This window comes from Camelus ferus, chromosome 12 (genome assembly GCF_009834535.1).
Source record: "Camelus ferus isolate YT-003-E chromosome 12, BCGSAC_Cfer_1.0, whole genome shotgun sequence".
Classification (NCBI taxonomy): Eukaryota; Metazoa; Chordata; class Mammalia; order Artiodactyla; family Camelidae; genus Camelus; species Camelus ferus.
In genome coordinates, this window is record NC_045707.1 from 18,567,208 (window position 1) to 18,676,690 (window position 109,483).

Below are 109,483 nucleotides of genomic sequence, written 5' to 3' on the forward strand. Positions count from 1 at the left end.
TACTGGGGGTGGAGGGGCACACACGGAAGTCCTTGTCACCTGGGGTGCAGGTGGCCAAGGGCCACACTGCAGTGGCCGCCTGGTGGAAGTATCACAGGACACACAAGAAGCCTCTCTGAGGACTATAGAGGTTCTTTGAGGGCAAACATCGTTTTTATATCTTCTTTGACGGCAAACATCATTTTTATTTCAAGACATAAAAAACATACAATGTAATAAAATGCAAAATTTGTATAACTTAAAAACTAAAACTTAAGGCTTCAGAAGAATTTGGTCCTTAGTGAGGGCCCTTCAAGCTGAGCCCCCAGACCACTGGGGTCTAATTCACTCTTCTCTCACTAACTTCAAAGGGCAGAAAAGTTTGAGGATCCTTATGTTGGAGGCAGAGCCTGGATAAGAACCAGGATTTCCGACTTTGTTACTCTTTTTTTTTTTTTTTTTTTAAGACTTTCCATTTCTTTTTTTGAGGGGGGCTGGGTAATCAGGTTTATTTACTTAGTGGAGGTGAATAGGTACAGAACCCAGGACCTCGTGCATGCTAAGCATGCACTTAACCACTGAGCTATACCCTCCCCAGTCACCCCTTAAAAGAGCAAAACAAACACCATCACGACTGTTTCCGCCTTCCTGCTGTTTAACCTTCAAGTTTAGCATTAAGGACATGAAGTACTCAATTTAAATCTATGACAACTTATTTCCGAGTCCTTCCTGTTTAATGATTACTAGCCAAATCACTAACTATCAACCTGTTGAACAGTCACACTTTAAAGAAGGCGGCAAAGCAGAACACTTAAAATTGGTTGGATTCTTAAGGAAGAACCCGGAGGCTACCTGTCACTGAAAGGCTTTTAAGTTTTATGACTGAGGAAGGAATTTGCCCATCCAGGTCTTGTGGACCCATTCCTCTCCTGACCGCACCCCACAGTCCTCTGCAGGTGCCCTTTGTTGGCCCAGCCTTGGGGCTGCCCAGGGCTCAAGGCTTCCGTGTTCTCAAAGGGCCTTGGCATGGCCCCTGAGTCATTAGAACACCCACAAAACACACCTCCCTAATGCTCTGTTACCAACCCAGCAGCAGTCACCACCGTGGCTGTCTTCTGGTCTTTCTAAAGTTTTACTTTCTTCTTAATGGTACAAGTAATATACGCTGATTGCAGAGAAATCTGAGTCTAGATAGCTGAAAAGGAGAAAGAAAAAAGTCCCCAGAGTTTCCCCACTAAGGAAGCTCCTTGGTTAGCTGGGCAAGGCACATGACTTTGAGTCTCCTCCTTTTAAGGTGGAAGTCTACATGATGTGACTCTGTTCAGTGTGGGATTCAGGGAGGTGGTGTTCTGCAGGGTATATTGCTCTTATAAAAATCGGAAACCTGCCCAGGTTCAAGGTGGAAGGGGACTGGTCACAGCCCAGTTGGAGGATCATTAGGTTGGTCCTTGGGTGACTCTCGGCTTTGGATCCAGGGAACAGGGTACCTTTTCAATGGATCCTACCACTCTTCAAAAGGCAAACTCATGGAGAAGTGGGCTGCCAGGATCCTGGTCAGCCCTTCCAAGATTTTTTCTTACACCTACTCCACTACTTCATGACAGTAAAAATTCCCTGAATAAAGAACAAGTCTAAATTGCAAGTACCTTTGGGAAAGGGAGTCTAGTGACTTAGATTCATGACAGCTCAATTTCTCAGCAGAAGGAAATGCCTTACTCTGCCAGATTAGACAAAACTAATGTGCCCCCCCTGGTACTCCCGAAGAGAGGATCAGTGGGGATGGTAAAAGCATTCCTGCCCTCAAACCCAGGAATGATGTGGGGAAATGCCACTTAGCCATACCCAGGACTCAAAGAACTCCTAGGCCAGGTGAGGGGCTGGAAAGAGGAACAGAGACAGATAAGGATGGAGCCATGGGCTGCCAGACTCAGTTCAGGAAATCAGTGCTGAGGACAGGGAAAGTGTGGGACAGGGAAGGCTTCCAGGGGAGGGGGGTGTGTCTGAGGAGGAGAAAAAAGAGATGAGCAGTGAACTGTTTAAAGGTGAATTGGCAGCAGAGGATGGGTGATAGCTGGGCCTGGGACAGGGGGCTGGGGGCTGAGGAAAGGGAGGGGTGGCGGCAGCTTTGGGGGAGCTCTCTGCCAAGGGCAACGTTTCTAGGTGACGGCCAGAACTCTGGGTCTTAAGAGCAGGAAAGCAGGTTATATTTTACTTCCTTCGCTGAATAGAGAGATTGGATTTGGTCAAGAATAAGTCCCTAGGAAGCAATTGTGAGCACCCCGCCTGTCCATCTTGTTGATGAATCTGGAGTGGGAGCAAAGTAAGGAGTGTGGGCGTCTGACAGGTCTTTATGATTCTAGAATCACTTATTACACCTTCTTCCTCCTCCTCTGCCTTGGCTAATGGGCTGTGGGTACCCACCGCGCAGAGGGCAGCAAGACATTCATCGTGGGTAATGCAGAAGCTCGGCCTGCCCTCCTGGCCTTCTGAGGAAACTGCTTTTTAAATTTGGTTTGTGTTTTCAGCCCCAGCAGGAATGAACCTTTCCCTCCTCCAATCTCTGAGTCCTTCCAAATCCTTTATAGCCTTAGAGCTGAAGAACTGGGAGTCTGGTCTGCTCCCTAACAACCTTGTGTGCCACAGCCTCATTGCCTTGGCCCAAAAAGATGGCTCCTGGATGCATCTTTCCCTGCAATCCAGCTTCTCCTCTGGGACTCTCATCTTGGAGGCTGACACCATCACCGGGTCGGTCACACTGGGCTGGGAATCTGGGAGTCATCTTGGATTCCTCCACCCCTATCAACCTCTCTGAGTCAACAGAAATTTATTATTATTCGATGATGCAGGCCCTGTTCATGGTGCTGAAGAACAAGACAACTCCCTGCCCTCTCCAGCTTGCAGATCAGTGACCTAATGTGTGGGTTCTACCTTCTGGACATCTGTTACCCTCTTTCCCACTGTTACCATCCTCGGTCCTCCCCATCACCTGGAATCCTCTGCTTAGTCACCAGAGTGATCTTACAAACCCAGATCTACTCTTGTCCGTGCTCTGCCAAAAACGTCAAATGAAGACTTCATTTTTAAAAATTTGGAGTGAAAAATCAAGTTGTAAATTATATCATAAAAACTGAACAACTTTATAAAAAATCACTAAAGCAATATAATATGTTTTTCATGGATCTATGTATACAAAAACAAATTCATGATGGTGGGGCATCTGGTAGGGAGGAGAATGGTACTGGGAGGGGGAAAAGGGCACTTCAATTTTACCTGTTTATTTTATTTTTAGAAACTCCAGAGCAAAGTTGATGAAATGTTTTTAAAAATTTTTTTAAATTGAAGTACGATCAATTACAATGTGTCAATTTCTGGTGTACAGCACAATGTCCCAGTTATGCATATACATACATATATTCATTTTGATTTTTTTCCTTAAAGGTTATTACAAGATATTGAACTTAGTCCCCTGTGCTATACAGAAGAAATTTTTTTTAATCTGTTTTTATATACAGTGGCTAACATTTGTAAATCTCAAACTCTCGAATTAATAGTAGCTTGATAAAACCTTAATTCTGGAGAGTGGGTACAAGAGTGACATTATTCCATTTTTAGTATTATAGAAAAAGTTGTCAAAATTTAAACCATAAAATCAGGGGTCCCTCAGTGTCCCCACCCCTTCAGCCTGACATGAGCTTGGGCCTTCATGAGCTTGTGCCAACCTCCTCTCTACACGGAATACGGGCGGTTTCCCAAAAATGCCACAGCTGCTCTGGCCCCTGGGCCTTTACCTAGGCTGCTCTCTTCTCTCGAATGCCCTTTCCTGCTTTGCTAATTCACTTCTGCCCCGTGGCTGCTATAGGGAGCTGGTTAGGACAAGGGAAGTAGGAACGTTATTGGAGGACAATAATTTCTTGTCCTGGTTTGTATTCACCTGTGGCTAGAGAGACAGATCACCTATTTCTTTTTATTTAAAATCTGGTTTGTTTCAAAACTGTTATCAGTGAGGGGGAGATGGAAAGAGTAAGACCCTCCACAGAGCCTTCCCACCCTCCAGTCTTCCCAAATAGCCCAGCCTGGAGGCAGAGGATTCCCAGCAGAATAAGGAAAGCTGATAACCTCATTCCCTGATCTGGCTCTGTAAGGATTATTGTTGAGCGTTCCCTGCTGCTATTGGAAGAGCTTCTTTAGTGCAGGCCAGTGCCATCCTGTGCCTAGAGGGAAGAAACTCGGTCTGAGCCTGATTTGACCACAGCTCCTGGTGGGACGCTGAACAGGCACAAAGAATGGCCCAGAACATCCTCCAGTGCCGTTCTGCCCCTGATGTCTATGTATCCTTTGGGATAGATTTAGTATATCCTCTCCCACATCATCCTTGCTTCCCCCCTTCACAGACCAGGGTAAGTGTCCCTCCTATGCCTCCTCTGGTCCCCTCCCACAGCAAATGTCGTTTCCCCTTCATAGCACACATCACCCTGAATTCCAGCTGCCTGTTATGTACCTGCCTCCTGCATCAAGTCTTGCTCTCCAAGAGGGCAAGGATCACGCCCGTCTCGTTTGCAATTGCATCTCTAGCACCTGCAGCTCTGCCTGGCTCATAGTAGGTGTTCAAGACTTTTTTTTACTCTTTTTTTGTTTTGTTTTGTTTTGTTTTTTTTAATGGAGGTCCCAGGGACTGAACCCAGGACCTCATGCATGCTAAGCGCACACCCTACCACTGAACTACATCTTCCAGCCAAGACTTTTTTGGAATGCATGAATTCTCTCCCTCATTGGACTGTGAGCATGTTGCTGACAAGGACTATGTCCTGGCCATCTCTGGATCCTCAGTGCCTTGTGTAGTGCTTGGCACATAGTAGGTGATCAATAAGTATTTCCTGATTTGGGTGACTGGACAGACCTTGGTTTTTCCCCTTATAAGGTGGGGAGAGAACCGCTCTCCTCCCCTAACTGTGTCAGGGCTGGTGGTTGAAGCTCTGGGGCCCTTCCTGCCTTCAATGACCATAGATACAAACTTTAAATGGTACAACCGGAAGTGGTAGCTAAGTGCCTTGATCCAGGCATCTCTCCCACAGACTCAAATATGGGTGGACTCCTTTGGAGAAGGGGTGCTTCAGGGGCCCTCTCCACTCACTTCATTCTCCAGCATCATTGAAGAGCTTACTGTCTACCCTGAATCTTTCCTGAAAACCACACAAGTCTTGTTTCATCTTACTCTATTCTTAGGGAAGATGTGTTGTAGCCAAATGTATCAGTTCCTCAACTAGACATAAAACATATAATCTGTTCTACTTTAGGTAAGTTTCCTCACCTGTAGCTTTCTTTTCACATTTGTATTGCCATTCTACTTCCAGATCCAGTCTCCTCCAAGAAATCTTCCCTGATTAAGCCAGACATGCTTTAATTATCACCCCCTTTCCCTATATCCCAATAGCACTTGAAGTTTGTATTAGTTCCCGATACTGTTTGTGTGAGTTCTGTCTCCCTAACCAAACTGCATAATCACACACTATTTTCATCAGGTTTGATAGATGATCATCACAAATTGACAAGAAGAAAACAATACATACCAAAAAGAAAGCAGAAGAGGATTTTTCTTCTTCTTCTTCTTTTTTTTTTTTTTGGTTTTTTTTTTTTGTTTTAACCTATAATTTGTTACCTGGTGCTTGTAAGCTCCTTAGTACAATGAGAAAAGCACTTGATTTCTGCAAAATATTTCAGGACATATAAAGTACACATAAATACTCAGGAATAAAGATCATGACTTTTATTTGTATTATTTTTCTTTATTTTATTTTATTTTATTGAGTTATAGTCAGTTTATAATGTTGTGTCAATTTCCAGTGTAGAGCACAATTTTTCAGTTATTGTATTTTTCTAATTCCTTCACTCCTTATCGTTTGCCTAAAGTCCTTGGTTTAAACCCTGAGTATTAACTGGATGATTCAGGTTTGGATTGTTGTCCACCAAGATCCCTGGATCCTCTTAAGTCAAAGAGTTATGCCCTGCAATGGAGAGATAGGTAGGGGAAGGACCTTTAAATGTAACTCGTGAGAGGAGGTGGTTCTCCTGAGCCTCAGGCTCCAGGCTGTGTGTATATGGTGGGAGGGAGGTGAGTAGGGACAAAACATACATACTGAGCTGGTAGTTTCCGGCAGGGCTGGGGGAGCGGGGAGAGGGGAAGAGAGCAGTCTGGGCCAAGGCCAGAGGTGGTCCCCGGGGAGTCCTCAGGGCAGGCAGCCGGACGTCTCTCCATCCTCCCCGCCTGACGGATGGGTCTGCTGCTCAGGCACAAGCTGTCAGGCCAGGCCGCTGCCAAGGCAGAACAGTGGCGCTTCTGTGCGCTGTACTCCGCGCCTGGAGAATGCGGGCCTCCCGGGAAGCCGAGGGAGTGATGGAGAAAGCAGACGTCCCAAAGCAGGAGCCGTGAGGGGCGGGAACCCAGAGCCGCTGGATCACAGGAAGCACGTCTGCCTCCTCGAAACAAGGGCCACTGGATGCCAGCGGGGAAGGGGGTGGGGGGGTGGTAGACAACCGGGGGGAGGCCGGGGGAGGAGAGGGGGGTGGAGACTGCAGGGAGGACGCTGAAGGAGGGTTGGGGTGAAGAACTCAGTCCTTTGGCCAAAAGCCCCCTCCCCTTTAATAAAAAGAGCCATTTGCCTTCAGTTGCACGACGTTTGTTTCCTGCTCGGACGCTCAGAAACCTTCCCACCTCTTCCCCGACCCCTCTGCCTTCTCCACCTCTGCGGGCATCTTCCGCAGCCTGGCCAGGCCCTCCACGCGGACGAGATCCCTGCGGCTCACGCTCACGCAGATCCACGAGGCTCTGCGATCCGCCCCCGGCCGGGCTCCGACCCCGCCCGGCAACCGCCTCCCCCTCAGCGTTAATTAAAACTTGCGAGATGGAGAGGCTGGCGCGGGCGGCTCCGTTTTATTTGCAGCATCTTTCATGCTGCTGACGATCGTAAAGGGCTTTAATATTGAAATATGGGCCATTTTCCCAGCTCCAGCCCTCGCCGAGCGCTCCCCACACCCCCACACCCAGCCACCCCGCGCTTGATGAAAGAGCCCCTGCAAATCCATTAAGAAGAGATAATTGAAAACTCCGGGGTAATATTTAAGGCCTCGCGCCGACGCGGGGTGGAGGGCCCGGCTGCGCCCGCCGTGCCCGTGGGTGCCGGTGCGCGCCTGTCCCCTGCGCTCCAGGCGGCCAAGGCCCTGCGGCCTCCTCGAGGCCTCCTGACTGTATTCGCCTCACTCCCAGCTCTCAAAGGGCCTGCTCTGCGCTTCCCTGGCTCTGAGGAAGCCTTGCCTGGAGAGACAGCTAGTTCCATAGCGTGACAACTCACACTTGTGAAAGAGGGCTCAGGGGCACGCGCACTTTGGATGCAGCATCTTGCCCCACTGGTCCAGTCGGGATTTGATGCCTCGGCCTGAGGACTACTTGGTGCCTCTGTGCACCGCGTTAGCTTCTGTTTGTGATGTCAATCCTGTACTTGCTGTTCCTCCATGAAATCCACCCCAGTTCCATCCAAAGATGGTGCCCCATGGCGTGGAGTGGGTGGGAGTATAGTCACCAAGACTGCCCAGGAAGTGAGCTGGTGATAAGGACACACAGGCTTATTATACTGTTCCATTTTTGTCCTATGTTCTCAATCTTCCACCAAAAAAATTTTAGAAAGCAGATTGAGTGTTTACTCCACCATCTCCTACAAAGTTGAGCTGGCTACCTCTTGTCCTGAACATTACTGTCCTTCCGCACCTTGTGTTCTCATTACTGTTGAAAGTCTGTCCCACTGCTAGGCTAGGACATCTTGAGGACAGGGATCAGGTCTAACTTCCCTTCTTAATCCTTGCTCCTGGCTCAGGGCCAAGCACATAATATGTGCTCAGTAAATGGCATTGATTTTTTTGTTTGTTTTGGGTTGTTTTTTTTTTTTCAATGGAGGTACTGGGCATTGAACCCAGGACCTCATGCAGGCTAAGCATGCACTCTACCACTGAGCTGTACCCACCCCCATAAATGGCATTGAATTAGCTGCTGTCTGCATCCCTAGAGGTCTCCAGGTTTTCCAAATCAGGATGCTAGCACCTGGGGGCAGGGGGCAAAGCATGAAAGAGGGGCAGGCTCTATGAGGGTGGGCTGGGGTTAACGTCTGTTTCCTATAGTGACTGGCTCCAGGATGTTCCCACAATGAGGTGAAGAGGTGGGGGAAGGGCTGAGGACCCTGTGGTGAACGACGATATAGGAATCCTTAGGTCTCTACCTGCATCCTTTGGGATGCAGCTGGGGGAGGGGGGGGTTCTCTGCTCCATTTGGTCAAACTCTGTATGAGTCTGGTTCTACTGTGAATTCTGTTAAGGTGTGATTGTGAGTGCCTGAGTGTGTGTGTGCGCGTGCGCGTGCGTGCATGTCTTGAGTGGGAAGAGGGGAGAAAAGAGGAGGGGAGGAGGTTATTTTGTTCAAAAAGCTTGACTGGTTTAGGCATTTCCGTCAATCCCCTCTGGCCCCCTACCTCTGCATGGTCTTTCCAGAACTTTGACCCCTCTTGGCCCGGACCTCCCCACCACAGCGCCCAGCACCCTGCCAGGGGTTGTACTCACAGGAAGGCACCACTGAGGGAGAGGCCATTCCTGCTCAGCTCCCTCCCCCATGTTGGTCCCTGAAGCCGTGTGGCAGGGATACTATCTGCACAGCCAGGATGAAGCTGTGTCCTTTCCAACTCTCCATTTCCAACTCCTTGTTAGAACCATGAAACTTCAGAGCTGGATGGTATGAATGGACATTGGGTCTAATCCTCTCTTAATATCTCTGGGGCAGCTGAGGCCCAGAAAGCATATTTATGTGAGACCACTGGGGACAAAGCCAATGATGGATGGACCTGCAGCAAGTTAGAGGCAGAGTTCAAATCCCAATCTCTTGACCTACTTAAATGCACACAATTAGAATTTGTAGTGCCTTTGCAAACAGTATCTCATTGAATTCCCACAAACCTATGGAATTGTATTATAATTCTTACCTACACATGAGGAAAAGGAGGCTCAGGGAAATTAGTGATTTGTCTAAAGTCACACACTGGCAAACAACAGATCCAGGATTTGAACCCCAGCTTGACTAGCTCCAATTCCAGTGCTCACTTCCCCAGTGTCCACCCCCCCACTGCCCCCCCCCCCTCCAGGTCAAGCTGGACTCTCTTCATTCCTGGGACACCTGCAGCCAGAGGTCATTTCTTTCTGCAGCCCACTTCCCCTGCCCAGGGCAGTGCTCTTTGCCCCAAATGAAAGGGGTAGCAGTGTCTCCATTATAATCTTGGGCACTGAACTCCATGAACTGAATCCACACAGAGCCTGGTCTCCTGCACACAGCCCTGCTCCTGTCTGTGGCCACTGAGGCCTCTGCCATAAATCCCCAGGTCTCAGCGCATAACCATTAGCAAGCAATTGGGCTCATCAGGACGCCTTTATGAGACTCAGGTCAGATAAATGGACTGCCGGAGGTCAGGAACAAGGGATCTCCTCGCCCAGACTGGCTTCAGAGGTGTCCCCCCACCCCCAGAGGCCGGCAGATTCCATGTGACTTGCAGCTGCAGGTAGCAGAGGGGGTGTTGCCATAGTGGGGTAAAGATGTATCCCCAGGTAATCCACATTCAGTGGGAAGAGAATGACCTGGAGGTGAAAAGCCTCAGATGGCTCACAGTCATTAAGGCTGGAGTTTCCACACACACACACACACACACACACAGACACATCCACAAACATGTACACTCTGACACTCCATCTCTGATTCAAATCCTGACTCTTCAGCAACCGCCCCCAGCCCTGTCCACCTCCATGCTGGCCTCACACTGTCCCGCCTTAGAGGTGATCTCTAGATCAGTGCTTTTCAAACACCCCTGTGCCTACAAATGACTGGGGATCTTGTTCAAGTGCGGATTCCCATTCAGTCAATCTGGCCTGGAACTGGACATTGTTTTTCTAATCAGCTCCCAAGTGAGACAGCTTCTCCCAGGATTTTAAACAATGGTCCTCCCATATTGAAGGGGCGAGAATGGAGGAGGTGGGAGTGTACAGTTTGGAAAAGCTCCTCTCTCACCACCTCTCCCAACCCTGGAGGTTCCGCTATGCACACCCGGAGCACTGAGCTGCTTCTGGAATGCTGTTCTCCCATCTTCACATGGCTCCTTCTCGCCCTTCAAATCTCAGCCCAATTCTCTGCTTCCTCAGAGAATGAATGAATGAAGAACTTCCACGATGAGAAGTCGTGTGGAAAAGAGTCTCTTTTGAGGGGGGCTGAGATCATAGACAATTAAAGAAAGCTTTTGGAGGAAGGAAAACAGGAGGAAAAGAACATTGTACGAAAGACTTGGGAGATATGACACAAGGAAAAGGGGGAGGCAAGTGCATCTGGGTAACAGGTTGGCCCTGTTGGTCCCAGCTGCCATGACAGGGGTGGGGGAGGGCCCTGGAGGAAGAGGTCCTGGGGGTGGGGACAGGTGCTGCAGGGTCTTAAAAACTATGGTGGGCAACAGGAAGGCTATGGTCCTCCCCAGACCTCATGGGCAGGGACCTTCATTTATTTCTTCTTTCCTGTGCTTGACAGATTCTTCCTGAGCCTCTGTCACACGGCAGATACTGTGCTGGGTGCTGCCCACACAGGGATGAACACAATGCCTCTGATTCCTGCCTTCATGGGGTTTACAGTCTATCAGGAGAGACTGACATTAAACAAACTAAATTGTTAGTGTTGGGCTAAGTCTACAGAGAAGTACACGATGAGGGGTGAGATGGTTGGGGGAGAGGCTTCCTTAGGGAATGACAGTCAGTCACCCAGAGTCCTGAGGAGTGGGGCACGTCCTCCCCAGCCCCCTGATGGCCTCAGCATTTGTCCTGGACTTCCCACATTCCTCTGCACGGCCCCTTTAAGAGGCACGTCTCTTTCCTGAGCAAAGGAGGTTCTGGGCACACTGCCGAGGCTGCCAAGGTTGTGGGTTATAAATCAACGCTGGCACTCCCTTGGCAGTGGGCTCTCCTCTGAGCTGCCCAGATGGCGGGCAGGCCTGGGGCTCCAGGGGCAGCCAGGCACGCGGGAGGGGGGAAGTGGGCAAGGTGGGGACACAGCTGGGCCACGGGCCCCAGTGGCAGCTGCCCACCTCTGTCTAAGGGCCTTGGGCCAGAGAAAATGCCAAGGTCCTTCTATGCCAATCACGGGGACTTTCTGACTCCTGAGTTCCAGGCTGGCACAGGCCTTTGAGGTCATTGTCCTCACGCCTGCCAGTGACCCAGGCGTCACAGACATCCTCCAAGACCAAGGGCTGTGGGTTTTCCCTTTTGGATGACTTCTTGGGGTCACAGTCGGCTCCAGCATCCAACCTGAAAGTTCTACCTCTGGTTTGACTCTCTTCCCTTTTGCTGTAGCCAAGATGTGCTCTTTTACACTCCGAAGGCAGTAGCTTCCCATTTGGTGGGGGCTTTGGGGCTGTGATGACGGGCCCCCACTGCCTTCACTTGAAACCTTCTGGAAAAGCAGGATAAGAAGCTTTCTCAAGGTCAGCTGGAGAAGGTGGAACTCCACCCTCCTGGGGGTTGCCATCCCTCAGCCACCTTCACAGGTGCTGTGACAGAGGGAACATATGTCACTTCCACCCCAGAGGGCAGTGACAACGTCTCAGCAGCCACAGCCCCACAGAGCTGGGCTCAGCAGGCCTTGACAGAACTGGAAAGGCAGCCTCTCTCCTGGGCCTGAGCCTGGGCCTGGGCTTGGGTCTGGCTTGTGTGCCGAGGGGTGGAAACAAAGCCTGGAGGCCCCTCCCACTGAGGAACAGACAGGCTTGCCTGCGCTCTCCCTCCCCTACCCCCAATATTCAACAAGGTTTCTAGAACAGTGGAAAATTCCTGGGTTATAGAACAAGAGAGATTTCTGGGATGTTCTTGTCCTCAAATTCTCCTGTGAAAAATCAGGGCTCACCCGGACTTAGAGAGCCTCTTATATACTCATTGTGCAGATGAGGAAACTAGACCCAGAGAAATAAACACAGGCCTTTTAGCATTCAGGTTATTCCTACTGCCCCACATTTGCCTCCTGAATAGAGTCCCCCTGCGCCACCACTAAGCAGGATACATAAGGCTCCAACTGTAATAGAGGAGACGGAGGTGAGCTAACAAGCAGAACTTTCTCAGAATAGTCATCTACAGAAAAGGATGAGAAACAAAAATAAAGGAATGGAGTTCTCCAAAACAGTGGGGTGGGAGAAGGGAGGGATGGAATCAGGAGTCGGGTTGGAATTTTGCAAAAAAAGGAAATCAAGAAAATGGAGGAGAAGGGGGCTGGCACGGAGCCCAGAGCAGGGCAGACAGGGGGTGGGGCTTCCAGGGTTCCTCACCGAGGACTTCCAGCGTCCACCTGTTCCTGGCCTCTGGGTATCAACAGAAGTTTAAATTCAGGCCTTACCTCGGCTGATTCTCTTGGCTGGTTCTTTGCTCTCCCGGGATGGCTTATCTGGCTGCCAGCGTCATTTGCCTCCTCTAATTTGTGTTTAAATTAAAGTTCCCACAAAACAGGGGCTTAATGTGCTATTACTGAGAGCTCCTGGCCCCCCTGTTGCTTCAAAAGTCGAGGAGAGCTGGAGGGAAGAAGCCACTGTGCACGCATCGAGGCTGATCCCACTGGAGGAGGGAGCTGGCGACAATGATCCTACTGGGTGTCTCTCCAGTCCTTGTTGCTCTCTCTAAATGGTGCCTTCTGGGGGCAGGGCAGAGCAAGTCATGCTCACAGAGGGCTTGGGGATCGACATAGGGCCCTGTCATAGGGCTCCCTGTAGGTGGTCACCTGTTTTCAGGACCTTGGCAACAAGGCAGGGAAGATGGGCAATAAGAAGAGGGTGGGGGTAGAAAATAAGAACAAAGCTTGAGGGTCCATTTTTTTAATAACACTTACACAGAGTGGTCAATATGCCTGCATGTCCTAAGGACCTCATAACCGTAAGCTCATCTGTCTCCAGGTAGTTTTGTCATTATCATCAGCTCCTTTTTTTTATAGGTGGGGAAATGGAGGCACAGAGAGGTCAAGTAACTTACTCAAGATCACACAGCTAATAAGAGGTAGAGCCAAGATTCAAATCCTTACAGTCTGGCTCCAGATTCTGCCTAGGCTGTCCCTTAAGCTGAGATTTGTCTGTCACCCTGCCAATCCCTTGATCACAAAGTGAGCCTTCTCTTTGATTGTCAGGGCAACTGAGGCAGAGTGAAGCTCCTTTCTGCTCCCTCTTTCCCTCTCTGAGCCACAAGATTCCATCTATAAAATGAGGATAAGGCACTTGGAGGGACTAAGGGGCTAGGAAGGCTTCAGGTGACAGCTTGTCAGAGTGGCCATCATGGGGTCCGTCCTCAGTCATTATTCCTTCCCTTTGCCTAAGCACAAGCCTTCCGGCTGCAACTTTCTGCATCACCTCTCGATTCTGCTTTCCAGGGTGCTTCAGGCAGTGATTCCTCATTCCTCAGTGAAAATCCCTAGGGAGTTATCCCCTATTTCTTAGTCCAAAACCTCTCTCTTCCTCCAGGGAGCCTCTGGAGAAGAAGTGTAATAACTGCCCGTCACCCCTCCCCCATGTAGACCTAGGTGGGCCAGTCAAGGTCCCAACAGAAAACACATGATATTCAAAAGGGCTTCACTGAAGAGAGTTTAATGACATGACGATTTTCCAGTTATAGATAGTATTCAGGGAATCAATAAGGGTAGAAACGGTGCCAGTAAAACTGGGGTTGGGGAGAGTGGCCACCCAGCCAAGCTGGGGCCACTGCGGAAACACAACCCCTGCTAGGACTTTAGGCAGACAAGGGAGGAGGTGGGCAAGAGACGAGGAACCGAATACCTTGGCTCCTCTCTCCCTTCCCTGCCAGGACCCCTGCTGGCCAAGTCCGACCACAAAGGAGAATTCAGGAGCCCAGGTGATGCAGTCTGCGTAGGGCAGCCTCCAGGGCCAGGGATGCCCAGAGAACAGAGGCAGCAAACCAAATCACCCGGCCCACTCCACCCGGGATTCCCTTAGAACTGACAGCCTTATCTCAGCAGCTTTATTGCCGCGTTTGTCGCTGCCTGCAGCCAAACAGTGACCCAGCTCATAAGGAAGATGGGATCCAGGCAGAAAGAAGCTGGAGGAAAGGGGGCTGCACTGAGCACGAGGAGGGTAGTGACATCAAATGGAGATATAAGATGACTCTCCCACCTCAGCACTTGGTACAAATCACTGTCACCTTGCTCCTGCCTCCCCTCTCTAGACCGTAGTCCCTGTAGGGCGGGGATCTGGCCTTGTCCATCCAGGACACCCAGCATGGTGCCTCTTAGGTACATAATCAGAACTTGTTGAATAAATAAAGGGCTAGCAGGTAAATGGATGAACAAACCTATACACTGTTCACGTGCACACGCTGGGCCCACATCTGGGAGCACTGATGAGTGAATCACACAGCTCCTACAGGAGTTTTATTTCCATCATGCGCCACCTCAGATTTTCCATGCAGCCGTTCAGTCACTGGCCGCCCTAGCCCTCTGAACTGGCCAGCGGCTGCGCTTGGATAGCACCCGTTCAAACGTGCAGTGACTTCATTGGGCTCCTCTTGATGAGGGAATCAGGGAAACAGCAAGTTCCTTCATTGCTCACAGCAGCCCTCCTGTGCGCTTTCTCCGGAGAAGTCTCGATCCATGGCAAACCGTCTGTGGTATTCCCGGCTGGAGCCCTTGGCAAGAGATGGGAGGCGAGAATGACAGTGCCAAGGAGGCAGCTGAAGGATCGTCACCCTGGGAGCCACAGCTCTGCCTTGCTTTTTCCAATGGGCCATAAAGACTGAGAGAGGCAGGGGGAAGGGGAGCGGGGGTGGCCAGGAAAACACACTCGAGTTCCCAAGTGGAGTCCCAGTGCCAAGCCCACCTCGTGCAGTGATGACGCACAGACTCTAGGGCGGGGGGCTGGCTTCACAATCCTTGCTCCGCCACTTGTGGGCTGTGTGACCTCGGCCAAGACCTTGGGCCTCAGTTTCCTCATCTTAAAAAACATATGTGATGACTACTAATACCTACCTCATATGGTGGTGGAAAACAGATGAGTTCATCACCATGAAATATTTAACAGGGTCCATGGTCTGCAGTCAGCCATACATAAATTTCATCACATAAAATTGAGCAGGACACTCGGGTTCTAGCCTCACAAACTTTTTTCTCCTGTAATAATAAGCCCAGCCTTGGATACCTTTTATGTTTGCTGTAAAAAGTGAACAAATGCATATGAAAATTATAACGTGTTAAAGTTTTGTTATTTGTCATCAAGTTCGAGTACGTGTCTTGATTTAGCAGGGGTGGGGGGATGCTAAAGGGCTGTCAATCATCAGCTGCTGCTGATCTGCCTTGCTGCGGTCCCCTTCTTGTCAATGTCATCAGCCTTTGGCTTGTTCAAGCCTCTGGTTGACAACATCCAGGCCTCTCGTGGTCCCTCCCGCACAGCAAGGACTGGAAGGAAAAGGCTTTTGAAAGCAAAACTGATCCTTCCCTTCCTGCCCACGAGGCAGGTGTAGACAGCGGACACAGGCTTCGTGAGAAGAGCTGGCGCCGCCACCTCAGCCCTCATTGCCTTTGGGCAGGAGGGGAGGGGATGAGCCAGAGCAGGACAGGGGAGGGCAGCCAGGTCCTCTGCGTCCCGGCCTCAGAAGGAGATGAATTTGTCCTTGTTGCGGAGACCAGGGGATGAAAACAAATCCACACCCCAGAGTCCGTACAAATGTGCATGATTGATTTCAAATAGTTACTTAATCTCTGAGTCAGTTTTTCTCATCCTCAAAATGGGGATGATATTACCTAATTCAAAGAGTGAAAATGAGTGAGATATATAAATCCCTTGGTATATGGCTAGTCCAATACATGGTAGCTACTACTAGCTTATTTTTTTATTGTAGTTGATTTACAATGTTGTATTAGTTTCTGGTGTACAGCATAGTGATTCAGTTATACAAATATATATGTATATATCCTTTTTATTTTTTTTATTATAGGTTATTACAAGCTATTGAATACAGTCTCTGTGCTACACAGTAGGACCTTGTTGTTTATCTATTTTGTATATTATAGTTGTATCTGCTAATCCTAAACTAATTTATAATTTATCCCTCCCCAGCCCCCTTTCCCCTTTGGTAACAGTAAGTTTGTTCTGTATGTCTGTCTCTTTCTGTTTTGTAAATAAGTTCATTTGTGTTTTTTTTTAGATTCCACATGTAAGTCATATCATATGACACGTATCTTTGTCTGTCTGACTTACTTCACTTAGTGTGATAAACTCTAGGTCCATCCATGTTGCTGCAAATGGCATTATTTCATTTTTTCTTATGGCTGAGTAGTATTCCATTACTATATATATACTGCAGCTGCTTTATCCAATTATCAATGGACATTTAGGTTGTTTCCGCGTCTTGGCTACAGTAAATAGTGCTGCTGTGAACATCGGGGTACATACATCTCTTTGAATTAGAGTTTTCTCTGGCTATATGCCCAGGAGTGGGATTGCTGGATCATATGGCAAGTCTACTTTAAGTTTTTTAAGGAACCTTCATGCTGTTTTCCATACTGGCTGCACCAAATTACATTGCTACCAACAGTGTAGGAGCGTTCCCTTCCCTCTACACCCTCTCCAGCATTGTTTGTGGCCGCCCTAACTAGTGTAAGGTGATACCTCATTGTAGTTTTGATTTCACTAGCTGATATTTTGCGTTCTCTGCACACCATTCCCTCTGAGGGAGGGAGAAGCAGCGTTGCTTTCCAGACTAGAAAATGTGGTGGCAGCAGAAAGTGATGTACAAGTCTGCTTTTTTATGTATTCTTTCTGGAGCATGTAGTAAGGACCTCATTTGTTCATTCATTCATTCATTCACCAAATGTTTACAGAACTCGCCATTACTTTGCTCATTTGTATTTTTCTTACTCTCACCACTAGAACTGCGAGGCTCACAAGGGCAGGGCCAGCGTCTGTTGGGTAACCTGGGTGCCTCGTGCATACTTGCTAGGTGAGTGAAAGGATGGAACTCGAAGCCTGTCTGCAACACTGGGATGGGCTAGGCAAGGAGGTGGGGCATCAGGCCTGGCTTCTAGGCTCCATCACACCCCTGAGAACAAAACTTTCCCTTGACCTTGGAGCCTCCACCGACCTTCCTTCAGCTGTGAGATACTGGCGGATCACTGGAGACCAGACTTGGGGAACCTCTTCTGCACTGAGAAGGCATCCATTCATCTCTGTGTCTCTGAAAGCCCCGGAGAAGGGTTTGAGTCCCCCACTCTGAGGAGCACAGCAAGTGACCCAAATGCCAATGGGTGAGAATGGAGGGGGTAGCCCCCTCAGTAACTCACTGAGGGAGGAACATTCCAGCTGAGCATGTGTAATTAACACAAAAGGAGGCATGTTCCCAAGACCCTGCTTTCCCAGATGTTGGCTATTCCTACACTTAAGACATACCCATTCTTGCCCACAGACCTCGTTTGACATGATCCAGGCTGTCTAGAGACATAAGAGTTACGGGAGAATCATAATATCCAAAAGGAAAAAACAACCCAAATATCCATCAGCTGAAGAATGGATAAACAAAAGTGGTGTATCCACACAATGTAATATTATTCAGCCCTAAAAAGGACACGAAGCACTGATACACGCTACAACATGGATGAACCTTGAAAACAATACACTAAGTGGAAGAAGCCCATCACAAAAGGTCACACAGTATGTGATTCCCTTCATATGAAAGTTCAGAATAGAGAGATCTGGAGGGACAGAAAGCAGACCAGTGTTTGCTTAGGGCTGGGGTATGAAGCGGCCTGGGGTAGTAACTAAAGGGTATGAGGTTTCTTTTAGAGGTGATGAAAATGTTCTAAAATTGACCATGGTGATCGTCACACATATCTGTAAATATACTAGAACCACTGAATTATACACATTAATGGCGAATTGTATGATGTGTGAATTATATCTCAAGAAACTTGTTTTTAAAAGAGAGAGGGAGAAAAAGAGAAGTTGAGATGGAACAGGAGGGCCGTGATCAGGAACAAAGCCCAGGCACTGTCCGTCCTGGCCGTCCCCCAAGCCAAAGCCTGCATGTCACACAGGCAGTGTTATGGTAGCCCCCAAGCCATGACTTGAGAAGATAAATTGGCCACAGAGGCATGGAGCTGGGTCCCTTCTCCCCTGACAGCTCCCTCTCTGTGTTTTTTCTGGCACAAGAAACATTCTGTCTTCTTGTATAAATAGGGGAAATTTATGACAGTTTTCCCCTTCTCCTCCCTGGTGGGCTACTAGGAAGGGGCTGGGGGTTGGGCGGAGGGAGATATAAATGTGGAAAGACTAGAGGGAGTCAGGGATCTGGGCTCTGGCCCCAGCTCTGCTCTGACCATCTGGGTGAGGAGGCGGCGGGAGCAAAGGTGCAGCCCGCTCATTCCCAGGCCCAGGGAGGCGGGTCTCCCAGGCAGGCGGGTCTCCCAGGCAGACATCCAACAGGAGGGACTCAGGGGAAATCAAGGAAACACGGTTTGGCTATCCCAAAGCTTTATCAGAGGAGACACTGGCCCCCTGCCTGGTTTGGGTTATTTCTGCCCTTGCGATTTGTTGAGGCAGCAACCTCAACCTTTGATGTTTTGGTGGTTAGAGGACTCATCTTGGATTCAGAAAATGACAGAAAAACTAAGTGTCCAACCTTAAGCAAGTCACTTCCAGTCTCTGGGCCTCATCTGTAATTTAAAAAAAGGAGGGGAGGGGATTGAACTTTCAAGCATTTTCACACTGGTTTTAACCTTTTTTTTTTTTCTTCAAATAAAACCTGATGTAGCAACACATCTAACATGGGTGTCCTGCTGAGCTTCTTGGGTTGAAGCGAGGGTGACGTGGGGAGACACCCAAGCCCCCTGTGGTGACGTGAAGGGGCTTGGCCAAGCATAGGATGATCTCCAAGGTCCCCTCCATCTCTCAGGTGGGAAGGTGTATTGAGATGGATGATGGCAAAACTTCTATAATAAAGAGGACCCCAAACACAGTCACATATAGAAAACAAGTTTATTTCTGACAGAACACTCTGGAAGGGAGCAGTCCCAGATGGCGGGGGCTCTGCTCCACCTGGTCAATCAGGAACTTGTTCCTTTCCTACTACTGCTTTGCCCCCTCTTAGGGGTTTCTCCTCAACCACACAGTCAAAGCTTAGTCTCAGGCAAATCTGGTCCAGTTCACGAAAAGGAGAACTTACCCAACGTCTTAAAGCTCTGATGGCAGCTGGGAAATGGAGTGTCCATCTGGGAGGCTCTCTACCCTCAGGGAACAAAGAGAGAAGGGATTTAGTGGACAACTGGCGGTCTTAATCTAATCCAGGACTCAAAAACTCAGCTGAGCCACCTTCTCCTTCTTTCCCTCCCAGAGGAGGGGAAATAGAACCCACAGTCCAGAAAATAGTGTGACCCCCCCATGAGGTCCAGCCATATACCCCAAGATCAGCAGTCCCAGAAAAGTGACTTGGAGGCTCTTCCAGAGGGATTACCCTTCCATCTACCTTCTTCACAAGGATGTGAGAAAAGCTTCCATCCCCACTGCTCCTCTGCCACTCCCTCTCTTGGTCCCATCTCATTCTCCAACCCCTGTCCCCAGTCACTAGGCGTGACTACAAATACGAGGGTGCAGGATGACCTGAACTAGGAATGGAAGGTGAGATGGGGCCGGGGAGCTGGGCTTTGCAGGTAGCCTAGGTGTGGTTTTGGTGGCAGGCAGACCCAGCTACCAGAAGTGTGACCTGAAGTGGGGATTGAGCTCTCCGAGCCTCAACGGAATCTTCTGGATATAGGAAAGACAGGACCACTTGTCAGGGTTGCTATGGGCATGAATCAGGATAATGGATGTACCCGGCATACAGTAGGCCCTCAAGAAATGGCAACTGATTTTACTGGGTGACAGCAAAGTAAATCTGATCCATACCCTCTGGCCTCACCTAGCCTTTGCATGGCCCTTCTTTCATCGCCTTCTTTGCAAATGCACCACTCCTGCCCTCTTCTCTACTTCCTATCCTCATTACCTTCTTATCTGAACCCTGATCTGTACTTTCCTCCTCCAGGAAGTCTTCGCTGACTGAAACATTCTCACTCACCACCCCCACCTCCATCTTCCAGCTGCCCCATGGTCCTGGCCTCAGCCTTGTCCCAACTCTACATGGGTCCTGCCTCACCCTTCAGAAAGTCCCACCTCCCCATTCAGAAAGTGTGCAGCAATGGAAGGGAGTTAAGATTTGTCATCAGGTAGATCAGAGTTCAGATTCCAACTGTGACACTTTCTAGCTTTATGACTTTGGCAAGTTACTTCATCATTTTGGACTTCTCCACTTTCTACAACCTCTCGAGTGAGGTCAGGTCTGGGGGCCGGTACATAGTTAGAGGGTATTTAGTAAATGTTAATCTCCTCTGTTCTACCCAGTCTCCCCCAGCCCACACTCCAGAGACTGACTCTTTATCAAAGGGAGATATTAGACCAAGAAAGTAATTCCCCCAGCACGGCCCTCCCAGGGAAAAAGAACTGACTTTCCTTTGAAGTCTGTGGTCACTGAGAGGGAACCATCAACCCAAGAGCCAGAGCAGAGGCCAAGGAAGAACTCAGGTGTCCCAGCTCCCAGGGCCCCCATGCCTCATTCTCCCCCTGCCCTCACAGCATGCGCCCCAGTTGTTAGACCAGACTCAGGGATGGGGGTGAGAGGGCTGATCTCATCACAAGCTCAGAGAATCCACTGAGCTCTTAACCTCTAAGAGGTTCAGTGCCCCAGCTCCAAACTTCCCAGATCAGAAAAGCAACAACATCAATAACAACTGATGCTTATCCAGCACTCCCTACAAGACCAACACTGTTCTAGGCACTTCGCACATACTAACTCACTTAGTCCTCACAACAGCCTACGAGCTGGGTACAATTAAGTCCACTTTACAGATGAGGAAACCGCAGTGTGTGAGGTTAAGCACCTTGCCTGAGGTCAGGCAGCTGGCATAAGGCAGGGCTGAGATACAAAATCAAGCAGTCTGGCTCCAGAATCCATGCTTTTAACCACTATTCTATCCTAAGAGCTAACATGTACTGGTAGTTTCCAGGTGCCAAGCACTGTGGAGAACACAGTACATGGATTTCATCTAACTGAGAACAGCCCCCTGAGCTGCCTTGCCTCACATCTCCACCCTCCCCCACCAGCTCCTCCTTCTCTAGGTGGGTTTTTGAACTATTAGCCCTTTCCTTCACAAATCTTCTTTACCCCCACAGCGCACAACCTTGTGCCCCAACTACTCCCATTCATTTCTCTCTCTTCCCCTCCCCCTGACCCCTAGTCCTTCCTCTCCCCACAACGCCCCCACCAAACCTTTTCAGTCCCTCCCCAACATCCCCAGCTGATTCCAATGAATTTCACCTAAAAAGACCTTCAGACGGTCCCCAGTCAGGCCCCTACTGTGCCTTGATCTCACGCCTGCCTCGGGGAGGCCTGGCAGTGGCTATGCTGGAGTCAGAAATAAAATCCTCCTCCTCCTTCCCCACCCCTACTTCCCATCACTCATCTGGGAATCCAGGGCGAAGAAGGGAGCTAAAGTGCAGAGCATTCATTTAATATTAACAAATTGAAATGAATTCTTTTAATGCCAATTAACGTGGAGCGGCCCCTTATTAATAGTAATTTAGATTCATACTTGGGAGAAGCAGGGACAGGGGCTGAGCCGAATGTGCCCAGAATGTCAATGTGACGCCTGCGCTGGAGACTGAGCGGGAGGGGCAGTGGCAGTGTTACTTCTGCCGAGTTGGGCTGTTTGCCTCAGAGGAACAGACAAAGTCACCAGGGGCAGATCTTTAGGAAACAGATCTCTCTGTAGTTTGATTTTTGTACCTGCAATGCATCTGAATAGACTGAAACCGTATCACATCATTTTGATGGTTTACTTCACAGTAACGCTAGGGAAGAATGTCCTCAGAGCTGAGATTTACCCCTAAACTCTGCTAAACCAGACGCCACTGACCCAAAGCGATCTCATCCCCAGGCCAGTTCTCTTTCCTTCTTTGTGTCATTTCAAAGCCAGAGCTGGAGATCAAAATGGGGTCCCCCAGTCCCTGCCACTTCCACCTTAATCAGAAGTAAAAGGAAAAGGAACAAAACATTGTCTCTCTCTTTTGGGAATCTTCTCCCAGGAGGTAAGAGAACCTACAGGCTGACCTCAAGCTAACAGCTTACGTTTAAGGGGGGGGGGGGGAATCTGCTTGTACTTTTCTTAGAATTTAGGGACAAGGTGAGAACTGAAAACTCAATTTTATGTACCAAAGAGTTGCCCAGAATAGAGCCAAGGAGAAAGAGCTTAGTCCTAATTTAAAAGGCAAACAGAAATTCTGTTTTCCCTGGTTTTGCTGGCTTAGGCACTAGAGGTGCCCAGAACCAGAACCCCAAGTGTAAGCTCTGACCCAAGTAGGACATTTTCTTCTTCCCAGGCATCCCTCCTTGGCTGGATGGGTGAGTCAGATTTGAAGCTAGGAATTGTGGCAGTTGAGGGGTAAGACTTCTGAGATGGAGGAGGCAGGAGGGCAAAGGGGACTGGGGAAGGGGAAGGGGAAGGAAATGTACAATATGGTGAAGTTTATAAAATATAAACTTTAAAGATGGTTTAACATACAAAAGATTGAATTTTAAGAAAAGGTCAGATTTTAAAAGGAGATAAAATACATCAAAATGGAAAGATTAAACTACAATTGAGGACAATGCATAAAACACTTCAAGTAAATTGTTCTTCAAAAGAGGAAGACTTGGAATGAATCAAAAGAGACATCATTCACACCCCCATAGAGTTTCCCAAACAATAAATTCATTTACAAAACAAAAAGTGAAATCCATACAAAACTAACCCTTGATCCACACAAGGAGAAAAAAAGAAACATCCTGGCAATGCAGTAACAGCTGAAAAACTAGTGAGGGAGGAGAAAAACAAACGAATAAACTTGAAACATGTTAACTGATTATTTGTAAATATTGAAACTGGAAGATGGGATGGAGAAAGGCACAAACTTGGCATCATCAGAAAAGTGAAACTTTCAAAAACATAAGGTGTAACTCATCTCCAAAGGAAACTCTCCTTAAGGAGAAGGTTCCTCTCCAAAATAACGGAATATAAAATTGATCTAGTAAGTACCACTCACCCTCCAAAAAAGGTATATTAATCTAAACTTAATGTTTCCCAAATTTGAAATTATACAAAAGGTTTGGGTTTTTTTTTTCCAACTAAGAAAAATAAAATCAGGTTTAAATCGTCTAATGGGACAGGAAGGGGGACGTTGTTTGCAGGTGCCAGAAAGGATGGGGGAGGGGTGTTTGTCCACTTACCCTGCTCTGGAGCGGCGGCCAGGACAGAAAAGGGTGCGGGACCCCGCAAAATCCTGCATGTTGGGGGAAAGAATTAAGGGATCCCGTTGCCATGCACGGATGAGGAGGGTGGAAAGACTAGGGGTACCCATTTCCCCACCTCCGCCGCCTCCCTCCCTCCTGCACCCAGGCCTTAGAGAGCTACTGAAAGTTACAAATTGCTTCCATTATTAGCTCATCCCGGGCGGCCTGGTCATTGGCCAAACCCGGACCACGTGGTCTCTCGTACCAATCGATCGAATTTCTAGTTGCAATTCTCTGTAAGTCCCTTGGCTCTGGGCAAGGAAGGGGGGGAGCGGTGGCAAGGGGACAGGGGAGGGGCTAAGGAGGGGGATCTCTTCGCCCCCTCACCCTCCCTCTCTGCCTTGTCTAGGCCCTGAGTGTCACCCCAGAAGGGGCTGAGGGAATGTTGTGGGTTGGGACACACGGGGGAAGGCGCATACTGGAGGAAGCGAGAGACGTCGCCAGGGACCCAGGGCTCTCTCCTTCCAGTTCCCTGAGCCCCGCGGCCCCTCTGGCCACTCCCTCTATAGCGCCCAACCTGCCCCGGGCAGCCTGACCCGGTAACCCGATCGCTCCTCTCTCCGGATCACTGCTGCGGCCCCCACTTTGGGGCACATGCACCCGAGTCCTGCTTCCCAGGGCGAGCTCTGAATCAGGCGCCTGCGCTCTCGAGGGCGCCCTCCCCACCCCGACGGTGGAGTTTGCGCCCCTCCTGAGACAGTTTGAGAGAAGGACAAACTTTTGAGTGGAGAAAAATGAAGAGGAGCCCACCCGGAGCAGGTGAGCTGGGTCTGGGAGGGGTGCGCTTTAGCCTGAAAACGATCTGTCTTTCCCTATCTCTGTCTCTCTCCTTGTTACTCCATCCCGGCTCCCCTGCCGGCAGATACTAATCTGCCCGACCTCAGAGGAATTTGGGCTAGGGTTGAGCTGTCAGATGAGTGGCACGAGAGCAGCTTTCCTCCTGTAAGTTTGGGGACTAAGGTGGCAGCTGGCAGAGGAAGAAGAGTTGCTTCGGAAACTGGAGACAACAAGAGAAACTGGGGGTCTAGAGACCCATAGAGTCTGAGGGAAATCAAACGCAACTTGCAGGAACTTCAGAAAAGTTTCTGAAGAGAGATGGAGAAGAGAGCAGAGTAGGAGTTTTGAGGTTTAAAGTGGGAGGGAGGCCCCCCTGCTCCTTATCCTGAAGAACGGATGCATTTTTTTGTTTCCCAATCAGGACTGATTACACATGTTGAAAACCCCGGCCAGGTCCTGAACCTGCTCACCCAACAAGCTCTCAGAAACGCTTAGAGATCCCCGAAGGGCTTTCACGGGGGAAGCGGGAGAAGCACTAGCCGAAAATACTAGTTGTCAACTCTGCGGGGAAAGGAGCGGGGTATCACCACAGAGCCTCAGCCCGGGACCTTCTAGAGCCCCTGCTGCCCCGGGATCTTCTGCTGATTTTAAGTTAGGAGTGACATAAGAGAAGAAACAACTCCCAAATTTCTTCCTCTTCTTTTCCTTTTAATTCCAATTTGACTCAGAGACCCATTTCCCTAAATTGGAATCAAGGGAGGTCTCCTCCCCACCCCCCAGCACAACCACCTCCCTACTTTCTCCAGCTCACGCAGGAAGGCAGGGAAAAGAGCCTCCTACCCCCCCTACCCCATGCCCCCACCCCGTCCCGTGGCTGAGATAACCCACCCCAACCTCAAAGAGAAGTCCTGGGAGGAAGAAACGGAGGAGGCTCTTCAAAAGGGAGTCAAGGACAAAGGGTGGGTTCAGAGGGCTTGACTGAACTTGGGGGCCCCAGGTGGAGAGCTGGGGGAGCGGGCACGCCAGGGAACGGGGGCTGGCCTGCATGGTCTGGGAAAGAGGGCGAGCATGCAGGCCGCGGCAGGTGCACTGGCAGAGCCAGGGGAAATCTGGAGTCCTGTGGGGTTCCCGAAAGGGGAGGCCTGGCATGGGTGGAGGGTCTCTGTAGTGCCTGAGGTTTGCGGATCTGACTTGGGGAGCGGGACAGAAGGCAGCCGTTGCACTTGGACCACTTCTCAGAAGGACCGGGAGGGGCAGTGGATCCCAGGAGGGAAAATTCCCACAGTGATCGCCTGGTGTTTCTGGCCCGCATCTCAGAAGCACCCAAATCACGCAGGCCTTTGTTTTCCCTGCAAATAATCCAGGGGCTGGCCTGGCACCTGCTCGTGAGGGAGATCTGCAACTGGGCCCACCTAGCTGAGAGGTCCAGGAGGGCCCCAGGCGGCACTGCCTAGCGGTCTCTGGGAGCGTGGGCCTTGGGAGGGACATGTCCAGAGGCAGGCGTGAAGGCAACTGACACTCAAATCTACACCCTTTTCTTTCCTCGCATCCTGTGGCCCTGTGCACCTCTCCAGCGCAGAGGAGTTGGATGGAAGAGGTCGTCCTGCCCCAATCCCCAAATTAACACGGGAGCCCGCTGGGGCTTCTTTTGTGGGCCCCCCCCACCCCCAGCTCTGGGTGCACGAAGAGCGGGCCCCTGGCTCTGGACTTCGCCTCTCCCTCTTTGATGAATCCAGTCTTTTTTGCCCCCAACTCCCCAACACGCACCCCCCCACACACACACATACACTTTGTGGAGCTGTCTCTCTTTTACTCTTTTCTTCTCTTCCTCTTTCCCTTTTACTAGGATTGATGGAGTGACAACAGTTTGGCAAGCGTCCCCTAAGCCTGTAGTGGGCAGCTGTGGACCCAGCCCTGACTTCTCAACTAGGGAGGAACAGCCTCATTCCTGGGCCCTTGAAATTGACCCCCACGTGGAGGGAATTTGAGAGAGAATGGCGTGAAGGTGGCTAGGCTGACAAAGGACAGAAGCCCTGATCTGGGGAGGGGGCAGTTTTACGCCATATGCCTGTTGCAGAGAGAGAATTTAGAAACAAAGGGAGATGGAAAGGAGGTCGCGGAAACAGCACAAAGGACTGAAAAATCAAGAGCAACAAAGAGAAAAGACTGGTGAGGGAAGAAAATACTTGAGAATGCCCCAGTGCTGGGGGCAGAGGAAGGGACCCAGGAGGGAGGCAGGGGAGACAGATGAAATAGAGGAATATTGATAAAGGACAGAATGAAGCAGCAAGATTAGTTTGTTGTATGAGAGAAAAAAGCAGAAAGGAAGGAAAGAGAGAGAAAGAAAAGAAAAGAAAAGAAAAAGAAAGAGAAAGAAGAAAAGAAAGAAGGAAAATAGGAAAAGAAAAAGTAAATGAAGGGGAGAAAGAGAGAGATGGGTGGGAAAGGAGGAAAGCTAGGAATAAAGAAGGAAGGAAAAGTAAAGGAAGGGAAGACTAGAGAGAAAAAAAGTGGAGGGAGGACAGGAAGAAAGCAAACGAAGGAAGGAAAAATGAGAGATAAATATAGAGAGAGGGAAAAAAAGAAAGAAAACAAGGAGGGAACCGGGTTAACAGAAAAGGGGTCCACACTCCTGAGGAGCAGCGGGAGGGAAGGAGCCAGGAGGAGGGTTAGTGGAGGCCTCAGCAGGGGCTCCCAAGTACCCAAGCCGTGCGGACCCTGGCCTCCCACCACAGCCCCACTGCCCCCGCCCCGCCCCAGTGCCCACCCCAGGCGGCTGCAGCCGGCACCACAGGGGAGGTGGAGGCAGAGGCCAGCCTCTTGAGACTCGCTTCTCCCTGACGTTGCCCAAGCAGCCGAAGAAGTAGCCGATAGAGTAGCAGGAGTTCCTCCGGCACTCACACGTGCCCGAAGTGGGCCTTAAGGCTCCGCAGGTCAAGATCTGGTTCCAGAAGCAGTGTTAGAAGCAGAAGGAAAAGTTTAGAGAGGGGTGGATCTCTCATCCCACCCTGGCTCAGTCTCCTGAGCTGCCTCCCCTCTGACCCTGCTGGCCGAGGCTGTCTGTGGACCGGGCCGCTTTGTACTGCCATGCTCTGGCTCTGCGATCTTGGCCCTCGGTTGGGTCTCTCTGTCAAATGAGCCCTTTGCACTGGAGGGTTCTTGTGTCACTTTGGTTAGCCTGCCTGTATATGTGCAGGTGAGAGAGGGGTGAAGATAAGGCCTGGTCCATTCTGGGAAGGGCATCTTCATTTTCTTCTTTGGTGAGAAGGAAAATCTTCCTCCTTTGCCATCTTTATCACCATCCCTGGCTCAGAAAACTACCTTCCAGAACAGGGGATTTCTCCAGGCCAGAAGCGGTTGAATTAATCTGTAAAGGGTTTGGTGTGAGGTTTACAGATGCTAGAGGAGCCAGAGGAAACATCTTACTCTGGGAAGAGACTGAGGACATGCCTTCCTAGAGCAAGCGGACGTTAGGTCTGCAGTGTATTTCACACACACACACAGTTTAGTTGGCAAAATGGCTTTAGAGTCAGCCTGTGGAGATTAAGTGGAGGTGGCTGTATGTCTGCAGCCTCCTGGGCCGATGCTCCCACACCCTGTCCGTGTGCTCCAGCGGCAACCGCTCAGTTAAACCCAGTTAGATGACTCCTTTGTTTCCCCAAAGTGGGTTGGAGCAGGTCACGGAGGTCAGCATGTCTTCCAAGGGCAGCGTAAGTCTTGAGGGTGGGCTGGAGGACCCTGAAACCAGCGGCTGGAAAACCGCGTCCCCAGTAATCTTTGCAGTACATCTCAGGGAGGCCCCCGCCTGGTACTTCCAGCGTGGATTTTAGCTTTTCTCCCGTTTCTCAAGCTGCCTCTTTCCTTCCTTTATCTTTCTTTCTCCACCCCCACCCTCCACCTCTTGCTCCCTTCCTTCCTTCTCCTTGTTCTTTCCTTGTCTGTCTCTCGCTCTCTTTCCCTTTTCATCTAGTCCAGGCTGCGGCTCCGGTACTGCCTTCGCACCCAAAGGCTTTGCTCTGAGATCTTCAGATAAGTGAAAACGTGCCTTGTCCTCAGGAGCTCATTACCTGGATACAAATATGGGGATTGGAAGGTGAGAGGCAAAATGGGGAGTAAGCTTTGCTGATCGAGTACCGGGTGAATCAACTCATTTTCTATATCAATCACGGTTAATGCCGTCACATCCCTGTGGCTTACCCCAGAAACCCTTCCCCATCTCGCCCTACTGCAGGCCACAGTCAGTCTGCCTCTGCTCACAGGGATGGCATTACTGGTGCCCCCAAGGTCGTTGCTCTCCTGGAGTGACTGAGGGCCTACAATGAGAGCTCACCTCGGTGCAGGTGGGATGAGGTCAATGATGCCAGGTCAGAGCCTCAAACTGTTAAATAAGCAAAGCCTATTTCCCTATTCCCAATGGGGTCCTTTAGGGGTCCTTTTTCCCTTGGATGGAGAAGCTGGTGGATTCTGGCTCTTGACCATCTCTCTAAGGAGTGCCCCTGATTAGCTGGGCCCACCTCCACCCCCCATCTGCTCAGCATAGAAGGGAGGCCACTCACTCCAGGCCTTGGAGGGGATGCAGACTGTCTGCCCAGAGCAGCTTCCTGACCCCATCCTGGCCCCTGCTGGGAAGGAGGGAACCCAATTCACAGGACCCGGAATCTTGAAACTCCACACAGACGAGCCGACCGCTGGGGCTGTATCCTGGAGCCTGATGCCGGAAGCAGCTTCTGCCTTTGGCTTCTCCTTGCTGCCTCAGCCTCTGCTCTGTTCAGCTGGCTATTGTGTTTTTCTCTCTCTCATTTAGGGGTGTTGGGGACAGGGAAGTGAAATGTTTCTCTTCATGCCCCTAGTCCTTCCCCATGCCCCCACCAAACCTCAAAGCTGCAGATAATAATGGACTGCAGCTTCCCGCCCTGCTCAGAAGCTACTCAAAGAGAATTCAGATTCTCTTCTGGGCAGGAGGAAGGACAGATGCTCCTTCCTCAATCCTCCCTTGCTCATTGATCCATTTGAAGGGCATGTGTGGGTCAAGATTGAGACTGGATGGCTTCAGTTGGTATAAAATTAGCATTTTTATCACACCAAAGGCTGAGATTTCTCAAATCAAGGAATAGGAGGGTTTCCGCCGGACCCATGCCTTTTCTCTGGCCTCTCAAACCAGTAATGGTGTAAAGGTTTGTTGAAGTGGAGGAAGAGAAGGGAAATGAGCAGTTTGCTCTATCGAGAAATCAGTAGCCAGCAGGAGGGTATAGCTCAGTGGTAGAGTGTGTGCCTAGCAGGCAGGAGGTCATGGGTTCAATCCCCAGTACCTCCATTAAAATAAATAAATAAATAAATAAACAAACAAACAAACAAATAAATCTAATTACCTCTCCAGCCCCCTCAAATAAAATCAATTTAAAAATTAAGAAGTCAGTAGCTTCCACTGTTCATTCCACTGATGTTTATTTAGTACCTGCTATGTGCAAACACTGTCCCTACCTCAGTTTGTCATGACGATCAGTAATGAGATTTTTGCTTCAGTGTGTGTGGACAAATATATGTAAATAAACAAATCAATGGAAAAGAAAGTTTGGATTTTGATTGCCGTCTTCCATATGCCCGGTCTCAGAGCCCCCATCTTCCCAGCTCTAGCTCCCTAGACCCAGTCAGTAAGAAAACAGGATGGCTCCAGGGCTCATTTGTCTCCCCATCTGCAGAAACATTAGAAAGGGAGCAAGAATCTTGCACTGGGATCAGCAGACATGAGAGCCCTGAAACACAGATTTGGGGATAGTGGGCAGAAGGGTCCCCCAAAGATACCTTCCCATCTTTGAGGTGTACATTGTCAGCGTGGGGGGCTGATATGTTTCTGTGGGTTTCTGAGCAGGATTGCCTTGGCATAATCACATGCCTGAAGGTGACTGCAAGGGTGTGTGTGTGCAAGTGAGCTGAGGGGGGTAGATGAGTGTCCCTGTACCAGGCTTGTGTGCACTGGGCCCAGACGCCTGACTGGAGCAGGTGCATGGGGTGGGGGCGGGGCGAGGCGGTGCACAGACCTGAACATACCTCTGCATACATGATCCTCTGTGTATCAGAGAGCGTGTGTACCCGCTGAATTATTATAAAATTACACTGACCCTTACAGAAAATCCATACGAGCCTCGGCCTTTCTCCCCCGACCTCGCGACCTCTGGGGTGCCTGAGGAAAGAGATGACCCGGTCACCGCCTCCCCTCAGTCAATGAGTCTCTCTCCATTAGCATAAAACATGAATCTACTGGCAGCTTGACAAATTATAACTAGCAGCCAGAGTTTTGCCAACTGGCTGGCTTGGGCGCTGTCTATTTATCATTGAAAATGGTAAATCATAAGAATCCAGATGACTTAATTATTCAAATCCACCCAGGACCCAGAGAAGCTGCAGTCCCGTCAATCTCAGCCCTGGGCTCAGGGAGAGGGCAGGGGGAGAAGGCTTTTGCTTAGGAGCTGGGAGACGCGGGTTCCATCACTGCCCCTTTCCTCTGCCCTGCCCGGCCAGCGGGGGCTTCCTCTGCAGCCCATTCCCCTCCTTGCCTCCCTGCCCACCTTCCTGGGCAGAAGCCCTGCCAATTGTCTGGGCTGCTGACCTTCCCGAGGCTCGACCCTCCCCGCCTCCCGCTGCCTGTCCTCTAGGCTCCTGTTGTGTTTCTCTGACTCTCTTTGTGTGGGTATGCGGGCTTGCTCTCTCTTTCAGTGTTTCAGTGCCTTCACTTTTATTTCCTCTCTTTTTCCTATTCTCTTCACCATTTCTCTTTCTCTCCCCTCTCCCTACAGATGGACGCTGACCCGCATACTCACACACACACACGACCTCTCTGATGGAGGATTGCCTGCGCCCCAGCCCCTTTGTTCTCACTGCCCCAGAGATGCCCAGCCCGGGATCCCCATGCACATGTACTGCGCCCCTCTAACCCAGCACTCCCAGTCCTGGAATGTCTGAATCCTCTCCGCCTTGGAGCCACATGGAAACACAAACATCAATGGATGATCTGGGCTTGTTCTGCCTTTCAACCCCCACCCTATACACACAACTTTTCTGCCCCTTTCTTCTGTGGCATTCTGCATGGCTTGGGAGGCTGCAGACAGGCTGTTGGAGATGGGCCGAAGCAGAAGGCAGGCCTGTGTCCCAACTAGGCTCACCTCGGGCTGTCCCTTTGCTCCCAGCGTGGAACCACCACAAGCCCTAACTGAGGGATCACTCAATGTGAGTTTTCCCAGACGGAGAAGAAAATCGTCTACAGAACAAGTCCCAGATCTAGAGGTCTGCACACGGGGCTTCTGGGAGCCCTTTAATCTCTGAATCCTTTCATCTTTGTATCCCTCACAACCGAGTATTAATATGTGCTCCTAGGCCTCCCAGGCCTGGGCCCCAGGGAGTGTTCATGCTCTCGGCCCCCAGTGGGGGAGGCACTGGACAGGGCCAATGTCCCCCCGTGCTGGTGTTGCGCCCACCCAGGAGGACAATGTGGATGGCAGGAAGGGTCACCAGAGGCCCCCTCTTTGGATGGCATCCTGGCTTGTTCTGGGGAGGCTTGGTTCCACCCATGAGGACCCCAGAGCCCTGTCCCCAAGAGGCTCCTCAGAGCCCACTTCTGTGTCTGCAGACTCTTGTTAGCTTGGCTCCAAGTGGCTACGTCAGTGTGCGTGACAGCACACCTTCAGGAGTCCTTGTGCTGGAACAACAAGTGACAATGTCCCCACCCACAGGGCACCTGAGGAAACAGTCCGCTCACTGCCCACAATTTCACTTCAAGGCCTCTGAACAATGTTGCTCTCAATAGAAATGGGCCTTGCCATATCATAGAACTCTAGAGAAGGAGCTGCTTGTTTCTGCTACTGAGCATGTGTAAGTTCTTCCTTGAGTCTAGCCTTCTTTGCCTTTTGGGGCAGAGGATGGAGATGGTCAGGAATCTTGGGAGGGACTCCCCCTCCTCCAAGAGAACATATATGACATATAGGGGGCCCTTATACACCCAGCACTTCTCCGCTGCTAAAACACCTCACCCCCGCCTCTTTCCTTCCTCCCCAGCTTTCGGAGCCAGGTTGATATTTGACAAGGGCAGTGTGGAGGGGTGAGACAGGAGTGAAGAGGATCAAGATTCAAAAGCAAGCCAGCAGCCGGACGGCAGGGAGATCAATAAGGGAGATAGATTGGAGACAGAATTCTCACACTTGTTTTTTCTGCTGGCTCAGCGCCCCCGCCCCAGCTCCTAAAAGCAGGTGGGGGACAGAGCCAAGGCCTGGCCTCTCTCTGCCCTTCTAACTCAAACAGGTTTCTAATCCCTGGGTAGAGGGTAAACAGCCTCCGAGCACGGCCAGGATTAACAACAGAAATGCCGCTAAGGTATTTTGGGCACAGTTCCCTGCCCCCACTCCCACCCCATGTTACTAATTAGCCCGACAGCTTGGGAGAAGCTTGGGAGGAATAGCTAGGAATGCCTTTGTGCAGCCCCAAAAGCCCAGGACTGAGCTCTGGACAGTGTCTCTGGGGCTGGTCCAGCTGAGGGGGACAGAGGGATTCCCGCCCCCTCCCCACTCACTGACTCCCAGATCAGCTCCAGGGAAGACAGTGTGATTTTCCTCTGCACCCTCCCCGAATCCCCCGGTCTCCCCTTGGCTGTTCACAGCTGGGAGGCAGGTGGGGGGCAAGCGGGAGAGTGGAATCAGCTCCGGAAATCAAACGACCCAATAAAAAATTAATTGTCTAATTAAAACCACGAGGAAGCCCCTTGCCAGAGTCTGGCTCTGAGTCGTCAGGGCTATAAAGGGTGGGAAAATGAGTCTCAGCTCCTAATAAATTCCTGATTTGCAGCTTGGTCTATCAGCAAAGGAGTGAGAGCACTGAGACTTCTACCAGGCTAGGCCTCTTGGAGGTCACGCCATCCCTCCCCGCACCCCCGGCTCTGACAGTCACACCCACTACCACCCCACACACCCAGCTGGAGCCCAGAGACTCTCCAAAAGGGACAGAGAAGCCACTGCTAAGATGGATCCTCAGTCTCCCTGATCTGGGACCCACCCATTTCTTCCAGGTCTTTCTTCAGGAAAGAAGACGTCCTGGAAACTTCTTCAACTGGAGAGTCCTTCATTTAGGTTAACTGATAATTGTTACAAGCAGGTTGCTGCGTAGGTGCGTTCTGATCTCCCCGTTTTTGTGAAAAATACATTTGCATGTAATCCACCAACTGACAGCTGCCCTCAAGCTTGTGCTGATTTTTGCAGGTAAATGACAGGGAACCAGGCAAAGAGATGAATCCTCCTCCCCTCACTCAAAAAGGGCTGTGCACACTCTGCCCAGTTGACCAAACCCTCTGGAAGAATGAACAAAGAGCTAGTCCAGAAAGAAGGGCAGAGTCAGGCAACTCCCGAGGGGAGGTAGGGATCCCACCCTGGATAATCATACCAATTTTTCACTTGAGTCTGCCCCATGCCTCTCTTCCCTCCCTCCCTCGGCAAAAGCAAATGCACTGTACATCGTCAGGGGCATTAGGTCATAACAGAAGGAGGAGGAGGAAGCAGCACATAGCCTTCAACATGGTAATACATTATTTTATTATACAGAATAGTATATGGGAGGTGTACCTGCGATTAGCTTCTTTAAACAAGCAATGATCGTCCTTCAGAGCAATCACCTTAAGAGGCCATTTGCTTATCCCATATGTACCTCTATTGATTAAAACATTTCTGCAAAGACTCCTTTAAAACGGATTTTATAGCCATTTCACGCAATACTCAAGACAACTGTCATTAGCTAGGAATTAGTTTTTGACTGATTCCAGAAAAGCAAAGGATAAAGATTTGTCACCGATAAGGACATTTAAAAATTGTGTCACTGAAGACAATTCCCCAAGAGGAGTTACAAGACTTGTGTCGTGGCGGCCTTGCTGGAAGAAGGGGGTCCCCCCAAGGTGACTTCTTGGAGGCGGCCATGCTTCCCGCTGCGTTTCTGTCCGGCCACATCTGGAGGGTATTATTTATCATTCCTGATGATCGTTCTTTCCTTCACCTGGTTGTTATTTTTCATCCTAAACAGTGAACTAAGGTTTCCCTAAGAAGGAGAAAAAGGGAAGGAAACAAATTCCTGACCCCCATCTGGGTCAAGATCCCATTTCAGATTTCAGCAAATTCCCATGCACAAGTGTCACCAGGGTGGCTGAACCTTTCTGCTTCCAAGAAGCCCAAACCTAGAGACAGGAATATCGGAGCTGACTCTGATTCACCTCCTAGTAACTGCAGACCTACTCAGTGCCACGGGGTCTTTCCACAGGGGTTACTGTTTTTCAGCCTGGGAATTTAAGACAGTTTTCCTTCCCCAATGGATGGAATTTGTCTTTCGTTTTCCCTGCTACCTAGTCTAAGACTGCAGGATGCTCCGTGGACCTGTTGTTCTGGGAGACACTCCAGTTTCCTGGTACCCACGTCTCAAGAAGACTTAACTTTGGGGATCATTTTGTCCACTTATCTGTCCCCCAGCAAAGCCTCACTTGAATATTCCTGGTTCTCATGTTGATCAGCTTGGGCTGGTAAACAGAACCCTGATCCAAAAAGGGTGTGATGGTGGCCACCATCACACAACGTAAGGTGGAGGGGGTGGGCATGCACACCGAATTCTATGTGAATGGCACCACCTAGAGTTGTGCTCCAGGAGTGCAGTGAGTGGTGGTCCCTGGAGCTGAGTGGTGCTGCCACCCTGCAGCCCAGAGATGCTGGCAACTTGTCCGCCTTGTGCAGCATTCACGGATGAAAAACCTACATCTTGACAACTAAAGTGTCAACACCTCAGTCCCTGAAAAGAGGCTCAAAGTGGAGACCCCCTCCCGTCAGTGACGGCTGTGAGATCTAGGCTCAGGACACAGCTCACCAATCTTCTCTCCATCAACTTCAAAGGCAGCTCCAGCCCCAGGGAGGACCTCCAGGGTCTGGAGCAAAGTTGATCCCACCCAAGCTCAATGTTACGCAGTGGTGTTGCTTGAGCACAGTTCAGGCTGGGCTAGAAATAGTAGCGAGATATGGATCCCACTTGGGCTAGAGCCCGCGGAGGGATGGGAGTGGGTAGTGGAGAGGTAGTCACGGTCCTCAGAGGGTAGAGTGAACGTTTACAATTGCCCAGGCCCCTCCCTCCTGGCCCCGCCAGAGCAGGCAAAGCTGCTTGAGCCTCCTCACCCGCTGCCAAGCCCATCCCACCTGGATACCCTTCTCCATCCTCTGCCTAGCCCGCCCCTTCTCTCCTTTCAACTTCTTTCATACGTTCCTCTCCCAAAGAGTCTTTCTGAAAAAACACACTGGCCTCGGTTATTTCCACAACATCCCTCTCAAGCATTCCCTCGGCCTGCAGGGTCATTCAGACCCTGAGCCCTCACCTCACTCCTTTGTGTGTCCTATTCACCCCGTTATGCCAGGACATCCCCGACTCACAGCTCCCAAGGCTCAGCCCTCAGAGCCCCAGGAGAGCCACCACATCAAAGGCTGAGACTCCAGTGCTCCGAGGAGAGGGTCAGCCGGTCAATAGCCAGCCTGCCCTGACGGGACTCCTCCACGCAGGGCGCCGCGGGCCATATTAAAGAGTAGGAGTGAAGAGTCTGGTCTCCAAAAGCATCGGGTCTCATAGGGCCAAAAAAGACCCATTCTTGCCAGATTAATAAATAACAATAATAAACCTGACCATGGAGGTGAGCCTTATGGACAATACATTTCAGAGGTGGAAGAAGGTGCCGTCTACTAGGGTCTCCCCAAAAGACTCCCAGAGCAGGTCAGGTAGGAGCTGCCCTTGCAGCCTCTCAGAGGCCTCTGGGCTGCTGAGCAGTCATCATGTGTGTTGTCCTTTGTTTCCTAGAACATTGGCCATGGGAAGATGAGCTCCAGCTGAGAGCTGGGGCAGGGGTGCATCACTGAGCACCTACTCTCTGCCAGGACACTGGGTTGGGCACTAGGAACCCGGGAAGAGTGAGGGAGTCCATGCCTTCAAGGCTGATGGTCTATATGGGAAGAGAAACTGTAAACAGAACTTTATAAGGCAGTGAGGGGAGGACCAACACCGGAGGTACAGCCCCCAGGCATCATGGGAGCACTGTGCATACACGTAAACCTCTCATGGGAAAGGGGAGAGGAAGGGGGTAGTGAAGGCATCCTGAAAGGGGGGCTAATGTAAACTGTAAGCAAGTGGTATCCCTTCTTCACCCCACACCCCTCCCAATGGAAGGTCACCTTTCACCCTGAGAAGAAACCACTGGCTTCTTCAACCAAGATCACAATGGGGTGTCAGCCATCCAGCACACTCTCACCTGCCCTCCGGGCAGAGTATTCAGATGTGAACTGGGCTTCCAGTTGGCTCTGGGTGCCTCCCTATCCCATCTACCCCACAGTCCATCCCATCCTGCCAGCATCACGGCCGGGTGTCCTCTGAATCCCAGGACTGAACAGAGCCTGGGGAGCAGGGAGGGAAGAGCCTGCCGTCTGCTAGAATGACATGCTCTGCAGCCCCCTCCTTTGTGCCCTTGGGGAAGATGTCCCTGCTTCCCCCTCATCCTCTGTCTGGATCAGCTCCCACCTCCCACTGCTGCAGCCAAGCCCTCCTCTCCACCTTGGAAGAACGCACCCCTCCTCCAGATCCCTCCACGGGAGCAGAGTAGGAGGGAGGCAGCATATGGCCCCATTCTCCTTGGCCTGGGCGGGCTATTTTAGAAGTGAGAAACCCCCTGGCCTGGTCCTACCCTCTGGGGAGCAGCCTCCCTCCCCTCACCACATTCCCCAGAAGTTCTCAGACTGCGCTCCATCCTTCGGCTACGTGCAGTTATGTGGTGAAATCACTGCTTTCCTGCCCTGAGGCACCAAAGCTGGGAAGGGAGCCTACTCAGACCTTTGATGTAGGCACGTTTTAAAAAGCCCACCTGTCCCCTCTCTTCCCAGCCCCCAGCCTGAACTGCTGGAGCCCCTCATCACAGCTTTAAATCCCAGGCTACCCCCCGACACGGCCAGGATCGGGTCACACATACCCTCTCCCGCTGGGGGAAACCCAATCGTGCTCACTTGGGGACATCTGTCTCCAGTGAGTAAGGAGCTATCCCAAACTTCAGTGGTTCTGTGACACTTAAAAGCTTCAAGCAGGAAGATCTGCAATTTCTCTTGGAGCAGGGCCTGTGGGGAGGGTCGCTCAAAAACCTTCGTTTGATGTTGTGCTTTCATGGTTGCGGTTTGATCCAGATGTTCCCCACTTGTGGGATTTTCTCCTTGGGGAGGAGGAGCCCTTGGCTGTGAAGACATTTCCGTCATGTGCACGTTTGGACTGGGATAATTGGGTGGGGGTGCTCATCTTGCTGATATCACCCCTGTTCTCAACACCCCTGCCCTTTCTTCCAAGGATCACATCCTTTCCCTTCATATCCAAAGACGAGAAGAGGGCATTGCCCTAAGGGGGCATTCCCAGCTCCCAAACTTGTAGGCTTGCTGTGTCACTGTCCAGAAATGGCTCTACCTCTCTGTTCTTCTGGCTCCAGAAGATGGAGCTGGAGTTGGCTCCCAAAGATGGTTCCCAGATCATGGGGAAGAATAGGAGAGGGAATTCAAGAACCAGATTTCTGGCCAAGGAACAAACAATTATCTGAGATTGTGAATGGAATTGCACTGAGAGTGATGAGTCAGGGCTCCTAAAGAGGAAGTAGCCAGGGTTGGATCAACCCTACATGGGTGTAATTAAACTTTCCAGACTCACAGGTCCCTCTGCTCCGACCAAACTTGGAAAGTTTAAGGCCATCCCTCCCCAAAGGCTTCACTAAAACCTTGGAAACCTTTCCTTCAACCTTAAGAGTCTTCAGAAGTTCTTCCTGCTGTCCAGCTTCAGTCAATGCTTGCTGTAGCAGCAGGTGGCTTCCCCAGGGAAGGTGCATCAGTCACACTCAGTGGTCCTCTAAGACCCTCAGCATCTTTCTAGATACCTCTGCCTTATGGAATCAAAAGAAGAGCTGTCAACTCCATCAAAATTTAGGTTGCTCCTGGAGCTGTGCTGGTGACCACATATTCACTTGGGTCTTTGCTTGCTTTGTGGAGGTCACAGCCTAATCGGGCATGTGGATGTTGAATGAGAAAGGACAGAAAGACCAAAGAAACTCCAGCCCTGCTGGACCAAGGTACCAGCCTACAAGTGGACCCTAAAGGACTTGCATCGGCCACAAGGTTGGGTAAGTGGATTTGTCTTAGGGGGAGGGGACTACGTGGGGAGAGACAAATCCTGGGGGGCTTCTTGCAGGAAGGGGAGATTCAGAGGAGGCAAGAGAGGGTGAGAGCCACTGAGTGGACCAGGAGGACCCAGTTCTAGGGGGAACTGTGAGAGACAGGCCAGTGGGAGAAGAGAGAACTGATTCCCTATTGAATTAGGGAGAGGGGAGGGATGGAGAGAGAGGCAGGCACAGGAAGGAAGTGGGAAGATGGGAAAACTCCACATAATGTCCCACCTGGAGAACTGGGGCGGCTGCTTCCCTTGCTCTGTGTAACACGGGGGAATGCATGTTTTGGGGATCAGCTTTTCCCCTGGAGGCCCTGAGGGTCAGTTCTCAGGCCTTGTCCTCCCCTTGGACTTTGATCTAGTCAAGCACAGATGGGTCGAGTCATGATGATGAGGGGGCAGGTGGCATTGGGTCTCCTCTGAATTTTTTCTTATTCCCCCATGTCCTCTCTCTCTTAAGCAATAATTTCTCGTTTCGCTTGGTCTTATATACCCCATATGTCTGTAGCTCAGAGAATGAAGAAACACTCCATCATTCTTAAGCTGGGCCTTGCCACCTGCAGGCCCTCCCCTCCAACACATATGTTCACACAACTGGGGCAAGTGGTTAGCTTCCCCTTGGCCCCCTCTGGCCCCTCTCCCCCACCACCCTTCTCATCTTTCCATCTAGAATTAGAGCTTTCTCTCCTGCAGGGAGGTGGGAGGGGTGTAGGCAGGGATCCACACAGCTGGATAACAGCTGGGAGAGTCCCACCTGTTCTGTGCACTCACAGTGGCTCCCTGGAGGGGACCAACGACAAGGGGGAAAGGTACTGGGAAATCGTGTGGGGAGAGGGGGGCTCATGAAGCGGGGTTCTCTACCTGGTTTGCTCTGGTCTGGTCTGGGGGAGGTCAAATGCTCAGCAAGGCGTCCTGGGTCTCAGGCAGGCGCTGGCGGGGTGAAGCAACTGCCCGCTCAAGCCATCTAAAGACTCGGCCTCCCCGCCCGCCTCTCCTCTGCCTCTCCCACTTGCTGTAACTGTGGAAGCCAAGTCAGGACACGCCTGTCACAAGTGCTGCCCTCATCCCTCCCTGTGACTCCACTTCCCCACCCTGAACCCTTCTGCCCACGCGCAGATCATCCCCCTGCAGGGCTACTAGAGTCTGACCCCAACTCTACCCCAAACACAGACCTGTTCCCCAACCCCCACTGGCGCTGTGGGTGAAGCTGCAGTGGGACCAGAGGAGATGCTCCTGTCTCCTCTCATGAGGGGCCAGCAGACCCCTAGCCCATTCCCAGGATCACCACTCCCAGGCTGGCATGAGGAACCTAAGAGGGGCAGGGCCATGCAGAAGACCCGGGGCGCAGCAAGGCCCCCACCCTCTCCTTATTAGCGCATGTAAACCTAAGAACCTCCCCCCAAATGTGAGGGTTCTGCTTCAGGGCCATGGAAGACCTCCAGCGCCTGCGGCTCACCCTCCACCTCCTCAGCCCTACCATTGCCGTGACAGAGCCGTCTGGGCAAGCTGACCCCCAGGGTGGGGCTGAGGGGTTTGGGTGGGAGGACAGAAGGGAGAGACACTTTCTTAGTGTTTCCTGCAAAGCCTGCCAGGTTAGAGATGCCACTATCTGGGCCCTGTGTCAGACCCAGTGGGTCACTCCACTGAAAACCTCCCCGGGGTGTGTGTGAGGCCACTGAACTCATTGGAGCTGATGGATAAGATGATGGCCAGCAAGCAACTGACACAGAGCCCCCACTATGTGCATGGCATGGGCCTGACTCTGGCTAGGGGAGACAGCAGGGTGGGGAAAGGCCATTTTATTGATCTTGCACTCCATAACCACACTAACCCGGAGAGGTACATATTACAAACACTGGAACCGTATGTTTGTACAGAACCCCATAATCTTACCCTCACCCCCTTCCAGACATGTGATCATATATGGAACTCAGACATACGAGCTAGATGGAAGAACTTTCCAGAGCATGGGTGGTCATGGGTAAAATCATCAGAAGACCTTTCCTCTTGGAAGGCAGTGAACCAAAAGAGCCCAGACTCGCCGCGCCAGGGGTGAGGTTCAGCTCTGGTCTGCAGGCAGCGGCATGGCCGAGATGACCTTTCAAGATCTTACCCAGGACAAGGCAGAAAGGTGGAGGTTCTAGTAGAGGGGCTTGAAGGGGAGGGGACACTCAGAGGGACAGACAGACAGATCAAGGGACTGGAGGAGTGAAGGGGGGTTGAAGAGCAGGGTTCAGAGATGAATGGTCTTGACTGGACTGACTGACGACACCCGGATGGATGGATGGCGGCTCAGGTTTGTTTACTGGCAGCCCCCAGCCCGCCATCACCCGCCATCACCAGGGGAGAGGAATGGCGGCTGGCACATCAGAGGGCTCTTAGGGAAGCTCATGGAGATGATTTAGATGGGAATGAATCAGCTCCATATGGATTAAGTGTCCCCGCAAATCCCAGAATCTTACAGATGAGGGGACGGGGCAAGGGCACTGGTGGGAGGGGAATGAGGAGGGGGCAGTGAGGAGCTCATGCTGGGAGACAGGCCCGGAGCCAGTCGGAGGTGCCCTTTGAGGGCACCTCCCCAGGGCCATCTATACCACCGCCTCTCTGGCTTGGGACTGGGCTTTAGGAAAAGACCCCGTCTATTGGAGCATCCTCTCTGGGTGAGTTCCTGTCTGTCTCCTCTTGCCTCTTCTCTCTGAGTCTTCATGTGTCTTTCCATCTTCACTTTTCTGTCCCTCTCCTTCCCTATCCTCACCTTCCGCTCTGTTCCCTTCTCTCCTTCCACTCCCCCCACCTCTCTTCACTAGAGGTGTAAATGGCGTGCAGCTGACACGAAGTTCCTGTTCCCTCCAGCCCTTAGTTCTGCCTTCCCTCTGGCTGCAGCCATGCTGCCTGGCCTTTCCCCCAGGCTTAGGGTTGAATGGGGAACCAGGACGGTGGTCTGAAAAGTGACTTTCTGGCTACAGAAAGTTCTTTCTCTTCCTCCCTGTCCACCTGGCCATCAGCCCTTCCTTCTCCCAGTGCTAGAGGCAGCTTGGCTGGAGGAGCCCACACTCTGCAGACAAGGGCAGTTTGAGCAGACCCCGCATTCCCGGTCACCCGCTGGCTGTGGGGTTATGGAGGGCACCATCCCCCCATGCCCCTCCCCGTGCCCCTCCCATGCCCCGCGTGGAGGGCCCTGGAACTGACTGTGGTTATGAAGCCGGCTGCCATGTGGATGACCTGGATCAGAGCACGGGGTAGTCATATATGACAATTGGTTGAAATATCACAGCCGCTCTTCCCCCCACCCCCACGGGTGATCTATGGGCTGCGTGCCCTGTAAAAATTATTTATCGGGGCCTCAGAGTGTTCTGATTTAGTGCTGCTGCCTCTGGGGCCGAGGGGCCTGCCTGTCCGCCGGAGTCTAAGCGTTAAACGTCGCTAAAAAGTTAAACGGCCAACGTTGGGGGCTCACTCGAGGAGGCGCCATAAAGCTGTCGGAGCTGCTTAAATCAGGAGCGAGGATTCCCCGGGACATCTTCTCACCATATGCTGCAAGCCAAGAAGGCTCTCCTCACCCTGCTGCGCTCACCCAAACACAGGCCAGGGACCACGTGGGCCAAACCTGGGACCCAGCAGCAGAGGACGTCATGCTTGACCTCCTGCAGGCCCTCCTCCAGCATCACCGGGGCAGGGCCCAAGTGGGTAAGAGGCCGTGTGTCCAGCCCTCTGCCTCTGGCCAAAGGTTTCCTTGTTCAGATCCAGTTTTTAAGGGCTTCCAAAGAAAGGCAATGCATAGCCTTTTCCAGTGGCCTTGTGGATCAGTACTTTCCCGGTGTCTCCTTCCAATCCACGTATCTGTGGATGGAATCCGCTGGAACTCAGTGTGCAGGTTTGGAGTGGGTGCTCTGTCCAAGCCGGCCCCGTGACCTCTGGTCTCCTTTGTGCCCCCCACCTCCTCGCACTCGAACAGCTCTCTGAAGAACAGAGCCCTACCTTTGACCACTGCCCTCCATCAGGCACCCCTGGGTGCCAGTCTGACATTCAGGCTCGCAGACAGTTTTCCTGGCTGAACCCCAGTCCATGCTGCCACCGCCCGGCCGACACAGAGCAAGCGAGAGGGAGGTGGGTCTCCGCGGCTGCCTATCACGCCTTCTTTCAGCAGCAGTAAAACTCACCTCTTAAAACCTCCGCTTGGGTCCCTAATATTTGCCTGGCTATATATCTCCGGTGATATATGGACAGAAATTGCTTGTAAACGGCTATAAAACCTCTCAGTTGAGCTGGGGAGGAGGTGCATGAGGTTGGGCATGGCCCAAGCTGCAAGAGGATTGGAAGCTGAGGCGCTGCACCAAGTACCCCAAACTCAACCCCAGATCCCAGGGACGAGGGGGTGAGTGTGGGGCCCTCAGGAGAAGGATGGAGGGAGGAGACCCAGGGGGATATCTTCAAGCCCCTCAGGTGGTATTATGGGGCTGTTCCACCTGGCTGCTCCGATGATGTGCTGTGTGGCCTTGGGCAAGTCACTCAGCAGCTCTGTGCCATGGTTCCCTTCACTAATGACACCCACCCAGGCTCAGTGAGGAAACACACAGAGAATTAACCTATGCTCTGAAAAGGAAGAAGGTTGCATATATTGGGCATGACCCCCGGGGGTGCTGGTGCATCACAGGCTGGTTCCTTTACCTAATCACCTCTAATTCTGACAATACCCTGTCATGTAGATACCACGGTCACTGTGTCGCGGATGCGAAACCTGAGACTCACAGAGGTGCACACAAGGAGTTGTTTCCAGGGACCAATTCCAGAGCTGGTGCCTTTCCACACAAGAGAATGAAATCCTGGCAACAGGTAAGACTCTACGGGGACTTCCAAACAAGGATGTGGGGGGCATTAAGAGACCTTCTCTCCTGGGTCCCTCCTGTTTTCCAGGGAGCAGGCCTCTCGCCCTCCAACACTTCTATTCCACTCTCCCCAGTGCCCAAGAGTCAAGGTTCCCACAGCGTATTCCCAGTCACTATGCCCCATTTCCCAGAGAAACTGCTCCCAAAGTGGAAGGGGAAACCTGGGGCTTTGTGGGAGGCCAGTGCCCTCCACTCAGGAGACCAAGAGAAATGGGTCTTGGGTGGGCCAGGGGAGGAACAGCCTTCATGGGGAAAGCTCAGCAGGTATAGACCCAGATGGCCACAGTTCCAGAGTCCCCAGTCCAATCCCCATCAGCCCCAGCCCCTGGGTATCCCTTCTGGTTACGCCAATCCCCACCCTAACCTCCCCGAGTCCTCTGCTTCCCTCTACCTTGGGTCCCCCTCTGGTTACCCCACACTCTCCTCCCACAGCACCCCCCTGAGAGGTGCTGCTCCCCACTCTGGTTATTCCACCCTCCCCTTCCCCCCACAGGGTCCCTCCAGCCCCTGGTGGCCCCTTCCCTCCACCATGAGCCCTAGTTCTCTTCATCCTCTCTCCCAAGTCCCTTCAACCCCTGATTGCCCTCTATGGTCACCCACCCTTTCCCTCCCTCCCAGTGTCTCTCTTGCTCCCAGACGCCCCTTCCTTCTGTGACCCCCAGCCCCTACGTTCCCCTAGTGAACCTCTAGTCTCTTCTCACCTGCCTCCAGGACCCCCAGCCCCTGTCCTGCTCTTTGTCCTTTTCTTGTGATGAACTGGGACAAACAGTAGGAAGGCCGCCCTCTGCCCCACACCTCCCTTTCCCTGGTGGCTCCCACCCCCCACCCCACTTTTCTTTAAGTTTCCAAATCAACCTTCCTCCAATAATAATGATAAAGCAGGAAGCCGGGCCGGAGGACAGTGCAGATTTTTCTTCTTGACACGGAGTTTCCGATTAAAGGCAAAGGGACATAAATCCTCCTGCGTAATTGCTGTGCTCCAGCTTGGAGCCACTAGGAGGGGAGGCTCCCACCCTTCTGCCCCTGCCCCTGGGAGCCCCACCCCCATCCTGAGCAGGGCTGGGTCCCCAGAGCCTGGAGCTGGGCTGGGAAGGGGGAAGGCAGTGGTGCAGTGTCGGCAAGGCTGTGGGAAGGGAGGGGCATAAACCCAGCAGGGGCCCCTGCCTTTCCCTTCCAGAGGTCCCAGCCTAGATGGACCTTGGCCCATGACACGCCTCTAAGCACCTTTCCCCAGCCCCAGGCAGCCCCTCCACCCTCACATGGAGAGCATGCTTCATATTTTGGCAAAGCTTCTTGGCTTCCATGATCTCATTTGATTCTTATAAATTCTTGAAAATTATTAAACAAATATCAGAAGGAGGAAGGGGCCCTGAGTGACCGGCCAGCACAACTCCCCTTGCTTTACAGATGGGGAAACTGAGGCTGTAGAAGGGACTGGCTAGGGGCAGAGCTGGGACTGGAATGCTGTCCCAGCCCCCTCCGAACTTGCTTTCTCATAGCAGGAGGGCCTGACACTGGTGAAACCTATTCAATTGGGGCCCAAATAGCCGCCTCCCAAGCGGTGTTCTCACTCACCAGAGAAGCTTTTTTTTAAAAAGCAAGAATGCATGTTCTTATACTCTAAGATTAGGAAAAGAAGACACTAGAAGTATGTGTGCATTGCTCAAGGTCCAGGGTTAAGGGCAGAGACCGGAGGCCTCACACCTCCTACCTCTACCTTCACACTCATTCTCCTCAGAATTTTACCCCCAGATTCTAACCTCTGGTGACTCTGCAGGTGGGACTCTCAGCCTGGCCAGAAAACCTGCCTCGCCCACTGTGAGAGCCACAGAGCCCCGCCCAGAGCCCTCCCCAACTTTGCCCCTTTGCCCCTTCCTTCTTTTCCATCCCCGCTGCCCACTCTCGTCCTCCACAAAGCCCTCCTGATTTGGAACCCTCAGTTCTTTTCCTCTGTTTCTCCGTGCTCTGAATATCTATTCCCTTCCAGCTATTCCTAAATCAGGTTCTAGCTGTAAGTCTCCTCTCTCATCAGACTAACAGAATGGGCCTGCGTGTCCTCCCTCTGAACTGCCATTGCCAACACCCCATCACCTTTCTCTCCCATACCCACCCCCAACCCAGGCCCAGAACAGATCTGTACAGTAGATGTGTATATAGATGTGTGTCCTGGGAACCCAGCAGTCCTGTCTCCTTTTCTATCGGTGGACATTTCCACAGAAGCCCCAGGATTCCCACATCAGGTGTAAACTATCATGGCTTCTGGGTTTCCCTGGCCCTCTGGGGCCATCTGGTCTGCTGTCCTCCCAGACCCCACCCCTCTTTTCCCCTGCATCTCAAGTGAGGAGAGCCCTTTGGCTGGGACCCAGGAAAAGAGAAGTTCACATCTCTCACATCCTCACTTTGCTTACCCATCTGTGAACGAACCTGGCCGACTCAGGCAGGGCCTCCCAAGGTCTAACCTCTAGGTGCCCTGCCTGAGCTCTTCGGACATCCTGACAAGTTGGCAGATGACTAGATCCCTCTCCTGGGCCCTGACTGACATCCTCCGTGCTCCCCCCAACCCACATCCGTGCCCTGTGCACCCGCCCTTCCCTCTGCCACAACGAAACTGAGTGGGAGTAAGGTCGGGGGAGGGCTTTGGAGTCTTCAAAAAGCATGTCCTGTCTGGGTCAGGAAAGAAAACAAGTGCAGGGGGGCAAGCAGCCAGCTTGGGGGGTCAGGTGCTCCTGCAGGGAGCCCGGGTGGGGCACTCCAGCACGGCCTGGGCCGCGGAGTCCTGGGCGTTACTATAGGCTGTGGGGATGTTATTCTAGATCCTGGATGCTGGTGTAAGGTTCAGGATATTCCTGTGCAGTTGGATGTTGTGGTGGGTTTTCTGGGCTTTATGGTAGGGTTTTTCTGGAATTTTAATAGGGTTAGTCTAGAAGCCTGTGCTCCCTGAGCTCGGACAGGGAAGAGAGCTAAGGCTGTAAAAAATAAAACAAAGACAAAATGCTGGGGGTGGGGAGCAGAGATGGCCCAGGTTTCCAGAAGAGGAGGGTAATCTAAGGCTGCAGGGCAGGGAGCCCCTGTTCACCCCATCTTGGTATTCAGGTCCCAAACTTTGGCCAACAGCCTCATTTGTTGACAGCAAGGGGCTAGGAGTGGGGAAGGATCCTTACTCCCCTGGGAGTGATTGCTGGCCAGAGACTGGGCATGGTCCCAGCTTTCAGTAGAGAGGAAGGAAGGACCAGGGAGAGGGGCCTAGGCTACAGGATGGCCCTCCTAGGTGTGTGTTCCCAACAGCTCCCACCTCAGGCTTAGAGCCCTGCCTGGGGATTGCTGAAACAGGGGAGAATCTGGAGGAAAAAATAGAGACCCTTCTCCCTGAAGACTCCAGTCTTCCAGGGATGACCCGGAAGGGTCCAAGACCCTCACCTTGGACTCAGGCAAATAAATGGAGAATTCTCTTGCAGCTTAATGATGGAAAACTTCTTGAAAGATGGGAGTTCAGGGCACGGATTTGGCAGAGAGGTGGGAAGGGAGGGGGTCCCAAGCAGGAAGAGGCTGAAGGCCGTTTCAGAGGTGAGCGAGGATGAGGGGGAATCCAGAGACTTGGGCTGGGGTGAAAAGAGTCATTCACTCCTGTATCCATCATTCACTCAGCAAACACTTGCCAGGGCAGCCATGTATCAGGCATGCTAACAGGACACACAGAGATGAGTTAGGGAAGCAGGGACAGCAACTTGGAGAGGTTCCTAGAAACTTGGTTCTTCTCCCCAAATTTGCAGAGTTCTCCAGGTCCATGCTAGCCAAGTGTCTATATCTCCACGCCTCTCCAATCCTAAAGATGTCCATTGCCCATAAGTCTAGCTTCCTTCTTCCCCAGGGTCTCATCTCTGCCCCAGCCCTCGCCCTAGTCCCTGCCACTCAAATACACTCTTTTCCTCTGGGCAGACTTTGGAGCATCTTCTGGGCCCCAGCTACAACAGGAGGGATTGGGGTTAGACTGCGGAGCACCTTCCCAGCAGCAGGGAGGGAGGAGCTGCGCTGGAGACCAAGCAAGAGTTGTGTGAGCGCCTGAGTCCGGGCCTGAGATTCTCAGCCCTACTCTGCATCGTGCTGGGAGAGGCATCATTCATCCGCCCAGGGGTGGAGATGGGGCAGGGGGAGGGGAATGAAAAACACCCACAGCCCATTAACCTACTTTTGCAACTTCATTAAAACAGAGTCTCCGACATGTCGCCATAAATTGTCTTCTGAGGAAGAAGCCAGATCCAACATCCAGTTCTAGCGGTGAAGCTTCTGAGAAGAGGCTGGAATAACCAGGGTGGAAGGGACGCTGTAGAGGGTGGGGGCTCACTGAGTGACTTTGCAGGCTGGGCCAGTCTGGCTGCCTATTGCAGACTCTCCTAGGTGGGCAGGCCTCTGGGTCAGGGCCAGGGAGGGGATTTTCTGTAATATTACACAGTTGCTGCCCTGATCAGGAACCCTTATAGCAAAAACAAGGGTTTACTGTATAGCACAGGGAACTATATTCAACATCTTGTAATAAACTATAATGGAAAAGAATTTTTTTAAAAAGAATATAGATATTGATATATATATGTATAACAGAATCACTTTGCTATACACCTTAAACTAACACAATAGCATTAAAAAAAAAAAAAACCCTTATAGCTTCCTGGAGTCCCTTGTAACAAATCTGAAAGTTCCTCTCAGCCTTTCAAACCCTCCTTTAAGAAGCCCCATTCTGGCCCAAAGCTCCCTTCTCCAAGTGTTACGCTCATGTACAGCAGACCCCAGCAGCCTCCAGGCAGTAGTGTGAGGCCCGAACCACCCTAGCTGAATGGGGGGCTGGGCTCCCACTCCTCAGCTGGCTGATCTGGAGCCTGTCCACATGGGAGCAGTGACTGAGTGCCCTGGCCCTGGAGACAGACTGTCAGGGTTCCAGTCTGACTTTGCCACTGAAGGATCTCAGCCAAGTTGTTTAACCTCACTGTGCCTTAGTGATCTCACAGGAGTAATGACACCTCATAAAGTTATGGAGTCTTAAAAGGGACGACCCATGGAAAATGCACAGCACTTAGGACCTGGCCCATCCCAGTACATTAATTATGTACTTATTTATCTAGGGCTTCACAGGCCTGAAAAGGACCTTGGAGTTCCTGGAATCTGAGCATCCAGTTTTATAGATGAGGAAACTGAGGTCCAGAGAGGGGAAGTGACTTGGGTCAGAATTAGAGCCCAGATTTCCTTTTACCCAGTCCAGGGATCTTCCCCCAAACATCCCCTCTGGTCCTCAGCGTCTTCCTTTATGTAATGAAGGTATCAGAGTAGACCAGTGGTTTCATTTCTTTATTATTATAATAATTATTACTATAATTATTACTATTATTCTTATTGCCTTAGAAGCTCTTTTCAAACAATATGCCTAAAGGCGAAGGTGGACTATTCTGGAGAAGATAGTGTGGTATGAGCAGATCTGGAGCCCGAGCAGCAGTCCCTCCTTCTACCCTAGCAGCAACCTTGGAGGCCCGCCAGAGAAACCAGGGCGTCACAGACCCCAGGTCAAGCCCCTAGCCGGGATGACCTCAGGGTTTCTGCCACTGGCACTCTGGGAGGCTGGTGCCCCCAAAAGAGCAAGAATGCTTTAAAGTCCCACTGAGAGAAGATGGTCCTGAAGAGAGACTGCGGGGATAAGCTTGTTTCTACATCATGTTTGCACTGAAAAGGAGCGGACGGATGGAGTGGACCAGAGGGCCTGCGCAGGGACACAGCGCCCTGAGCGCCTCCACCCTCTCCACGCTTCCCCGCTCTGAGCCGCCTGCACTCCCGCCATAGCTGCAGCCCAAGAAAACATGGCCATAAAACAGACATTTGCTTTAATTTTCACTTGAAGGGGCAATTTAGCACAGGCTGTTTGCAAGCTGTCGGAATTCTTTATGAGGCTCTATCATGTTTTCCCAAAATTCTCCCCCCAAGCGGCTTCCCGGGGTCAAAGTTCATACATAACTATCTAGGGGGGAAAGGGGTAGGAGAGAGCATGGGAGATTGTGGAGAATATATATTTTTAAAATCAGATCAAGCGTGGCTGGGAAACTAAGACCGAGAGAAAGCCAGGTCAGGATAGCGCCTGATCAGAGGCGAGCGCTGTGTGATTTTGCCCGGCCCTCTGCCCTCTCTGGGCCTCCGACAAGCAGAGGCCAATCCCGGTCATAAAAATGAAACATTGTGACTCAGCCCTCACAGACTTATTCACAGTGACCTGGATGTTCCATTCGATTCACAACCAAACCAATCTCTCCGGATCCTGACTGGCATTTCTGTTCTGGGTTCTTGCTAGTTCTCACTTAGGCCCCAAACAAGCAGCTGGCCCTTCTCTGTCCTCAATCTCTCCCTCCTGGTCCCCAAACCCCACTTGTTTTCTAGGGTCCTTCTTCCCTAGGAGAAAGCGCTAGATTTTATCATATCCTCCCAACTGTTCCAAGGAAGGGAACCCAGCAGCCCGCCTCCTCCCCAAGCTGGGCTTAGTTCCTCTCCCTCAACTTTCCCACAGTTTGTCCCCTCTTCTCTCAAGAGCCCTGGGCTGAGAGGCGTCAGTAGGAATAAACCTCCCACACCAGAAACAGAGAAGCTCCTCCCAGGTCTGGATGCCCCAGGGTCCTTGGAGATCACGGGGTGCGGAGGGGCTGGGAAGCCAGATCCTCGGGTCCCCTGAACATATTCCAGGTCCCCTTCAGCTCCCTGAAAAGAAAGTTTCCTGACTCTAAGGTCTTGTGGTGGCTGGGGCCCAGGAATTTGGGGGTGCTCTCTAGGGCCTTCATCCAACCCTCTCCCAGGGGTGACATGGGAAGGGAAGGGGAGCGAGAGGCCATAATGTAGGACAGGGGTCTTCCACAGGGGTCTCCCCTCACTCAAGACCCCTCCCCCCTCCTCACATTTCTGAGGAATTTTCCTGGCCACTGTGGACAACTCCAGCCTCAGAGTTCCCAGGGAAGGGTGACGAGGCCAGGGGACTGTGTCTCAGGCTGGGAGAGATCCCAGAGGTCAGGTCAGATGGGGGGCAGGATAGAATGGACACCACGCGAGCCTGGGGTGTGGGAAATCCTGTGATCCCTGCAGAGCAGCATCTGCACAGGAGGTCCCCAGAGGAGCAAACTGGAAGCTCACCAGGCGTTCTGCAGCCCAGACCTCCCAGCAGGGACCCCACTAAGGCCAGCTGCCAAACCCCTCCAGCTGATTGCAGGAGAGGTGAGTGTGGGTTCTCCCAGGTAGCAATCCAGGAGAGAAGAAACAGAGCAGGGCCCCACGAGGAGACATGAGAAGGGAAGGTTTCCCAGACACACAACTCCCCAAAGAACTGAGTCGCTGGATGGACTGTGTGCATGATGTAAGCTTCCACCTACTTAATCTTCTCCAGTGCCCCAAGGTAGCCTTAAACATTCACCCTAGTTTTCATATAAACAAACTGAGGGTGCAAGAGGTAAAAGAAGTAGTCCAAGGTCACCCGGATCTGCCTAGACCTGACACCAATCTGCTTTCTCTCTGAGTCAGGAGCTCTCAGGATCCTTGGGTTTGATTGCCATTGACCCAGTCACCATCCCCAGCCTCCTCACCCTCTATGTTGAAAGGGGCTATCTGTGCATCTGTTTGAGGATGTTTGTCTTCATCCTCATGACCACAGAAATACAGCATCTTAGAGCAGGGAGGCCTAACATCCTTGTGGTACAACTGGGTAATTGACACCCAGAGAGGATAAGTTGCTTGCTCAGGATCACACAGCCAGGAAGAGCCAGAGCAGGGACCTGACCCAATTCAGACGGATGCTCTTCTCTGGAGCCCGGTGCTCAGCTGTTTACACATGCAGATGCCAGGTACCATGTTGGCACCCGGGAAACAAAGATGAATGAATACAGGCCCTGCCTTGAGAAGCTCAGAAGTGGGGGGAAAGGGCCCTCCCAGCAATCTGTAGAAAGACTTATCCTCCAAATGTCAAGGACATGCTACGGAAGAAGCTGCTGTAAGCCGAGGCAGTCCAAAAGGCCTCCTGGAGGAGGTGGCCTGACTCAGTAGAGATGTGCGTGGGAAGAGGGCACAGCCTGGTGATTCAGGCAGAAGGAGGAAATGTAAGCACATAGCAGCTGTCTTTCTTTAGGAGGACTATGGGAGACCGGGCTGGGAAGTCAAGGTTGGGACCAGATCAGAGAAGACCTTGAATGCTAGGCTAGAGAGTCTGAGCCTCACCCTGTGGCTACCAGGGAGTCATGGAAGGTTTTCATCCAGGGTGGGAGGGGGACTCATGCAAAGGGATTACTTAGGGAATTTACCCTGGAAGCACTCACAGGACAGACTGCCAGGGAGAAAACATGTCGGTATATCTGTGTGTCGTCTCTTGGGATGGGTGAGAGAGTGTGTGTGTGTGTGTGTGTGATGCTAAGATCAGGAAAACCTGGTTTCACAAAACTACCCCTGTCTGCTCTAGGGGGGAGATGATGGATCGCCAGCTCCCCGCCCCTTCTGTCTCCCTCATCACCACCTAGAATGGGCAAGAGCGTTGCCACCTCCCCCAGACACTCCTCAAGCCTGTGCCCCAGCAGGCATAGGAAGAAACATACCCTTCGAGAAGCAGAGACATGCACCTGGGATCAGAGTGAGCAACTCCCCACTTAACACCTCCCCCAAATCTCAGGACAGTAGTGAAGGGCACTAGGAAAGGGCAGGGTGGGGGCCGGGGACGGCTGACCATTCAGTAGCCCATGAGCTCAGAAGGGCAGGGGGACTCAAGTTCAGCCAACCGGGACCCATGTAAACACGGGGAGAAGGGGAAGCAGAGACCTCTCAGAAGAGGGGTCCCTGAAGGCATTGGGAGCCCCCCTGCCCCTCGCCTGCCTGCTCACTGTCCTCACTGCAGGCATTGACTGAAGTAAGGCGAAGAACTGTCTTACCAGGACAGCTGTTTTATTTTGTCCTCCTTTGGGACCCAGGGTGCGCAGCGGCTCAAGGCCACCCCTTCCCCCTCTTCCTTTTGCTGAGAGGCCCCCAGTGATGAGGGGACTGCGACTAATGAATCCTGGTGGGGGGGGTCGTTACTGAGACCTGCAGTGTCGATTACTAGTGATCAGCGATTATCACAGCCACACTGTCACGTCCACTGCCTCCAGGGGAAGGGGGCTAGTGAGCAGGACCCCTGCTGCTGTTCACCAGCGCCCTGCTCTCTCTTCTCTGATTTCCCTTCTTGAAACCCATGGAGAATCCTAATTTGGGGATTCACAGGATCTAGGAATCAAAATAAATCTTGGAGAGATCCTGTTCCCTCTGTAACCAGCTGTTTGCCCACTCCCAGCCCGGCACTCCCAGCCCAGCACTCCGCCCAGCAGGCACCCCCCCCCCACTGGTGAACTGTTAAAGACGTGGTCTACCCAAGACCTCGGTGCCACTGTGGAGAAGCTTGGATAAGTTCTGCCATCTATACAAACCCCGAGGTCGTCCCCACCCCTCCCCAAGCCAGCTGAGACCTGGAGCCTCCCACACTGTTCTCTGACAAGCTTCTCAAATGTCCGATTCCAGGGTCACCCAACCCCACTCCTCCAAGAAACCTTCCAAGTTCTACCTTCAGCCCTGCTACTCTGACTCCGGCCTTCTTCTTCTTCTGCAGCTGTTTGCTAAGAGCCTCCCACCGGGCAGGAAAAGGATGATCTGATTCACCTTCTAAGAAGTCTTCCAAACCTCTACCTCCACATTTCTGTCTTTTGCGAAGTGTACCTCGTCCCTGACTGCCAGGAAGTGCTCCTCCGTATTTAACCTGAACCTTTCCCTCAGTGGGAAGGACTTGGAGAAAGGTCATTTATTCAAAGTTCTATCCCAGCTTCCCAGGTCATTGATGTTATAACTGTGATGTGCTTTCTTTCCCTCTATCAGCTTTCAGAAGCGCCCTCCCCACTCCACAACCCCGGCCAAGGCCCCCACACGCCCATCACCCCAGAGCAGTTCAGGGAATGCCTGCCTCCAGGCCTGGCTCTAGATCAGGATGTCGGCCCCAGCCCCAGTGGAGCAAGCGGGGAGCCGTCGTACACCCCAGACCAGCCCAGCCCAGCCCAGGCTCCAGAAGGAGGTAATCAGCAGCTGTGCGGTCCCTGTCCCCCAACAGGTACAGCTGAGCAGCTGCATCCATCATCAGGGGCAGCTGCCAGAGAAGCGGAGGGTCACGTGGCCCAGCAGGACCAACAGGAGGGCGGGGGGGGGGGCCATGGGGGCCGGGGATTGGCTGTTCTGTAGCCGGAGAGTCAGGGCTATAGGGGATAACCTGAGAATGACCTTGTCGGGACGTTAGCCCCCAGTCTCTGCTCATCCCTAGACACCCCTCACCTTCCCCCAGGTCCTGGCCTACAGCCTCCCAGCCGCCCTGGCCTTGGCATTTACTCTCCTTCTTCAGTACCACTTACCTAGGGTGCCAAGGCCCCTCCTACTCGTTTTTTTTTTTTTTTTTTTTTTAAGGAAAATGGCCTCTCGTGTGCTTAATGGGTCTGAAAAAGCATGTGCAGGTGGGAGGGGGCAGTTTTCTGACCTAAGAGGGGCTGGTGACTCCATGAGAAATACTGCAGTTTGAAGGGAGAAAGGAAAGGAGGGAGGGGGGGACATGTTTGGATGGAGGAAGTGTTAGTGCAGGTGCATTTTCTCTAATTGCCTGCGTTGGTGCCAGGACGTGAGTGTGAAGGAGCGTGTGCTGGCAGCCGTGTGCAGGCGCATCGCGTGGGTGCAGCCCGGGACGTGTTTTGCATACTTGCGCTGAAGTGGGTACCTCCCCACGTGCTGCAGTGCACTTAGGCAGAGACGGGCGTGTTGACCTTGATCTTGTGTGTGTGTGCGCGCGCGTGCACGAGCGCGCACTGGTTCCTATTCACATGTGGTCCCAAGTAGCTGAGCCCCTCCAAACACACTGCCACAATGGGCTTTCACCTTGCCTGTTTCTGACCCAAAGAGGGGAGCCCCCCACCCCTCAACCTGCCTGCGCCTGGGACCCCTCAGCACATCCCCCAGCTGAGTGGGTAGGGGTCCCCTCCCCAACTCCCAAAGCCACAGGTCAGGGTGGCAGCTGGTGGTGGCAGCAGAGAAGAAAGGGAAAAGAGAGGAGGGGCAGCTTCCCCAACACCTGTGAAGGTTCTTCGTTATATATGCAAATGTCCTCATTAGAGATGCAGAGCGCTTCCCAGAGCTAATGGCTGCTGCAGCCATTTCTGCGTGGGAGCGCTGAGCAGAAGGAGACTGGCTCAGGGAGAGGAGGAGGCAGGACCACTGCTCTCTAACTGAGCCATGCCAAGCCCAGTCCTAGGCAGTCCTGGGGGTGGTGGTGGGGAGCCCATGGAGGGGCAGGCAAAGCGGAATCAGAAGGCACAGCCCTGGCACTTGGCACTGCCTGGGCCAGGACTTGCCAGCAGGGGCCTTTCAGGAGGGCTATAGACAAATGCACAACCCCCACCACCTCCTCTCCATCCACCAAGCCCAAAAGCCAGGGTGCCCCTGGGTCTGGGAGCAGGTGACACTGGCTCCTGCTCCATTGGACACTGGGCAACTTACAGGCAGCCTGCCTCCTAGGCCTCGCTTCCTGCCACCTCTGCCTTCGAACCCTGGGGCAAAGAATCTCCTTGATGCCTTTTTCTGTCACCCAACCATGAAGAAAGAGCCTGATTCTAGTCACTGCTGCCTCTCACCCCATTGGACATCCATTTATAGACCAGCCACTCCTTGGGGCTGCCTTCTGCCTTGTCACCTCACAGCCACCAGCACAGCACCAGAGACAAACAAAAACACACAGTCAGCTCACACGCGCCCTTGGAGATGCACAGTCACTCTCCTCATCCCAGGGGACTGCGCTGTCCCCTTTAGGTGAACCTGCCCTCAGACACACACCCACACTTAAACGGTCCCCTCCAGCTTCCACTGTCCTTGAGCACAGCGTCACCCCATTTTGGGGAAAGAGTCCACGGAGACGTCCCTTGCCCTGCCCCCCACCTCTCCTTTCCTTGCTTCTCCCTCCCCCTCCCATCCTCCTCCCTGGGCACCCGTTTGCCAGGGTTATTTATAGAAGCAAGCGATAAATTCAGTGTGTTTCTCGGCGCGCAAAGCTATAAATAATGGCACAGATCATTAAACCCCAAGAGCAGGCCCAGCCGCCCCGCAAACAAGATGAAGTGCAAACCACCACGTGAGAGGGAGAGAGGGAGGTGCAAGGCAGAGCCCCAGACCCAGGGCCAGCGGGCCACAACCTGCACCCCAAGGCCTGGTCTCCATGAACTTGGGCCTCCCAGGGGCCTGCCTGGGTGGGCACTAGGGGAGGGGAGAGGAAAGCTGGGGCCTGGGGTTTCAAGCTGGTAAATGGGCTCACCCCCACGTCATTTTCACACCCTCCCTCTCCCCGTCTTCACCCTCTTTCCCATATCCCCACCCTCTGCTTCTCTCTCTGCTTCCCTCACTGTTCTCGCCAATGTTTTCTTCTTCCAGGTCTCTCCTCTTCCCCCCACCTCTCTCTCCATCCTCCTTCCTCCCTCTTTACCTTCTGCCCATCACCTCTTCCTTCCATCCACCTGTTCTCCTCCCGGCCCTTCCTTCTCCCCCACCTCGAATCCCCAGGCCCCAGGAGGGGCCCTTATCCCACCAAGGAGTCCTCGGAGGCAGAAAGTCCCCCGTCAGCAGAACGCTGGCGCTCGCTGCTGATTCAGTGTCTGTAATCTCCCAGGCGGAGGCGGCCTGTCGCAGGGGGCGGGGAGGGGGGCCAGGGAAGATGGATGAGGAGTCTAAGAACAAAATGGCACGGACACCAGGGACAGACTCCAGGCTGAAGGAGGTTCCAGGGAGCGGAAGCAGAGCCCCAAGCTTCAGCCCAACCCCACCACCACCACCAGCTGGTTAGCGGAGTGAAAAAGTGCTTTCCTGGTATAAGACATGGCACGTGGGAAAGATAAGGCAAAGGAAAGGGGCAGAGGGGAGCAGGCAGGGGCGGCCGAGAGGCGAGGCCACAAGGAAGCCGAGGGACACTGATAGAGGGAGGACCCCATCCAGTCCCACCCCCCCACCCCCCCGTTCCAGTGTGGACCCCAGGCAGCCATCCTGAGTCTGGGCCACAGTGTGGCAGGTTTCGGGGCCCTGACCACGGCTACCACAAGCCTCCTTCACTTTCGGGAAGTACCTCTACCCTTTGGGGTTCACCCAACCTGACTCGGGGCTACCCTTTGCAGGTCTCCCTCAGCCCCCGCTCTAGGTCACCTACATTCTGGGGTCTTTCACCCCTTCCCACTGGGAAGTTCTTACCACTTCCGGCTTCAGCTTGGGCCTCTCTCTCGGGAGGGCAGAACCTACATCCAACATGTGCCATAAGGCCCCCAGAAAAACCAGGCCATGCCTGACTCTTTGAAGCCTAATCAAACCCAGGGATTGTAGTCGGCTCTCTCCTTCCCCAGTGATGTCGGGCAAATAGACTTCAGATGGGGCAGCGGGGCTAAGACGGGACATCTACCAGAACCTGTGGGCACTGGCGGCCGGGAGATGCCAGGACAGGGTGGTCGAAGCCTCTGAAAGTTGAGGACCTCTGAGCCTCAGGAAGGCGCAGCCTGGCCTTGTGGCCAGGGGTGGGCGAGAAACCCTTGGAACCTTCCCGCCTGCCCCTGCCCTCCGCACCCCACAACCAAAGCGGCCATCTGCTCCGCTCTCCCCCCTGTCGGCTGCTTTGATGCAGAGCTCCGTTATTTGCCTGAGAATTTATAGTAGGAGCCGGGACAGCAGCTAAATCCCCCAGCCACAGAGGTAAATCAGCTGCCGCGATGGGCCGGAACGAGGGAGCTGTCGGGCCGGGAGGCAGCACAGCAGGGCTGGAGAGGAAAACACTTGTCCCTGCTCCCTGGGGATGGCAGCTGATAAATCCCCTTGGGCACCGATTAGGGCTGGCGGCCTGACCAGATCTTGAGGGCTGTTGGGGCTGGTGGCCGAGATTACACCACAGCGGGCAGTGCCCACAGAAACAGGCTACAGCCAAGGGACAGGACGGACCACAAGGACTTCTCAGAGCAGCTGGGTGAGTAACAATGGGCGGGAGTCCAAAACCAGTTTTCCCAGGAGCTGGGTGGAGCAGTGTCACCACCTAGGAGGGCAAGCTCTCTAGAACCTGGGCTCAAATCCTGGCTCTGCCACTGATGAACTGTGAGACCTGGGCAAGTTGCTTATCTCCCTGGGCCTCAGTTTTCCCATCTGTAAAATGGGGCTGATTAAATGAGGTGATACACATACAGTGCTTGGAGCAGTGCCTGACACCATATGGTTAGCAGGACTGTTACACAGAATATACTCTCCAGGCTCAGTTAGACCCGGACTTGTGCAGAGAAAGGACAAGGGACCATATGACCTTTAGAGGAAACTGGGAGTGCCACGGTGATGTTTAAAGAAAGAGGGCCCTCCTTACCCCACTTGGGAGAAAGTGAGAATAGCTTCTCCCAAGGCCACTATTGATGCAATCCTGTGGCTAAGAGCACAGGCTCCCTGGTCACACAAGCTGGCCTTCGAGTTCCAACACGTATTAACTGTGAAATCTTCAGCAAGATATTTCCCTTCCCTGCACCTGACCATCGTCATCTGTCCAATGGGGCTAAGAATACTCCTCACCCCACAGGGTTACTGAGAGAGTTACATGCAACCAGACATAACTGAAGGGTTTAGTGGTGCCTTGTCCATAGTAAGTGCTCATTAAATTTTAGTCTTGTTATTACTACTATTTCATCAAGGGAACGAGGGCTACGCAGTGGATCCTAAATCCAAGCAGAGAAGTTCATAGGGAGAGAAAGGAAGAGAGCTGGGGGGTGGTGAAGGCTGGGGGTCGGAGGGGAGAGGAGTCAATGAGGAGAAAGGGGGCCAGAAAATGGAAAGGGAAGACAGAAGTAGGCGGGCAAAGATGGGAGACCTGGAGGCAGAAGAAGAAAAGGGAAAGATATAGAGATGAGGGACAGGGAGAGCTGGGGGGAGAGATGGGGGGAGAGAGGAGAACCCGGGGGCGGGACAGGGGAACACAAGATCAAGAGGACAAATATACAGAGCCTCAGAGCAGGAGCCAGGGAGGTGAGAGGGGAGAAGGGGCCTGTGGGGAGTATTCAGGGGCAAGAGAGATGAGAGAAGAAAAAAGAGATGAGACGGGAGCACAGGCCGAGAGACAAAGGAGGAAGAGCAGTATCTGGAAAAACAGAGAGCCAGAGTGCAGCTCTTTCGCAAACGTGATTCCAGGCGCTGCTCTGCTGCCCCCTCCCCAGCTTTCATTTTCAGCTTGGCTTCCTCCTGCCAGCCTCCACCTTCTCAGCACCATGCCTGGGGCAGACGAGGCAGCAGGGAGGGTGAGGGGCTTGGACTCTGCTCTCCAGGGGTGAGGAGAAGAGGGAGGAGACAGTCCCCAAAACAGAAAAGAACCCAGGGGTCCACCCCTCTTTCTGGCAGCTTCCCCCTTCATCAGCAGGAATATGACAGTGGCCAAAAGAAACTTCAGAATGAAATAATAATAATAGCAGCTAAAGCATTAGCATTCTGCAATTTACAAAGTGTTTTACAAGCCCGAGTCTCCCAACACCCCTTGTGATGTAGGCAATATCACCCCCATTTATGACTGTCATTGTCATCAAGGATTCTATAATGCTTACTGCTCGCTAAGCTAAGCGTGTGCTAACACTCTTATTCCTAACAACAGCCCTATTATCCCCATTTTACAGATGACAAGCTGAGGCCTTGATCCTATGCCCCTGCCCCTTTGCCCCATCTCTGATCTCTCCTGTCTTTGCTCCGCTCTTCCTATTCTCTCATCTCTTGTCCTCCCTTGATTCTCCTCTTCCGACTGTGTTGCCTCACTAAACTTCAAATCGGCTTTTTGTTCAACTCCCCAGGCATTTCCCCCATGACAGGCAGGATCTGGTCTGATTACATATGACAGGCAGCCCCTTCACTGGGGGGCTAAATAGCAGGTAGCAACCAAAAAGAGATCAAATGGTGGTGGAAGTGAAATACGACAATGTCTTCAGAGATACTGTTTTTCGCCCGCTCTCCTCCCCCAAAGATCTGAGATGATCTAACATGTAAAACACAGATAGAACAGAACCATTCAAACACACATGAAAGAGTAAGACAAGATCAACAAGTAGGGGTGAGAGCACGTCCCCCAGAAAGGAAACCTAAGGATGGAGAGTTACTACAGAGGAACCCCATACTTAGCCCTCAGCTCTTGAGCACTGAAAATAAATGAAACCAGGGAGCAGTTAAAATTGTCCTCGCCTCCACCAGAATCCCTGCACTTGTTCATTGGTCATGGACCAAGCACCTACTGGGTGCCCCGATCAAAGATGTGATCAACAAATTCCAAGGACATAGACTTTTCCCTTCACTACAAGCTCGAGGAGGTTTTACCTGAGGTGTGCTGGGCACGGTTGCTGCAGAAGAACTGACAGGAAGGTGGGCTGAAAGAGCTGGAGAGCAGTGAGGACTGGAAAGGTCGGAGATACGGGACACAGGGAGAGGAAGGGCCCACCCAGCATTGTCCCAGAGCTGAGAAACCAAGGCTGGGGCGTGTCAGTTGCAGCCCTCGGACCGGTTCCCTGCCGCTGAGCCCTCTCCTGAGTGGCCTATTTGGGGCAAGCTCCCTGCCTGCCCGTCAACCTAGCCACCTTGCATGCGATGTGGATTACGGCTGCTCCTGGCTACTTCTGCTCATTAGCACATTAGCATGGGGATCATCAGGAACCAGAATAAATCAGATGAAAATAATATCCCACGCTCTCCCACAGAAACAAAATCTGCCCTCCCTGTTGGCACAGTTTCTAGTCTGTGGGAAAGGCGACTGCAAGTGAGAGTGACAGAGGACAGGGGCAGGCAGGGAGGGAAGACACGGACCCCCATCAGGAAAAAACCCAGGTTGGTGGGCGGGCTCCCTCCCACAATCACAAAAATGCTGCCCCTTCCCCAGCAGCCAGAAAAAAAAGGGACTTACACCTGTATGTGCCTGTGGGTGAAATACACATGTGTTAAACTTAAAAGCTGGTTCATAGGAAGGCTGCTACCTCGCCAGGCCAGCGCTGGAGGTACCTAAGGAGGAAAGCTTCCAAGCATATGGCACTGATGATATGCCCAAGGCACCCACTCCAACATCTTAAAGTGCTTTGAGGGGTGTGTGAAATGGTTGGTGGGGCTGAAAACTGAAGCTCAATCCTGGGCAGGTAGGTGGGTCCAAGCGTTCCCCAGCACGGAGCCATCAGGCTTCACCTGCTTGGCCGCCATAAAAAACTGACCTCATTTTTCCCTCCCTCTCCCTTTTTTGAAGCATAGTTTGTCCTCCTCAGGGACTCGGGGTTAAAAGAACCTAGAGCTCAGGCAGTCAATCATCAAACTTCCCACACAACAAAATTAGCTCTTTCCTGCAGTGGGGAACAAAACGACACCACTGCCAGCTCCCAATCCCAGGCACCACTCTCTCACCCTCAGAGCCTGCCCAAGCCTCCAGTGATTACAGAGAGACAAACAAGACAACTCACAGAGCAGGGTCCCTCCCCGGTAGGCCAGGTAAACCAATAGATGGCAAAGCATCTCTTCCAACACACGGTACTCCCTTCCATGGTTCCCTAATGCATACAGAATCAACCTGCCTTCACACCAAAGCCCTGTCTCCTCAAATTGGCTTTTTTTTTTTTTAAGTGAAGGTAGATTTTCAAATTGGCATTTAGAGTGCTCCTTAATACAGACCCATACTGAGTTCCTACAATTTCTCCTTCCCCCATCACCTCCCCTTCTCCCCAGCTGCTGGACCCCGTAGGCTTCAAGGAACACGCCCTGAACCATCCCGCTTCCAGCCCCTGTCACCTGGAATGCCCTCTCCACCAGTTCCCCAGGCTCCCATATGCTCACCAAAGCTCTCCCCACGCTCCTCCAAGGCCAAATGCAAATCCCACCTTCTTTCACTCTGTCGGTTGTCTCCCTCCCCACGAGATGGGCCTCCTGGCTCTTGTTCACCTTCCTGCCTGGTACTGAGGGGTAGTCTGGGGAATGTTTGTGGAATTGAATGAAAACTCCAAGGCTGTTCTCAGCCAAGCTTTCTTTTCTGGGACTCACAGCAGTCTCAGAAGGAAGGCAGCCAATCAGGGACACGGAGGTGGCAGAGGTCCCCAGAGCCCCACTACCCTGAGCCAGCAGGGGCCCTGGGGAGATGGAGGCTGCTACGGGAGATGCTACAGGTGCTTGTAGGCTTCCTGAGATGGTTGGAAAGGGTGCTTCTGAGGGACTCTGGGACCTTCAGACGAGCGGCAGTGGGGTTCCTTCCTTCCTTTGGTCCCTCTATCTGTCACTAGCACTCAGTCTCTCTCAGTCATCATCATTCTTTCTTTCAATTAGGCAGGGAGCTCCTTCTTCCTGAGAGACACCTCCCCTTAGAGCTCTGCTACTCAAAATGTACTCAGAACCAGCAGCATCAGCATCCCTGGAAATGTGCTAGAAATGCAAACTCTGAGGCCCCTGCCCAGACCCTACCCAGCCAATCCAATTCTCCAGGTTCACAAGGTCCCCAGGTGTACACCTTAAAGTGTGAAAGCCCTCGTTTAAAAACCAGAAAGGCCAGGTGAGGGGCCCAACAGAGAAGCTGAATGCCTCAAGTATTCAACTATTCATTCATTTATCCTTTCAATAAATATTTAATAAGTACCTACTGGGTGCAGAGTGCTGTGCTAGGCATTGGGGATGAAATGATTCAGACCCCAGTGGCCAGGCTGGAGAGAATGAGATTAGTGTCCCCCATCTGGTTGTCTCAGCTTCCCAGAGTTGTGGGGGCAGTGGGAGTAGGGGTGCATTCGACTGGAGACTCTCTCAGGATCCTGAGGCTGGTGAGGGATTCCTCCCACCTCCCAATACAAAGACAGGGAATCAGTCAGTGAGATGGCGGGGAAGGAGGGATGAGAATGAGGGAGAACGCAGGAAAATATAGAAGATGGAAATGAGAAAAAGTGAGTCCACGACAGACTCCCTGAATGCTCCTGGCCACTCCAGAGACACACTCAGTCTTACTTCTTGACCTTCCCAGAATGCCCCCTGTCCCAGTGCCATGCAGATGGCCACCTACAACAGGGGTCCTCAAGGCCCCCATGAATGGAGGACAGCCCCACCCCTCCAGCACCCTCCACCCCAAGGGCTGACAGGGGAGAAAACAGGTCACACCTGGGGGAAAGTGACCACAGCAAGGGGACTGGTTTGAAGGGCACAGGGATAGTAAGAAGCACACAGACTCAGGAGAGGGTGTGGAGCTTCAGGTGAGAGGGCTGCTGTGGCCAGCAGTGCAGGCAAGTCGGTGCCTTGGCTAGGATTGTACAAGTGGAGATTGTGAGATGTGGTCAGATTTGGAATTTGGATGACAAGGCCGACAGAATTTGTGTATGGATTGAGTATGAGCGGTGAGGAAAAGAGAGTTAATGAAGATGACTGATCCCTGGGTTTGGGGCCTGAGCTACCTTCCCATCCAAGGTGATCTGGGGAGAGTTCTGGAAGAAAAGGTTGGAGCAAGGTTTGGAGGGAAGGAAAAATCTAGGGCATAAAGTGGGAAAGAAGAGAATCCATGTTAGGAAGTCACACAGAATGAAAGTGAAGAGCCGGGAAAAGAAGAGGAAAATTATTCCGGGGTCCTTAGTCCAAGCTTCTTGAGGGGAAGAATTGCATCACCTGTTCCCACTGCATCCCTCAGGGCCCTCCATCGCTATTCTGTACACAGCGGGTTTAATCAGGTGCTCAGTCAACATTTGTGCCTTGTTGAGAAGTGACCCCAAAGGCAGGGTAGGGCGGTAAGAAGAGCACTCAACTCTGTCTGGGGAGTCCTGGCTGCCTACGGGCAGAGGGACCTTGGACAGGGCGCTGTCTTTCAGGGCCTTGGTTTCCCTACTGGCAAGCCAGTAAAGGCAAACCAAGATCTTCAGGTCCTTTCTCGCCCCAGTCCTCTTTCCTTGGCTCTAAGACCAGAATGCTGAGCTTCAGAAACCACTGTAGGTCCTTGAGCAGGGGTGGCTTGAGGTGGGCAGTCTGGAGGGGAATGAAGCTGAAGCCCAACAAATGGGTTGGGGCCATCTAGATACAGGTCAACAAGGGTCTGCCCACCGGGGTAGCTGCGAATGAATAAGAAGGATCAAGCCAAGAGCCCCCCACATCCCATCCCCAAATTTTCCTTGCTGTGATGTCTCAACATTTGGGGTTTTGGGGGGCAACTCCACAACGTCTAAATATTGAAATGCCTGGACTTGGTCATTAGATGTCTTTTATTTTCTATCTGCTCTTACTCTCTAGGGGATCCTATTCAGTATCACTGATGACCCCCAAATTTATATCTCCCTCCTGGACTTCACCACTAAACCCAGACCTATATGTCCATCTGCCTACCAGTCACCTCCACGTGGTTGTTTAACAGGCATCTCTAACCTAACGTGTCCAAAACTGAATCCTCCAAAACCAGTCCTTCCTGCAGCCCAAATCAGTTCATGCTGACTCCGTGGTGCTGGTCACTCAGGCCAAATCCCTTGGTCTCATTCCGACTCTACTCTTTCTCTCACACCCTCCATCTGGCCCATCAGCAAACCCCTGGGCCCTCTGCATAGTATATCCAGAATTGGACCACTCATCACTGCCTCCACGGTCACCTCCCTGGGCCAGGCCACCATCATCTCTTACCTGGTACTGCAACAGGCTTCTGCCTGGTGCCCTGGCTTCTGCCCTTATTTTCTCAACCGAGTCTCAATAGCACCATAAGGATTTTCTATAAAAATACAAGGTAGATCATGTCACTCCCCTGCTCAAAACTCTCCCGTGACTCCCCACCTTACTCTGAGCTAAAGCTAAAGCCTCATGGTGACTTGTTAGTCCCTGCGTGATTGGGTTCCCATCACCTCTCAGACCCAGGGTTCACTCGCTCCCTTGCTCTCTCTGCTCCAGCTGTTCCTGCCTCGTCGCCGTTCCTCCAACACAGCAGACACGCTCTCATTGGGGCCTTTACCCTCGCTGTCTCTTTGACGGGAACGCTCTTCCCCCAGAAATCTGCATGGGCCCGTAGCATCTGGTAAATGACAAGCTCCATATGTTGAGGGGCCTGAGCAAGGATAAGAAAGGGAATGAGGAGGAAGAGGAGACAGTCATGGAGTCTGGTCCCACACGAGAAACAAAATGGCTCGTCTCACTTTCTCTCTATTCCTCCTGGGGGGATTTGCTCCACCCCAGTTCCTCAGGAAGGACCACGTTCTCCACCCCACCCTCAGGAGAGCCTGAAGCTCCGATGGCATCACATCCCTCCAGGACTCTCGTAAACCTCCTGAAAAGGAAACACCTCACTCCCCTGACACAAGCAGTGCAACCCTCTCTGCTCTGTCCTAAAGGATGTGGGGAAGAACAGGTCTTGTCCAATCATTCACTCAAACACACTTAACTCCCGTGCCGTCCAACTGGGCCTAAGCCCACCAAGTCCACCACCACTCCCCTCTTCTTAGCCTCTGCTTTCTTTCTCTCCTCTGCCCTGCCTCGCTTCCCCCGATCATCGGGACTTCCCATTAGCACACACTGGAAGCCGGGTGAGGAGCCAAGGCTGGTGGGGCGAGGCCATAGGCCTGTGAATCGTGGGGGAAGGCACGTGGACTTGAGAGGAAAGGTTTGGGGGTGGGAGGCTGCGGAGGCCAGAAAGACAAGGAGACAAGGAAACAAGCGAAGAGAAGCAGAACCTGGGATGAGACAGTGATCCAGAGAGACACGGAGAGGGCATCGGCCAGAAAACGGGGGTCACACTCAGAAGCAGAAACAGGGAGAGAAGCAAGAGCTGACGGACGGCAGGAGCTGGAGACAGGAGGTGCGAGAGACAGTCAGACACCCAGAGACAGACAGACGGACAGTAACAGACTAAAGAGACAGACAGACGGAGGGGCAAGCCCGCCAGGGAGGGAGGGCAGCAGAGACTACCCAAAGAGTTGGAGAGACGCACGGACAGACCAGAAGGCTGCCAAGAAGGCGAGGAGGAAAAAGAGCGGAGGCGGGAGTGGCGGGAAGCGGCGGGCGCGGGGCGGGCGCAGCGGAGCGGGCGCGGGCGCGGGGCGGGCGCCGGGAGCCCGCTCGTAAAAGCGGCGCCGAGCGGGGAAATTGCCGCCAGAATCGCTGAGCTCCACAAAACGCCGCCCGCTCCAATCTCCAGCCTCATCGCCGCGCGGGCTGGTTATGCATTTAAATGTTATTTAATTGGATTGTGGAGGAGCTGGGGGCCAGAGCGGCCCCCGCCCCCGCCCCGCACGAGCCGCGCGCCCGGGCTGCCGCCTCCTCCACAAATCTGTTTTCCGAGTCACAGATTGCAGCGCACCCCCCTCGCTACCCGCTCCCCCACCCCGACGGCTCCCCCTCTAAGTCTGGGCGCCTTCTTCGGTTCCCCCCTCCCAAAGGGAGCCAGAGGACACTCAGAAAGACACAAGTCCCCTGAAGATGCCTGAAAACGTAGGGGCTACACAAAAATACTCCAGATGCACAGACACGACAGCAGCAAATGGGCCACACTGAATTAGACGAGTGACCATCTGGCAGATTTTTTTTTTTTTTAAATGCAGAGACTCAAAAGATCCCCATGGATCACAAAAGTACACAAATGCACGTAATACACTGGAGACTCACACTCCATAGGGAACGCATCACCGTATCCCTTGGAATAGTTCTTACAAAGTGACACTACCATACAGGGGGACAAGATCATGCTAATTCAGTGATTTCGCAGGGTGACACTTAGACTGTCCTTAAAGCTAGGTAAGGAGTAAAGCATACATTCACTCTCACCCTCAGAGCAGCCATCACACCCCAATTGCTCAAGTGTGGTGCCTTCCCAGGGTTGGAAGGCAAACTTTTCCTTCAAAGACATCGTGTTCCTCTCCCAATCCACAGCAGAAAACCCTCATCGGATGACATTCCGAGAGGCAACTGCATCCGTCATCAAGTTTCTTAAAACTGAACTGAAATCACAACAGGTCGCCTTGAGGGTAGACACGGGGAAGGCCTTCCTAAGACAGAAAGTTTGAGATTCCCCAGGGGTGAGGCTGGGCTTCTCCCTACCGACTGCAATAGGAGACCCATTTCTGCAGCCTGGACCAGGAGGCAGCACCATCAAGGTAGATGGAAGGACAGAATGACCTGCTGAGGCATGTCCCCCGCACACTCCCAACCAGCAGACAGGAAATTGCTGGCCTGAAATGATCAGGGTCAAGTTGCTTCAATTAATGAAAATGGCAATGGCAGGCCGACTTGGCACAGGCCACCGTGGAGGGCTGTTCTGGGCTCTTGCCACCCTCCCTGCAAGCCAGCCTCATCGACTGACATCAGGCTGAGGGCCTTAAGCAGGAGGTAGGGGCAGGAGAACTGGCAAGAAGATGTGTAGGAAAAGTCAATTGCAGTGATCTTGTTTGTTTTGGTTTTGACAGAACAAGGGCCAAAACAAGGAGAGAGAGAAAAAGGGAGAGAAAGTTTCCCCAAATATATTATAATTCAACCTTGACTGGTAAGCTTGGGCTGGGGCCAGACTGGTATTAAGACCTTGGAAGAAGAAAGCAATTCAGCTTCTCCCAAAGCAATTTATTTCTGTATCACCTGATGGTCAAATCTGGGAAGTTTATCCATATGTCTAACCTTAATGTTTCATGCACCAATTAAAATTATTTCCTTCTTTGGGGCATTAGGAAAAAATAGAAAACAGCTGGCCTACATCCTCCTAAAACAAATGTTTGGAGAATTGTGACACAGTCTGGGCTGGACCAGAAGCTCTAGTCCCTCCCTCCATTCCATGCATCTTCTCTGCCCAGCGATGCCCAGGCTGGGTTTCTGTTCTTTTTTGCTCCAGCACCTGGACCTCCCCAACACACCTGCTGCAGGTTTGCCATCCCAGAAGATCCCAGAGCAAGAGATCAAAAAGAAAGCCCTATTTCCCATCTTTTATAGAGCCAGGCCCAACCCTTGGTTCTGGTCAATTCCTAGCCCCTGAACCCTTCCCCTCGTCCTTGCAGCTGGGGCTGAGAAATTCTTGGGGAGATCTGACACAGTGGTCCCCTTTTCAGAACATCCATTCCATGGAGGTGACAAGGTTGAGCAAATGATGAGAGAACTCTCCAATCAGCGCCCTCTCTCACTGGCACACAACATCCTACCCACACTCTGAGAGCTAATCCCTTCCTCAGTGTGCCTGGAGCACTGTGTTTAGAACTTGTTCACAACACGTTTTCCATTTGATTCATACTATAATTATATGCTTGTATCTCCCAGCACCAGACAGTGAGCAATGTGAGGGCAAAGAGCCATCTAATTCACCTCTGTCACTGCCCACGGTGCCTAGCGTGGGGACTGGCACACAGTGGACATCAATAAACGTTTGTCAGAATGAGAAAGGAAAGTGAGGGACCCCACAGTGGTTAAACTCAAGACTCAGTCTTCCTTTAAGCCATCCTGTTTCTGTAAGGGAAAAAAAGAGGAAGACTCTTTCCTCCCCAACACTATCCATCCTACAGAGTCTTTGAGGCACCCCCACCCCAAGCATAGCTTGGCTTCCATCAAGTTGAGTGTGTATAATTGCATGTGTACACGTTAGGGTGGGATTTGGATGACCCCAGCACTCCTCTAAACCAGAATTTGCATCACCTTCACTGGGCAAAAAACGACCAGCTCTGGGGACACTCACGTTACTGGATGGGCACCCTGGGGTAGAAATCCCAAACCAGATGCGTGCATGACACGCACATTCATCCTGAACACCTACTTCATGCCAGGTTTGGGGTTACATATGGGGAAAGGAACATAAGAGGCCCTCTCCTTGCCTTCAGGGCAGCCAGTGCAATCCTGCCTTTACCTTGGCTGCATATTCACAGCACAGAAAAACATAAATCCCAGGCTGCCTTCAGACCTCCCTAATCAAAATCTCTTAAAGTGCAGCTGGGACACTTGCCTCTTTCTAAACCTCAGCAGGGGAACTGATTCACAACTCTCACCAAAAGAACTTCCCTCAATGATGGAATGTTCCGTATCTGCACCATCCAGTCAGTAGCCACTAGCCACGTGAGGGTATTGAAATGAATTTTTTAATTTAATTTTTAATCAATTGAAACAGCCACATGTGGCTGGTGGCTAGCATGTCAGCTACTCTTGATGATCCCTAATCACCTCAATTTAGCTTGAGAATACTTCTCATAGTATTGTTTTGTAGCAGCTGACATTTCCACTTCCTTTGATCCAGGGGGAAACACTGAGCTGCCCCTCCCTGCGGGCACTCTCATCTGCACTGAAGAAACCGATCTAGAATGAATTGCGGGGCAGGGCCCAGTCTGGTGGATGAAGTCCTACCAGCTAGCTAAGCCACCATGCCAGCCTCCACCTCCAGACTGGACAAAAGGCCCTTCTGAGTACTCTTGTTGGAGGTTGACACTGATGGGGGAAGAAAATGCAGTGATGTGACTTCAGGTGCCAGTTATGGACCAAACTGTGACTCCCCAAAATTCCTCTATTGAAGCCCTAACCCCCTACATGACTTGGGGAGATATTTGGAGAGAGGGCCTGTAAAGAGGTAATTCAGGTTAAATGAGGTCGTAAAGGTGGGACCTTAATCCAATATGGCTGGTGTCCTGATGAGAAGAGCAATACCAAGGAGGTGCATGCACAGTCAAGGCCACGGGAGGACACACTGAGAAGGCAGCCGTTTGCAAGCCCGGGAGAGAGGCCTCAAGAGAGACCAAATCTGCTGACACCTGCACCTTGGACTTCCAGCCTCCGGCACCGTGAGAAAATAAATTTGTCATTTAGGCCCCCAGTCTGCAGTATTTTGTGGTGGTGGCCCTAGTGGACTGACACAATACCCTTGGGAAAAGGCAGGCCCAGGACTCTATTCAGCCTCTCCCCAGCAAGATGCACCCCAAGAATTGAAGGCAACAGCCCCACTAGAAGCCAGATCCAGCAGTGACTCTACCACACCTACCTCTTCAAGGCAACATCTGGGTCACTATTCGAGAACCTATACACGCTGCCCAACCCTAGTCCCACCATCTCATGGTTCCCACGCCCATGCTAGACTTCCACCCAACTCCATCCCCCTACAACATCTTCCCTGCACACTAATCCCATCCCTTCCCATTCCTGACCCCATCGCACCTACATTGCCTCCTATATGGCTTGCCCCTTCGTCCCCCATCCGTTGGGTGTTTTAAGTGTGTGTGTTTTGTGCATCTCACGTCTTCCCACTGGACTGCAAATTCTTTAAGATTGGTCTAGCCTTCGAGACCCTTCACTAATCCCATCCCTTCCCATTCCTGACCCCATCGCACCTACATTGCCTCCTATATGGCTTGCCCCTTCGTCCCCCATCCGTTGGGTGTTTTAAGTGTGTGTGTTTTGTGCATCTCACGTCTTCCCACTGGACTGCAAATTCTACAAGATTGGTCTAGCCTTCGAGACCCTTCACAAGACCCTTCGATGCCAACTTAGCTTTCTAGCTTGTTCTCCCAACTGGGACAAGTCAACACTTATCTACTTGCCATCCCTTGAACAAAACAATGCTCTTCTCTAAGCTCTTTAAAACTTTCCCAGTGTCTAAGGCCACTTAAAATGCCACCTCCTCTGGAGAGCTTTCCCTGACTACCCGAGCTAAGTATGTAAGGGAACAAGGGCTTCTATCTCTATGCAGTTATATCACAGTGCCTGACCCAGTGCTCTGCAACATGGGGCAATCACTACATAGCACCACTGCACTGACGGCAGAAAGAGGAAAGGAATGTAAGGCGTTGGGGATGAGGCACATGCAAAATGGTAATGCAATTCTGATGCCAAACCCCAGGAGTTAGCATAGACCCCTCAGGTTTAAGGGCAGAGCCCCCAATAAGACTGCCCTCATCGCAGATGCCAGCTGCAAGTTCAGGGGTCCCCAGGTTAGCTGCACTTTTGACTAACTGGCTACAAGTTCAGGGGTTCCCAAAACCCCGTCAGGTTCAATAATTTGTTAGAATGACTAACAGAACTCAGGAAAGCACTCTACTTACAATTATAGTTTTATTATAAAAGATACAAATCAGGACCAGACAAATGAAGAGACACATAATGCAAGATCTGAGAGGGCCCCAGCTTCCATGTCCTTTCCCCATGGAAGCAGGACACATCATCCTCCTGACACATCCATGTGTTTACCAACCAGAAAGCTCACCCTCAGTGTCCAGAGTTTTTATTAGGGTTTCTTCACGTAGGCATAATTGATTGCAATCATTGACCACGTGGTCGAATTCAATCTCCAGCCCCTCTCCCCTCCCTGGAGGTCAGGCTGGTATCACCTGGCTTGAAGCTCCAACCCTCTACTCACATGGTTGGTTTTTCCCCACAGTAAGCCCTCCTGAGTCAAATTTCAGCATCAACTCAAGGTGTGGCTTGAGGGTCCCACCAAGAATAATTAAAATCCCATCACTTGGGAAATTCTGAGGATTTAGAGGCTCCCTCCCAAGAACCAAGGATAGAGATCACTCAAATTATTTATTATACAATTGGGGGGGGCACTTATATACTAAAAAATCTTATTAATTTTGAGAGCTGTAGATGACCTGTCCCAGAAGCTAGGGTCCAACCATATGTTCCTTATTAAGGTGGTCTCTGCTCCCAACTGGATTCGCTTTCCCAGCCCATACTAAAGGGGATGCCAACCAGTCACTGAGCAGCCATTAGAAACAGGTTAGCTGGAATGCTAAAGCCATATATTTTCTAACTTCCTCCAACTTTCTTTGTATACACTGACGCTTTCTTTTACCCACCCAGATACATCAAACTTTTTGTATGAATGTGGCAATAAAGAAGGGGTAATTTCTAAGGAAGGAAGGAAGGAAGAAAAGGAAAGGAAAGAAAGAACTTAGCTGGAGATACCAGCTCCCATCCACCCATCACCAGTTCCCCACAGTGCCCTGAGTAGCACACAAGACCCTGGACAAGCCCCTCACAGAGACCCCTGCAGCTCTGCTAAGGCAATTATTGATCATACACACCATCCTGCAGCTACCCAAGAAACCCTTTGCAAACAGGGACGAGGATAAGGTAAGAGAGGAAGATATAAACTACCACCTTCCACATGCAGGAGGAGAAAAAGGGCCAACACAAAAGGGTTTAGGAGCTTTTAATGCTTAGACTGAAAGCACAGGCTGGATTTTCCAGAAAGCCACCGGTCCACCTCTGGCAGGGCAAGAATCTGCCCCTGACTCAGGCCACAGGTGGAGGGCCAGACTCCCATGACCACCCCCTAGCAAGATCCTGGGAGCGGAGGGTCTTCCTGTGCAGTGCAGTGTAGTGTAGTGAGCGCCTCCCCAACGCCGAGGCAAGGAAACTAGAAGAGGGGTGATGAGCACCCACAGGCCAGGCCCTACACAAGGCACTTCCAAGTATTAACTCAGCTAATCTGCACACCAGCCCCATGAGGAAGGGATCCTGCTTTACAGATGAGGAGCCTGAAGCCTGAGGAGGTCAACCAACTCATCCAAAGTCGTAAGGTTCACAAGTCTCAAGGCTGGGATGGAAATTCAGGTCTCCTGGCCTTTCCCACGATGCTACACTGATTCTCTCTCTCCGACCCAGCTTCAGTCTCCCACCAGAAGTTCACTCTTAGCATCCTCATCCCATGCTTTGTCCTGGTCCCCACGAGGAAAGGGGTGAGCTGAAGGCAGCTGTTCCATGAGGACAGGTGGGGATCCTGGCAGATCTTTTCTCTAAAACCGCAAATAGGACCTCAGAAGTCACTGTCCAGGTCACTCTCAGCTGAAGAGAGGCTCCCAGGGTAACAGTGAGGTAGAGCAGCTCGCAGATTCTGGTTCTCTGTGGAGGTGGGGACCACAGACCGAAGAGCCAAGCTCAGAGGAAGGTGAAGCGTGCAGGAATCGGGAGGGCGAGCAGGAGTAGTGTCAGCACTGCCCTGGCAGGTCCCAGCATCCAGGGAGCCGAGGGGGACCCTGTCGCTCCAGTCCTGGAGGCGCATCGTCCTCTGCTTGGCCGGAACGACCTGGGGGACTTGAACGTGTCCTGCCAGCCGCAGGGGCACTCATCCCGTTAGCAGCGGCAGCAGCCCCAGCTCGGTCAGTCTCTCCCTGGCCACTGCCTCCCAGCCCTTGTTGGCCTGTGCGCTGCGAGGGGAGGGGTGCAGGAGCCCCTCCACCTGGACCTCGGGCATCAGGCCGGCCAGAGCCCGCCGTGCCCGCTGCTCGGCCAGCCGCCCCACGCCCACCACCAGCCGCACCCCCAGCAGCTGCACCTGCCGGCACAGGGCCGCGTCACAGACCCCGAGGAGCTGCTCCCGCTGCTTGGCAGGCAGCTCGGCCGGGGTGAGGTTGCGCCCGCTGGGAGCCAGGAGGAGCAGAGGACACAGGTTGTGGACGAAACAGTGACGGAAGAAGACCTCGGGCTGGCCACAGAGGTTCCGGAAAAAGCCCCAGAACCGGGCACCGCTCACCTCGGACTGAGGGCACTCCAGTCCCAGCACTGGTCGCTTGGGGTGCTCCTGGGGAGGGCTCAGCACAGGTCCCCCAACGCCCAACCAGTCCCGGACTACATTCACTTCCCCAAAGGGCACCTGTGGGGAAGGAGAGGGACACGAGGGCTTCAAACTGGAGACCGGATGCTCCAACCCCTTTCCACCCTCCATGAGGATCTAGCCTGGATGCCTGCCCCCCACTTAGCCCCCAACCCTAACCACCTTCACCCAAAGGCCAGAGGCAAGGATTCCTGGCCCTTGATTTGAGCCTGTCCATCCTCTCCAATTTTTTATGTGGACTGTGGTCCAGAAGAATCTGTTTGCTTCTACTCCCACTAGCCTTTGGGACCAGGTACAGGGAGTACATGCGGGAGATGTGACCCTACACAGGGCATGATGGGTAGTACAGGGGACAGACAGATAGCCTGAGACAGAAAGGCAGCCAGGGTTAGAGGAGGCACAAGGACAGGGCTGACCACTGCTCTCTGGGTGCCCTCTCAGCCCCAAGCCTCGGGCTGTCATTTCCATCGATCATCATTGATCACCTTTCAGCCCCCAGTTGGGGTCAATAAAAGCGATTGAGCCTCCTGCCCTGAAGCCTCTTCCCCTCCCCCACCTGCCAAGCACCCCCACGGAGGGGCAGTCACTCATCCGGAGGTCTGAAAGGGAAGCAGGCAGGCGCTGGAGCCTGGCTCCGTTCTGAAGCTCTCCTCAGCTCAGGAACAGAACCCAGGTTGCCGGAATGTCCTGCATCTTTTCCAACCCCATCCCTGTCATCCAGTCTCCCCTGAGGACCTGGCAGGCCTGGTCCCTCTCCTAACTCCAACACACTCTAGGGAGAGGGGAGATCCGGCAAGGTAAGGTAAGGATGGGGCTGGCGGAAGGAAGGCCTCTTAGAGGCAATTAGTGGACAGCTCACAGGGGAAACGGAACTACCATTAATGTGCTCGGTTAACTATGGGCGGCGAGACCAGGAGTGTCTGAGACCACAGGAGCTGGGGGGGGGCACACCTACGCATGTCCACAGCCACGCACATGCCCCTCCTCCACAGCACATGCAGCCACACATCCACTTCAGAGCCTCCCACTCCATCCCCTAGGGGAAGCCAAGCTCTTTACCCCAGTCTGGGCCATGCCAAAGGGCCCTGGGTTCATGCCCACGAAGAGCACTTCCTTGGGGCCCTGGCAGTAGCGGGTCACATAGCTGCGATGTGGCTCCCACGCATACTCCACGGGATTGTAGATGATGCCCACAGGCTCGGAAAACTGCAGTTGCTTCAGCTCATCATTAAGCCGAAGCTCCTCCTCCAGGAAGCCCTCGGCCAAGCTTCGGGGAGAGGGCTGGGGCTCCATCCGGGCACCTGCAGGCTCATGGAGGGGCCCTGATGGGAAAGCCTGGGGCACAGCCATGCCACTGTGACCTGGAAAAGAGATAGACAGAGGCCTCAAAAGCCCTCAGCCAGAGAGTGGGAGGGATCCGGGCTGGCCAGGGCCCCTACTACCATTTCCTGGGCTCAGGATCCCCCAACCTCCAGGAAGGCTGTGCTCATCTCGGTTCCTGGTAATGAAGGACCCTTTCCCCTCCCAGATTTGAGTATCCTTCCTCTTCATATATCACCTGCTGAGAATAACCCATAACCACGTATCATCCCCCACTCCAAACCTCCTTTTCATCAGGCATAGGTTTTGAGTCACTAGGTCTTAGGCCATGCCTAGGTTTTCAATAAATATTTACATGGCAAACTTTCAGCACCTTTAACATCATCCTTAATAAAACCAGCCCAACCAGGATGGGCTGTGTCCTGGAAACCAATGTGCTGAAGAACGGGATGCAGGTACACAGCCACAGCCCAGAGACTAATTACAGAGAGCTGATTACAATAGCTTCCAGGTGGTGAGCAACTGCTCTGTGCCAGGTATATCTCACTGATGCTATAACAACCCCATGAGGTGGGAATTACTGCTCCCATGTTACAGGTGAGAAGACTGAGGCTTAGCAAGATCAAGCAACTTACCCAGGGTCATGCAGTTAGCAAGTTATGAAGCTTGGAGGTGAACCCAAACTATCTGACTCAAGGCTGTGCTCTTTACCATCCACACCCATCTTGCCTTATAAGGATGGTTCGAGCAGCCACCCTGCTAATTCTCCTATTCTCCCCAACTCCAGCCCAGCTTCTAGCCCACATTCCAGAACCCTCAGTGGTGAGGGAGATGATTATTAGGCTCACACTAGACTTCTGCAAACTATGCAACCGTGGCCAGAGCCTCAGGTCTCCTCACCCAAATACCACTTAAAATATTGATTTACAAAATGGAAGGAGATATTATGTGTAAAGGGGAGCTGGGGGAGGAAAGACAAGGACAAGAAGAGGGAGGGAGCACAGGGAGCACCCCAGTGAACTTTGTAACCTGCAAAAGCCATTCCTTCCAATCTTCCTCCTCACCACTCCCATGCAAACCCAGCGTTCCAGCCCGACAGTTCCACTAACACTTTCAAGATGCCTTTCCTCCCTCAACTCCCAAAACCTTGCACGTGCCATTTCTACAAACCCAACCCCACACACTCCTTGAGCGAGCCAGGACTGTGACTCCCCCACCCCTCCGCTCATCCAAATAATACCTCCCTTTCAAGATGCAGCTCAAGCTATCCCTTTGGTAAAGCCTTCCCTCTTCAGGACACTCTGCAGCATTTGCTGTAGCTTCCCGGCCCCACCCCTCAAGCCTACTGGCTTGAGACCTGGGAATCTGTATTTTAAACAAGCTTCCTCAGGTGATTCTGATGGTTGGCGATGGCTGAGAACCACTGTATGTCACCATGGTTAGTGGCGTCTTCATGAAGTCACACCTTACCTCCCAGACTAGACTTGAGCAGATCAGAGAGGAGGTCCTATTCAATTTCCCTCCATATCTCCAGGGCCCTAGCTTTTTTATCTTTTTCCCAAAGGGCTTAGTTTTTATTAGGCAGTCAACACCTGATCAGCTGTCCATCCCATCTTTTTCAATCCTGCTTAAAACTACCTTCTAACAAGGAGCCTTTCCTGATGGACTTCTCTCCACGTCTACATCGAGTTCATTCAAGGGTCAGCTACCCGCTTTGCACTCTGCTTGCTTCCAAGGGCTTGCCAGGCTCTGGGTGTGTTTCCATCACGTCTGGGCCTCCCACAGGGCAGGGACCATGGTTCTTCTCCCTCTCAACCCCTTGCCCAGGTCAAGAGTAACCTCTTCCTCCACATGGGACGTCAAGGTTGATACAACAGCTTGATCCATCAACCTGTTCTCTGACCCTAGCCAACGGAAAGTGAGAGAGAGACAGAAAAAAAAAAAAAAAAAATCAGGGCCAAACTTAGGAAATCCTTCCCAAGACTGAACTCAGAAGTTTCTAACTGATCTGCCTAGGTGGCTATGCAGGGCCAACTGGACTCAAAAAATGGCTGAGAAGGGAGCTTCAGAGGACCCAAATGTCTCAGGGGCCCCATGCAGCACCAACATTAGTGGATTGTCTGCTCCAATTCTGGGCTCTCTCTCAGATCTTAAGCTGAGCCTACCTTTGATCTTTAGGGACCCATGCTGAAGACAGCAAGGCCGGGGGTACATGAAAGAGTGACAAGTTCTTACTTTCAGTGTTCTAGAATTTCAAAGCCTGATTTGATGACAAAAGTCACAGGCTGTGTGTCAAGTGACTCAAATTCTAGTTCTGGTTTTGTCTCTAAGGTTCTCTTAAGCAAGTCATTTAACTCTCCTCTCTATGAAGTGAAAATCACAAATTCCATCCAACGTACCACCAGCTGTTAACTCATTTTTTTTTCAATATTTATGAGTCTCTTACGTGATAGGCACTGTGGTAGTCTCTTGGTGGGGAAGAAATCCAAATGTAGGCCAGACTCATAAACTACTGTGACAAGACAGATAAACAACTGTAATACACTATAATCCCAGCTTTAATGTCCTGAACAAAACACCACGAAAGCTGAAAGGAGAAACTTGGAAGCCTATCTTAAGTCACCAAGAACCAGAGACTTAAGAAATGTAGATACTTTATAAATTACAGTGTCGTATTATATTAAGTGCAAAGGAAATGGAGGGTGATCCAGCGATAAGTCTGGCCATCTAAGCTCTCTGACACCAAACTCAGCAAGTGCAGAAGGAATCCAAGACACTATCCACTCCCCTGTGCCGTGGGGGCACTCCAGAAATCCAAAGGGACATTCAGCAAATCCTCAGACTAATAAAGATGACAATAATAACAATAGAACAGAGACTCAAAAATAACACTTCAACTCTCTTCCTGGTTTCGATGGGGCCGACGACTAAGGCTCCACTAGAAATTTCGCGTCCGCCCGCGGGCTCCGCCCGACGGGAAAGTGTCGTCCACGCAGGCCCCCCGGGCGACTCTATAAGTTCGCCTCTCCCTGTGCCGGGCGAGACCCAGACGTCCAGAGGGGCCCCGAAACACAGACATCCCGACTCCCGGCCTGCCGCCGCCCGGGAGCCCTGAGAACCCGCCGCCTTCCCCTGGCGCCCCAGCTTCGCCTACTTCCTCACCTGGCCAAGCGCTCCATCCGCTTTCCGGTTCCTTTCCCCGCCCCCGGGCGCGGTGGACCATGGGAGTCGTAGTCTACTTTGTTTAGGAAAGGGGATTGGCGTAGCCGCAGCCACTTCCGCCGGAAATACTCAAATTCCCGGAAGGCGTGCTAAGTTAGCCCTAAGTGATGCTGGGGGTTGTAGTTTGTTCTTTACACTAGGGCTAAATCCGGAAAACTTGAGATGTGAGAGGCTAGGCTCTGTAAGGGCCTTGGAGACCCTGGGTTCTAACCATAAAGGGCATCACCCTTCCAAAAGTTCAGCCACAACACTTTTCCCAAAGGGATTGTCAATCAAGGAGCTTCAGCTATCCTCAGTCTCTCAACTCACCTGCGGCTAAAGACCATTTCTAGCCTACCTGCTGCCCTGGGTATAAGAGACCTCCCCTTGCTACCCTCCAAGGACTGTATATAGGATATCCTCAGAAGTACTTCTGGAATCTCTAACAACTCTTTAGTAATGATCTTGAGACTCCTCCATCCCCCATTACCGTCCAAGCCCCTGTCTCCATGGCTTTACCATTTCACTCTCTCCCTCCTCTGCCCTGCTGTCTGCCCAGTCCTGTGACCTCCCATCCTTCCCAATCCCCGTCTCGGATACTGTCCAGGACATCTTCCCTGACCAATCCCCTGGCTGCACCTAATAGTTTATTCCCTCCCACCTCCCAAACCCAATACTAATGTCCAAAGATGTCCCACTCCTAATTTTGTTCTTGTCCTGTGTCTAGGTCTGTTTCTGTGTCCTGACTATAAGATTTTCATTAGACTGGAAACCCACTAAGGCCAGTTATCTCCTAGATTCTTCCTGTCCCCACCCTCTGCATACCCCAGTACAGCTGTAACTGAGATCAGGCAGAAGCTAAGTCTCCCTGTAGGTGGCAAGGAAGGAGACCAATGAGCCCCAGAACAGAGGGAGGTGAGAGAACAAGGATACTATCCCCTTCCCTATCCTCCCCTGCTCCCCTCCCAACAGACAAAAACTTAAAGGGTGTGGCAGGAACTTCAGAGAACTGTGAGCAGTGACCTTCTGAACCACAGGTGAGAAATCACCCCCACCCTTGCAAGACTTTGGAAACTGAATTAATCATCCACCTCAACACAGTCCATTGTTTCCTGAGCTTTCATTTGTCCCAGATTCTCTCCTTCTCCATGTCTTTACTTCTGCCTATGTAAATGTATCTCTATCCCTAGTCTCTTATATAGCTTTCTCTCTGTATCTGTGTCTCTGTCTCTCTCTGTGTACATCTACCTCCCTGTCTCTGCTTTTTCTCTGGAGCAAGTGAAAGAATATCCTGACTGACTCTCCCCTCAGGCTCCTCTGTCTCTATAGATCTATGCATTTGTGTATTTCTAAATAAAAATTAGGGGGAAAGGAGAGCCACATTGGTGGTGTCATCTCATTGCTTAAGAATTCTAGGAGTCTTACCATCCCTTGGATAACACTTCTGCCAGCCCACCCCTCACCACTTGCTGTCAAGCACTTCCACGTTATCACCATGGCAGCCCCTCCACTTTCCAAGTTTCCTGACAGGAGAGCAATGAGTAAGATGAGTGACAGGCAAGCAGAGTCCCCAGGAACCCCACCCCCAAGTCCATCTTCCTGGAAGTGTTGCTTAACTATTTCTGTCCCTGTAACCCTATTAACCGCAGGATGCCCAGAGATACGGAGTCCTAACATGGGGAGAACCTGAGTCTTGGACAACCCACAGTGAGTCCCTGTAGCTGACCCCAGAGAGGGCTGGGGGCCTTCCCTGTCTCTAGTTCATACTCCTCGCCACCTGGTGAGTCCCTCTTGGGGAAGATGGAGGTGAGGCCCTCTCCCGAAGTGGGGGTGATTCGAAACAGAGGTCCATAGACTAACAAAAGACAGAGCCTGAGAGATGAAACTTGGGCTGAGGTGGGGCCTCGCGACCTGCCTTGTCTATGTCTTAGTCTCTAGAAAGTCTGCAGAAGGCTGGCTGACTGGGATTTATGGATAGAGCTTGTAGGGCAGGAGCAGAAGCAGACCCAGGCTGTGGCCTGGACAGAGCCTAGAGACTTGGGTCACTCTGTTGGGGCCAGCCAGGCCTGGGGCAGGGTCCTCTGCTGCCCACCAGCCTGCTTCTGGGGCTGGAGCCCAGGCAGGAAGGGGTTAATCTGCCAGCTTGTTTTCCTTTGGTTTCCTCGGCCTGCCTGGGCTGTATTGGGCCACGAGCACCATCTATCGGCCTCTCGAGGTCCTAGCTCTGACTCCCAGCTCACTTGGGCTTCTAGGCTGATCTTTCAGGCTTTCCCCTGCCTCCAGACTCCTGGAGGAGGGAAAGGGAGCTGATGAGCTGCGCTGCAAGGCTCTAGAGCAGAAAACAGCTATCGGGGATTGGAGAAGGTGAGGGCCCTGTTTCCCCTCTCCCAAGTACCAGGCTTCTTCCTTAATGTTAGCTCCCTCCACCTCTGCCCTTGAGAACACAAAAGGGCTTCAGGACTTTCAGTGTAGCCATGTCCCTCACTACACTGGGCAGTCGCCCTGTCTCAGTACAGTAAACATTAAAAAAAAAAAAAAAGCATTGGAGAGAGAGGTATTTAGGGTACGTTCTCTTGACTTAGACTGCCTGGATTTGAATCCCAGCTCTGCCACTTACTAGTGGTGACCTGGAATATGTTACTTAACTTCTCTGTACCTCAGTTAGCTCAACTGTAAAATGGGATAATCATTGTAATCCACACCTTCTTTTTTTTGATAATTAGATGACTTTGTTTCCGAATTCAGGTTCGGCTGCTCACCACTCAAAAGTCAATCATTTGAGAGGCAAGAAAGGTGCTTTAATCAGAAAAGTCAGCAATATGGAAGACAGTGGACTCATGTCCAGAGACCATCTTGGAAGATTCTGCTCAGCCATGACAGTTTTTAAAGGGAAAAATGGAGGGGAGGAATCTGAGTGACTCATCGAGGCAGGGGGTTGGTTCTGCATCAGTCTCCATCACGTGCAGACTGGCTGACTCTTCAGATGCTATCTTGCCCTGTGATCTGCCTGCAGGATTGCTAAGGGGGCTGCTGGGGATAGAGGGCTAATTATTCTTTAACTGCGTAGTTCTTCATTCTTACTTCTTTTTATCTAGGCAAAGAATCAACAGGTTAGACAAGGCGTGGTGTGCATTCACGAGAGCATAAGTTAGTTTCAATTGCTTAGGGATCTCATTCTTGTAATTAAGTTCTTTTAAGGTTAGAGGGTGATAGAAATGGGCGAACAGGAAAAGGGCAGAAGAGCTGCTTTCAACTTAATTATGTAAAGTTCTTAGTATGGTGTGTAGCACAGATATGATGCCCCATAAAGGTTAGTTGTTGTTGTTATGGCCACATGCCAGGGTCTTAGGCAGACGCTAGTCTCAGGACCCCAGTTCCAGGCCCACGGAGTCACACCTGACACACAAGCACAGAGGACAAAACTGGACAACTCATCCATGGAGAGTTCCACAAAGACAGTGGCCCATACGGGCTAGGATTGGGGGCTGGAAGTTCAGGATTGTGAGGAAAGTGTTTTCAGTTCTCCAAGATCAGCAGGAGATAGAATGAGGGGGTCAGAGAAAGAAAAAGCTTGAGGTAAAGATGGAGGAAGGAAAGGCATTAAGGAAGAGGCATTAACAGGCCCTTAAAAGGACCCTGATTTAGAGAAGTAGAGAGGAGTCCCTCATGCGTGGGGTGAGCAAGGACCACTGCATCCCAAAGACATGTCCTCCTTGGTACAAGCACAAATGTCTCAGGGTTTGAACAGGCTCCCCAAGCCTCCAAAGATACATCATATCCCAGCCCCATCCCAGAGTTGTGGGGGGACTTAACCCTCAATGTCTCTCCCCCAGGCTGGTGGGGAGGGGATTCACAAATGGAGAAAGCTATCTGGAGGTTCTGGAGGTCCTTGAGGTCCTCATCCCACCTCCCTCTTAGAACTGGAGAACCAGGGCGGGGGCTAGGCTGTGAGTTCATCCATTTGTTTGTTAACAGTTTCAAGCATCTCCATGTCCTTGTGTCATCAGTATCCCTGCCTTCATCTACCTTACTGGGAAATGGGCATATAGGATTCTTCTCCAAGGGGTGGAGTGAGGGGCAGAATGACACCCTCTCAATTAAGACAGAAATGCAGAGCCAATGGGGTCCCCGGTCTAGCCTCACCACCCCACCACCCCCACGTCAGCCTCAAGGCAGCACAGATCAGCTTTATGGATTGATGGCCCTTGGCTGGAGGCAGGTGGCAGCTTCCAAAGTCTCTCCCTCTCCTGTACCCTGGACGCCTGGGTCCCCAGGAGAGGAGCAGCGACTGGCTGGTTGGGCTGATTTGCATCACTTACTTGGGAAGCAATTATCGGAGGAGCTGTCAGCTCAGTGCAGTGCTCTCCTCGCTAATCGGATTTCACCAGAGCCTGGGGCTTGGGGCGGGGGCTGAGTAATTTGGCTTGATGCAGTGAAGGAAAATGTCCGGGCCAGGAGTCCGGACAATCCGTCTGAGTGGCGTTAGAGTTGTCCAGAGCAATTATCCTGAGGGGACCACACAGACATCAGCCAGCCAGCCAGCCAGCCAAGGGGACTCGTCTGATCACCAGGTCATGCAGCAGGAGGATGGAAGTTACACTTTGGGCAGCATGGGAGGTGCGTCTCCCACAGGTTGAGCCAAATTAAGCACCTGAGAAGGGGAGTCAAGATGAGACTGGAAGAGGGTCCAAGCAGCCAAGAACCCCAACTTCCAGCCTACCCACCACTCGGGATCCTACCCTGCCCTACACTCCCAGCGAATCAGCACCAGAGCAGGGATTTGACCAAGGAGTCTTCCCAGCCCTGCTCCTCCCCCTGTAGTGCTCCCAGACCACACTTCCCGTGTCCCTGCCTCTGGCTCTGTCTTTGCCTTCTCATCCCTGCAGCCTTCTTGAACCTGTCCCCTGCTTCCCACCCACACTGCCCCACTCCATCTCTCGCTGAGTTTTGCAATGAACTGCTGACCCCTCTCCCTGTTCTGTCCTCCATTCCACACCTTTTCGAATAGTGATGAGGATGATAACAAGAAGGAGACTTTACTGCGTGCTCCTTCTACACCAGACAGCGCCCTAAGTACCCTACATGGATTCTCCCATCTGATCCTACACTAACGCCATGAGGGACATGCTCTCATATCCCCACTTACTGATGAGGACACTGCTGCTGACCCAACTTCCTGAAGGAGGGACCACACCTGATCTTTGCATCCCGAGCTACCAGGGCAGCCCCGGCGTGTGGCTCATGTACAATAAATGTCTATTTACCGAATCAATGATTGAATGAATGATTTGCCCTCTGCTCTACTTTGGGATGCCCTCAGGTAACATCCACATGCCCGGCTTAGCCTCCCAGCTCTCTCATGTCCTGACCACCCCATTCCCTTACCATCATAGCTTGACCTCCCTCACACCTCTCCACACATTGGAGAGCTTGACTCAGTCTTCCTCTCCTGCCTTTGCACCATGGTCCATCTTGCCCCCCTCCTAGAACATTCTTCCTTTCCCATCTCTGCCACTGAATACATTCTACCCACTCCCCAAGGCCCACCATCAAATGCCACCTCCCCTTGGAAGCAGTCCCCAATCCTCCCATTGCTTGCACCTCCCTGGTGACCTTGTCACCAACTGTGAAGTTTCACTTATTGCTAAAATGCCTTACAGCCCCTGCTAGACATGGACTTTGAGGGATCGACATTCATTCTTCTCTATCCCCAGCACAGGCCCACTGCCTGGTACCTATTAGGTGCTCAGGAAATACCTGTTTAAAATGTAAATATCTGCTCTCTCTCTTTCTCTCACTCAGAGATGCTCAGCATCACTGAACTTCCAATGAAACTCAAGGGTTTAGGGTCTAGCACTTACCAGCAGTGTGACCTTAGGAAGATCATCACCTCTGATCATTTCGTTCTTCACCTGGAAGAGAGGATGACAACGCCTACCTCACGGAGGCCGTGTGAGGCATCTTTGTCTTATCAGCCCAGGGTCTGTCTCTGAGCTGTGGGGATCTGCCTGTTTCTCTCCATCTTTCTGCCTCAGTGCTGAGCCTCTGCCTCTCAGACCCCCATCAATTCAGGCGCATAGCCCAGGAGTCCTACCACTCAGCTCCCTCATTGTCACTCAGGCATGTCAATTTTCCTGATGCTACCATTCAGGGGAGGAGGGAGGGGGGCAGTGGCCTTGCCTTTTCCCAGGGAGCCCAGAGGACCAGCCCCACCTTGGCTCCTTCTCCCCCTTAACAAGTGAGACCTTGTGTTCTCCCTCTGAAGATATTAATAATAAAGAATCAAGGCACTGGGCATGGAACTGGATGCAAATTGGCCCCAATTCTCAGTCTGAGGAAGAGAATGCCTGAGCTATGGACTCAGAGAAATCCTGTGCTCGTTTGCATGCCATTTGCATTATATTTACATGTGATCAATTTCATGTTCAAATGCAAAATCCTCCCTCTCCAGTTTTTCTCCCCCAGGGTCCCCTCAGCTCTGCCCCCCATAATTCCCCCCAGCCCCTGCCCCTCTTCCCCTGGCCTCTGCCAACAACCCTCCTCATCCTTTTCCCCCTTCCTGCCAGTGTCCCCAGCCCCGGCTTCCTTACCCTCAAGAACCCACTGGCCCAACACCCAAAATAGATTCTGGGGGTCTCACCCCTCAATTTAGGAGGGGCATCCCTGCCCGCCCCCTCCCGCCCAGAGCCGGGCGGGCACAGCAGACAGCAAGCGCGCCTCTCAGCAAATCCCAGCCCCATTCAGCCCGGTGATTAATGGCGCTGCCCTCCCCATGAACCTGCCTTTAATACTGAGGAAGTTATGAAACCGCTATACATCAGCAGCTCCGGCCCTGCTGCCCCCGCCCGCCTCCTCCTCTCCTCCACCCCCCACCTTCCAGCTCCCTCTTCAAAATCTCATTTGGGCTCCTGCCGCCTGGGCCCACCCCTCCTCTGGCCTTTGCTGGGAGGAGGGGGTATCTGTCCCTGCCGCCATCCTGGTGAGGACCCACATCTCATTTTCCCTTCCTCTCTCCCCCCTGCTCCACCCTTTCTCCCCACCCCACCCCCCACGGCTGCATCTCCGGACCCATTTAGAATTGCTGACATTTTATCTGCATTACATACATCACTCCGTCCCCAGCAGCCATCTCTCATGGATTGGCGGGGGGGGGGGGGGGGGAGTGGTCCTGAGCTTGGGAAGATGGTGGGGAAACAGGGTGGAGGTGGGGAGATAGCACTTTCTCCATGCCACTTTCCCCTTGGGCTCTCTCCGCGGCCGCCTGGGAGGTTGTGCAGGTGGGACTTTAGGGTAGCTGATGGCAGTGGTTGATACCCTAGCCTCCTCAGGCAAGTCCCTGCTACTTTACCACATCAAAAGACCTTTTCTTAGAGTGCACACACTAGGGAAGTTCATGTTGCCCAACCTACCCTCCATTGGGCTCTTTCACTGGAGATTGTGAAGGTGGTCATTTAATCTCTTTTAGCTGATCTGATGTAATATTTCCCACATCTACCTTTTCGGAAGTCCCTCTGAATGTCTAACCACTGTGCCTCATGCTGCAGTCATTATTTTCTTCTTGCTTGGTCCTTAAAAGGTTGGAAAGCAGTATTACTTCTCAAATGAATTATACTCTTTGTTCCAATGCCTAAGCAGTCATAAATTCACCAGTCCCCACTCCTGAATCTTATAAACCCAATAAGAGCTAAAGTATGGGGCCACCCTAGAAAGGAGGAATTGAGACCCAAATTCAGGAGGAGGAGAGACAAGAACCTGTCTGAGACCAGAAGTCAAGGACCCACAGTCCCAGCAAGCAGTATTCTCCCCATAGAGACGGACAAGGCAGAAGACGACAACAGATATTGAGGTCTGGATCAACAGACAGACAGCAGAGGGGAAAGGGGGTGGGGGGAAGCTGGGAGAGAGACAGGCAAACAAAGAGACAAACAAACAAAGAGCTAGACAGACAAAGGGACCGACCGTCAGCCAGGGACAGGCAGACAGGCGAGAGGAAGCCAACAGAGGTGCCAGTACGGCAGGTCCCAGGCTGGACACATGAGAAGGGCTCTCTCCGTCTGTCTCTGTCAGTCAGGGTCTCTGGGGCTCTTTGCCCACTGGGTCTGCATCTCTCCATTGTCCTGGGAACGTGTGTGCTCCTGGGCCTCTCCACGCCCTGTCCCTCACCCTGCAGTCTCCCTGGCCATGCCCCATTCCCATGGCTCCTTGTGTCTCAGGTCATCTTTCTGCCCTGCCTTCAGTTGCCTTCTCAGAGAGATTCAGACACTTCCTGTGGGCTTTGGGAGGCTCCCACAGGAACGGGGCCAATCCTCCAGGGATGGACAGGGTGAGCAAGGGCTCCAGCTCGGGGGTAGCTCCCAGGACTGCAGGAGGGGAAGCGCAGCATACGACATGTCCCCATGTCTGGCCAGACTTAGCCAAAGAGGCAGGAGCAGCCCTGGCAGGGAAGGTGAAATGACCCTCTGCCACCACCTCTTCCAGTGGCTCAACCTCAGACAAAACTGACCTCAGACAGTGGGTATAGGGGGGTGTGGCTGATTTACATGCTGTTTGCACCTCATTAGCATGACTCTGATTCCCAGTCATCCCCTAGACCCTGTCTCTCCAATTCCAGGCTCTCTCCAGCTCAGTCTTGTCCCTAGAAGTGTTGGGGGTGGAGAAAGGGTAGGTAGGAGTAAGGATGGGATCACACACTGGTGCCCAGGAGTCTTCTTCCATCCCTCCTGCTAGCACAAGTCTCATTCCTGCCCTGCCAACAGGCACCTCTTCTCCTACTTTAGAGCCAGCCTCTCAATCCCACATGCCAGCCACACACTTTCCTCCAGATATGACTTTCACTGTCCTGCCTCTGACCTTTGTCCCTACATTTCCCCCAGCTTTCCCCAGGCTCCCCACCTCTGTTGAGCTCAATATGAGCATCCTTTACGGCCAGGCACTAAGCCCTCCACTTCCATGAAACCCTCTCTGGTCACATAGCCCAGAGTGATCATAAAACTACAGTTCTCAATACTGGAAAGCACCTCAAGAAAGCACGCAATTTGTCTTACCCGTCTTCAGGTAGATGATGCATCACTATCCCCATTTTATAGATGAGGTAACCGAGGTCCAGGAGCAGATAAGTAAGTTTCCCGGGACAGTATGGACAGCAAGTAGGGAGAATGTGAGAGCCCAGGTCTCTCTTCTCAATGTCCCTTTCCAACCCTCTCCTCATTTGTCCGGGAGCAATGCCCCATTCTGGAAGCCTCTTGTCTAGTCAGTGAGCTAACCGTTAGATCTTGTGCCTAACTTCTCCTGAATCGGTTTTTTTTGGGGGGGGGTGGATTTATTAGGTTTATTTATTTTTGGAAGAGATACTGGGAATTGAACCAAAGACCTCATGCATGCTAAGCATGCACCCTATCACTTGAGCTATACCCTCCCCCTCTGGATCCAGATCTTAGTCTCCCACAAGCTCCCTGGGCTCCAGCCACACAGATCTACTGGCAGTTCCCTGAATTTTCCCTGCCCTTTCTTAGCAGCATGTCTCTGCCCATGGTGGGTCCCTCTGAGAGGACAGCCTTTCTTCCTACCCCCTTATGAAGCAGGAAAACTCCAGCTCATCCCTCAAAACCCAGTTCAGCTATCACCTCCTGAGTGAAGCCTTCCCTGATGTTCCTTTGTGGCTCCTCAGCACCATATTTAAGCCTCGGAGGCAGCACTTGTCACACTGGTGCTGACGTCCCAGCCTCCCTCCTGAACGAGTCCTTCAAGGGCAGAGATCACCACATATTGTTCAGCTCTTTCCCTGGAGCATACATTGTTTAATTGGGCCAGATTTCATTACCACCTTCCTTCCCCAACCCAGGCCCATGAACAGAAGCATCAGCCTCTTGGGGAGGACAAGAAATGAGGCCAAGAAGTCAGAGCAATACACAAGAGAAGTTCCAGAAGATGGCCTAGGGGGCAGGATGTGCATTTCTTGGTTTGCCAAATAATTCCTTTCACCTAACTTAATGCTGAGTGGTGAGAGGGAGGGGGAGGGACCAGGGACTCGAGTGGAAGGGAGAAGGGGAAACAGGAAGAACAGAAGTGGGGCAAGGGGCAGAGGGGAGGAGAGCCAGAGAAAGGCAGTGAGGGAAAAGGGGAGGAGACTCGGGAAGACCACGCCTTTGATCCTCAAGCACGGCCAGCAGAGACCCTAGCCTTAGGCCTGAGTTTCACTCATGGCCCCTTTTCCCCATCCAGGTACATCTCCGCCGCTCCAAGAACGAGTGAGGCCGGGGTGGAGGCGGGGTGTGGCCCGAGGCACCTGTTGGGCTGTGTGCCCTGAGGCCCTTTCACACACACTGCCTCTCAGAGCTCACCTGAGACGCAGGAGTTACTCTTCCCACCCTATAGATGGAGGCACTGAGGCCTTTTGCCTCTATGACGTGGGGTCTGACTCCAAAACCCAGCTCTCCCCTCAACCTCAGGGTCCTTTCAGCATTGAAGACAGACAAGAGGGAGGGGCAGATGACATTTCACGCCCCACTTGGAAAGGCGAGGTGGAGAGGACAGAGCATTATCAGTCACCTCCAAACTCCGTGGAGGACTGGGAAGTGGGGGGCCGTCTCCCAGTCCAGGAAGGCCCCCCTGCATCGATAGAGTAGTTGCCTGGTAGGTTGATGGTGCTCAATCTGCTGTCATTTCATTCCTCCTCCTGCCAGTGATCACCAGCCAGGGAGGGAGTGGTTCAGGTGTTTTCCTTTGAATGACCCCTCACAGACCTCTTCCCCATGCCCAAAGCCCAAGGATCCAGCAACATCCACGGTTCTCTGAGGCTCAGAGATGCCCAGGGGCAAGCAATTGTACCCTGCTCTCCTCTCTACCCCTATTAGAAAAGTAGAGGTGGGAACTGCATCACAGAGGACTTTTCCCAACCCAACAGAACCAGAGCCTCACCCAGATGAACAGGCAACTTCCCTGCGTCCAGCCTCCCTCAGATACCAAACCCAGTGGCTCATGCTCCTCTAGGTCAGGCAGTCCCTCCTGACGTCTAGCTTGCATCTTTCCTGCTGCTGCCTGTCCAGTCTTTGGCTGTGACAGAGAGCAGTCTGTGCTCTAACGGTCAGGGCATGGGGAAGAGAGTAGCACTTCACTTTAAACCTAGGGGAAGGGCGGAGTGGTAATGCAAAAAAAAGGGGGGGGGGTGGCTCACTCAGCCACGTCTCTTTCCCCAGTACCAATAAAAAATGGAGGGTAGACAGCTGATGACTTCCTGATAGAATAGGATTATGAAGGGAAAAGGCTGTGTCCTCCTCCGGTGGCCTCCCAGCCTGGCAAAGACCCTTCAGTGGCAGCTGCCAGAGGATGGCTAGCACTTCCAGAAAAGCTCAGAGTGCTGGCGCTGCTGGGAATCCTCGCAGCTCCCGCGGAAAGGAGAAAATCCTGGTCCCAGAGCCCCCTTGTGGCCATGTGGAGGTAAGACAGGCAGCTCTGCCTCCGGCTGCCCTAAGGGGTTGGGGGTGGAGAACCTGGCGCCCTGATTCAGGGAGGCAGTTCTTAGTGCCCCACCTTTAGAGAGAGGCTGGACCTGCAGCCCTGAGCTCATCACACCCACCAGCTAAGCCCAGGAGCAAGGTGGGGACAGAAACCAGAAGGGCCTGTGCAGCACTGGGGCAAGGGCTGATGCAAAACCGCACCAGGACAGCCAGGCAAGCACACACAACCACACACAGCCATGCACACCCCTGGCTTCTCAGATGTAACAACACACATGGATCCTCCCACAGAGACGTGGCTTCTCCAGACTCTCTGTTGCCCCATCCTGAGAAGGTGAGGGAGGCTGGAGTGGGTAGTGAGGGCACAGGTTCCCAGAGCAGGGACAGTGGGCAAGGCCAGTGTGGGAGGATACCCCAGCCCACCCTTTAGCATCAGTGGGGCCCTGAGGAGCCCAGGAGCACTGACTTCCGAACTAGTGTCCATGAAGTGGTTAGAGGACAGGCAGAGATTCACCCTAACAGGGGCTCCATGGTGTGAAGAAGATGGACCAGAGACAGGAAGAGGGTCATAAGCCTGGACAGACACCAGGCTTCCAACCTTGGATCCACAGCCTCCTTTCGAGATTGCTCTCTTTGGCTGGTTGGAAGTCCTTCCAGGCATCTAACCTCAATCCTTCCTGCTGGGATCAGAGAGGATTTCTCCCTAGGGATTATTCTGGCTTTTTGCCTCTGTTATAAACCAAGCACACACTTCTGAAACCTACTGAGGAAGAAGGAGAGAAACTGGCAATGGGTGAGAGGGTGGGAGCTGGAGGCAGAGACAAGGCGGAGTCAGGTGGGACAGGTGACAGGTGGAAAGGTGAGGTTTATGATGCTCTCCTCCCCATCCGTGAGGACGGAAGAGGGAATACAGACTCGCCTTGGAGGAAGGACTCAGGGCAGATGACAGAGGACCTCCCAGAAAAGGGCTGAGGAGTCTAAAAATATTTTAGATTATTAACAACTGGAGATGACAGGGAGAGAGAGGGAAAGAAGAGGAAAGGGAGATGGCAGGAGATGAAAAAGGGAAAAAGGAGAGAAAACAACGCAGAGCAGAGAAAAATGCAGTAGACCTGCAGTGGTGAGGACCTACGATTGTTCCCCTTAACCACTCTGGGCTTCCGTCTCGCTCACTACGACGGGGGTGATAGTACCTGCCTGGCTCTAAATGAATACCCAGTGCCTGGCACGGTGGCTTCCTCCCAAGGGCAGGCTGGTGACCAGATCAGAGCAGGAGGCAAGAGGGGCCCGAGGAGACCCCACCTGCAGCCTTCCAGCTCCACTCCCATCACCTGGCTGCCCATCAGAACCATGGCGACAGGGGGGAGCAAGGTAGGTCATGACCCCAGAGCTCCTGGGTCAGAGGGGCCCTGGAATGTGAATTCTAAGCAGCCCCCAGGTGATTCTGAGTTGGCACCTGAGAACCGTTGGCTTAGCTTCGCCTGTCATTTTTCAGGGGAGGGGAATGAGGCCCGGAGAGGCCAAGCAAGCTGCCCGGGTCGCTGTCTGCACACTGGTCCCCACACGCGCAGAGCAGAGAGCTTCTCTCTCCTTTTCCGGGCCATGTCAACCGCAGACTCCGGGAAAGGTCTTCCCGGCATTGCCTCTCAGTCCTGATGCGGGGGTCAGGGGGGCCTCCTTCCCCCTCTTTGGCCCATGTCCAGGGCCTCTTGTTTCACCAGGACCTGAGCTGGACCAGAGCTTCTGATGTCCATCCCGACACCCAACACAGAGGAGGTATTCCAGAGGCATCAGTCCCCCCCGGCCTCCACCCATGGCTCAGGAACTTCCTTGGAGGCCCTTGGGTAAAGGCCAGGAGGAAAGCTGCGGGCTCTTGTTCCCTCCAGTCTGAGTCCCTTAGGGACCTGGGACCAGATCCCTGGGTTCCCAGTCCTTCCTCAGCCAGCTCCACCAGGGGTCAGGGGAGCATGAGGACCCAGCTCCGTTTGGGGGCTTCCTTGGTGAGTGGCTAGTCTACTTATCATCAGCGTCATCCAGGTGGACCTGTGGGGTCAGGAGACCCCTAGGGAGACCAGGCAGGGCCGGTGGCATGGAAGGGCCAAGGGTAATGGGTGCCCCAGCACACCCGGCCAAAGGCCAGGAGAGAGACCAACCTGAAGGCCGCCGCTGGATGCAGGGGCGAGGTTCTGGGGCCCCTGTCCAGCCTGGCTTCTGCAGGAGGTCCACCCCAGCCAGGAGGGACCCACCTTCCTGCTTTAGCCACCACCATCCCTGATAGGCAGGTCCCACTCTGTCACCGTCAGGGGCCTGTCAGCCCCGAAGTTCTCCTGCTGCAGAGGCCAGGCAGACACAGACCGTGGGAAGACCCGATGTGGGGGGGAGGCGGGAGAGTGGGGCTATCTGTGCACATTGGTCTTCGCCCTTCAAGATCACCCCTGCAACTGAGTGCTGGCAGGTGGGGAACAGGCGGGATAGAGTCAACCAGAGATGAGGTGAGCTGCCGGGGCTGAGGGACAGCAAGGGACAGAGAAGGGGAGGGGAGGAAGGAGAGAGAAAGCAAGACAGACACGATGGCACCAATGCAAGGACCCATCATGCAGCCTCCTGTGGGGGCCCCCAGTCCTGCCATTGCCCAGAGGCTGGGCTGGGCTTCCCTGCAGATTCCTGGAGCACCCAAGACCCTTTCCAGGAAGAACGCAGGGCACCTGACGAGGCTGGGACATGGGTTCTCGGTCCGGATCTGCCACGAATGCGCTTTGTGATTAGAGAAAGGACCCAGCCTACTAGGGCCTTAGTTTTCCCAGCGGTTAAAAAACAGGGGCACGCCAGGAGGTCTTTAAGATCACCTCAGCCTTCCACTCCGAGAGATGGTGATGCCAGTGCTTAGAGATGGTCTAAGACGTTGGTGAGGGAGGAAGAGCCTGAACGGAGAATCCAGACTCAGACAAGCCTCTTCTCAGATGGGGGCGCTAAGGCCAGAGAAAGCCCACCATGCTTGGACCTGGAGGTCATCAGCGATTGAAGCACAACCCGTGCGCCAGCTGCACCAGCACAACGGGAAGGAGCTTATAGAAAGGCAGCATCTCAGGCCTGGCCCCAGATCGCCTGGGACAGAATCTGCTTTTTGACAAAATCCCCAAGCGATATAAAGTCTGAGAGCCCCGCACCAGCAAATGGCCACACAGGGAGCCACACAGGCCCGGCTCCTCCGCTCACTGACCTGGCTTCCTTTCCCTCCTCTGCAAAGTGATGACAAAACCTACCCCGCAAAGTCATCAGGAGGATTCCCGTCCACGTTGAATGAGAAGGTTTTGGCACAGTGCTTGGCACGCGGTGAGCGCTGAGCAAGCAGTCAGAGTGGTTACTGGAGCCAGGGCTCACACCGTCCTGTATACATTATCCTTAGTGCTTGGAGCTTCCCCGGGACAGCCTGGTTACCTCCTGGCTGTGTGATCTCGGGCAAGGCGCTTGACCTTTCTGTGCCTCCACTGTCTCGTGTGTAGACTGAGAGCAGTCAGAGTACCTCCCTTGTAAGATTGTTGAAGGATTAAGTAATTAAATGATCCGATGCATGCAGCAATAACTACTTGACAAATAGTTTTACCATTATTATTACGAAAGCTCTGACGTCCAGAAACCTAGCTTCCTTCATCCAGCTGGGCCATGAGTAAGGTCCTGGGGCAGAACCTCTTGGAAGGGGAGCCAGGAAGGCAAGGATAGGACCACTTCCAGGAGGCACCACAGTGGGGGACCCAGCAGGCACTTGTTCTGAAGCTTGAATGAGGCCATATGTGCACCTGGATCACACTGAAACACAGACCCCACACTGGGAAGAGCAGTGGAGTAGGAGTCTGAAAGCTCTGCCACAAACTCGCTGTGCCAGCCTCAACAAGCAGCTTGCCCTCTCTGTGCCCTCAGCCTCGTCATCTGCAGAAGAGGACTGGAACATTAGACAATCTCTGAGTCCCTTCCAGCTGTAATATTCTGATTGGTTCTGGGACATTTAAAAACATACACCTGCCCGCGTATGTGTCACAACATGGGTAACCACAGGGCAGGACACTCCCCTCCCCATCTCACCTTCACACACACAGAGGCACAGGGGCAGGAGGGAGGCAGGAGGGAATCAGCCTGGTCTTGCCGCAGACACAGACCTGGGCCCTCCTCATGGTCCTCCTGGGCCCTCCCCTCACTGGGGCCAAGTTCCCCGGGCACACCCCTTCCCAGGCAGCACAGTCAGGCATCTGCTGCCCCCTGCTGGCTAGACAAGGGATGTCTGCCTGGCCTGCAGAGCCAGGCCTGGGTGGCCTGCAGGGGTGGGAGGTGGGATGTCCAGTGGGCACCCTGTCCTTAGAGTCAACTGCCCCTCGGTCGCTTCCTTTGCAGGATCCAGGTGAAGACTGTGATAAAAAATGAAGACAAGGAAGCCCATCAGCTCTTTTGAATCCCTTGGCAGGGAACAGAAATAGGAAACAGAAGTAAATTCTACACACATTGATACTTATTATATTAACAGACAATTAGATAGCACTTAATACGAGCCAGGCACTGTCCTTAATGCTTTACAAATATTCATCTAGCCTCTGAAACAGGTACTAGGTGACTCCCCATTTTACAGATGAGGGGAGCGAGGCAAAGAAGTCACATAGTTACAAAGCCAGTGGGCTCCCACAGAATTTGGACCACCCCTCAGAGAGGACAGGGCGGAGAGGGACCAAGGAGAGGTAGAGACACATGGACACAGCTACAGAAACGTGGGAGAGGAGGGGGTGGGGAAGGGGAAAGGAAAGAGCAGCAGGATGGCTGCAAGAGGGAGGGGAGGGAGGCGGGCTCCCCTTTGACCCCAAGGCCCCAAAGATGCTATCAGGCCAGACCCGCCGGAAAATCCTTCCTGGATCCCTCCACATTCCAGCCTCTGCCGGGCTGGTTTTACAGCCTTGCGGTGCTGCCGGACACTGTTTATGGCAGCCCCATTCTCCAGCCCTTGTCTCCAGGCCCCAAAGGCATCTGGCCAGGCTGAGGAAGGCTTGTGGGGGCAGCGGTCCCCACCCCCAGCCTCCCAACCCCTCCTTTGAACCCTGCTGGGCGCCGGAAGGAGGGGGCCGGCCGGGTGGGCGCCACAAGGGCCCCTTCCAGGCTCCTTACTGCATGTCTGGGGGGAGGAGGCAGACTCCCAGGCAGGGGCTACCCCCAAGGACCCAGGAATCCCAGGACGGAATCCCAGCTCTGCCGATTCCTCGCTGTGTGATCTTGGGCATATGATTTAACATGAATTAGCCTTCCCTAGCCTCAGTTTACCATGATGGAAAATCAAAATAATAGGACCTCATGATTATTTTGAGAATTTGACATATTATATATAAAGTGCCTGCCCCAATTGTAGGTGATATTATTAGCCACATAAAGTTTGTAAATAAGGCAAAGAATTAGAGATCCCCACCCCCATTTAGTGGCCCTAGACATTTTCCACTAATTCTACCCCTAAGCCAGTCCCTATGCCAGGAGCTGCCTCTGCCCCACCTCTTATCACTGTGGGCCCCACCCTGGGCCCTTCAGCCTCCACACCCTCTGCCAGGGACTTGGGTGTGTTGCTCTCTGCTGGCAACAGGCAGAACTGCAGCCTGCTCTCCCCTCTGGGGCCTGGAAACCTGAGGCTTTGGAAAGAAAGAAAAGCCAGGAAGGTGGGGAGGATCTCTCCAGTGTTCCAGGTGTCAAGGAAAACCTCTATGGAACCCAGAAAAGGACCAAGGGCAATAGGGCCCAGAGAGGTTTCGGAGTAGGAGTCGAGGACTAGAATGTCTGTGTGCTAGGGACAAGTTTGGCCGGATGAAGCTGAGTGGAAGAGGGAGGATGAAGAAAGTTTTTCCAGAGGGGCTGCCCAGTGATGCAGGAGGGGATAGTTTAGGGGAAGGGGGAGAGAGAAAATACGGCACCTCCTCTCCAGTGACGTCCCAACCTGACAAAGACTGGGCGGGGGGTCATGGAGAAAGAGGGGTGTCTGATGTCCCCAGAGGGGGACGGGAAGCGGACACTGGGGTTGGGAGGAGGACGCCCTGGAGCACACTCCAAGGATGGGAAGAGGTTAATTGAGTCTGTCTGCAGGCAAGATAAAGACTCTGGCGGAGCTGGAGCTTGTTCCCTGGAGTGTCTTCCAGATAACGCTCAGAACCTGGCTGAAGATGAACAACTCCCAGGGAGAATCTGGAGGAACAAGCCAGGAACCCGGCCTCCTCCACTCTCCCTCCCGCCCTCCCCACTCCCCCGTCCCTCACAGAGGGAGGCGTGGAAGTGGGACAAGATGAAGAACTTATAACTGGGGCTGAGATCACGCTGCATTCCTCTTCCTGACCCTCAGGCACTGAGAGGCCACAGGTCGCCCCAGTCTCTGCTCACCCACCCGCACCCACCACTGGGTGACTTCCTAAGAAGGGAGGTCAATCTCAGGGGACTGGATGCTAGACCTTTCCTCAAAGTCATCAGCAATGAGTCCCTGAGCAATGTCAAGGGCTGCAGGGCCCTAGTCCCCATTCTCTGCACCCCTAAACTGTCCAGTAGGTCTGCTCTCCCACCCCCAATTCCTTTCCTGCCAACCGCCCCCTCCCCCCCCAACCTCCAGCTGTCAAGAATTCCAAACAAAGGCTGGGTTCCAGGCCCCGTGTTTGTGTTTATCTCACGACAGGCTCTGTCTTGTCAGAAGCTGCCCCTGTGCCTGACCCCCTGCCCTGCCCCCAGAGCTCTGCCGGGAGGATACACTGAGCAGGGATGCGCGGCAGACAGGCACCCCCAGGGCCAGGGCCTCAGGAGTGTGGGGTCCATATCCTCACAGCAGCCCGAGCCCTAAACAGGTGGGGTTGGGCCTGTGAGCCACCAGCCCCCCTCCTCGCCCTGCTGCCCTCTCAGAGTGGGGTCTTGGGAAGGGCCTGCAAAGAGGGCGCCCAGAGGAGGAATAAACACACAGTGCATGAGAGAGAAACTGGAGCTACAAAAATGAAACTGACCCTGAGCAGGTCATAAACAAAGCAGGACTATGGTAAATAAAGAGTGAAATTCACCATAAACAGAAAGTGAAATGGACTATGACAGAGGGGCCTGGGACACTTAAAAACATGATTGCTGACCCCTTCCCAAGTGAGCCAGGAAGGGCAGGGGACACGGGAGCACCTACCCAGGGAGAAGGAGACCTGGGGAAGGGACAGCGTGAGGGACAAGAGCTCACTGCTATCTGACGAGGCATCACACAAGGATATGAGCTGATGGAGCAAGAGGGATGGAGGTGAGACTTACAGAATGACTTCCTGGTGTCAAGGGCATGCCATCTGCCACCACTTCACCTTTTCTTTTTATCTTCATATCCCCCCTCCCTGTAACCCCTCAGGGCAGTGCGCAGAGTCCCAGGAAATAGCCAAGGGGAAAGTTTCAGAAGCTGAGGATCACTCCAAACCCAGGAGAGAGAAGGTCTTGAGTAAGGTTGATAGTATGGAAAAGGAGACACAGGAGGAATGATCAGATACCCCAGCAAGAAAACAGTATGGAATATTGGAGCCAGCAGGGTTGTAAATTCAAAGGTAAAGAGCCAGCATCCTTCCCTCCTTCCTCCTCCCTTCTCCTATCTCACCTTCCCTTCCTCCCCTCTCTGGTCTCAACCTCCTCTACTTCCCCCTCCTTTCCATTGGCATCTATACCATTCCAGAGCATCGGATTCAAAGGCAAAACTTTGAGTAAATCCTAGCATCGCTCTTCTATATCAACTGACCCGTCAGGCTGAGAATATGGGGATATCCGGATATTTAGGACTTGCCTCTGTCTCTCTGTCTCTCCCCACCAGGTCCTTCCTTGTTCTCACCCTGTCCACACACAAACACACGCTCAAACTCACAAGTACAAGTTCTCTTTCACCTCTGTGTGCATATCCTAGCCTCCGTGTCCTGCATCCACCTGAACTCTGGAAATCAGGAAGAAAAGAATGAAGCTGGTACCTGCCTTTGCAAAGGGATCCAGTTAGACAGCATCCAGTTCCTAACCTCTAAGCATGGGTGTGAGGGTGGGGGGTGATGGGGTCTATAAACCTTCCCGCACCTTCCTAGGACCAGAAGAATGTCCAGACACTACCAGACCTTAGAGCCATAACCTACTCCACTGCTCGTCCCCACCCCCCACTTCCACCCCACCCCCACCACACAATTACTATTCCTAGAGCACATCTGGGTGATTAATGACCTGATTAATAATTACTCAGGCTAATAAAATAATTAATTAATTTGGCAAGCCATTATTTATCTGTTCATCCTCAGCCTGAAACTCTGCAACTAGGAGTTTGGGAATCTCCCCTCCAGGCTTTTTCAGAAACGTGATCATTAATGTGAACCAGGAAGGGCAGGGGGATGGGATCTGTCCGGCCTGAGACCCTCCCAAGATAGAAGAGGAGAGGGCCTGAGGGCTTTCTGGGAATGCAGATGGCAAGGGCTGAAACCAACCGACCGGTCAACCCCCAGCCTGGAAGGAGCAGACGGGGAGGTCCAGGGCTGGGGCTGGGGGGACACTTTTTTGGGGGGAGGGGAGGAGACCATAGCATGGAGTTGGAGTGGGTAGCTGAACACCCAGGTTTGGGGAATTCTTGGATGTGTTCTCTCTGGCAAATGATTAATGACACCATTTTCAACAAATGATCTTTATCTCGGCTCTTGTCTCCCAAATTTATGATTTTGCCCCCAAGCCCCAGACTAGACAAGCAAGGACGGAGTGAATCCTGGGGTGGGGGTGGAGTGACTCAGGGTGGGGTCCAAGAATCAGCGGGGTGTCTCCAGGACTCTGCAGAGGGACCTCTCGCTACCATCTATTTCCGGGCTCCTGAGAAATAAAGCTCTCTGTGTAGGATTTAAATTTGAGTTTCTAGAATCTAGACGGTCTGGAGTTTCCCCCCACCCCCAGAGGGAAGGAAGCAAATAACAGGGAGAAAGAGGGGACAGCTGATCTCCTGGAGGCTGGGAAGGGAGGCAGAATTCCAGCCTCAGAGCTGACGGAGGAAGATGATTGGCACATCCATTCTTTCTTTAAACAGGGAGTGGGTAGCCCTGCCACATTCCAGACCAAGGGGCAGACACAAGACACCGATTCTCCACCTCTGCGGCTGAGGTACCAGTTGGTCATTCACTATAGGTCAGACCTGTATTAGGCCGCCAGTATGTGCAAGGACAAACAACCAAACCTTGCTCTAGAGGAACTCAAGTTCTCTGTGGGGGGAAAAACAGACTTGCAGATAGAGAACGCCCCTGGAAAGTTGCCATTTTAAAAAAAAGAGACATGTATGAAATCCATAGGTGCACAGGAACATCCTGCCTGAGGGTGTCAGAGGAAAACAGTCCGAAGAGAGGACATCTGAACTGGGCCTTGAGGGATGAGTAGGAATGTGCCACGTGAAGACTGAAAGTATGTGCGAAGACACGGAAGAGCAGGAGGTGCTTGGAGAATTATGAGTAGGGAGGCAAGGAGGAAACCTGATGAGACTGGAGGCCAGATCATCAAGGATGGTGGTGGCCTGAGCAGAAGTCTGGACCTTTTCTCATAGGCAATGGGGAAGCTACTGGAGGGTTAAGCAGGAGAGCGACTTGTGCTGACTTGTGTCTTAGAAAGAGAATACGGAAGGTGTGGAGGAGAGACTGGGTCCAGTTAGAACTTGAAGCATGCCCAGGCTAAGATCCTGAAGGACTGACAGGTTGGGACCAGGCAGGTTGGATTTTAAGCCTCTTTAAGTCTGGATATAGAGACAGCCTCAGGCTGCCGAGATTTTCCCCACCACGCACGGCCACCCGGCGCAGGTGCAGAGATGGGAAGGAAACCTGGGACTTCGATTCACCCACACTTCTGAGGGGTGGGGAGGAGCTGGACCCTCCTCCACAGAGCTGGCAGATTGGGGGAGTTAGAGCCAGGCCTGGCTGGAGGGTCCGAAGTCTGGGTTCAGTTAGGCTTCAGCAGGGGACGTGGCCCGGAGAAAAGAGATAAGCAGAAACCCGGCCAAATGGTGGGCTCAGGTGAGGGGCCGCTCGGCGGTGCTGCCAGTCGCCAGCAGAGGGCGCGCAGGAGGCGGGCTGGATCGGGAGAGGGCGGTACCCAGGTGGCTGGAGGGCAGGGGCGCCCTCTGCTGGGGGCTGGGCCCGGAAGCTCGGGCTCGCGGCTCCCACGGCGGAGCCTCCCATCTCGGGTTTCTGCCGCCGCGCCTGCTGGGCTACACCCAGAATCCCGCAGAGAACTGGGGTCCCGCCCTGGAATATCGGATCCTAGGTCTAGGACAGCCAGTTCTGGGAGCCACCTGTCGTATCTTTGGGTTCCTCCTCTAGCATCTCTGACAGTTGGCCCTGCAGCTTTTGCTTGACCGCCTCCAGGGACTGGGACCTAGCGCCTCCAAGAGCCTCAACTTGTGTCTGTGAGTGTGGGTGTCCCTCTGCCTGTGTACGAGGGCATCTGTGTGGCCTGAACTCCCACAGCTCACAATTTGCGTAAAATAGTGCTTTCACTTCCATTCTTATTTCCAACTGCCGGAAAGTGAGCGAGACAGGACTGCATCCCCATTACACAGATGAGGAAATGGCGGCTTCAAAACGAGGTCACACGGTTAGTAAGTGCAAGACTTAAAACCAGCCTCCACCAGAAGGTTGTATTTGGTGTCCATACTATCTGCGAATCAAGGTGTGGTCACCTTTCACAGGCGAAGGGTCACCTAGGGAAACAAGCTAGAGGACCAAGAGGCATACCAGCCCGGCTGGCGAGAGCAGAGCAGGCTTCCCAAAGGAGCCCCTTCCCTGAAGTACAGAGTGGACATTTCAGGAAGTGCCCCGAGCGTGCCGGCGAGGTGCCGCGGGAACCTGTGAGCAGAACTTCCAGGAGGTCTGTGCCGCCAGTATGAGGTCCGAGACTCAAGACTTGGGCTCACCCAGACACAGTTCACCCCACCTGGCTGGGGATGGGCCCCAGGAAGCCCCAGGCGTGGGGCGGGTCGCAGAGCCAGCCACCCAGTGTCTGTCCCGATCGGGACACCTGGTCGGACTCCGCCTACCCCTCGGGACGCGCAGCCGCTTCCGTGGGGGAAGGGCGGCCGCCTCCACTTAGGCTTCTGCCAACTATGTCTAACTCTTTTAACTATTTTATCTCTCCCGCTCCCACCAACCCTGACGGGTTTCTATGGTGACGGGGTTTCAGGTAACTCGCCTCCAGCCCTCGGGTACGGGACATCATCATCCCCTTACACCATACCCTGCAGGTCTGACTCCAGTGGGGAAGTCCTTCTTGGTGTCTGACCACCGTTCCTCCTGCTGCAGCTAAACCTAACAAGTTCTGTCCTCACGGGAGAAAATGGGTGCTTTAACTTTCCTTTAGCTAAACAATCCACGCCTCTAGCACCTTTTCCACGTTGACATCCCATCTCCCTAACCTGACAAGCATCCCTTTAAAGATCTATGCTTCTTCTGCCTTTCATGGACGAAGTAATCCAAGGTTGTTTTCTGATTGGCTGCCCCCTCCCTTCCAATTTCCCCCTCTCGGTACAGGACCTCCCCAGCTGTACTGATATCCAAGTCCCAGGCTCCTGCACCCATAGATGGCCTCAGTTTCCCCGGAAGGGAGTTGCGCTGCCTCTGTGGAGCCTTCCTGTTTTGTAAGGGTCCTGCTCCACGGTATCTAGGTCATCTCGCCCCTCCCCCAGCTCCTGAACAGGACACCGCCACGTTCTTTCATTCATCTCAAGAAAACGTTTATTCAGCGCCTGCTGTGTGTCCGGCCCGAGTGCCTCATCTCGACTGCCAGCCCTCCGGCTGCTCCCTAGGCTTAGAGGAAAGAAGAGGAGATCCAGGAGTACCCATCACCAGTCTGGAGCTCAGAGTAAACTGCAGGTCGTCCGCAACCGGGTGAAGCCACTGGGGTTAGGGCGGAGCTGGCTGGGCGCCTGCAGATCTATCTGGGTGCCCAGGGACCGCAGAGAGGACACTGCGCCAGGCGCCCCAGCCTCCCAGCGCTCCAGTCGGGCGCTGGATTTCCCATTCTTAGCGCAAGGAAGACCCCTTGTGGCTGTTGTGGGAAGAGCTGGCAAGGAAAGGGGACAAGAGCGGAAGATGACAGTCCCCAGCCCAGACATCCTCCTAGGTCTTGCCTGGGGTGGAGACTTATTTCCTGAGGGGCCTTGGTGGCTAACTGTGCCCAGTAATCCTTCACCCCATTCCCACACCCTCAAAACACAACAAATGGGACTTTGGGAATAGTTTTCTCACCAAACCACAGGAAAAAATAAGACAGAAACAATAGCATGTGTGACTGTGGTTAGACTTCTGAAAGAATCTCTCTAGAAGCGGTTGGGAGGACGAATCGCAATGAAAGAGTGAAAGAAAACAGGCCTTCCGACCCTCCGCTTCTCTGACGGCTAGAAGAGAGGCGTCTCTGAGGCTGGGGCGGGTGTGGGATTATCAGCCCCTGCCCTGCGGCTGCTTCCGCACAGAGAAGGAAGCTCTCTGCTGCAGGGGTGCGCAGGTAGGGTCCGCGCCGGGAGGGGGGAGTTCCTCTGCCCATACCCTAGACGGGGTGAGGGGGTGCACAAGATTATCAAGGACAGGGAGGAAACCCCACGTTCGTCACAACAGTGTCACGGTCCTGAATGGGGACCGTCAGGGCAGGGAAGATGCACACTTCCCCCCTACCGCCCAGCCTATCTGAACTCCTTTGGGGAGCGGAAGAGCACTCACCAGGCGGCGCCCCTTCCCCCACCCTTCGACACAGCCAGAGACCAAGCCGGGGACCCGGGCAGAGTAAATTTGCATATATTTGCATGCCCAGCTGCGCACAGCTGCATCCGGCTTTGGGCCATAAATTCGTGGCGGGTGGCTGCGGGCCAGCGGGCTCCACGCAGGGCGGGCACTCTCTCCGCGCGCCTCCGCCGTGTCTGTGCACGCCCTGGGCGCTAGCCGGTTCTCACGCCTCTCTGAGCCGCCTCTCCCGGTTCGCGCCACCTTCTGGGCATCTGTCTGCCTCGGCCGGCCGCAGGCCAAGCCTGAAATCCCAGATCTCCGTCTCTCCGGGACTCGACCCGGTCAAGGTCTCCGGAACGTATTCAACTTTCTCTGACACCTCGGGCCAGGGACTTCTGGGCGGATCTTCCTGCCCGGACTAGTGCGTAGCCTCCTAAGTGCTAGTTCCGCCTCTGGACCCACTTTGCCAAAAAACAGCACTAATCATGGTCAACAGCTTAAAACTATGGACTCCTTAGTCCTGCAGAATGAAGCTTGTACTGTTCTCTCACCAAGGAAAGCCCCTCACATTCTGCTGCAATTTCTCTTCTTTATCTTTAGCCTTGTCCGCTGCATCGTAGCCAGACCCAGGCACACCCTAGCGTCACACAAAACTGCAGGAGAGGCATTACACTCCCCACGAGCTCTCTCCCTCTGCCTGTCCTTTAGTTGCTCCTTGTTTCTACCTGGACTGCCCCTCGCTCTTGTTGGCTTGACAAACACACCCTTAAGTCGGTGCTAAAACGTTCCCTCCTCTGGGAGAAATGAGTTCCCTCCCTAATTTCTCTCAACTGTAGCAATTTGTAATGACATCTGTTAACACTTACAGTATAAATGTTTGGTCAGTTGCACCCACAGATTGTGGAGCTCCCTTAGTTAAGTCAGGGACTATGTTTGTTATTGTGTCCCCAGTTCCCAAGCACAGAGCCTTGTGCCCAGGAGATGCTCAGAAATACTGAATGAGTGAGTGAATGAATGAATGAATGAATGAATCAATGAATGAAGCTGCCATTCCCCCTGGCACTTGGAGTATGACACACATATGAGACACTCTGCTGGTCCCAAGCATCCTTTACATGACATCTGTGAACCCACAGGAGAGTTCCTTTCCCCACCACATTCCCTTTTGGTCCAAGCACCTCTCCAAGCACCCCCAAGACTGTGAGGAGTGAGAAAGCAGAAGGATTATGAGTGGAGAGCTGGTGTGCTGAAAGAGCACTGGACTGAGAGTCTTGAGCCCTAGGGTCCAACTCTAGTGCTGTGTGACCTTGGAAAAGTAACTACCTCCCACGGAGGCTGTTCCCGCAACCAGGAATAATGGGAATAATATTGACCACTTACTAGGGACTTCATAATGATCAAATGAAATGCTTACTACATGTCAAAAAGTGTTGAATTCCTTGATTCCAGGCAGATGACGTGAGGATCCACCTTGCCCCCTTCCCCTGGGGAGGAGAGCACCTCCACTAACAAACCAAGCCAAGAAGCTAAAGAGATTGAGGCTTCCAGGGCCTCGAATTTCACCAGTATGCATTCTGCAAGACCGTGTGGCTCAGCAAGAGGTTCACAGGCTTGGGTGGAGGTCGTCCTGCCCGTTCGCTGAGGACCGTTCTCACTGCTGTTCTCCTAGTGGCTACCAGGGGGCAGCACAAACCCCCAAACCACCGCAGGCGGCTTGATCGCAAGAGGCAGGAAACCTTCTGGGCCATTCTCAGAACTGAGTCCTGGTCCCTGACTCCCTTGCCTGTTCTTACCATCCCCTCCCCCAGACTGATCTTGGTGTCCTGTCCATCTTCTCTACCCCACCCCCACCCCTCACCCAGTGCCTCCTGTCTCTGGTGGCTTTGTGCTCCCCTGGCCAATTTACAGCAGACTCCCAGGTCCCCCTAACTGACCAGCCTCTCCTTGATCATGGCCAGTCTTGCCCTAAATAGGCATCCCCAGATTGGGGGGAGGGGGCGGGGCACAACCAAAGCCTCTGGGAGCAGAACACAGCAGGGAGTTCTGGGGAAGACAGACCTGGGTTCTAGGCCTGACTCTACCACTAACCAACTGTGACACCACAGGCAGATCACAGAGGGCTTGATCTCCTCTCAGTGTGAGGTGTAAATGCATTCATTGCACAGAAAGCTCTACTTGACTCTCTGCTTATGTCCTTCAACGCTGATCCTTCTGACTCTGCCCAGGGTTCAGCCTGCTCCTGCTCAGGCCAGAGCCTCCCTCGTATCAGACCTATTTCCGGTCTAGTCTCATTTTCCTTGAATCGGTGACAAGAACCATCATCCTTCTGAAACCCCCTTGGATAGACCCACACTTCCTCCACCCCATCCCACAGACAGGTGGCTTGGTAAGTCGTCCCTGTCAAGACTCTCATCACCTTTGTTTCATGGCGATGGTGTCCAGGAGGTGCCTGGACACAACTCAGGTGCCCCTCCCTTGTGTGATGCCTTTTCCTCTACTTTCTACCATACCTCACCCTTCTGGCCTTCCTTCTCTCTTTTCTTTTTCTCTTTTTATGCACCCATACTTTCTACTTCCTCTCTCCTCTTTCTTCTGGCACTTAGCTTCTGCCCATCCTTTCACCCTCTAGAAATCCTGTCCTCTCTCCATCCCAAATGTTTCCCCTCATCTCCTAGCGGAGCTCTCCATCCTCTCCCCCAAATCCCTCCTCTGTTCTCTATGCTTCCCCTCCCAGACTTGAGACTCCACCAGAGCACTAAAGGATTTATGAGCCACTTTTTGGAGATTCTCAAACCCAGAAACCAACATCTTCTGGTGCTTCAAGGGATATAATGTGCAACCTCACTGCTGGGACAGCTCCACTCATAAGATTATTGAGACCAAGACAGTCCCATGGAGAAAGCAGGAGGGCAGAGGGGAGGACTGTGGAGCTGGGCCAGCAGTGGCCAGACAGTCCGGGCAGTGAAGGTCTTGCCAGCCATGCTGGTGTTCTTGGTGAATCTCACACTTGCCGGTGCTGATGGAGACAAACCCAACCTCCCTCAATGTCATGTCATTCTTTAAATTATATCCATATGCTTGTTGACTGTCCATCTTTTAGAAAGTCTGTAATGACCATCCCCCAGCATGAACTGTGTCCCAGACTGTGAGCTCCACAAGGCAGGGATGCCGTATAACTCCATCCTTAAAGCTCTGCACTTTGCAAAGCCTCCAGGATCCTCAGAGGGAGGCAGCAGAAGGCAAGTGGACACAGAGGGGACAGAGAAAACAGCTGAGGCCCAGAGTTACAGATTTGGGGGTCATGAGCCTTATCCTAAGCAGTGGTTGAAATTATCAGAGAAGTTGAGCTCTCTCAGGAGGAGGAAGGAAACAGAGGGATGAGAATAAGAACTGAGGGAGGAACATTGGAACCACCACTAGTTTGAAGGTATGAGTCTGGGTTAAATCAGCCAGAGAGGTAGAAGGGGGCCTTCCAGACCCCAGATCCTGATAGAATCCATACGCAGCACATTCATAATAATTTTAAACAACAATTGTTAAGAATACATAGTGCTATTTGTGTCCCACCTGGGGGTACCAAAAAAAAAAAAAAAAAAAAGCTGAAAAAGAAATAGTACTGTGGAACTATTTTATGATATGTAGAAACATACAAAATAGTACCCGGTATCAAAATAGAAGTTTGTTTTCTATGGACAAAATCTGATCAAGCACACAAATGTAAAAATATGTATTATATTAATGTGATAGGATTCGGATTTTTCCACTTTCTTCTTTTACCAATGTTTTATTATGATAATAATAAAAGATAAACTATTTTGTGAAAAGTGAAATAATTCTTCAACATTTGAGCTGACTCCCCTCAGGAAACTGGTGCCCAAAAGGGGAAATTATCTAACCCATTTCACACCGCCCGTGAATGACAGAGCCCGGCTTGAATTCTCACCTAATGATTTTTCCCCAGTGCCCGGGCAGTGCTGGGCTGGTGCTTTGGCTAATTCTGGAGCAAGGTCAGTTGGGAGTTTCTATCACTTTCTAACCTCTCTCAAGCCACACTTTATCCTGCCACTGTCTGTGCCCTTGCCTCCCAACATGCTTGCTGGCCTCACAGTAGCGTGCTGCCTGCCCCTGAGGCCCTTTCTGGCCTCCCTGCCTTTCCACCTGAACAGACACATTGCCTGCAATTTTCTGCTTCTGATCTGTATGGCTGTCCTGGTGCAGAGCGAAAAGCAGCTTTTCTTTGCTGTCATTAACGACTCCCTTGTCTTGGCCCGGAGAAGCCCGCCATGCACCTTCCAAAGCCCACCCTGAGCACAATCCAAAGCGCCCTTCAACCATATTCATAAATGACTTGGGGATTATCTGCTGCCCTGAATTACCTCGGCCATTGCTTCCCCTCTGTTACAGAGACTCACCTGGACTCCATTTAATATATTCAAATGAGCAAAACATGTATCTGGAGAGTTACACTCAAATTAACACATCCCTCCAACTCTCATACGCACACAGACCTGCCATTTCCTTGGGGGCGAAGAGGGAGCTGTTTGCCCCATCTGTTCTCTGGAGACAACAGCTATTCAGTTCTGAGAAATGTCTAATACGTGTTAGCGCACCCCTATCCGCAGCCCATGAGACCCCCTGCATTGCCGACCCCCCAATCTCCACCCTCCAGACACACTCTCCTCTCAGACCTTTCCTGGCACCACCTGAAGCAGGATTGGGGATTGAAGGAAGAAACAGCAGGATTCCAGGCCCTCCACCCCCTACACCAGGGTGGATATTGAAGTCATTCAGGATGCAGACAGGCCTTCTGAAGTAATCAAAAACATTTTTTAGATTTTCAGGGTAGTCATCCAGTCCAGAGCAAAGACTATACTAACTCGGAACACATGAGGGGATAAACACGGTGTTGATTCATGGCCCAGAACTCTTCAGTAGTGAAGTTCCAGCCGGCTGTGTCTGGGTGAAGAAGACATCATGCCTGGAGGCAGAGGATGCAGACTCAGGGGGCCTTGCAGGTCCCTCTGTGAGCACCCACAATCCTCGCATCTGTTTTATCACATGCCCCCCACCCCGCACACACCCCCTGCACTTCATGGTTTTCCAAGTCTCTCATCTCCATCCTTCCTCATTTCATTCTAGTCTCCCAGGTTTTCACAGTGACAACCTTGTACCCTCTTCTCTCTCTCACCTCCTTTATCCACACCCTTTTCTCTGATCCAAACCCTCAAACCCTCAATGAGTGAAAGAAGCATGGGGAGAAGTCAAGGGAGGGGATGAGAGATCCAATCACTGAGCCTCACCTCCCACTACAGGCAGGCTGCGTTGGCCTTTTAGGGGTGGGGGGCGGAATCAGAGAAAGTCTTTCTACCTGCCCCAAGATCCCTTAGGCTGATGAATTGGGGAGTTCCTCAAGAAGAAAGTTTTCACTCCCATGCTGAATGGCAGCAAAATATTCAGACAGAAATAAGGACCCAATTGGCTTAGCCGGATCCTAAATACCAGTGATTTCCAGCCTTGTTACAACACCTCAGATTCCAATCTTCTCAAGGAGGGTTATGAGATTCTTAAAAGTGACTATCTTAATATTTTTAAGGGGAAAATATCACACAGTGAACTTTGTTTTTGTAGGGATGGCAAGGTTTTTCTCTCACCTACAAATCACAAAGAAACCAATAAAAATAGAAACTGTTTTTCAAGGTTAAGAATTCCTGTTTTAGACATCATTGCTGAGCAAATCGGGAGGGCTGAGGGTGAAGAGAAGCTCCAGTGCCCAGGAAGACGGGCATATTCCTCTTCCCCACACCTCCAAAGAGAAAGTGAAAAAAAAGTCTGTGTCCTTTATCTCTCAACCCATTCCCTCAAGCCCTCTTATTAAGGGTCTGCTCCTAGAAACATGGAAATAAAAAACAGGGAGAGAAAAAAAGGGGAAAGGAACTGAGAAGATGATAAAAAGGGGAAAACAGCAACTGAGAAAGGATGATGAACAGGAGGAAAAGTCAGAGAGAGGTGAGCAGTCGGGAGAGGTGAGAAGGGCGGAGAACACGTGGGAAGAGAGAGCATGCTGTGTCCTGATCTAGAAGCAGGAGACGAGTTTGCATCCTCCCCAGCACCCCTGCCGAGCAAGTAGCCCCAGCCCTACTTGCTCCTGGATCACAGGCAGCTCCATCCCCTCTACCTCCCAGCTCCCTGCGCAGACAGGACTGGAGCAGTGAGGCGGGAACTAGAGAAAGGGGGAATGTGACAGAGGACAGAGGAGCACAGTCAGGCCAGGTCTCTGGGAGCTGGCTCTCCTGGCTCCTGCCAGGGGGAGTTCAGACAGAGAGCAGCAGAGGGATACAGCAAGGGTGAGAGGAGGGGACACAGGCTGCACGGAGAGGTGCTGCACGGTATTGGAAATAGCAGGACGGAATGGTCCATCCCATTCCCACGCAGCAGAGGCAAGGCGTTTCAGTTCACCTGCCCCCCTCCCCTTCGCTGCAGATATCACCTGCCCCCACCCCTACCCTTGCTGCAGATGCAGAAGCGGAATTTCATAGGCTGCAGCAGCTGTGGCCAATACCTCAGCTCCCCACCAGCTTCCTTCCCCAGAAGACAGCAGCAGCAGGAAGGGGGGGAGGAGAGGGGGCAATAAACCCCAAACCCTTTCATCTCAGCTGCCCCCATATTTATCAGCAGGCTCAATTCTCAGTGGCTCTTCCTCTCTCCTTGGCTCATAACCAAATAATCACACAAGGCTTTGCTGAGAAGAGGCACGAGGCTGTTGGGCCAGCATTGCCTTTCCCAGTCTGGGAGGCGGCATCGTATTATTCGCAGAAAGAGATGCACCTGTTTCCAGAGGTGGCATGGGGTAGAACGAGCTCGTAAAGGGTCCCAGATTGTTACAAGAAAGATAATAATTTGATGGGGTTGAAATTAAATGTCCAAATTGAGGCTGCTTATGGAATTTGAAGGGGGTGGAGAGAACACGGGGTGCAGAGACCAGAAATGAGAAGAAAAAAAAAAAGACAAAGGAGGAGAAAAACACACACGATATAGTAGACAAAGGGGAGAAACCATAAAAAATACAGACGCACAAATAAAGACAGAAGCTGAGAGAGGAGGGAGCTGGCACCTGGAAAGCAAGATGTTACAGCTGCGGGCGGGGTGGGGGAAACAGGAGAGCAGTGACGGGGAGGAAACAAAGGCCCGGGAGCCAAGGAGCTGAGAACCAGGCCCTTCCATTTGTGTGCCCCCAGCGTGTCCACGACTGTAAGCGGGGGAGGCCACAAGGGCCCCCACTCTGCTGGAGTAACAGACCCACCGTGCCCCTGCGGCAGGCTCGCACACCAGTCGGCCCAGCTCTGCCTTGTGTGTTCCCCTGCCACAGGTCACACCCCAGGCTTAGGGAGCAGGTGGGCTATCCACAGGCTGTAATGGGCTCCCCGCTGCACACGCTCCTGTGCAAAGGGCGGGGGCTGCCTGTGGGGGTTGCTTCCCCTTAACAGGCCGGCTTCAAGCTGTGTGCTCAGCCATCCAACCAAGCGCGGACTCCCACACCGCTATCCTCCATTTTCCCCGGGCTGTCGGGCTGCATCGATTTCACGAGCTCTGCAGCCCTTTAGTGGAGACAAAAGGGGAGGCACGACTGGCCGCCCGGCCTTCCCCAGCACACTGAGAGGCAGGGACCCCGGGAGGAGAGCTATGAGCGATGGTGAGCTCATCCGAGTGAGTGCCAAGCGGCACACCCCAACACAGCGGGGAGAGACAAAACCCACACACAGTTGTTCGGAGTGGGAGCGGGTGTCGAAACCCTGGAGTTGTGCTTTCTGACAGGCCCAAGGCAGAGACGAAGTGGCGAGATGGTGAGAGAACTAGAAAGAGACCGAGAGGGACAGGGCAAGTACT

The 109,483-nt window shown here is 52.6% G+C and overlaps 1 protein-coding gene and 2 long non-coding RNA genes across 7 annotated transcripts; 1 reads left to right on the top strand and 2 right to left on the bottom strand.

Moving 5' to 3' along the window:
* Window positions 1-13,653: 13,653 nt before the first annotated feature.
* On the bottom strand, window positions 13,654-23,563 carry LOC116667605. Its single transcript, XR_004324516.1, has 4 exons — window positions 23,368-23,563; window positions 19,237-19,294; window positions 15,050-15,230; window positions 13,654-14,709 (listed from the first exon to the last, which is right to left on the bottom strand). It is a non-coding gene; the product is annotated as an uncharacterized LOC116667605 (long non-coding RNA).
* Window positions 23,564-23,696: 133 nt separating this feature from the next.
* On the top strand, window positions 23,697-47,882 carry LOC106729316. Of its 3 annotated transcripts, none has more exons than XR_004324515.1 (5): window positions 23,697-24,189; window positions 38,271-38,401; window positions 42,401-42,552; window positions 43,152-43,278; window positions 47,540-47,882. It is a non-coding gene; the product is annotated as an uncharacterized LOC106729316 (long non-coding RNA). The 3 variants fall into 3 exon arrangements; XR_004324514.1 differs by lacking the exon at window positions 42,401-42,552 and adding an exon at window positions 42,030-42,132 and having other exon boundaries at window positions 23,703-24,189; XR_004324513.1 differs by lacking the exon at window positions 42,401-42,552 and having other exon boundaries at window positions 23,720-24,189.
* A 22,487-nt stretch (window positions 47,883-70,369) lies between these two features.
* SMUG1 (single-strand-selective monofunctional uracil-DNA glycosylase 1) lies at window positions 70,370-77,434 on the bottom strand. Of its 3 annotated transcripts, none has more exons than XM_014557371.2 (4): window positions 77,377-77,434; window positions 75,853-76,118; window positions 73,954-74,255; window positions 70,370-72,933 (listed from the first exon to the last, which is right to left on the bottom strand). In XM_014557371.2, the coding sequence occupies exons 3-4, from the start codon at window positions 74,242-74,244 to the stop codon at window positions 72,406-72,408; spliced, it is 819 nt and encodes a 272-aa protein (XP_014412857.1). In that variant the 5' UTR covers window positions 74,245-74,255; window positions 75,853-76,118; window positions 77,377-77,434; the 3' UTR covers window positions 70,370-72,405. The 3 variants fall into 3 exon arrangements, with proteins under 3 accessions (XP_014412857.1, XP_006182474.1, XP_006182473.1); XM_006182412.3 differs by lacking the exon at window positions 77,377-77,434 and adding an exon at window positions 76,661-77,362; XM_006182411.3 differs by lacking the exon at window positions 75,853-76,118 and having other exon boundaries at window positions 77,377-77,421.
* Between the last annotated feature and the right edge of the window lie 32,049 nt (window positions 77,435-109,483).

Excerpts from the sequence above, each read along its gene's own strand:
- SMUG1 (XM_014557371.2), bottom strand. The coding sequence starts at position 74,244 with ATGGCTGTGCCCCAGGCTTTCCCATCAGGGCCCCTCCATGAGCCTGCA. Across the intron at positions 72,934-73,953 it reads TTGGCATGGCCCAGACTGGG|GTGCCCTTTGGGGAAGTGAA; the intron begins GTAAAGAGCTTG and ends CCTTCCCCACAG.